We start from the raw sequence: 144,179 nt of genomic DNA, 5'->3' as shown, positions 1-144,179 counted from the left end.
TGCCTCCAGTTACCCCATCAGTATAAAATCTCCTCGTCCTTCCATGTGTCTCTGTTAAAACCGGTCACCTATAATCCTCTTCATCCTCCAGTCTCTACCCGCAGTGCGCCCCCACCGTTGGACATTGGAGGGGAGCCTGCCTACGCCATTCAGGCTATCCTTGATTCCAAACGCCTGTGAGGTTGCATCCACTACCTAGTGGACTAGGAAGGTTATGGGCCTGAAGACCGGTCCTGGGCCCCCGACCAGGACATCCTCGATCCAGAGATGATTCAGTCATTTCACCATACCAGTCCGGATCGCGCCGCTCCCCTCGGGGTCGACCCACAAACAGACCCCCTGGACATCAGCCTCAACGCAGAACGTCAAGTCAGTTCACGACCTCGTCGAACCAGCCTGCCGTACCTCGTCCTCGAGGTATGCGTCCGCCTCTGCTCCCCCGCCCACCCGCTCCACCCTCCGGTGCCATTGGGTCATCAGGAGCCTTCCTTGGGGGGAGGAGGGGGGTACTGTAAGGTTCTTCTTTTCTTTTCTTTGTCAACCTTCTTTTTCTTTGTGTTCTTGAATGTAGCCCTGTCTTTAATTTTTGTTCATTGATTTCACCTGTGTTCGATTCTTCCCTGTTCCCATCAGCTCCCTATTTAGTTCAGTTCTTTCTGTTTGTATGGTTGTGAGATAATGTTTGTTTTTAACTGCCTATGTAACGACGTTCTTCGTTTGTCGAAAGAGAGTCGGACCGAAATGCAGCGTGTTGGTTACTCATGTTTTTAATGGAACAAATGACGATACACTAAATAATTTATAAATACAAAAAAACTACAAACGGAACGTGAAAAAACATATACAGCCTGTCTGGTGAACACTAACACAAAGACAGGAACAATCACCCACGAAATACAAAGTGAAACCCAGGCTACCTAAATACGGTTCCCAATCAGAGACAACAAGAATCACCTGACTCTGATTGAGAACCGCCTCAGGCAGCCAAACCTATGCAACACACACCCCTAATCAGCCACAATCCCAATAACTAAAAAACCCCACTAAGAAATACAACAAACATAAACCCATGTCACACCCTGGCCTGACCAACTAATTAACTAAAACACAAAATACTAAGACCAAGGCGTGACAGAACCCCCCCCTAAGGTGCGGACTCCCGGACGCACCTCAAAACCATAGGGAGGGTCCGGGTGGGCGTCTGTCCATGGTGGCGGTTCCGGCTCGGGACGTGGACCCCACTCCATAAATGTCATAGTTCCTCCCCTTCGCGTCCTGGGATGATCTACCCTCGCCGCCGACCATGGCCGAATAGTCCTCACCCAGAACCCCACTGAACTGAGGAGCAGCTCGTGACTGAGGGGCAGCTTGGGACTGAGGGGCAGCTCGGGACTGAGGGGCAGCTCGGGACTGAGGGGCAGCTTGGGACTGAGGGGCAGCTCGGGACTGAGGGGCAGCTCGGGACTGAGGGGCAGCTTGGGACTGAGGGGCAGCCCAGTACTGAGAGGAAGCCCAGTACTGAGAGGAAGCCCTGTACTGAGATGAAGCCCAGCCAGGCAGTAGAATCCGGCAGATCCTGGCTGACTGGCGGATCTGGAAGTGTCTGGTTGACTAACAGATCTGGAAGAGTCTGGCTGAATAGCAGATCTGGAAGAGTCTGGCTGACTAGCAGATCTGGAAGAGTCTGGCTGACTGGCAGATCTGGAAGAGTCTGGCTGACTGGCAGATCTGGAAGAGTCTGGCTGACTGGCAGATCTGGAAGAGTCTGGCTGACTGGCAGATCTGGAAAAGTCTGGCTGACTGGCAGATCTGGAAGAGTGGCTGACTGGCAGATCTGGAAGAGTCTGGCTGACTGGCAGATCTGGAAGAGTCTGGCTGAATAGCAGATCTGGAAGAGTCTGGCTGACTAGCAGATCTGGAAGAGTCTGGCTGACTGGCAGATCTGGAAGAGTCTGGCTGACTGGCAGATCTGGAAGAGTCTGGCTGACTGGCAGATCTGGCTGTCTGGCAGATCTGGAAGAGTCTGGCTGACTGGCAGATCTGGAAGAGTCTGGCTGACTGGCAGATCTGGAAGAGTCTGGCTGACTGGCAGATCTGGAAGAGTCTGGCTGACTGGCAGATCTGGAAGAGTCTGGCTGACTGGCAGATCTGGAAGAGTCTGGCTGAATAGCAGATCTGGAAGAGTCTGGCTGACTAGCAGATCTGGAAGAGTCTGGCTGACTGGCAGATCAGGAAGAGTCTGGCTGACTGGCAGATCTGGAAGAGTCTGGCTGACTGGCAGATCTGGAAGAGTCTGGCTGACTGGCAGATCTGGAAAAGTCTGGCTGTCTGGCAGATCTGGAAGAGTCTGGCTGACTGGCAGATCTGGAAGAGTCTGGCTGACTGGCAGATCTGGAAGAGTGGCTGACTGGCAGATCTGGAAGAGTCTGGCTGACTGGCAGATCTGGAAGAGTCTGGCTGAATAGCAGATCTGGAAGAGTCTGGCTGACTAGCAGATCTGGAAGAGTCTGGCTGACTGGCAGATCTGGAAGAGTCTGGCTGACTGGCAGATCTGGAAGAGTCTGGCTGACTGGCAGATCTGGAAGAGTCTGGCTGACTGGCAGATCTGGAAAAGTCTGGCTGTCTGGCAGATCTGGAAGAGTCTGGCTGACTGGCAGATCTGGAAGAGTCTGGCTGACTGGCAGATCTGGAAGAGTCTGGCTGACTGGCAGATCTGGAAGAGTCTGGCTGACTGGCAGATCTGGAAGAGTCTGGCTGAATGGCAGATCTGGAAGAGTCTGGCTGACTGGCAGATCTGGAAGAGTCTGGCTGACTGGCAGATCTGGAAGAGTCTGGCTGACTGGCAGATCTGGAAGAGTCTGGCTGACTGGCAGATCTGGAAGAGTCTGGCTGACTGGCAGATCTGGAAAAGTCTGGCTGTCTGGCAGATCTGGAAGAGTCTGGCTGACTGGCAGATCTGGAAGAGTCTGGCTGACTGGCAGATCTGGAAGAGTCTGGCTGACTGGCAGATCTGGAAGAGTCTGGCTGACTGGCAGATCTGGAAGAGTCTGGCTGACTGGCAGATCTGGAAGAGTCTGGCAGACTGACTGGCTCTGGCTGCTTCATGCTGACTGGCGGCTCTGGCTGCTCCATGCAGATAGACAGATCTGGCGGCTTCTTGCAGACTGACAGCTCTGACTGTTCCATGCAGACTAACAGCTTTGGCAGCTCCTTGCCGACTAGCAGCTCCTTGCAGACTGGCAGCTCCTTGCAGACTGGCAGCTCCTTGCAGACTGGCAACTCCATGCAGACTGGCAACTCCATGCAGACTGGCAACTCCATGCAGACTGGCAACTCCATGCAGACTGGCAACTCTGGCTGCTCCAAGCAGACTGACAGCTCTGGCTGCCCCATGCAGACTGGCAGCTCTAGCTGCTCCACGCAGACTGGCAGCACTGGCTGCTCCATGCAGACTGGCAGCTCTAGCTGCTCCATGCAGACTGGCAGCTCTAGCTGCTCCATGCAGACTGGCAGCTCTAGCTGCTTCATGCAGACTGGCAGCTCAGGCTGCTCCGAACAGGCAGGAGGCTCCGGCAGCGCTGTAGAGGAGGAAGGCTCTAGAAACGCTGAACAGGCGGGAGACTCCGACAGCGGGAGACTCCGAGAGGGAGAAAGCGCTGGCTGCGCTGAACAGGCGAGGCGCACTGAAGGCCTGGTGCGTGGTACTGGAACTGGTGGTACTGGATCGAGGACACGCACAGGAAGCCTGGTGCGGGGAGCTACCATCGGAGGACTGGTGTGTGAAGGTGGCACAGGATGGACTGGACCGTGAAGGTGTACTGGAGAGCCTGAGAGCAGGACTGGCACAGGACGTGCAAGGCTAGATAGGTACACAGGAGGCCTAGTGCGTGAGGCTGGCACATTTTTCACCAGCCGACTAACACGCACCTCAGGACTAGCATGGAGCGCTGACCCAGGTACCATTAAATCCCCGACACGCTCCGTCGGACGAATCTTATACCTAAAGCACCAAACTAGCAACTCCCTCATTACTCTCTCCTCCAATTTCCCCATTAACTCCTTCACAGTCTCTGCTTCGCTCACCTCCAACACCGGTTCTGGTCTCCTCCTTGGCTCCTCACGATAAACAGGGAGAGTTGGCTCAGGTCTGTCTCCTGACTCAGCCACTCTCCCTCTGAGCCCCCCCAAGAAATTTTTGGGGCTGATTTTCTGGTTTCGCTCTGCGCCGCCGTGTCACTCTTTTCGACTCCATTCTCCTATAGCCCTCTTCGCACTGCTCCAGCGAATCCCAGGCGGGCTCCGGCACTCTCTCTGGGTCGGCCGCCCACCTGTCTATTTCTTCCCACGTCGTATACTCCAATCCTCTGCTGTCCATAACGTCCTCCCTTCGCTGATCCAGCTGCCTGTTAACACGCTGCTCGGTCCGTGTGTGGTGGGTGATTCTGTAACGACGTTCTTCGTTTGTCGAAAGAGAGTCAGACCGAAATGCAGCGTGTTGGTTACTCATGTTTTTAATGGAACAAATGACTATACACGAAATAACTTATAAATACAAAAAAACAACAAACGGAACGTGAAAAAACATATACAGCCTGTCTGGTGAACACTAACACAAAGACAGGAACAATCACCCACGAAATACAAAGTGAAACCCAGGCTACCTAAATACGGTTCCCAATCAGAGACAACAAGAATCACCTGACTCTGATTGAGAACCGCCTCAGGCAGCCAAACCTATGCAACACACACCCCTAATCAGCCACAATCCCAATAACTAAAAAACCCCACTAAGAAATACAACAAACATAAACCCATGTCACACCCTGGCCTGACCAACTAATTAACTAAAACACAAAATACTAAGACCAAGGCGTGACAGCCTACCTGTGTTTGACCTTTACCTGCCTGTGACCTCGATTCCTGCTTTCTGTGAAGTCGTAATAAACATCTGCCACACTCTGCGCGTGAATCTACACCTTTTCCTCCCTAAGTATTCATTACATTTCCTGTTTTGTCTTCTGCGGTCACAAAAGGCCGATGTAGTCTGTAGGATTGTGACAATTTATCACCAACAACAAGTAGTAAAAACTCAGATTATTAGTGAAAAGCCTGTGTAGTAAAGCTTAAGTATTTTCACTACTTATTTACTACCAACGTTAAGTAGTACAAATCTTTACCTGACTACTATTGACAAATCAAATCTAATCAAAGTGTATTTGTCACGTGCGCCAAATGCAACAGGTGTAGACCTTACAGTGAAATGGTTACTTACAGGCTCTAACCAATATTGCTGGAAAAAGTATGTGTGTGTGTGTGTGTGTGTGTAGGTAAGTAAAGAAATTTAACACATTAAAAATAAAAGACATTTGAAAATAAGAGTAGCAAGGCTATATACAGACAACGGTTAGTCAGGCTTATTGAGGTAGTATGTACATGCAGGTATGGTAAAAGTGACTATGCATATGATGAACAGAGAGTAGCAGTAGCGTAAAAAAAGAGGAGTTGGCGGGTGGTGGGACACAATGCAGATAGCCCGGTTAGCCATTGTGCGGGAGCACTGGTTGGTCGGGACAATTGAGGTGGTATGTACATGAATGTATAGTTAAAGTGACTATGCATATAAGATAAACAGAGAGTAGCAGCAGCGTAAAAGAGGGGTTGGGGGAGGAACACAATGCAAATAGTCCGGGTAACCATTTGGTTACCTGTTCAGGAGTTTTATGGCTTGGGGGTAAAAACTGTTGAGAAGCCTTTTTGTCCTAGACTTGGCACTCCTGTACCGCTTGCCATGCGGTAGTAGAGAGAACAGTCTATGACTCGGGTGGCTGGAGTCTTTGACAATTTTAGGGCCTCCTTCTGACACTCCATTTTGTAGTGGTCCTGGATGGCAGGCAGCTTTGCCCCAGTGATGTACTGGGCCGTACGCACTACCCTCTGAAGTGCCTTGCGGTCGGAGGCCGTGCAATTGCCGTACCAGGCAGTGACGCAACCGGTCAGGATGCTCTCGATGTTGCAGCTGTAGAACCTTTTGAGGATCTCAGGACCCATGCCAAATCTTTTTAGTTTCCTGAGGGGGAATAGGCTTTGTCGTGCACCTTCACGACTGTCATGGTGTGTTTGGACCATTCTAGTTTGTTGTTGATGTGGACACCAAGGAATTTGAAGCTCTCAACCTGCTCCACTACAGCCCCGTCGATGAGAATGGCGACGTGCTCGGTGCTCCTTTTCCTGTAGTCCACAATCATCTCTTTAGTCTTGGTTATGTTGAGGGATAGGTTGTTATTCTGGCACCACCCAGCAAGGTCTCTGACCTCCTCCCTACAGGCTGTCTCATCGTTGTCGGTGATCAGGCCTACCACTGTTGTGTCGTCTGCAGACTTAATGATGGTGTTGGAGTCGTGCCTGGCCGTGCAGTTGTGGGTGAACAAGGAGTACAGGAGGGGACTGAGCACGCACCCCTGGGGAGCTCCAGTGTTGAGGATCAGCACGGCAGATGTGTTGCTACCTACCCTCACCACCTGGGGGCGGCCCGTCTGGAAGTCCAGGATCCAGTTGCAGAGGGAGGTGTTTCGTCCCAGGTTCGTCCCAGGTTCCTTAGATTGTACCTGTAGTGTTTTGACTACTCATTTACTACAAACATGAAGTAGTAAAAATCTATACCTAATTACTACTGGAAACACTGCTGTTTTCCTACTGAATAGTACAAAACTCTACTTGTGTATCTTGTGTAGTGCATAAACTACACATTCACTACACAATACCTACAAATCTCTACATAGTCACTACTAAACAAATAGGTTTTGTGTAGTAATTCAGTAGCAGTTTTTCATTAGGGGGCACAGCCACAAAGTCATAAAATCTGATTTGAACCCTAACCTTAACCCTAACCTTAACCACACTGATAACCCTAATGCCTAACCATAACCTTAAATTATTCACTTTTGTTTTCATAAATGTTTACGATATAGCCAATTCTGACTTTGTAGCTGGCCCATCTAGCGGAAATCACTCAGTTCTGCCTCCAAGGAAAGATTCATGACAATAAACGTCAACCTGCGAGAAATCTGGTCCTGAGGTGCTACTCCATAATCAGGCCTGGCTTTTGTTAACCAGCCAGTCTGCCAGACAGCGTAGTGCTAGAGTATACGTGAGACGTGCTGCTGTTAACCGTGGCAGCTTCACAGGTCTGCCCCCCACCCGGACTCCACGGCTTCACGGCTGGGGCCTGGTCACCTCGCGCTTTGTCAGGCGTTAGTGGGGTGGTAGCCGTACAGTAAAGCTAAGGACTGACAGTTATACAGCCAACACCAGCCCAACGCTGCCAAAACTAACATCTCTGAACAACATTTGCACAGATGCTGTGTATGTTGTCATTTAAAATGAATGCCAGGGCAAGAGACGCAGAGGGCAAGAGGTGGGTCTGTTGAGGTAATCTGGATGCTTTCACATGACTGTTCGGTCATAATGGTGTGTTAATGTTAAAACACTTACAGTGGCTTGTGAAAGTATTCACCCCCCATTGGCATTTTTCCTATTTTGTTGCCGTACAACCTGGAATTAGAATATATTTTTCGGGGGTTTGTATCATAAGATTTACACAACATGCCTACCACCTTCAAGATGCAAAATATTTATTTATTTATTGTGAAATAAAGATGAAATAAGACAAAAAAACAAAACTTGAGCGTGCATAACTATTCAACCCCCCCCCCCCCAGAGTCAATACTTTGTAGAATCACCATTTCAAGCAATTACAGCTGCAAGTATCTTGGGTTATGTCTCTATAAGCTTGGCACATCTAGCCACTGTGATTGTTGCCCATTCTTCAAGGCAAAACTGCTCCAGCTCCTTCAGGTTGGATGGGTTCCGCTGGTGTACAGCAATCTTTAAGTCATACCACAGATTTTCAATTGGATGGTCTGGGCTTTGACTAGGCCATTCCAAGACATTTAAATGTTTCCCCTTAAACCACCCGAGTTGCTTTAGCAGTATGCTTAGAGTTATTGTCCTGCTGGAAGATGAACCTCCGTCCCAGTCTCAAATCTCTGGAAGATTGAAACAGGTTTCCCTCAAGAATTTACCTGTATTTAGCACCATCCATAATTCCTTACATTTTGATCATTGTCCCAGTTCCTGCCGATGAAAAACATCCCCACAGCATGATGCTGCCACCACTGTGCTTCACTGTGGGGATGGTATTCTCTGGGTGATGAGGGGTTTTGGGTTTGCGCTAGACATAGCATTTTCCTTGATGACCAAAAAGCTCCATTTTAGTCTCATCTGACCAGAGTACCTTCTTCCATATGTTTGGGGAGTCTCCCATATGCCTTTTGGCGAACACCAAATGTGTGTGCTTATTTTTTTCTTTAAGTAATGTCTTTTTTCTGACCACTCTTCCCTAACCCAGCTCTGTGGAGTGTATGGCTTAATGTGGTCCTATGGACAGATACTCCAATCTCCACTGTGGAGCTTTGCAGCTCCTTCAGAGTTATCTTTGGTCCCTTTGTTGCCTCTGATTAATGCCCTCCTTGCCTGGTCTGTGATTTTTGGTGGGTGGCCCTCTCTTGGCAGGTTTGTTGTGGTGCCATATTCTTTCCATATTTTAATAATGAATTTTGCTCTGTGAGATGTTCAAGGTTTCAGATATTTTTTTATAACCCAACCCTGATCTGTACTTCTCCACAACTTTGTCCCTGATCTGTTTGGAGAGCTCCTTGGTCTTCATGGTGCTGCTTGCTTGGTGGTGCCCCTTGCTTAGTGGTGTTGCAGGCTCTGGGGCCTTTCAGAACAGGTGTATATATACTGAGACTAAGTTACAGATCATGTGACACTTAGATTGCACACAGGTGCACTTTATTTAAGTAATTATGTGACTTCTGAAGTAATGAATTGGTTGCACCAGATCTTATTTAGGGGCTTCACGGCAAAGGGGGGGAATACATATGCATGCACCCCTTTTCCGTATTTTAGTATTTTTTAAATAAGTTATTTTAAAAATTTCACTTCACCAATTTGGACTATTTTGTGTATGTCCATTACATGAAATACAAATAATAATCTATTTAAATTAAAGGTTGTAATGCAACAAAATAGCAAAAACGCTAAAGGGGGTGAATACTTTTGCAAAGCACTGTAGGTGCAGATTATTGAAACCCAATGCACAACAATTGAATAGCCTGATTGTATTTTCCAGGCCTTTTGTGTGCATCTTGTATGGTCATGCACCTTACAACACTTTTTGGCAAGGGCATTTGAAATGACTTTAGAAGAGTAATAATTCAGCTAAAAATAATTTGCATCTTGCATCTGTCATTCGTCATGGCTTTTAAGGAAAACAGTAACTTGACAGAAGTGTGGCAGGCAGTGAGCTGAATACAGCCTGGCTACAGCCAAGGCTCTGTGTGTTGAGTTGGCACTCTCTCTAGTGGAGGAATGAGAACAACCACATGGCTTGTACCTCAGCCTTCGCTCCACTGTGTTTGTCCGAACGATCGTTGCCAGGTCTCCCTTGCAAAAGAGGATTCTTGCCTCAAGTGTCTTATCCTGATTAAAACTAAATTGCATCTTAAAAGCATGGGCTTACAGATACCCTATCAATACCCTAAATTATGTCTATTTGTATACTGTATCAATTAAATAATTATAAAGACATTGTAGTAGTATTATACAAGACAACAAAGCATTATTGTAGGGGCTATTTTGGCCTACTTACGTGGTTGTTGTGTTGTGTTTTCTTGTCTATAGATAAATCTGTCTTTGTATATTCCACTTATTTTGTACACAAGACTGAGAGGAGTCATGTTAGGTCATGGGTCACTGACCAGGGGCAAACAGGTGACCCGGAAGTGGGATGCACAGGTATGGAGAGCACACAATTTTTCCTCACTACAATTATTATTGAAACTCGTATTACTGAGAAAACAAGTATTTATCTCTCGAGGGGATTGGATTTATTGACATTGGATGGAATCGTTTTCCTGCAATAGATTAAAACTTTCAAATACTATTTACCAACAAACAAGTTTAAGGGAAAAACAAATCTCCTGCACAGAAACGCATGAATGGTGGCGGTGGTGGATTGGTATGTGAGCTTCGTATTGCCTGGAAAGTTTGAAAATGCATGTTAACCATAGCATGTTGAAGGGACAATTTTGAAAGAACTACTTCATTTGAAAACCTTTTTTTTATCAACTCCAGCCTAGAACAGGCCCGCGAGTGATTATATTTGGCCCCCAAGTTTTTTTTAGCATATATTTTTCTTTTTCTGTTTTAGGACAGAAAATACTGCAAAATCGTCAGGAAATTAGTTCAAATAGATTTTAATTTAGGAAGTCTGTTCCTAAGTATTCCCAAGCATACATAAATAGGGATATGTGATCGTATCCCAATGTAAACAAGGTTTGAAATGATTATGTTTTTCTCAAAAACTAGTTATATTTGTTTGGGATTCTGGCAGTCAATTTGCAGTGCACAAAATATGTATAATTATGTTCTGGCCCCCCAACCATCCGCTCAAGGAGAAATCAGCCCACGGCTGAATGTAATTGGGGGCCTCAATTTGAAAATTGTGGGAGGCAACACAGTTGTCTAGAGAAACAAAGTGGTTATCAGGAACTTTTGACTAGGTTAGACACTGCATTTATTATTGAAACTGATTTGTTTTATACTCTGTAGGCCTTCAGCAGATGGATATGCATGACATGAACATTATTTTTTACATTTTAATAATTTAGCAGACGCTCTAATCCAGAGCAATTTACAGCAAGTGGATACATTTTTGTACCTTTTCATACTGGTCCCCCATGGGAATTGAACGCACAACCCTGGCATTGCAAGTGCCTTGCTCTACCACCTGAGCCACACAGGACATTCTGCATGAAAAAATAGGCCTACTGAAACCCACAATGTTTCATAAATTTAAGCCCAGTTCGAATACATTCCAAAGGCATTCTTCATTCCTCTCTTCCTTTAAGTAATTACAATCTTACATAATTGGATAGGTGAAAACGAGGGCTCTTTCACTATGCTTTCACCTATCTAGTTATTTCTAATCAGCGATTACTTCAAGAACTTTAGGGCCATAGCCTGTGTTCTGTAAAGTGACAAACTTGCAATAAGAAGTGTGCAAGTGCCCTCTAGTGGCTTAAATTCAGGGCCCTACTGGCTGGAAAACAGTGTCCTCTTACCAAAGACTGGGTAATGGCCTGATAGTAGAGCCTTGATCGTGTTAATTGGATCCATTTTCAACATGGAGTCCCCCAGCAGCTCCTGATGACTCTATGACAGGACCAGTTGGAGGCCAACTGTCTGATAAGTGTCTGCTAAGACCAAACCAGAGCTCTGTGTGCTAAAGCAGTAGACTGCTGCACAGCATGTCTTTGGGTATACAGCAAAGTTGTTACTATAACCATGCAAACAAATACAAACACATTAAACTTAATGCACATATGTCATGATGAAAAATATCCTTTAAAAGACCGGAACTCAGTCATAAATGGAAGTCATAAATGGAGAGTGCATTATGTCAGTGGTTCATACCAACATAAATACACCATTATCTTTAAAATAGTGCATATGTTGTGAGTCAGAAGGCTCTACCCTCATATTTTTAGGCATCTCTTCTGCTTACAGAATCATTGTTTTCCCATTGTCTGTTGTCTATTCAAACCACATGGAGATGCTGGACGGAAGGGAGAATGCTGGACGCTCAGCTGCATGGAACTGCCAACCCCACATATCCATCCCTGCCTGCATCCTCAGGCACTCCCTGGCACCTCAGCCCTTGGCTGCTCCTGAAAGAAAACAATTACCAATGGGGCGGAACAACAATGTCCAGAAAACATCTGTCTGCACCGGATGGATAGGGTGGTGAGGTGTCCATGTCTGCATATCTGCTGGTTTAAACCAAGCCCAGCCGGATGGGCATGCGTACAGTTACTCTACAGCAGACTGCCACAGATCTCTGATTCCACACAAAGCCTGTCTCCTTGGCGATGGTTGCCATTAACACAGACGAAGACCCAAATGTCGGAGCAGTTGTTCGTTTGGGTGGTTTCCATTCTTTTTGGATGATGCACCAGTATGAATGGCCCCTGAGTAGAGCCAAAGGATGTGTCCCAAAGGCTCCCAAATATTATTCAAAAGTAATGCACTATATTGAGTACAGGGTGCCATGTCTATGGGCTCTCATCAAAAGTAGTGCACTATATAGGGGAAAAGGGTGCCATTTGGGATGCAACCCTGGTCTCTGGAAAAAAATACTGTTGATTTACTTTTAGCAATACTTGACATAAGCTATAACAAAATACATTAATTTAAAAGTTTAACAAACTTTGTGCACAAGGACTCATTTTAACAATGTACACTGGAAGAACTGTGCAGATACAAAGTTTGGTAACATAATTTTGGTAAAATCTCCCTTAGCTATTGACCACATTTTCAAAAAACACTGTTAAAACTTCTTCAGGATTATGTACCTGTACAGGAACCAAATCAGCGGAAATTCCAGAGCGCCAACTAATTGTACTCGTTAAAACTCTAACTTTCATTAAAATTCACATGCAGGGTACTCAATTCAAGCCACACTCGTTGTGAATATAGCCAACATGTCAGATTTGTAAAATGCTTTTCGGCGAAAGCATGAGAAGCTATTATCTGATAGCATGCAGCCCCCATAAATTAGCGTAGCCGGCACTACCCAAAACGCAGAAATAAAATATAAAACATTCATTACCTTTGACGAGATTCTTTGTTGGCACTCCTATATGTCCCATAAACATCACAATTGGGTCTTTTTTTCTGATTAAATCGGTCCATATATACCCAAAATGTCCATTTATGAACACCGAGAAATCCATGGAAAAAGTCACGTTTCCGAACGCGACGTCATTTTATAAAATTCAGAAAGTTGCCTATAAACTTTGACAAAACACTTCAACCTACTTCTGTAATCCAATTTTAGGTATTAGTAAACGTTAATAAACGATCAAATTGATCACGGAGAGATCTGTATTCAATAGCTAGAAGTTTACAAAACGAAGTCCAGTTCCTCACAGACATTTTTTTCAGTTGCGCACATGAAGACCGGATGTGCTATTGACTAATCTAACCAAGGATAAAGGGCCCTGGTAATCACAACACTAGCGACATCATGTGGAAGCTGTTGGAATTGCAAGCACAGTTCCATCATTTATGACAAGCCTTAGACAATACAAACACTGGCGGATGGATTTTTTCTTTGTAGATTTTGTGATCAGGTTTTCTTGCGATTTTGACAATGGAACTCGTTCTGTTATAGTCACAGACACCATTGAACCAGTTCTAGGAACTGCAGAGTGTTTTCTATGCACACATACTAATCATATGCATATACTATATTCCTGGCATGAGTAGCAGGACGTTGAAATATTGCGCGGTTTTTAACAGAATGTTGAAAAAAGTAGCTCGATCTCCAACAGGTTTTAATTAAATATCTTCTGCGAATTAAGATTCAATGATGTCTGCAGAAGAATGGGGTGACATGAGACCTTGATTTTAAAAAAAATCTATTTTGGTTGTTGAACTACAATAAGTGAAGTGGATTTACATCCGGTAACTGAATTACGGAATTACTTCATGGGTCCCAAATCTGTACTATACAGAAATGTATAATTATGGATATGAATATCATTCTCTTTCTGAATAGGTAGACAAATGCAATAACCTTTTGCATATTTGTTACCGACCGGCTCAAATCGATCTTATGTAGCAAAATTTGATGTGTTATTTTTTACATTGGATAAAAGTAGCTACAAAATGGTGTATCATACACTACAGTTGAGGAACAATGGGAAAGTAATTTTGCTTTGACAGTTGATAAACTTGTAAACTCACTGTGAGAAAATAGCCTTTGATTGTTTTGGGAGTACTATTGGAGAGCCCTTTGTCGACACCCATTCAGCATCGTTCACACCCTTTCATGCTTTAGCCCCACCCATCTCTTTAAGGGTTGATCCGAATGTACTAACAGCAGTGAAGCACCCAAGCTAACTTGCTAGCTACTTCCAGACATCTAAGTGAGAGAGAACAGCTCATTGAACATTATTCGCCCTATCAGAGCTGGTCAGGCTGTTATGTTATCCCGAGTGTTGGTGACTGCAACTGTGCTGTCACATTGCCCATTCATAAATTCAGAGCTTTTCACATTCAGAGCTCACAGATGCCAGATGCTCTGGCTCGGGTTGATCCGAACCTCACAACGGCAGTCAAGCACCCAAGCTAACTGGCTAACTTGCTAGCTACTTCCAGACACATAATGAGAGAACACCCCACTCTGACCGTTTTACTCGCCATAGCAGAGCTGGTTAGGCTGTTTTCATGTTATCCAGAGCATTGGTGACTGTAACTGTGCTGCTGGCAACAATTTAAATATGCTTTTTTTGCCGACGTTTACTGACACCGGCCATCCCCCACATACAACACCCATTCAACACCCAATGTGCCATTCACATTCTGTTAAAGGTCACCAGAGCACACACATCTCTGGGTCGCTCGTCTTTTCAGTTTGCTGAAGCTAGCGACTCGAACGAGCTACAACCAACACTCAAACTGGACAGCTTTATCTCAATCTCTTCATTCAAATACTCAATCATGGACACTCTTACTGACACTTGTGGCTGTTTTGCGTGTATTGTTGTCTCTACCTTCTTGCCCTTTGTGCTGTTGTCTGTGCCTAATAATGTTGGTACCATGGTTTGGGCTGCTACCATGTTGTGCTGCTGCCATGTTGTGTTGCTACCATGTTGTTGTCAAGCTGTGTTGCTACCATGCTGTGTTGTCATGTGTTGCTGCTATGCTATGTGGTTGTCTTAGGCCTCTTAGTCCTCTTTATGCAGTGTTGTGTTCTCTCTTGTCGTTATGTGTGTTTGTCCTATTTTTAATCCTAGCCCACATCCTTTTGCCTTTTGGTAGGCCGTCATTGTAAATAAGAATTTGTTCTTAACTGACTTGTCTAGTTGAATAAAGGTTAAAAAAATATAGAAATAAAATATTCAACGGGTGTTGAGCGTTCGTAAATTCATCAGTTATTCTGCGCTCTCTGGCATACTCAGACGAGAGTGCTCTGAAATCAGAGTAGATGGCCAGACTGAATTTATGAACGCGCCTGAAATGGCTACTTGCATATTTGAGTATTTTGTTTAGACATGTAGCTAGGTAAATAGTCAAGCATAATCTCAACTCATGACGTTACTACCCCGCATGAATCTGCAGGTAGCTAACCAACCAGGTTCTATGTTAGCTAGCTAACATTAGGCTATAGCTAGCTAAGCAAATGGCTCTGAGATACGAATAATAAGCTAACATTAGGCTATAGGTGGCCAAGCGAATGTCTTTTTCTGTCAAAATTAGAAACGTGTAACATTTGAAAATGTAGCCAGCTAGACTATACATCATTCATGGTTGGACGCGTCTCCTGTTGGATGCCATGGTTGCCCTTCGTTTGAAGATGTAACCTGGAGACAGGTGTTATCTCCATCTCCTTAGCTATCATACTCGAATTCCACTGATTTCTAAACTCAGTCCTCCAGAAAGTGGAGAGCAACACTTATGCAGTTTTAATACAAGATACATTAAAAAAAGCTGTGTTAGACAGGATTACCTATATATACTGACCAGCTCAAATAGACAGAAGCGTGCTATATGGAATGCCCAGCCCACTCATTATCTCAGCCAATCATGGCTAGCAAGAAGGTTGTTGACTTTTTCTTTGGCTCAACCAACTAGGCTGGTAATTTATCCTTTTTATTTGTAATTACAGATGGCATACAAGTTTGTTATTAAGGCACATGAAAGTTCACATGTTCGAGAAGGCATTTCTGCCCCCAAAAATGATTTAAAAAAAAGATTACATTCAAACGGCTCTCCTGTGAAGTAGTGACCCACAACATCTACACATGACACATTATTCTAATGAGCTCCGCCCCCAAACAAGACACCATTTGGCTGGTCCGGACCAGACCAAATCTGAACCGATCATAGATGTTTTTGTTTCACAAGTTTGGACATCACAGTCTAGCGCTATACAGTATAGTAGATTTCAGTACAGAAGAGTACAGTAAAGTAGATATGTGTCATATGTGTCGATGTTACACAAGTTTGGACAGCACAGTACAGTAGGGCACAGTAGAGAACAGTACAGCAAAGTGCAGAACAGTAAAGAAAAGTACAGTTGAGTTCAGTACAGTACAGTACATTATACTGTACTCTACACTACACTGTACTGTGCTGTCCAAACTTGTGTAACATTGACACATATGATTGGTTTAGATCAGTGGGTGAGGATGCTTGTTACAGTAAATGGAAAGAGGGTAGGTGTCATTGAGAGCCGGGAGAGGTGACATTAACTGGAGAGAGACATAGAGAGCGAGAGAGAGTGTTTTCACAGTCTTGCTTTGAGCACCAGACAACAGAAAGAGAAAGACAACAGTTATGAGCTGAACATAACAGTATGTCAGTGGAAGGGAAGACAGTTGCAGTTGACCCAACTGTGGTTGGTGACTACTATGATTTCCCATCGTAGCCAATTCTACTGCAGTAATTCCGTTACCGATTTGGAATTTTAATCATTTAAATAATGTGATATCAGTAAAAACATAACAAACGCGGTTTGTCACCCACACCACACACGATCAGGACACGCAGGTTGAAATATCCGACTTGATGCATGAAGATGACTGCTGGTCTAGCTTGCTAGCTAATACTTTGAAAGTGTCATGTTGACATGATCAGTCTAATTAAAGTGTCAGACATATGTGTATAGGTGGCAGGGAAGTCAGGCGCAGGAGAGTCAAACGGAGTGTAAAATGGAGTCTTTTAATAATGTCCAAGTAATATGCTCCATAACACTAAATAGAAAAATGAATATAAATAAATATGGGTACGAAGACCCGTCGCGCACCTATACAAAAATCACTACACTGACGATAAACAATCTCTGACAAAGACATGAGGGGAAACAGAGGGTTAAATAAACAACAGGTAATGAATGCGATTGAAAACAGGTGTGTGGGAAGACAAGACAAAACCAATGGAAATTGAAAAATGGATCAATGATGGCTAGAAGACCGGTGACGTCGAACGCCGAGCACTGCCCGAACAGGGAGAGGCAATGACTTCGGCAGAAGTCGTGACAGTAACCCCCCCCTGACGCGCGGCTCCAGCTGCGCGGCTCCAGCTGCGCGTCGACACCGGCCTCGGGGACAACCCGGAGGGCGAGGTGCAGGGCGATCCGGATGGAGACGGTGGAATTCTGATAACATGGAAGGATCTAACACGTCCTCCACCGGAACCCAGCATCTCTCCTCCGGCCCGTAACCCTCCCAGTCCACGAGGTACTGAAGGCCCCTCGCCCGACGTCTCGAATCCAAAATGGATCGAACAGAGTACGCCGGGACCCCCTCGATGTCTAGAGGAACATCACGCAGTGGAGGAGTGACGTAGCGAGTTCTGAGCCATCTCTGCCCAGGGCACGAACTTCGCCCACTCCCCCGGCCGATCCTGGCAATAAGACCACAGAAACCTACCCACATCCTGGTTAACTCTCTCCACCTGCCCATTACTCTCGGGGTGAAAACCTGAGGTAAGACTAACCGAGATCCCCAGGCGCTCCATGAACGCCTTCCAGACCCTTGATGTGAACTGGGGACCCCGATCAGACACTATATCCTCAGGCACCCCATAGTGCCAGAAAACGTGTGTAAACAGGGCCTCTGCAGTTTGTAAGGCCGTAGGGAGACCGGGCAAAGGGAGGAGACGACAGGACTTTGAAAACCGATCCACAACGACCAGGATCGTGGTGTAACCCTGTGAAGGTAGAAGATCAGTCAAAAAATCCACCGACAGGTGCGACCACGGCCGTTGAGGAACGGGTAGAGGTTGTAGCTTACCTCTGGGCAGGTGTCTAGGAGCCTTGCACTGGGCGCACACCGAGCAGGAAGAAACATAAATCCTCACGTCCTTAGCTAAAGTGGGCCACCAGTACCTCCCATCAAGACAGAGCATCGTCTGACCTATCCCAGGATGACCAGAGGAGGGTGACGTGTGAGCCCAATAGATCAATCGGTCGTGGACAGCAGACGGAACGTACAGACGACCAGCTGGACACTCAGGGGGAGAGGGCTCTGCACGTGACGCCCGCTCAATGTCCGCGTCCAGCTCCCACACTACAGGCGCCACCAGACACGAAGCTGGGAGTATGGGAGTGGGATCCATGGATCGCTCCTCTGTGTCATACAGCCGAGACAATGCGTCTGCCTTAACGTTCTGGGAGCCTGGTCTGTAAGAAAGAGTAAACACAAAACGAGTGAAAAACATGGCCCACCTTGCCTGGCGAGGATTCAATCTCTTCGCCTGCCGGATGTACTCCAGATTGCGGTGGTCAGTCCAGATGAGAAAAGGGTGTTTAGCCCCCTCAAGCCAATGCCTCCACACCTTCAAGGCTTCTACGACAGCTAACAGCTCTCGGTTCCCCACATCATAGTTTCGCTCCGCCATGCTGAGCTTCTTCGAATAGAAAGCACAGGGGCGAAGCTTCAGTGGCGTACCCGAACGCTGAGAGAGCACTGCTCCTATCCCAGCTTCGGATGCGTCCACCTATGAATGCAAAGAGGGATCCGGATGAGCCAACACAGGCACCGAGGTAAACAGAGTCTTCAGGTGCCCAAAAGCCCTGTTCGCCTCAGCCGACCACTGCAAGCGCACTGGGCCCCCCTTTAGCAGTGAGGTAATGGGAGCAGCCACCTGACCAAAACCCCGGATAAACCTCCGGTAGTTATTTGCAAACCCCAAAAAGCGCTGCAACTCCTTTATCGTGGTTGGAGTCGGCCAATTACGCACGGCTGTAATGCGGTCGCTCTCCATCTCCACTCCTGAAGTGGAAATCCTATGCACTAGGAAGGAGATGGATTGTTGGAAGAACAAGCATTTCTCAGCCTTGACATATAGATCATGCTCCAACAGGCGACCAAGCACCCTGCACACCAGGGACACATGCTCGGCGCGTGTAGCAGAGTATATCAGAATATCATCAATATTCACCACTACACCCTGCCCGTGCAGGTCCCTGAAGATCTCATCTACAAATGATTGGAAAACTGATGGAGCATTCATCAACTCATATGGCATGACAAGGTACTCATAATGACCTGAGGTGGTGCTAAATGCCGTCTTCCACTCATCACCCTTCCGAATACGCACCAGATTGTATGCACTCCTGAGATCCAATTTTGTGAAAAAACGTGCCCCGTGCATTAACTCAATAACCGTATTGATCAGAGGTAGCGGGTAACTATATTTCACTGTGATTTTATTAATACCTCGATAATCAATGCACGGGCATAAACCGCCATCCTTTTTTTTCACAAAAAAGAAACTCGAAGAGACGGGTGAAATGGATGGCTGAATGAACCCCCGATGCAGGGATTCAGAGACATATGTCTCCATAGCCTCCGTCTCCGCTTGCGACAGGGGATACACGTGACTCATGGGATATGCAGCGTCTACCAGGAGATCTATCGCACAATCCCCCCGTCAATGGGGTGGTAATTGAGTCGCCTTCTTTTTACAGAAGGCGAGAGCCAAATCGGCATATTCGGGGGGAATGCGCACGGTGGAGACCTGGTCTGGACTTTCCACCGTAGTAGCACCAACGGAAACCTCTAAACACCTACCTGAGCATTCTCACAACCACCCCGTGAGAACCCTCTGTGGCCAAGAAACAGTGGGGTTATGGCAAGCTAACCAGGGTAGGCCTAGCACCACAGAATACGCAGGAGAATCAATAAGGAAAAGACTAATCTTCTCCTTGTGACCCTCCTGCGTTATCATACACAAAGGTGCGGTTACCTCCCTGATAAACCCTGACCCTAATGGTTGACTATCTAAGGCATGAATAGGGAAAGGCATATCCACAGGAACAATAGGGATCCCTAAACTATGAGCTAAACTTTTATTAATGAAATTCCCAGCCGCACCTGAATCTACTAGCGCCTTATACTGGGAATGCAGGGAAAAATCAGGAAAAGAGACCGAGACAAACATTAGTGCAACAGAGGGCTCTGGATGAGAATGGTGCCTACTCACCTGGGGTGATGCCAGAATGCCCTGTCTGCCTTCTCTATTCCCAGAGGAAACACCCCGGCACCGACCAGCAGTGTGCCCTCTGTGACCATGAATGGTGCTCGAGCGGGAACCCACTCCGGTCTCCCTGCGCACCATCCCTCCCAATTCCATAGGTTCGGGAGAGAGGGTGCAGGAGGATGGAACAACCAGACCCCGATCTAGACGTCCATGAGTAGCCAGCATGTTGTCCAGCTTGATGGACATGTCCACCAGCTGGTAGAAGGTGAGGGTGGTGTCTCTACAGGCCAGCTCCCGACAGACGTCCTCGCGTAGACTACAATGGTAATAGTCGATCAGGGCCCTGTCGCTCCATCCAGCGCCGGCAGCCAAGGTCCTAAACTCCAAAGCAAACTCCTGTGCACTCCTCGTCTCCTGCCTCAGATGATAGAGGAGCTCACCCGCTGCTTTGACTTCAGGTGGATGATCGAATACTATCCGGAATTGGCGGGTGAACTCCTAAAAATGGTCCAACGCCGCATCCTCCCTTCTACACACAGCGCTGGCCCATTCCAGGGCTTTCCCGGTGAGGCATGAGACGAGGGCGTAACTCTTCTCACGGTCAGATGGTACTGGGGAGGCCATGGCTAGATACAAGTTCAGCCGAAGGAGGAAACCCTGGCAGCCGGCAGTATCTCCGTTGTATCCCGTGGGTAGGGATAAATGGATCTTCGGTTCTGGAGAGGAAAAAACGTTCAAGGGAGATTCCGGTTGTGGTGGTGGTGGCGCTGGCACTGGAGAAACTCCCTGTCTCTCCCAGCGATCCATATTCTGGACAATGCGATCCATGACGGAGCTTATACAGTCAATCTCCTCCGCTTGTTCCCGAATGCGTTCCTCCAGCTCCATGAGCATAGTGTCCTCTCCTGCTGACTTCATATAAGGGTCAGAGATTCTGTCAGACATATATGTATAGGTGGCAAGGAAGTCAGGTGCAGGAGAGTCAAACGGAGTGCAAAATAGAGTCTTTTAATAATGTCCAAGTAACATGCTCCATAACACTAAATAGAAAAATGAATATAAATAAATATGGGTACGAAGACCCGTCGCGCACCTATACAAAAATCACTACATTGACGATAAACAATCTCTGACAAAGACATGAGGGGAAACAGAGGGTTAAATACACAACAGGTAATGAATGGGATTGAAAACAGGTGTGTGGGAAGACAAGACAAAACCAATGGAAAATGAAAAATGGATCAATGATGGTGTAACGACGTTCTTCTGTTGAAGGAGGAGCGGACCAAAATGCAGCGTGGTGGTTACTCATGTTTATTAATGAAAATACGACTAGACATGAAATAACTGAATGTACAAAACAACAGACGGAACGTGAAAAACTATACAGCCTATCTGGTGAACATAAACACAGAGACAGGAACACTCACCCACGAAACACTCAAAGAATATGGCTGCCTAAATATGGTTCCCAATCAGAGACAATGAAAATCACCTGACTCTGATTGAGAACCGCCTCAGGCAGCCATAGACTATGCTAGACACCCCACAAAACCCCAAGACAAAAACACACCACAATAACCCATGTCACACCCTGGCCTGACCAAATAAACGAAGATAAACATAATATATTTAGACCAGGGCGTGACAGAACCCCCCCCCTAAGGTGCGGACTCCCGAACGCACATCAAAACAATAGGGAGGGTCCGGGTGGGCGTCTGTCCATGGTGGCGGCTCCGGTGCTGGACGTGGCCCCCACTTCACCGTAGTCCTCCCCCACCTTGTCCGCTTCCGTGACCTCCTAGCCACGGCAACCCTGCTATATAAAACGGGACAGAGGGGCAGCTCGAGACAGAGGGGCAGCTCGGAACAGAGGGGCAGCTCGGGACAGAGGGGCTCCTCAGACTCCGGCAGCAGCGCCGGACAGACGGGAGACTCCGGCAGCAGCGCCGGACAGGCGGGAGACTCCGGCAGCAGCGCCTGACCGGCAGGAGACTCCGGCAGCAGCGCCGGACAGGCGGGAGACTCCGGCAGCAGCGCCGGACAGGCGGGAGACTCCGGCAGCAGCGCCGGACAGGCGGGAGACTCCGGCAGCAGCGCCGGACAGGCTAGAGACTCCGGCAGAAGCGGAGAGGAGGAAGGCTCTGGCAGATCCTGGCTGACTGGCGGATCTGAAAGAGTCTGGCTGACTGGCGGCTCTGGAAGTGTCTGGTTGACTGGCAGATCTGGAAGAGTCTGGTTGACTAGCAGATCTGGAAGAGTCTGGTTGGTTGGCAGATCTGGAAGAGTCTGGTTGACTGGCAGATCTGGAAGAGTCTGGCTGACTGGCGGATCTGGAAGAGTCTGGCTGACTGGCAGATCTGGAACGGTCTGGTTGACTGGCAGATCTGGAAGAGTCTGGTTGACTAGCAGATCTGGAAGAGTCTGGTTGGTTGGCAGATCTGGAAGAGTCTGGTTGACTAGCAGATCTGGAAGAGTCTGGCTGACTGGCGGATCTGGAAGAGTCTGGCTGACTGGCAGATCTGGAACGGTCTGGTTGACTGGCAGATCTGGAAGAGTCTGTCTGACTGGCAGATCTGGAAGAGTCTGGCTGACTGGCAGATCTGGAAGAGTCTGGCTGACTGGCAGATCTGAAAGAGTCTGGCTGACTGGCAAATCTAGAAGAGTCTGGTTGACTGGCAGATCTGGAAGAGTCTGGCTGACTCGCGGATCTGGAAGAGTCTGGTTGACTGGCAGATCTAGAAGAGTCTGGTTGACTGGCAGATCTGGAAGAGTCTGGCTGACCGGCGGATCTGGAAGAGTCTGGCTGACTGGCAGATCTGGAAGAGTCTGGTTGACTGGCAGATCTGGAAGACTCTGGCTAACTGGCAGATCTGGAAGAGTCTGGCTGACTGGCAGATCTGGAAGAGTCTGGTTGACTGGCAGATCTGGAAGAGTCTGGCTGACTGACGGATCTGGAAGAATCTGGTTGACTGGCAGATCTAGAAGAGTCTGGTTGACTGGCAATTCTGGAAGAGTCTGGCTGACTGGCGGATCTGGAAGAGTCTGGCTGACTGGCAGATCTGGAAGAGTCTGGTTGACTTGCAGATCTGGAAGAGTCTGGTTGACTGGCAGCTCCTTGCAGACTGGCAGCTCCTTGCAGACTGGCAGCTCCTTGCAGACTGGCAGCTCTTTGCAGACTGGCAGCTCCTTGCAGACTGGCAGCTCCTTGTAGACTGGCAGCTCCTTGCAGACTGGCAGCTCCATGCAGACTGGCAGCTCTATGCAGACTGGCAGCTCCGGTTGCTCCATGCAGACTGACAGCTCTGGCTGCTCCATGCAGACTGACAGCTCTGGCTGCTCCATGCAGACTGACATCTCTGGCTGCTCCATGCAGACTGGCAGCTCTGGCTGCTCCATGCAGACTGACAGCTCTGGCTGCTCCATGCAGACTGACAGCTCTGGCTGCTCCATGCAGACTGACAGCTCTGGCTGCTCCATGCAGACTGACAGCTCTGGCAGCTCCATGCAGACTGGCAGCTCTGGCTGCTCCATGCAGGCTGGCAGCTCTGGCTGCTCCATGCAGGCTGGCAGCTCTGGCTGCGCAAACAGGCAGGAGACTCCGGCAACGCTGTAGTGGCGGAAGGCTCTGGCAGCGCTAAACAGGCGGGAGACTCCAGCAGCGCAGGAGAGGAGAAAGGATCTGGCTGCGCTGAACAGGCGGTATACTCTGTCAGCGCTGTAGAGGAGGAAGGCTCTGGCTGCTCTGAACAGGCGGGAGACTCCGGCAGCGCAGGGAGGAGAAAGGCTCGGGCAGCGCTGAACAGGCGGGAGACTCGGGCAGCGCAGGAGTGGAGGAAGGCTCCGGCAGTGCCGGAGAGGCAAGGCGCACTGTAGGCCTGATGCGTGGTGCTGGCTCTGGTGGTACTGGGCCGAGGACACGCACAGGAAGCCTGGTGCGGGGAGCTGCCATCAGAGGACTGGTGCGTGAAGGTGGCACAGGATGGGCTAGACCGTGAAGGTGTAATGGAGATCTTGAGAGCAGTGCTGGCACACGACGTGTAAGGCTAGGAAGGTGCACAGGAGGCCTGGTGCGTGAGGCTGGCACCATCTTAACCAGCCGACTAACACGCACCTCAGGACGAGTATGGAGCGCTGACCCAGGTGCCATCAAATCCCCGACACGCTCCGTCGGGCGAATATCATGCTTAATGCACCAACACAGCAACTCCCTCATTACTCTCTCCTCCAATTTCCTCATTAACTCCTTCACAGTCTCTGCTTCACTCACCTCCAACACCGGCTCTGGTTCTGGTCTCCTCCTTGGCTCCTCACGATAAACAGGGAGAATTGGCTCAGGTCTGACTCCTGACTCTGCCACACTCTCCCTGAGCCCCCCCCAAGACATTTTTGGGGCTGACTCTCGGGCTTCCATCCGCATCGCCGCGCTGCTTCCTCATACCAGCGCCTCTCAGCCCTCGCCGCCTCCAGTTCTTCTTTGGGGCGGCGATATTCTCCAAGCTGATCCCAGGATCCTTCTCCGAACAATTCGTCCTCCCATGTCAATTCCTTCTCCTGCAGCACCTTTGGGCGGCTACACTCCCCTGGTTTAGCCCAGGGTCCTCTCCCGTCGAGGATTTCCTCCCAAGTCCAGAAAGTCTTGTTACGCTGCTCCTGCTGCGGCTGTTGCCTGTTACCACGCCGCTTGGTCCTGTTGTGGTGGGTGATTCTGTAACGATGTTCTTCTGTTGAAGGAGGAGCAGACCAAAATGCAGCGTGGCGTTTACTTATGTTTATTAATGAAAACATGACTAGACATGAAATAACTGAATGTACAAAACAACAGACAGAACGTGAAAAACTATACAGCCTATCTCGTGAACATAAACACAGAGACAGGAACAATCACCCACGAAACACTCAAAGAATATGGCTGCCTAAATATGGTTCCCAATCAGAGACATTGAAAATCACCTGACTGATTGAGAACCACCTCATGCAGCCATAGACTATGCTAGACACCCCACAAAACCCCAAGACAAAAATACACCACAATAACCCATGTCACACCCTGGCCTGACCAAATAAATGAAGATAAACATAATATATTTCGACCAGGGCGTGACAGATGACTAGAAGTCCGGTGGCGTCGAACGCCGAGCACTGCCCGAACAAGGAGAGGCAACGACTTCGGTAGAAGTCGTGACATAAAGCTACGATAGATATAACGTGATTTGAAGTAATTTTATCTGTGGCCAATGACCATGAGCCTTCATGGATGGGCACTTCTAATGAAAGTCTATGGCAGCACCCAAGGGGCTTGAATTTTCGAGCTCTACCTGTAGATTTGCGGTGACGTAGTGTCCCCTTGAGTGACAGAACACTGAGCCAATCACGACGCAACTAGAGAACATTACCAACCCCTACGCTCCGTATTTCCGCTGGCTGCCCCACCACCACAGAAAGCACTGAGCTAGGCTGAAACACCTGCACTTTGGAGCTGCTTTACTCAAGAAAGCAAAAAAAGAGACAATTTTTGTATGCTGCTTTATTAACTCAATTATTAATTTATTTTACATTGTTTGCAAACTGATATGTGACATGTATTAATGCCAAAATAACATGCAAAACAGAATAAATGTTATTATTATTATATATTTTTGGCTAAACATGCCCTGAATGACCGTCACCACTGCCAATTTGACATGCTCCTATGAACTTCACGTTGGTGCTCATGGATCCTTTTGCATGGAAATGTCTACTCCCCTCCTTGGAGATCTTTTTCCTCTCGATGTCATCTCCCTGCAAAGCAAGTACTTTCAAGCTAATTAAATTGATTTGATACCAATAATAAAAGTATGTTGTTGCAACAGCATGTGTGGATATTGCAAAATTATTAAAAGTTATGCCAGCTCTCAAAAGACTAGCTCTGGGCAATTAGCAATGCTTACTGTAAGCAGAAAACAAATTACAATTTGTCAAATTACTTTATGGAAGTTTGTAGTTGCTTTACTTAATGTCATTTATAAAAGTGTGTGTTGCCACCTTGTGGTTATAGCTTGCACCTTCCACAAATATAAAACATTTTGGAAGCAGTTATTACAACACAGAATAAAGTAATTACATGATAGAATGGTCACAGGTACTCTCATGCATTTCAACTATCACACATTCTGATCAAGGTGATTGCATGTAATTATACTGATGAAAAGCAAAACAAATATTTCTGAAGTCAATCATCTAAATACATTTAAACTCATTGAAGACCCATTGCTGTCTACAACGTGGTATAGGTGAGCCTACAAGACTGTTGCTGACTTGTGAATTCTTGACTGTGACTTTTTTTGTGACCACTTGTATGAAGGTGATGAGGTTACTATGGTCAAGGGAAGAAGGATGGAAGAATTCTGATTCAGGGCTTGTGGTGGTACCAAAAACGAACCACCACATGCAAAATATTATTTTACCCACCAAAAAAGTACCACCACATGCCCTGAATCACGTTCTTCCATCTTCTTCCTTGTTGGTGGCCTCTCATCACCTTCATAAGTGGGTTGGTCCCGCACACTAACTCCGGCTCCATGGGAACCGGGACTTTTTGACGAAGAGCTCGGTTGAACCGCAAAGAGGAGGAAGATTTGTGACAGCGCACAAGGAAGGACACGGCTGCTCGTCACACGACAGTTCGTGTGGGTAGACCGTGCGTGTCGGCAGTGTGGCGAACCGAACCGCAGCCTCTTCTACAGTTTTTTTTTTGACGGATAATTTATCATACTCACCTCTACTCAATGAACCTACCTTGAGCTTATTATTTTGTTGTGGTTTTCGGCGTCAAAGCGACAGAGATGGAAAGCAAGTTAGCCAGCACTACTCCATCTTCCTCTTCATTTGATATACAGCTACTGACATAACCAGGGGCGCTGAAGTGACAGAGGTATTTCGGTGTTCTGGCGACGTGTTTCTGTTAGCTACGTTGAATACATTGGCTGTTGAAAATGCTATCCTCACTAGCTTACTAGGTACAGGTAGACTATGTCCAATAGGATATGTTCACCGAAATGTACATATGACATGATGTCATAGAGACCTCTGATGATATATTGTTAAGGGTTTATACACATTTTCCATGACTGCTCCATGACTTTTAACCAAATTGTCATGACTATTATTATAGCCTACATGAAAAAGTAAGCATTATTGACACTGGAAGGCAGCTGTGTCTGATCCCATGTAGACCTAACATATATTGCCTTTGTGACATTGATCAAGGCACGTAACCCCCCACAAGGTAAAAACTGTACTGTTAGTTACATGTGGTCAGCCCTCCACCTGGAGAACTCCTGGGTTGCATGCTTAGAAAAAGCCAAGTCTGCTTATCAAGGTGCTGTTGAGCAGCTGATGATTAGTCTATAATGTGGTTAGACTAGGGCTTGACCAAAAGCCTGCAAACCCATGCAGTAGCTTTCACGGAGGATCCTTGATATCAAATATTGCACCATAACAAGCAAATACTTTTGTCTTTATACATTTTTTTCATTCAGTGAATTAGTGTTCAAATGGATAAGCTAGGCTACCTCAAAGCAAAATATCTATCAAGACATGTTTATCTATAAGGTTCAAATATAATACACATTTTTCATGAGAGATATATGGACAGCAAGTTATTTGTCATTTAGGCTATTCTTAGATTTTTTTTTTTCTTTGGCACAGTTACATGGCTACTGTTTAGTAGAGGGGAATCCCAGCTTTACAACTGTGCAGTTATTTAGGCTTTACAGTGCTGGTGGAAAGGCGACAACGACATAAATGCTTAGTTAGCTACAGTTACCTAGCAAGTTAACCGCTATACGTTATGTTTTGAATTGGCCGTCTGGTCGGTTGCCTGTCATTATTTTATACCTGCTGTTAAATGTCCTGCTCTCTCTCTTTGGGCAACGGCCCGCTCCCAATGGCAGACACCCAGCACACACAGACATGCACTGAAGGGTCATTCCTATCATTGCTGATATGTAGATTTTAAGTGATTCGTATTTAAAAGTGCGCCCTTAATGAATTACATTTTTAAAAGGTATGACCTTTACAAACCCTCATTTGACAACTTGGAACAGCGCCTCATGCGCATTCAAACAGGCGCATTTTCAATCTGCCCATTCTCGAACAGCCTACTGTCACACCCATATTCACAGACGAGCAGCAAATACATTTGAACAATGCAGAATCAAGAAATACATGCCCACTCCCCATTGCTATTCATTGCAGATCCCGCCTTCATTCCTATTTTTGAATCAAACTTTTTTTTGCCGTGATGTGTGAATCTGGGCCTGCAATAGGCTACTTTGTCACAGTTTCTAAACCCGGGAGGCGCAACATTGCCAGGCTTCCGGAAAGGCTGGCAAAACAGACCAAGCAGAGCAGGCCGGGGCTTGGGGTTTGAGAAGTCAATAAGAGAAGTGAAAAATTATTGTTTAGTTGTTCATTTTCTCAAAATCTAAAGGCACAACCTAGATTGGACCGAATGTCTTAAGTAGTTGAACATGTTATTTCTCCAACCTCGTAAAAGTGAAAAACTGTCACGTTTTCATTTTTGTCAAAAACAACTTTATATCAAAGGAGTGGTTTTGATTTGATAGCTAATGCGCAGTTCGCCGCGAGACGACTGTTACACGGAACCCAAACTGGCTGCGCGAGCGCTATCGTGCACACATTAATTTTGTGCCCCCACACCAAAAGCAATCTCGACACGCAGGTTAAAATATCAAAACAAACTTTGAACCAATGACATTAATTTGGGGACAGGTCGAAAAGCATTAAACATGCATGGCAATTTAGCTAGTTAGCTTGCACTTGCTAGCTAATTTGTCCTGGGATATAAACATGGAGTTGTTATTTTAACTGAAATGTACAAGGTCCTCTACTCCGACAATTAATCCACACATAAAACAGTCAACTGAATCGTTTCTAGTCATCTCTCCTCCTTCCAGACTTTTTCATTTTTGAACTTATATGGTGATCAGCATCTAAACTTTCATAGTATTACCACGACAACCAGCAAAACAGTTTGTCTTTCAATCATCCACATGGGTATAACCAATGAGGAGATTTTTTTTCTTTTTTTCTTTTACCTTTATTTAACCAGGCAAGTCAGTTAAGAACAAATTCTTATTTTCAATGACGGCCTAGGAACAGTGGGTTAACTGCCTGTTCAGGGGCAGAACGACAGATTTGTACCTTGTCAGCTCGGGGATTTGAACTTGCAAACTTTCGCACGTGGGTTCCTGCTTCTATAAACCAATGAGGAGATGGGAGACTTGCAGCGTGATCTGCATCAGAAATATTTTAGCCTTTGGCAACGCAGTCGCTCATTGGCGCACGTGAGCAGTGTGGGTGCAATAATTGAATAACATGGATTTCTACATTTATTTTGCAATGCTCGCGCAAGCGATGTGTCTGGTCTGGTCGGTATGTTAGACCGATGACGTGTTTCTATGCATGAGCATAGCCAGCCAGCGTCGCCATGACATTGCATATAAGTGTAATAGAGGATTTCTATTGGAGAAGTAGTTTCTGCCTATCTTCAAACTGTACTTTCTTTGACTTTGTTTTTATAGATAGTATGCAATTCCCCCAAAATGATAAGTGTCGTTATGGCGCTCTGGACAGCTCCGGCCCAAGTCAAGCACTGACATACACAGCCTACAATTAAGATTGTTTTATTTCATTATGTCAATTGGCCATTATAACAAGCCTAGGTTTTTAATGGACAAATAACCCTACATTTGTCCATTTGCCTTGTTTTCTCAGTCACACATCATGAGCAGTCATTTCAACTTAACGTGGGAAAATGCTAGGGTCGGGGCGGTGGGGTAGCCTAGTGGTTAGAGCGTTGGACTAGTAACTGGAAGGTTGCAAGATCAAATCCCTGAGCTGACAAGGTACAAATCTGTTGTTCTGCCCCTGAACAGGCAGTTAACCCACTGTTCCTAGGCTGTCATTGAAAATATGAATTTGTTCTTAACTGACTTGCCTAGTTAAATAAAGGTAAAATAAAAATTGTGGTTGTAGCCTAGTTTAAAAATATATTGCACGTGGGTACCTGCTTGAACAGAAAGTTCAAGTTATATTCCTTCAGAACTTCTATCTTACCAGGTTCCGCAAGACTGACTTGGATGGAATTAGTGATTTATCACATTAATATGTATAGCCTAGATACCTGTAAAGCTCACAATGTGGGACAAGAAAGGCAGTTGATAGGCCTGACATCTAGGCTTTACAAACCAACTTTCCCTACACATTTTTAAAGGGGTTGTTTGTCAAAGAAATGTCCTCCAACTTGAGACAGCAGGGTCTTTCCACATGATTTCAGTTAATTTCTTACTGCACTCATTTTGATTTGATGATGTAAGTGGTCAGAAAGTGCCTTTGGTCCTGAATGCCAAAGCATTCAGGAGATAGAGGTGCTCAAAGTTGACCGATTTTGTAAACCACTACCATGAGACGTCCATGTCTTAATTAATCACTGAAAAAGATAAATGGTTGAGTTTGATATTCTTTGAAAGCTTACAAACAGGATTGTGAAATTATTCATTGATTTCATGGAGAGAAAAAAATGAATTAAACAATTACCTTTTTTAAGCTTTATAACGTCAATTATCTAAAAATGCATAAACAGAATGTTTGTTTATTTTCACAGATGTTGTAGTTTAGACTGGAGGTCGACCGATTAATCGTAATGGCAGATTAATTAGGGCCGATTTCAAGTTTTCATAACAATCGGTAATTGGCATTTTTGGACACCGATCATGGCCAATTATGTTGCACTCCACGAGTAGACTAAGTGGCAGGCAGGCTGACTAGCTGTTATGCAAGTGCAGCAAGGAGTGCAGCAAGGTAAGGTGCTAGCTAGCATTAAACGTATTTTATAAAAAACAATCAATCTTAACATAATCACTAGTTAACTACACATGGTTGATGATATTACTAGTTTATCTAGCTTGTCCTTGTCACGCCCTGACCATAGTTTGCTTTGTATGTTTATATGTTTTGTTTGGTCAGGGTGTGATCTGAGTGGGCATTCTATGTTGTATGTCTAGTTTGTCTGTTTATATGTTTGGCCTGATATGGTTCTCAATCAGAGGCAGGTGTTAGTCATTGTCTCTGATTGGGAACCATATTTAGGTAGCCTGTTTTGTCATTGTGGGTTGTGGGTGATTGTCTATGTTATGTTTCTTGTTAGCACAGTGGTTCATTAGCGTCATGGTTGTCACTTTTGTAGTGTTCAGTTTTTCCATTAAAATGACAAACACTTACCACGCAGCATCTTGGTCCGATCCTTACTCCTCTTCAGACGAAGTGGAGGAAATCTGCCGTGACAGTCCTGCGTTGCGGTGCCTGTTAATTTATCATTGAATCATAGCCTACTTCGCCAAACGGTTATTTAACAAGCGCATTCATGAAAAAAACACTCTTGTTGCACCAAAGTTTACCTAACCATAAACATCAATGCTTTTCTTAAAATCAATACACAAGTATACATTTTTAAACCTGCATATTTAGTTAATATTGCCTGCTAACATGAATTTCTTTTAACTAGAGAAATTGTGTCACTTCTCTTGCGCTCTGTGCAACAGTCAAGCTATATGCAGCAGTTTGGGCCGCCTGACTCATTGCCAACTGTGAAGACCAACTTTGCCAAACGGGGATGACTTAACAAAAGCGCATTTGCGAAAAATGGACAATCGTTGCATGAATGTACCTAACCATAAACATCAATGCCTTTCTTAAAATCAATACTCAGAGGTATATGTTTTTAAACCTGCATATTTAGTTAACAGAAATTCAGGTTAGCAGGCAATATTAAACTAGGGAAATTGTGTCACTTCTTTTGCGTTAATTGCACGCAGAGTCAGGGTATGTGCAACAGTTTGGGCCGCTTGGCTCCTTGCAAAATAATTTGCCAGAATTGTACGTAATTATGACATAACATTGAAGGTTGTGCAATGTAACAGGAATATTTAGATTAATGGATATTTAGATTTATAAAATACGGAACGGTTCCGTATTCCACTGAAAGAATAAACATTTTGTTTTCAAAATTATAGTTTTCGTATTTGACCATATTAATGACCTAAGGTTCGTATTTCTGTGTGTTATTATGTTATAATTAAGTCTATGATTTGATATTTGATAGAGCAGTCTGACTGAGCGGTGGTAGGCAGCAGGCTCATAAGCATTTATTCAAACAGCACTTTAGTGCGTTTGCCAGCAGCTCTTCCCTGTGCTTCAAGCATTGAGCTGTTTATGACTTCAAGCCTATCAACTCCCGAGATTAGGCTGGTGTAACTGATGTGAAATGGCTTGCTAGTTAGCGGGGTGCACGCTAATAGCGTTTCAATCGTTGACGTAACTCGCTCTGAGACCTTGAAGTAGTTGTTCCCCCTGCTCTGCAAGGGCCGCAGCTTTTGTGAAGCGATGGATAACGATGGTTCGAGGGTGGCTGTTGTCTGTGTGCAGAGGGTACCTGGTTCGAGCCCAGGTAGTGGCGAGGAGAGGGACAGAAGCTATACTGTTACACTGGCAATACTAAAGTGCCTATAAGAACATCCAATAGTCAAAGGTATATGAAATACAAATGGTATAGAGAGAAATAGTCCTATAATTCCTATAATAACTACAACCAAAAACTTCTTACCTGGGAATATTGAAGACTCATGTTAAAAGAAACCACCAGCTTTCATATGTTATCATGTTCTGAGCAAGGAACTTAACGTTAGCATTTTTACATGGCACATATTGCACTTTTACTTTCTTCTCCAACACTTGGTTTTTGCATAATTTAAACCAAATTGAACATGTTTCATTAGTTATTTGAGGCTAAATTGATTTTTTTAATGTATTATATTAAGTTATAATAAAAGTGTGCATTCAGTATTGTTGTAAATTGTCATTATTACAAATAAATAAATCACTTTTTTTTGGGTCCTCCAATAATCGGTAACGGTATTGGCTTTGAAAAATCATAATCGGTCGACCTCTAGTTTAGACCCTATTTGACATAATCTGAAAGGTTTATGTTGTGCCCGTCATCGGTTAAGACACAGCATATTCTTCAATACAGGGTGGGTGTCATTCCAATCATAGAACTAGAATTTATAGAACGGAATTATCCCTTCAGACCCCTGCTGATACGCTATTGATATTTACATTTAATTGAAACTTTAACTTGCAATTACTACCAGAAAGCTGTCCGCAGGTCCACCCACCGTCGATTGTTAATTTAATTATGTCTATTCTATGATCTATATATTCTATGATTTTGATAGGTTTCCTTTTTAAAACAATTCATAACATTGGATATTCCCACGCTAGTCAACATTCTCTGATGTGTGGACCTTCAACCGTCTTTGTCGTACTATTTGAAATGTTAACTTTATTCACATTTTAGTACATTTATCAGCCAAAACATGACATCCACCCTGTATTCAAGAGTATGCTCTGTCTTATTTGATGGCAGGCACAACACAAACACCTCAGGTAAAGTACAATAGGGTCTAAGTTACAACATATATGAACATGAAGAAAATAGGAATTGACACGTTTTTAGATAATTGATGTTAAAAGCTTATTTAAAAAAAATAGTTCATAAAACAATTTGACAGTCCTGTTTGTAAGCTTTCAAATGATATCAAAATCAACCATGTATCTTTTTCAGTGTTGAAGACATCGATGTCTAATGGTAGGGTGGGGTATGCAAAAATTGATAAACTTTGAGCACATCGAGCGTTTCCTGCAGTCGAATGACCAAAGCACCCTCTAGAAGTCTCATGGGTGGACTGTTATTGATATTTGTAATAATTTAATAATTAATAAACATTATTTTTCTTAAACCTCTGAAAATCTGGTATTTTTATGTCAAACTGTTTTGTTATATTTCAGTCTTCTGTGATGTACAGTTGAGGTCGGAAGTTAACATACATTTAGGTTGGAGTCATTAAAACTAGTTTTTCAACCACTCCACAAATATCTTGTTAACAATCTATAGTTTTGGCAAGTCCGTTAGGATTGTTTACAGAAAAATTATTTCACTAATAATTCACTGTATCACAATTCCAGTGGGTCAAAAAGTTTACATACACGAAGATGACGGTGCCTTTAAACAGCTTGGAAAATTCCAGAAAATGATGTTATGACTTTAGAAGCTTTTGATAGTCTAATTGACATCATTTGAGTCAATTGGAGGTGTACCTGTGGATGTATTTCAGGGCCTACCTTCAAACTCAGTGCCTCTTTGCTTGACATCATGGGAAAATCAAAAGAAATCTGCCAAGACCTCAGATTTTTATTTTGTTCATCCTTGGGAGCAATTTCCAAATGCCTGAAGGTACCACGTTCATCTATTCAAATAATAGTACGCAAGTATAAACACCATAGGACCACGCAGCTGTCATACCGCTCAGGAAGGAGACGCGTTCTGTCTCCTAGAGATTAATGTACTTTGGTGCGAATGTGCAAATCAATAACAACAACAGCAAAGGACCTTGTGAAGATGCTGGTGGAAGCAGGTACAAAAGTATCTATCCACAGTAAAATTAGTCCTATATCGACATAACCTGAAAGGCCGCTCAGCAAGGAAGAAGCCACTGCTCCAAAACCGCCATAAAAAAGCCAGACTACGGTTTACAACTGCACATGGGGACAAAGGTCATACTTTTTGGAGAAATGTCCACTAGTCTGATGAAACAAAAATAGAACTGTTTGGCCATAATGACCATCATTATGTTTGAAGGAAAAAGGGGGAGGCTTGCAAGCCGAAGAACACCATCCCAACCATGATGCTGGGGTGGCAGCATCATGTTGTGGTGCACTTCACAAAATTGACTTGTTAAACCCCAAGCATACTTCCAAAGTTTTGGCAAAATGGCTTAAGGACAACAAAGTCAAGGTATTGGAGTGCCCGAACACCCTGACCTCAATCCTATAGAACATTTGTGGCCAGAACTGAAAAAGCGTGTGAAAGCAAGGAGGCCTACAAACCTGACTCACTTACACCAGCTTTGTCAGGAGGAGTGAGCCAAAATTCACCCAACTTATTGTGGGAAGCTTGTGGAAGGCTACCTGAAACATTTGACCCAAGTTAAACAATTTAAAGGCAATGCTACCAAATACTTATTGAGTGTATGTACACTTCTGACCCACTTGGAATGTGATGAAAGAAAGAATAGCTGAATAATAATAATTCTCTCTATTATTCTGACATTTCACATTCTTAAAATTAAGTGGTGATCCTATCTGTCCTAAAACAGGGAATTTGTATTTGGATTAGATGTCAGGAATTGTGAAAAACTGAGTTTAAATGTAGTTGGCTAAGGTGTATGTAAACTTCCGACTTCAACTGTATATGAAATGTAACATTGTGATGCAAACACAGAATTGAATACATGTCAACTCTATGTCTGACATGGTACAGGTGTCTTCTTCTTTTTTCTACCACATGTATACTTTTGTTTCACAGTAGATGTGTTTAAGACGACCAACCCACTCTGTGTGACCCTGATTTAGCCTATTGCAATAAAATGATTTATTCATGTTTTGGCATTCAGGTCCAAGAAGTCACTTTCAGAAAGTTATTGACATCAGATGGAACAACAATTACATTCACCAGCATTTGGGTATTTTTATAGGCTACATTGTAATACATACCTAGAGCTAAATAAATCATTTTTTTTGTTGTGGAGTTAGATTAATCTACAAAATGATTTACTAATAGGAGGACAGTTAAGTCCAATATGCCCAGTATATTGCCCAACATGATATTGAGAGTTGCTTTTTTGTTGTTGTATATATACCCTCTTTGGCCTTTTGGAAACAAATGATTCTATTTCTGTGCACTGAGATAATGCTATGATGGAGCTGTGATACTTTTTGTAGAGGCCAAATATTCAGGCAGCTTTCAACAATTTGGTCACTCATCAAAACTGAGCTGATTTCTACGGTTCACATTAAGTAATCCAAAACCCGTCTGAGGTAGGCCATTTGGAAGGCAATATATTTTTGTGTGTATTCATTCCTACTCATTCGTGATTTTCTTTATTTTTACATTACAGAGTAGTAGTGAAAGACATAACAATGAAATAACACATATGGAATCATGTAGTAACCAGAAAAGTGTTAAACAAATCAAAATATATTTTATATTTGAGATGCTTCAAATAGCGAAACTTTGCCTTGATGGCAGCTTTGCACACTCTTGGCATTCTCTCAACGAGCGTCATGAGGTAGTCACCTTGAATGCATTTTAATTAATAGGTTCAATTAACTTGTAAAAAGTTAAATTGGGCATTTCTTTCCTTAATGCGTTTGAGCCAATCTGTTGTGTTGTGACAAGGTAGGGGTGGTATACAGAAGATAGCCCTATTTGGTGAAAAACCAAGTCCATATTATGGCAAGAACAGCTCAAATAAGCAAAGAGAAACAACAGTCCATCGTTACTTTAAGACATACAGGTCAGTCTGGAAAATTTCAAGAACTTTGAAAGTTTCTTCAAGTGCAGTTGCAAAAACCATCAAGCTCTATGATGAAGCTGGCTCTCATGAGGACCACCACAGGAAATGAAGACCCAGAGGTACCTCTAATGAACTTATTCTCTGCAGCAGAGTTACTAGCCTCAGAAATTGCAGCCCAAATAAATGCTTCACAGAGTTCAAGTAACAGACACATCTCAACATCAACTGTTCAGAGGAGACTGCGGGAATCAGGCCTTCATGGTCGAATTTCTGCTACTAATGGACACTAATAATAAGAAGAGACTTGCTTCGCCCAAGAAACACAAGCAATGGACATTAGACCAGTGGAAATCTGTCCTTTGGTCCAAATTTGAGATTTTTGGTTCCAAACGCCGTGTCTTTGTGAGACACAGTGTCGGCGAACAGATGATCTCCGCATGTGTGGTTCCCACTGTGAAGCATGGAGGAGGAGGAGGTGTGATGGTGTGGTGGTGCTTTGCTGGTGACACTGTCAGTGATTTATTTAGAATTCAAGGAACACTTATCCAGCATGGCTACCACAGCATTCTGCAGCGATACGCCATCCCATCTGGTTTGCACTTAGATGGGGCTATCTTTTGTGTTCAACAGGACAATGACCCAACACACCTCCAGGCTGTGTAAGGGCTATTTGACCAAGAAGGAGAGTGATGGAGTGACTCGGCATTCTCTTGACCTCAACCCATGAAGGAGTTGGACCGAAGAGTGAAGGAAAGCAGCCAACAAGTGCTCAGCATATGTAGGAACTCCTTCAAGACCTTTCGAAAAGCATTCCAGGTGAAGCTGGTTGAGAGAATGCCAAGAGTGTGCAATGCTGTCATCAAGGCAAAGGGTGGCTTCTTTGAAGATTCTAAAATCTATTTTCATTTGTTTAACATTTTGTTTTGTTTACGACATGATTCCAAATGTGTTATTTCTAAGTTTGGTGCCTTCACTATTATTGTACAATGTAGAAAATAGTAAAAATAAAGAAAAACCCTTGAATGAGTAGTTGTGTCCAACCTTTTGACTGGTACTGTATATTATGTGCACATGAGCTTGCAGGTGTGTGGCTATGTGTCTACCAGTTTGTCAGCTGTGTGAATTTGTGTATCCTATTTATTTTCCCTCACTCTATGGTTCTTTCTCTCCCCTCTCCCTTCTCACTCTCTAACCCCTTTGGATGGCAGTGCAGCGGAAGATGGACATCCGGAGTGGCATACAAAAGGCAGTGGAGCCCCTCCCTACCTCTCTCCCCTCCTCCCCTCAACAGTCGGGTGCCCATCAGCAGAGCGAGCCGGAGGACAGCCAGGCAGAGCGGAGCGCCAGGCCCACCGCTGACAACCACAGCAAGGACACCCAGCCAGCCGCCGGCCACCGAGACGACAAAAAAGTAGGTCTCTCCTTTCCTTTCTCCTTCCACATCACCTGTGTGTGTGAGTGTACGTCTGTGTGTTAACGTGTGGGGGGGGGGCTGCCTCCAATGCACTGTTTCTGTTTGCAGAAAAGGCTCCCTCTAATGCTAAAAAGAGACAGACTTGATCGCTTGGCTGTTTAGTACTGCTCACCTGTGCGTTTATGTGTCCATTGGTGAATATGAATGTGTGTGTGTGTGTGTGTGTGTGTGTGTGTGTGTGTGTGTGTGTGTGTGTGTGTGTGTGTGTGTGTGTGTGTGTGTGTGTGTGTGTGTGTGTGTGTGTGTGTGTGTGTGTGTGTGTGGTATTGTTACGGTTCTAGCTATCTGGGGAAATCCATTGATTATTCAAGGTTACATTTAATGTGGTAATGTGTGCCCAGTTTGTATTGACTAGTTTCTTTGGGTGTGTTGAGTAATTAATTGGCCTCAGCTTCAGTAGTTAGTTATCTTACAGCTGCTAGCATGCATCATTTTACGATAAGCTGTGGGCATGGTTGTCTAAACATTTTTGCAATAATGGTGCTGCCAGTAATTTCGACTGGCTGGCATAATTGCGGAACAGCAAAATGCCATCCAATGCCACGCAAAGATAAAATGAAACTGGGACTAAATTGGTGGTTTCAAAGTTATGCAATGTGCATGTTAAAAGCAATGAGTCATGGCACTTTTATGACTACTGTGGGATAGAGCAGGTCAATAATATAGCTGTAGCTGTACTTGTACCTTGAATTATCTTTTTAAAATTCCACAATAATCGGTTTATTCTTAATATGGAATATATGCCAAAGCAACTTCGTTATGCTTGAATATGGGCATTTCTCTTGAAAAAGGCCCTTGAGCACCGACATGTGAAGTTCATAAGAGCATATCAAATTGGGTGTCAAATGAAAGCTGAGAGTCTATGTTTTTGGGAAATTAACTTCTTCGATATAGGGGGCGCTCTTTTAATTTTTGGATAAAAAAACGTTCCAGTTTTAAACAGGATATCTTGTCATGAAAAGATGCTCGACTATGCATATAATTGACAGCTTTGGGAGGAAAATACTCTGACGTTTCCAAAACTGCAAAGATATTGTCTGTGAGTGCCCCAGAACTAATGCTACAGGCGAAACCAAGATGAAATTTCATACAGGAAATGCCCCAGATTTTGAATGCGCTGTGTTCCAATGTCTCCTTATATGGCTGTGAATGCGCCAGGAATGAGCCTACACTTTCTGTCGTTTCCCCAAGGTGTCTGCAGCATTGTGACGTATTTGTAGGCATATCATTGGAAGATTGACCATAAGAGACTACATTTAACAGGTGTCCGCTTGGAGTCCTCCGTCAAAATTATTGCGCCATCTCCAGCTGCGTCCACTTTTCCATTAGGTTCAGAGGAGAAAGGCAACTGCCACGAATGATTTATCATCGAATAGATATGTGAAAGACACCTTGAGGATTGATTCTAAACAACGTTTGCCATGTTTCTGTCGATATTATGGAGTTAATTTGGAAAAACGTTTGGCGTTGTAATTACTGAATGTTCGGGTTTTTTTCTTAGCCAAACGTGATGAACAAAACGGAGCGATTTCTCCTACACAAATAATCTTTTTGGAAAAACTGAACATTTGCTATCTAACTGAGAGTCTCCTCATCGAAAACATCCATAGTTCTTCAAAGGTAAATGATTTTATTTGAATGCTTTTCTTGTTTTTGTGACAATGTTGCCTGCTGAATGCTAGCCTTAATGCTATGCTAGCTATCAATACTCTTACACAAATTCTTGTGTAGCTATGGTTGAAAAGCATATTTTGAAAATCTGAGACGACAGTGTTGTTAACAAAAGGCTAAGCTTGTGAGCCAATATATTTATTTAATTTCATTTGCGATTTTTATGAATAGTTTAACGTTGCGTTATGCTAATGAGCTTGAGGCTATGATTACGCTCCGGATACGGGATTGCTCGACGCTAGAGGTTAAGGTCAACCATTTTCCATCTTAAAAATGAGGAACAGATGGAAAAGGGGTTTTAGGATACATCTACCAGAAACATTATTAAAAGTTACCAGAAATACACAAACATCAAAACACAATAATGTTGACGTAAAGACCTCTGCCAACTAATGTTAGCGTTTATATTATGTTGGAGAAATGATTTACCTTCTGTAACTTTAAGAAGTATTGCCTTAGCAAAACCCCACATATCTTAAAGATGTTTTCTAATTTCTCTCCCTCATGAGGAGGGAGGACAATAAAAGTTCACAGAAGTAACAAGTAAAGGTAGACCCACCAATGAATTTGCTATTTTACTGATATCAATTTAGTTTATTAATTGATTCAAACTCGTAATTCCGTTACCAGATTTCAAACGGAATTACCCATAAATCTGTAACGGAATTACCGCACCTGAATTGGCTACAATGGGAAATCATAATAGTCACAAATCACAGTTGGGTCACCTGTTCTGTCCTCCCTTCCACTGGCATAATTTTCTTTCTCTTTCTGTTGTGTGATGGTCAAATCAAGTGTTGAAACATTCTGAGTCTGGACAACCCCTCCCTAATCTATCTACCTTTCTCTCTCACTCTCCAGTTAATGACACCTCTCCCAGCTCTTACGGACAACTAGCCATGAGCCCCCTGGGTACACAAGAAAGTGGATATCGGCACCCACCATCTCAAATCAAACTTCACATGCGCCGAATACAACAAATGTAGACCTTACCGTGAAATGATTACTTACAAGCCCTTAACCAACAGTGCAGTTCAAGAAGAGTGAAGAACATATTTACTAAATAAACTAAAGTAAAAAATTATAAAAAGTAACACAATAACATAACAATATATATATATATATATATATACAGTGTGCTGGGGTACAGGTTAGTTGAGGTAATTTGTACATGTAGGTAGGGGTGAGTGACTATGCATATAGATAATCAACAGTGAGGAGCAGCAGCGTACAAAACAAATGGGGGGGGGTCAATGTAAATTGTCCGGTGGCTAGTTGATTAATTGTTCAGCAGTGATGTACTGGGCCGTACACTCTACCCTCTGTAGCGCCTTACGGTCAGAGGCTGAACAGTTGCCATACCAGGCGGTGATGCAACCGGTCAGGATGCTCTCGATGGTGCAGCTATAGAACTTTTTGAGGATCTAGGGACCCATGCCAAATCTTTTCAGTCTCCTGAGGGGGAAAAGGTTTTGTCGTTGCGCTCTTCACTGTCTTGGTGTGTTTGGACCATGGTAGTTTGTTGGTGATGTGGACGCCAAGGAACTTGAAACTCTCGACCCGTTCCACTACAGCCCCGTCTCAGATTGTTCTGAAATCATTTCTGTTGTTGGAAACAGATAGGATTAGCATTCCTGCAACATCCCAATTTGTAAGTCGCTCTGGATAAGAGCGTCTGCCAAATGACTTAAATGTAAATGTAAATGTAAATTTTGTTGAAATATAATTTGACACATCAAACATCCTGATAGTACCAGTTTTTGATCACTAGTTGGTGCTGTTCACATTATTAGCTAAAAAAGTTTGTTAAAGGGATAGTTCACACAAATTACAAAATTACATATTGGTTTCCTTACCTTTTAAAAACCCTAGAGTCAATTGATGCACTGGTGCTAGAGCAGTGTTTGTCAGACCATGAGACATCCTGAAAATTGGTCTTCTTATGAAAACGTCTGTAGAAGTGATGCGCGGGTTGACTCATAACCCGCAGTCCCCGTGGTTATATCACGCGAGGATGGGTTTAGGGTCATTAAATATTGTGTGGCTGAAGGCCAGGTGGGCATGTGGTGGGAGGGTTGAATAAAGATTTAAAAAATACCTACACAGCCAATCGCCAAATAATGCTTTTGGAATGGCTGACCCGCGCACCACTAGTCTGTAGTGTCCGAACGTTTTGACCTAAAAAGCTATTATGACCACTCTATGGGAAAGGGGAGACTCTCACGAACACAATAGTGTTCTCCGTGTTGTACTCTACCAGTGCTGGTTTTAAAAAATATGGAAGTATGAATGTAGTGGTTAAATATGTGAGGTTAAATATGTGTAAAAAAACTACAAATACTTCCTGAGCTTTCTTATATCTCGTAACGATAGGACAAACAGTTCAAAACCTTGTGCCTTATCATTTATTTTTTGCCATTTATGAATGTGTTATTTGATGCACTTCTCTGGGCTATAGTAGTACACTTTTTTATATATTTTTTTGATACCTAAAGGGGTCCTAAAATTCCAAATTAAATAGCTAAATGATCCATAGTATGACCATCTTAAAACAATTCCACGTGACAGCTCAGAAGCCCCCCCTCCTCCCAAACAGCTTAAATTTTTAAGAATTAATCAGTACACAAAAAAATCTACTAATAGCAGAAGCAGCACCATCTAGTGGTCAGAACCTAGTAGTATCAGGATGTATGATGGGACATAAACCTAACACTTTCAATAATAAATTTCTCTGAACAGGTGTGGAAAAAAACATCACCACTGAGAGTACATTACATAGGATGAAGATACAATACTCTGAGCCTCAGCTACAATCTATTTACACTTGAAATTTTTGATATTTAGCAGACTCTCTTATCCAGAGCAACTTACAATTCGTGGATTCGTCTTAAGATAGCTAGGTGAGACAATAACACATGCAGCAGCTACTCTTCCCGGAGTCCACATAAAGCGTACAAACACATGACAAAGTACAGAACAGTAAGGGGAAGCGGTGGGGGTGTCTGGGGCGCTGTGAGAGTTATTTAAGATACTCTTCAAAGAGGTAGGGTTTCAGACGTTTTCGGACAAAGAGAACTGATACTATATACTCATTGTTGGGGTGGGATTGATGTGGGACGGGGGAGGTCCAAGGCTGGCTTTTTACCATTTCTTTGGATTCCTTGTCTTACTCATTGTTAAATCAAAGTTTGGTCCAAATCGGATATTATATATTATATGAATCCGATACATTTAAATGGCCAATTTGGGTGCAATCAAGTCCTCTTAGATCAAATTATATTTCAACAAAATAATGTTGCCGGAATGCTTATCTTTTCTGTTGTCTAACGATTTCAGAACAATCTGAGTGGTTGTCATGGTTTGCTGAAATGACATGGAACTACCCCTCTCTCTTTCCCTTTACTTTAACCAGCTTCTTCACCCACTGAGCACCGATCGAAACCGGACGTCCGTGGACGTTGAATAGTTGTAGAAATTTCCTCCCGGGCCTTGATGTTAACATCCACAGACGGACCAGCCTGGACCAAATCTGAACCTATCATGGAAGTATGTTTCACGAGTTTGTATAGTGCAGTACAGAGAGTAGAGCACAGGAGAGTACAGTCCGATACGATACAGTGGTGCAGTACAATACAGTAGAGTACAGTACAATACAGTACAGTAAAGTAGAGTATAGTACAGTAGAGTAGAGTAGAGTACAGAATTCATAGGTTGCACCTCCGTCACTCGGTCGCGTCATGCCAGTGTTATGAGCTTTGGCGCCGCCCTCTTCGGCGGCGCCATAGTGGTGCCCTAAAGTCATGATTAGGCCAGTCATTCTGGATGGAGGCTAACTACTGTTTCGTCTAAACTACACTATAGTGCCTGAAAATGTGATGACATTGCTAAAGCAGTCAAAATATTTAGTAGGAAACAACTTTGCCAGCATTATCATGTCGTCAAATTAACTTTTGACAGATAGCAATGTTGTCATTAGCTAGCAAAGTTTGTCAAAAATACCTAGCAATGCTAACGTTAGCTAGCTAAAATCCGGTGGCCTCCCCTCATCCTTAGTTATCTACTAATTATTTGCCTCCTTTTGAATGTCATTGTATTTCCAAGCCACTGTAATGCAATTTTGATGAAATCTTCATCAGCTCTCATTGGCAATGCATTGAGTAGAATGCTCAGGCCAAAAATAACGTTTGAAACAATAGTGACGAAACATGCAACCCATGAATTTTGTACTATATTCTACTGTACTGCTATAATCTACTGTACCGTACTGAACTTTACTCTACCCAACCCTACTCTACTCTACTCTACTCTGCTGTGCTTTTCTGTACTGTATTGTACTGCACGGTACTTTACTGTGCTCTGCTATGCTGCGCTGTTATGTCCAAACTTCTGAAACCTGAGGAGAATGACATTCATATCCATATTTATGCATTTCTGTGTAGTACAGATCAGGGACCCATGATGTCACTCTGTTACCATAATTCCGTTACCGCGTGTACATCCACTTCACTTACTGTATGTAGTTCAGTAACCAAAAGAGATGTTTTCAAAGTCATTAGCTGACACCCCATTGTTTCTGCAGACATCTTTGAATCTTCATTTGGAGGAGATATTTAAACATTTTTGGAAAACATGGAGGCATAAAAACCTGATGGAGATTTCCTTTACCAAAGTTTGCATCTGCACAATCCAAATTAGTTTTTGTACATATTTCAGTGGAAATTCTTAAAAGTTGTCATTGTGCAATGTGTATGGTTTGTTCAACTTTAAAATCAATGTTTTTTTTGGCATACATTTTGAAATGAGAAATAATTGAGTTAATGCGTAATTCCATTACAGTGGAATTGCCCATACATACCAACTGAGCTACAGAGCTACTGAGCTTGTGTGTCTAGGGCCTGTGTTTCCCAATCATGGTTCTGGGGACCCAAAGCGGTGCACATTTTAGTTTTTGCCCTACCATTAACACGTCTGATTCAACCAAAAGCTTGATGAGTTGATTAGTTCAGCCAAGTGTGTTAGTTATATGGCAAAAACAAAGAATGTGTCCAGGATTGGGAAACACTGTGTGAGTAAATGCGCTCAACATATTCACTCCCCACTCTCTATGGCCTTCATCAACATGCAGAATGACAGCAGCCTCCACTCCCCCTCCCTCCATCTATGCGATGTCAATCACCGGGCCTGGCAGGAACCTCACCCCTCCCCCATCAATCATCACAGAGAGACAGTAGGCCTTGGATGATAGGAGGGCAGGCCTATGGAGACCACCAGAGTAAACACAACACAGCATAGAGAAAAACACACTTGTTTTTAGCCTGCTGTTGCTAATTGGGATGTAAGTCTTGCCATGGCAAGTCATTGATTTGAAGCTCAAGGTCATGTGAAGTCTGGCGTCATGGTGAAGAAAGGAAACGGTCCAGATGAAGATAAAGTTCTCTGATTACTTCTCCTTGGCTTTGGCCATATAGATTCAGTATTGTATTTACGGTGTGCAATATTGTAGACTCCTCTCTCTCTCTCTCTCTCTCAATTGTTGTTTGTGTTGCTTCTGCTGGGGTAATGAGGCGTCCAGTGTGCTTTGAGAGAGCCAAGATACTACATCTATAACAATAGCAGCATCAACATTTGTCGCTTGCCTCTTGGTGGGTGGCCCTAAGGATACAACACTTCAATGTGGTGCATTGGCCAATGGCCCTAGGTGTCTGTGTCCTAACCCTGCCTCTCTTACATTTGTGTGTGTGTGTGTGTAAGTGTGTATGTGAGGGAGGGAGAGAAAATAAGAAAGTGTGTGTGTGTTTCTGTCGAATTCAGTGCAGACACCACTGCCTGAAATGTTGTTCGGGTTGCCCCGGGGTCTGTGCCTTTCACACCAGCTGCAGCGCTATCATCGATTCGTTTGGAGAGTTTATTCATCAAGATGTCATCGGTGGAAGTGGACCAATGTTATGTTCCCTGTTAAACTGGGCTCGCCTCTAGACTGCCCTCATGTTTATTAGTGATTCATCATAAACTGTGGGCACTGGGAACAGCCTCCAGGGCTTTTGGTACTGATTCTGAACAGCCTATTTGCTGTATGGCATAGCTCTGCTCTCAGTCTATGTTTACGGCTGTGTTTATGACTGTCGTAGCTGAGCTGGACTGTAGTGGTTCCTACAGGACACGGATGTGGAACGTTGGTCCTAGATCTTAGCTTTAGATGTACAGCTGTGACAGGGAAATACAAGGTGTAGAAATCAAACCATCCTTAGTGCCGAGTGATTCTTGCCTTTTGAGGTCGGTTCAGTTTTGGTTGTGTGTATTACATACGTTTTAGGTCTATTTGATAACTTTATTATTTCATTCCAAGTCATCATCTCATCTCTATAGAGCTGCTGCCTATGCTATCTAACAAAATCGCTATTTTAGTAGTTCTTCAAAGTAAATAAGACACACTTTTATGACTGCCGAATACCAACTATCAATCTTAGATCATGTATTTTTAGGTAGAGAAGCAACTGCTCTCTATCCCTCTTGATCATGCGTTCTTCTGTCTCTTCTCTCCATCTCAGACCGGACAAGTAGGCGTGCATTGGATTATGGTCACTGTAGTTAATTACCACGTTTTCTGCACTAAGTTATGTAGAATATTGGCCTGTTGGAAACTACAGCTCCATGTTACATCAGTTCGGGCTTGATCCGAAATGGAATTCAAATAACTGAACTGATGTCAGTCAGTTAGTTGTTTAAAAACCAGTTAAGCACTCAGCATTATACTTCCTTCACTGTGTTCTTCTGGACTTGATGTTTTGTCTCATTGCAGCAGACAGTCTCTGTTGAACTCACACAGAATACTAAGCTAGCTGGGCACCATGCTCTGCTGAGCTATGTTGCTGATTTGTCATTTTTATATAGACAGTCTAATTACCTTTAACTCATTAACGGCACTTGAAGGCAGAATGTCCATCAATAAGCACAAATCTGGAGTTGGGCTGCTTTTCTAACTATGCTGTATTTTTGTGAATGTATATATCCGTTCTCACAGAAACCAATGTTACAGATGTCATAAACATATAATGGAGGGTGAGAATTCAGAAGATTGGTCATTTCCGGTCTGTTTTCATTAAGGACGACTCATTTGGGAGAAAGCTTTTAAACACGGAGTGGAATTGTTGTACTGGCAATTATGTCTGGAGTATTAGATTACAAAGATGACAAACATGCTAATTTATAAAGTGAGGTTACAAATTATATTCCAATTGCTCACCACGCAAACTGTGTGTGTGTGTGTTTGAAAATAAAACAAAAGCCATAGCGTGAGCAAAATGAATGTTTAGCAGATGAGATTGACTTTATTTCAATTTCAATTTTTAGCCAGATAGAATAGGTTTTCTGGTGAAATTTGACTCTGCTTTAATCTCAATGCTTTATTACAAAACTATTACAGGGAGAAATGGGGGGGGGGTGTTTTATTTTTTTATGGTTTGTTGGCCAGGTGCTTTCGATCTACCCGTTAACGCCTCGGGTCTATGGATTCCGTGATTCCCAGTCAGCCTTACTGAAGCTCCAGAACAGATGGTCTCTTGCTGTATGGTTCAGCTAGATAAATCCCTAGCTGAACCAGTGATAGTGTTTAACACCGGTGGCTGTCGTTAAAGCTACTGGCTAATTATTCTATGAAAATAGAATAGCTGTGAAGTATAGCGGTATTTTCAACCTCTTCCTGGAACGGAGAGAAGCTGCGAAGCGTTGTGTGCTCCTTGTGACGGATACTCCGTATCAAGCCCAGGTGTTTGTTATGTACCTTTTGCCGGCTTCATTGACTGCATTTGACACTTTTACTGCATTGCTCATTTGACATTGACTTGTTGTGACTGTCGGCCCTTCTGAGATACTTGTGTAATAGCTCAAAGGTGCAAGTTGTTCATCCATTGGAGATTTGACAGTCAAGTTATGTGTGTGTATCTCAAGTCAATATTCTGCATCCTCCCCTCATCGCACGCACACACACACACACACACACACACACACACACACACACACACACACACACACACACACACACACACACACACACACACACACACACACACACACACACACACACACACACACACACACACACACACACACCTTCGACAAACCTTATTAGCTGCTGCCACAACTAATTTGTCCCTCATCTTTCGGTCTAAGCATTTGGAGCAAGGGGTTGCTCTCCGCCGCAAAGTGGGCTCCTTTTAGGTTTTTTATTCGCTCTAAAGGAGAGCGATGGCAAAGGGCCGGCCATCCCATACTCTTGTCCAGATCAGTGATTTTTCCCCCTAAAATAGCCCTGCTGTCAGCTTGCCTTAGGAACTCTGGCCTCTGAGAGTCAGTTAATGGGATCAGTGCTTGCTGGAGTGTGCGGCTCAGTGGGAAGACATGGTGCTGGTGACCCAATCCTCTTTTGATGGGATCACGCCTCGTTCCTAATCCCCCTCTGACCCGTCTAACCTAAGGGACTAGATCCAGGGGTGCCACCCGTTCCCCACTTCTCCTCGCTACCTTTTACATACAGTTGTTTCACAAATGGAACAGTGGTGGTGTTAATGCATTAGCCTCGCAGTATAATTCTTGCACTGCCTATCGCATGGAGAGAGTCATTCTTCTTGTTAATATTGAGTTGCACCCCCTTTTCCCCCCCAGAACAGCCTCAATGTCACGACTTCCGCCGAAGTTGGTGCCTCTTATTGTTCGGGCGGCGTTCGGCGGTCGATGTCACCGGTTTTCTAGCCGCCACCGATCTACGTTTCATTGTCCATTTGTTTTGTCTTTATTGTACACACCTTGATTCCAATCCATTATTATTTATTCCCTATTTAACCCTCTGGTTCCCACATGGTTTTGTGCGTGTTTGTTCGTTGTTAAGTTTCGCTATTTCTGTGAGCTGGAGTCTTTTCCCTGCGTGGAATTATTTTTGTTGTTTATTCGAGTAAAGTAATTTTTTTTACTCAGTTCTGTGTCCTGCGCCTGACTCCGTCCTACCGACTGCACATTGACACTTGACAGAAACACGCACCTAAATATGGAGTCAACAGGTGCACCCAGTCCTCCGTTACCGGTGGAGGAGCGCGTCCAGCACACCATGGAGCGATGGGAGAGAGGGGGTTTTCCCACAACACCATCAACTTCACCCCAACCCACACTGCTGTCCACCCCTCCGTCACCTGGACCCAGTGGGATTTGGCTCTCGCTCCTGAGGGCATATGGACGGGTGCCAGGGATTCCTGCTCCAGTTGGAGCTCAACCTGGCGACCGTCCACCCGGCTGCCTCGGGACACGAGAGTGTGTCCTCCCTCATCTCCTGTTTGTCGGGGAGAGCACTTGAGTGGGCCAATGCCGTATGGGGGAGAGAAGGCACAGCGTTGGTCCACTATGAGGATTTTACCCGCCGCTTCTGGACGGTCTTCGATCATCTACCTGAGGGGAGAGCGTTTGTTCCATCTTAGACAGGATGAGGAGCGCACAGGACTTTGCACTGGCCTTCAGGACCCAGGCAGACAGCGCGGGATGGAATGAAAGGGCCCTGATCGACCATTACCGGTGCAGTCTATGTGAGGACTTTCGTCAGGAGCTGGCATGCAGGGACAACACCCTTACCCTCGACCAGTCGGTGGTTTATCCATCTGGCTGGATAACCTATGGAGCTCGGAGGTGCTGCTCTGAGGGTGACCGGAGAGGGGGCCATTTCCTGCACCACATGTGGCCGCAGAGGACACACTGCTGGTCGGTGCTGGAGAGGTTCCCCAGGAAGTCGAGGCAGCAGGCAGGGCAGAGGTGGATCATCCCAGGTGAGTAGGCACCCGACTCACCCAGAGCTCCCTGTTGTGCACATGTGTGTGTATAGAATTTCCTGAGTTTTCCCCACATTCCCACCATAAGGCGCGAGTAGATTCAGGCGCAGCTGGGAACCTTATTGACCGTTCATTTGCACTTAGTTTAGGGAACCCTATTGTTCCTGTTGATGTGCCCTTCCCTGTACACGCCTTAGATAGTCGTCCATTAGGGTCGGGGCTGATTAGGGAGGCCACTGCTCCACTATGTATGATAACGCAGGAGGGTCATGAGGAGAGAATTAGTCTCTTCCTGATTGATTCTCGGTGCAACTACAGTGGAGAGTCCAAACCAGGTCTCCACCTGGTTTGGCGACTCATCTACCACCCCATCGACGGGGGGATTGTGTGATAAATCTCCTGGTAGACGCTGCACTTCCCAGGAGTCACGTGTATCCTCTGTCACAGGAGGAGACGGCGGCTATCATCACACGTCACCGAATCTCTGGGACAGGGATACATTCGGCCCTCCACTTCACCTGCCTCCTCGAGTTACTTTTTTGTGAAGAAGAAGGATGTCGGTCTGTGCCGGTGTATTGACTATCGAGGCATCAATCAGATTACTGTGAGGTACAGTGACCCGCAGCCTCTCATAGCCAGTGCGATCGAGTCAATACACGGGGCGCACTTCTTCACTAAATTGGATCTCAGGAGCGCGTACAATCTGGTGCGTATCTGGGAGGGGGATGAGTGAAAGACGGCATTTAGTACCACCTCTGGGCACTATGAGTACCTCGTCATGCCGTACGGGTTGATGAATGCTCCATCAATCTTCCAATCCTTTGTAGACAAGATTTTCTGGGACCAGCACAGGCAGGGTGTAGTGGTGTATATCGACGACATTCTGATACACTCCGCTACACGTGCCGTGCATGTGTCCCTGGTGCGCAAGGTGCTTGGTCAACTGTTGGAGCATGACCTGTACGTGGCCTGTTCATCGTGACCAAAATTGGAGGTTGCATGTTTAACTAACGCCACGTTTGGCTCGTTGGCTGCTTATTACACTTCATAAAGGGGCCTTGTAGGTGATCGCCTCTTCTCTGAACCTGAACGTCCTATATTTTACAATTGTAGACAAGATATACAGCACATAGAATTGTTTGAGATACTTTTACTACCCTCAGTGTAAAGTCATGACCAAAAACATTAAATAATTATTAAGACTTTTCCAACCCTTCTTACCTAATGAGGAATTAGTTTCTCCATTTTAAACATAGCTTCAGCACCTGCCCTTTGAAGGTCTTGTCGATCTGGGGAAGAAACAGCTGTCAGATGATCACTCCTGACAATATTAACAATGGATGTATAGAACAAACTAGAGCCCTTGTTGTGGTACTTATTCAGACAAGTGTCAGATCTGCTCATACACACATGTGCGGTAAAGTAACCTTACTGTAGCATCACTACCCCACTTAGTTTCCCCCAGTTGTTGGCTTAAAGAATTTCATGCTGATACCTTGAAGACTATTCAGAATAGTATTCTGGTAGTAGCCATCTTGATCCGTATCTGGCGCCATATCTTTCTGCCCGCCCTGTCCATCTGCAGAGCCTCGTGCAGCCAGCCTGTAATGTTGGCCTGTGGAAGGGTGAGAAAGAGAGAGTGTAAGCCTCTCTATCTGCACACCTCGTCCTGGTTTGTCATAATAACAACTCTGGGGCACCCATCATCTCCACACTGGAACATGTATTTACAGTGGGATATATGGTTGAGAGAACCATGTATATGCTGTACTGTAATGTGGACATTCACACATACAGCAATGCACGCACGGCACGCACGCACAGCACACACACACACACACACACACACACACACACACACACACACACACACACACACACACACACACACACACACACACACACACACACACACAAAACAACATTTTACACACAGATAGCCATAAACTCACTCATGAGTGCAGACATATGGTTCAACTGGTGATCCCCCCACCCCTCCCTGGAACCGAGAAGTATACGTTTCCCTTGGCCGCAGCTTTTGTTGAGCGATAGGTAACAGTTGTCGATGTGTTCAGAGGGTGCCTGGTTCGATGGAAGCAACACTGTTACGTACAGAGACACACAGCAATCACAGGAAATCGGAGAGAATATATATGAGTGGTTCCCAACGTTAATGCAGGCTAGCTAAACAAACAAAATATATTTCTGAGCTGGCACTTACGACAGCAGCAGCGACCATGTATTTAGGTTACAACCTCAGACGATAGAAAAGGAACAGAGACTCAGTAACGGAGATAATGTATTTCCATTCCTGCATATTCCGCGGAGCTGTGATTGGACTGGTGCCCAGGTATCATGATGCTGCATGAGTCACAGAAAGGGTTGTGTGGACAGGGCACTACAGACTTACTTTTGTAAGTATTAGTACTAGTAAGTACTTTAAGTAAGTATTAGTTGAGGATCCCAAGTGACGGGGGGACACAATCTCGTTGGCCGCCAGGCCCTCTGAATCATGCTCCTGCACCCTCACGGACACCGTGTTGAGGCTTGACCAACCTGTCAAGATGTGGTAGTGGGGCAGCTCTGCACCGGCGTCACCAGCCACATCCTATCCGGCTGTAAGTACACTGCCTAACTGGGACTAGCAGCCTAGGGACAGACAACTGGAAATGGTTTCGATAGGACTTTACATACATCAAAGTGCAGTACAGATAAAAGCGGAAAAAAAGCGTAAATAAAAAAAGGTTCTACCTTCGGTCGTGCTTCTACTAAAACACCACATCTTACTGGGTGATAAATAACTCATGGGATTTATGTCAGTTGTGAGGCCTTAGCAGGTGAATTATTCCTTTCCTAATAATTACGCTAGCTATGGCTCCATACAGAAGAATTGACCTGCTGCCTAGCTCTGGTTAAAATTGCTTGCAAAATAACTTTACCTGAAAGATTTATGTAGCTAGCATCAGACTACAAAGTTACAGTTACACTTAGAGCAAAATCCTGATAATAATAACTTGGACAATAGTTTCCAAAAAAGCATAAAAAATACAATAAAAAGCTTACTACCTAGTCAGAACAGAAAGAAATGTAAACTTTTAGTGGACATGCACATGCGGTGTCAGTTAATCTTCCAAAATCAACATTGAAAGGGTCGCCTATCACACATTACGACGTGTGGCAACTGCTCGACCTCCGACCGCAAGGCACTACGGAGGGTAGTGCGTACGGCTCAGTACATCACTGGGGCCAAACGTCTTGCCATCCAGGACCTCTATACCAGGCGGTGTTAGAGGAAGGCCTTACAAATTGCCAGACTCCAGCCACCATAGTCATAGACTCTTCTCTCTGCTACTGCACGGCAAGCGGTACCGGAGCGCCAAGTCTAGGTCCAAGAGGCTTCTAAACAGCCTCTTCTACCACCAAGCCATAAGACTCCTGAACACCTAATCAAATGGCTACCCAGAATATTTGCATTGCCCCCCCCCCCCCATTTTACGCTGCTGCTACTCTCTGTTTATTATCTATGCGTAGTCACTTTAACTCTACCTACATGTACATATTACCTCAATTACCTCGACTAACCGGTGCCCCCGCACATTGACACTGTACCGGTACCCCCTGTACATGTATATAGCCTTGCTATTGTTATTTTTTTAAAGGTATTTTTCTTAACTTGCATTGTTGTTTAAAAGCTTGTAAGTAAGCATTGTGACAAATACAGTTTGATTTGATTCTGACTCACCATTCAAAGGTATCACGTACCACATATGTGGCGGTAGGGCACCACATATCACCATATGAGTGGTGTGATTGGTGAGATGATTTCCACCTTTTAATGGGGCGATTGTAGTCTAAATCGGGTGCCACAGCACCGAAGGAGACGAGACCAAAAATACATTCATAAAAATGAAATTATCTTGCGATACAGGCATTTGGAACATTGTGCTAAAACATACATTTGAATTAATCCAATTAATTCGATATATCGCCGACCCCTATTCCTGTTAAGTAGGCAGCCCACATATGGCAGCTAGGGTCATCATCAAAACTTGCACCGTTACATTCCTTTTCTAATTCAGCTTTCCTCGCTCTCTTGGAGTTTAATGTGTGCACGTCCTGGCCAGCCTGCTTGTATTAAACCCCATTAGTTACACATTGCCCCAGCCGCAGGCTCTCAACACAACATCACACTGAGGCTGAACAGCAATAATAGTCTCCCCTTTTTTTACTCTTATCCCATACTAAATTGTGTAGGTTTTGTGTGTGTGCGTGTGTGTGTGTGTGTTTTTTTGTCTTTGTCTGTTGTGTTTGTGTGTGTGTGTGTGTGTGTGTGTGTGTGTGTGTGTGTGTGTGTGTGTGTGTGTGTGTGTGTGTGTGTGTGTGTGTGTGTGTGTGTGTGTGTGTGTAGCCGTGTACACATGATTGCTCTTTATACCCAACGTTGTATGATAATCGCACAACACTTAAGCGGCGTAAAAAAATCTACTTTTATGCGTAGACTGGTCATTCAAGTTGTAAGAAGAGCAAACCGCTCATATGGGACGATGACCTTAGTTCATATTGCAGCAACAGATGCTTCAGCTTGTGTTTAATAGTGACATCTCCCCTCAAATATTTCACTCTGGAAGGTCTGTTTCCATTCGGAAGGGCCACACAATGAATTATAATCAAGCACTATTTGAATCAATATTTTCTGTTGTTTAGTTGATATTCGGCCCTCTATCTCAATAACATCTTGAGGAAGCGAAAAAGAGACAGGTTGATTAAACATTTGCCCTGGTGCAAACTCTGCACCACTGATTTCCAAACAAATAGAAAACAGAAAGATGAAACCCAAATCTATTCAATCAAATCCGACAGCAATAAATTAAACACACAAATCTTCTTTTACTGGAAACATGTATGTCTCTAGATTCATGTTTAATGCATGTTTTTGCACTTGGGATTTCCCAAAACCGTCTTTCCTACGGGCCACATATTAAATACCTTCTAAGGATCATTAAGCAGCACCATTGTACCATTGGCACAGTAGGGAGCCCATGTTTCTAAACCCACTTAAGCCCTGCATGTGTGCAATGTACAGCCAACCCAGGGTCTGTCCAAAATGGTACCCTATAGTGCCCTACTTTTGACCAGTGCCCATAGGGCAAAAAATAAGTGTGGTATATAGGGAATAGGGTGCCATTTGGACACAACCAACCCAGGACACAGCCAACCCAGGACACAGCCAACCCAGGACACTGCTAACCCAGGACACTGCTAACCCAGGACACAGCTAACCCAGGACACAGCCAACCCAGGACACAGCCAACCCAGGACACAGCTAACCCAGGACACAGCTAACCCAGGACACAGCTAACCCAGGACACAGCTAACCCAGGACACTGCTAACCCAGGACACAGCCAACGCAGGACACAGCTAACCCAGGACACAGTTAACCCAGGACACAGCCAACCCAGGACACAGCCAACCCAGGACACAGCCAACCCAGGACACAGCTAACCCAGGACACAGCTAACCCAGGACACAGCTAACCCAGTCCATCTGCATTAGATATTTAGCAAAACAAGAGGATGAACAATACTTCGCCTCACCTGGGCATCAGTAGGGTAACCCACAGGCTCTGTCATAGTAAGTGCAAACACCCCCCTCCCATTCCCCAGGAGTCTGTAATATATAATGACACCCTATTAGGCTGTGTGACCAGCTCCGAGGTGCAGCAGTTTCTGCCTATGCTCACTCATTACCACAAGAGAGAGATGGGGAGAGGGAGACACGTACACACACACACACACACACACACACACACACACACACACACACACACACACACACACACACACACACACACACACACACACACACACACACACACACACACACACACACACACACACACAATATAGGCCTACTGTACCACCTTCCAAAGGCTAGTGAGGAAGAAAGAACCCATTTGCCATCAAAGGTCTCCAGCATTAGATGCTGTGTTAGATGCTGTGTTCGATGCTGTGTTTGATGCTGTGTTAGATGCTGTGTTAGATGCTGTGTTTGATGCTGTGTTAGATGCTGTGTTTGTGCGTTCAAAAAGAGGATGATGATGTGCATTTCATTTTCAAAGCCATGAACGAAGGACCACTTGCCTTGCCTAGTCTCTGTAGATTGTGTCCTGCAAAAGGTTATTCAAAATGAAACAATATTTGAATATGTCGTCATCACACAATTTCAAAATGACTGTTCTGGTGTTCCTCCACATTTTTAGTGATGGTCTTAATTAGGCAAACTGCCATTCCACTACACTGTGTTTTACAGAGCTCTGCTGTAATCCACCAATTCGACTACTAAAGAGAGAGAGTGGTCATTAAGTTATTACTTCTGAAGCAATAATAGTTGTGCTTATTAAAGGAGTTAATTGTATGTGAAGGCATACTAGATGTTCCATCTCATATCTGACAGTGAAGTCCAATGCCTCAGCCTGCCTGTGCACTGTCAACATGGCAGATGTTATATGATGCTATAGCACAGGGAAAGCTATTAAACATAGATCTATTGAACCTTATCCTAAAGTGTCAGGGATTCCTCTGATTGTTCTACACAAGGGAGTTCACATCTTGATATCTACTTGTATCTCACAATAGAATTGTTCAATCCATAAAACCTTGCTTAATAATAGTATGTGGAGTCATACACACAATTTAGCAGACACTCTTCTCCAAAGCAACTTATCAGTGGCCCCGGGGAATCAAACCCACTATCCTGGCATTGCAAGCACCATGCTCTACCAACTGAGCTACAGAGGACCACTGTAATCACAGGTCAGTCTCTCGGACTTTCCCATTGGACCTTTAACGTTGGTCAGCAGTCTCCAGCAGAAGAGAGAGAGAGAGAGAGAGAAGATCCCTGACTAATCCAGATTGCTCTCTATTCCAGGCACTGCCTGCTCTCTTGATCCTCTCATTCACTTCATTGTTTTGGCACAATTTGACACGGGGGGGGGGGGGGTATTCTTGTTAGTACTTTTTGAGGTCGGGTAGTTTTCGGTTCGATTTTCTTTTTTTCTCCACATTAAATGTGCTATGCATTTTATGGTTGAATGCTGTAAGAACACTGCGTTAATCCATTTATAAAAGTCCCATGATGGTAGTGACGGCCCATTACTGCTTATCACTTATTAACCTTCCTTTATTCACATTACTTTACTTTAATAAAATATTTGTTTTATTTGATGACTTCATTATTTCATTCCAAGTCATCATCTCATCTCTATAGAGCTGCTGCTTACACTGTCTGTCAAAAACACGATTTTAGTAGTTCTTCAAGGTAAATAAGGCCTACTTTTATGACTGCTCAATACCAACTATCAATCACTTAGATCATGTATTTTCAGGGTCGCAAAGCAGCTGCTTTCTATTCCTAACGATCAGGCCTTCTCTTCTCTCAGTCTGCTTGTCTGCTGGCCACAGACCTGACAAGTTTAAGCGGGCCCACAATGGATTATGGTCATTGTAGTTAATTACTACTTTTTCTGCTCAAAACTAGGTAGATTATTGACCTGTTGGAAACTACAACTCCCTATTACATCGCACAGTTCAGGCTTGATCTGATTTATATCTACAGGAACTCTACATCTTCTTCACAGAAAAAACGGAACAAAATGGAATTCAAGTAATTAAACCGACATCGGTCAATTAGTTGTTTAAAATACGAAACTTAACTTACATTTCGGTTAATCGCTCAGCACTAATTCTTGTATTCTTGGGAATCCTGACCTCCTCCAACATAACAGGCATATTCAACACCTACACTCACCAGACAAGTTAGAAATTGTGCTCCGCCGCAAACACGTACCGTAAAATGTTTGGTTAGCTTTTGAAAACGCCATCTAGCGCATGCAACCGTCCTTGACGCCACACTTATACATTGCAATTTTCAATTTACCTGATATCGTCGGATGGCTAGTATTTGATGTCTGCGGATGCGTTGTCTTCTAGCCAAGATATGAAATGCGATCATAATTGACTGTAGCGCACATAAACACACACAACAGCTACCGGTGGTTCCATGATGACTGAAAACACAACTGTGGGATGAACGAGTGATGAATTTCTGGGCAAGTGCGGTCTATTTAAAATGTATTCATTCTTCCCTCATCCTGCAAGTGTCAACTCATCATATGTCATGATACATAATCAGAAGTGTCCACTTAATCTGAGGGGAGAGGGTGTGTTTTTTTACGTGCTTGCAATGCAGCCACAGCGTCTTTCCCAAAGTTCACGTCCCTCATCAAGATTAGCCTAGAGACGCCCATTTCTGTCACCGGCACCCTCCACCCCCTTACAGTCCTGGCCCCTCAGGTGTGCGTTGAGTAACACCCTTAATGATGGTGTAATCACTGTATTTAGAGGGCTGTAAACAACATTTGAAGGGAGAGGGAGCAGCGAGAGAGATTTGGTTTGTGGCACATTGGAAAAGGACAGGTAAATCCCATCAACTGTGGGCAAGGAAGGATTTATACTCTGCATGGGAAGTGGGAACCACTCCTCATGTCTTCAGATATTGGCGGATAGTCTACTTTTCTTACTCTTTTTTTTGGATGATTAATTCAATGGCTCTTATATCCCTTTTAGACATATGGAAGGTGGCGCCTTAAAGTGCCTCGGCTACGGCATGTTTATTTGCCTGAAAAGGATCCACTACAGCTTTTTAAATGCCGCCACGAAACCTTCTCTGGAGATAGTTTCGAAGCGGGCATTTGACTTGTCTGTAAAGGAATGCCGCTTCTGAAGCGGTACTAACATCCATCACTCGGCAACCAGAACTGTCAATCAAATGATCTTGAGCTGCCTGAGCGCAGCCTGCCTGCTGCCTGCACACAGACCACTTGCTCCCAAGAAAAGTCAGGACTCAGGAGCAGAATTTTCACTGGGGATGGGCCCACGTTCTGAAATTGCATTTTTTGTCCCCCCCAGTCTTATCATTGGAGTGTGATACAAAATTAGGCAACGGTGTACTTTAGAACCATGCAGACCCCTCCGAGGGGTCGGGTAGACTGTTTGGAATGTTTATCCGCCAAAAAAATAAATATTCAGTACCAGTCAAAAGTTTTGACACCTACTCATTCCAGGGTTTTTCTTTCTTTCTTTTTTTTTTTTTACAATTTTCTACATTGTAGAATAATAGTAAAGACATCAAAACTATGAAATAACACATATGGAATCATGTATTATCATGTTTTTGGGCTCCCGAGTGGCGCAGTGGTTTAAGGCACTGTGTCTTAGTGTCTCTTCGGACACCCTGGTTTGAATCCAGGCTGTATCACAACCAGCTGGGAGACCCATAGGGCAGCGCACAATTGGCTCAGCATCTTAAACTTCTTCCATTTTCTAATAATTGAGCCAACAGTTGATGCCTTCTCCCCAAGCTGCTTGCCTATTGTCCTGTAGCCCATCCCAGCCTTGTGCAGGTCTACAATTTATTCCTGATGTCCTTACACAGCTCTCTGGTCTTGGCCATTGTGGAGAGGTTAGAGTCTGTTTAGAATCGGCAGTGTATCAAATACCTGTTCTCCCCACTGCATTTATATATAGTTATATCCCCCCACTTCAAAAACCAAACTTGCGCCCCTGCAATGACTTAGTGGAAAGAAAACACTAACTACCATACCATAAAAACAGCAGAAAACCAACCCCACCAACCTTTTTTGCTGTCAGGGAAACAATACCGAACGTTCCATACCGGAGCAGAATTCTACTGTCTGAAAAGGTACAGACGCTTCTGATGTGGCGCTTTTTAAAATTGTCTGCGCTATTGATCCGTTACTGTAGCGGCACCCTACAGTATGTATGAGAATGGTATTATACTAACAAGCTCTGTGCTTAGGATCTCTCATGGGATCTGGTGGATTACCTTCTAATGTGTGAGATCATTATTATGCCATTATTCAGTAATGCACGAGTTATCTTCAGATAGGACACAAATGGTTTATTGAGTGGTAATGAGCAAGTGGCAGTTACAGTACGTGAAAGTGTATTCATTTTCAGAAATAGGGTGTAGAGCTCTGTAAATGCTACAAGAACAGAAATAGAGTTTTGTTGAGTATGCAGGGCCCGAAATGGATGTGATGCCCGGGGTTAGTAAATCACATTTACAATTGGCCTGGAAATATCCCTCCCTCTCTGTCACGCCTTGGTCATTGTATTTTGTGTTTTCGTTATATATTTGGTCAGGCCAGGGTGTGACATGGGTTTATATATTGTATTTTCGTATTGGGGTTTGTAGTATTTGGGTTTGCGGCTGAGTAGGGGTGTTGTATAGGCTTGGCTGCCTGAGGCGGTTTTCAATCAGAGTCAGGTGATTCTCGTTGTCTCTGATTGGGAACCGTATTTAGGTAGCTGGGGTTTCACTGTGTATTTCGTGGGTGATTGTTCCTGTCTCTGTGTAGTGTTCACCAGATAGGCTGTAATAGGTTTCACGTTCCGTTTTGTTGTTTTGTATTTGTCTCAGTATTTTCTCGTAATCGTTATTTGTTTCATTAAAAAACATGAGTAACCAACACGCTGCATTTCGGTCCGACTCTCTTTCTACAAACGAAGAACGTCGTTACACTCTCTCTCTACTCCTCCCGCCCTCTCTCTATTTCTCTCTCTGCCTCTCCTCGTGTTCTCCTCTGTTAGCAGCCAAAATAAGCCTTCTCGTTCAACAGAGCTGCTGGCCCGAGGACAAGTCATTCAAAGAAACCCACGTGGAAAATACTGCCCAGTACCAGTACCCCCATAGAGCTCAGTACATCTCAGTCTAACCCTGCATCGCTAATCCCACCGTTATGTCACCGCAAGGTGATCCTTCCTCACTAAGGTCTTGAGTTACTGGATCCCTCTCGTGCAAGAAAGTTCACTCTGTTTTGCTCAGACTTGATTGTGAGTTTTAGGGATATTATTATAATTATGGTATTAGGCAAGAAAGTTTGATTTGCTTTGGACTTGATAATTGTGAGTTTGATGGGGAAATCAAATCAAATGACATTTTATTGGTTGCATACACATATTTAGCGCATATTTAGAAATTACAATTACATGTGTTTATGTGTTTCCAAATTGGCCATTTTCCAAAATCTCTGGCCATTTTGACCTGCTGAAAACATTAGGTATATGTTTGTTACAAAAGACTGAAGAGTAACCTTTAAGTAAGGAGATGTCAGGAAGGCCATCTAGAGAGAAATCCCTATGGGAAGCGGGTCTTTAAGGATTCAGAGAAGCCCGTTTTGAACTCCAATGGGATTCACAATGACCCACTTAGAATTAAACAATATCTGAGAGTGGCATGAGGGAAGGTGACCCTCTGCAGCACTGATACAATGTCAGTGTAACTGAACTCACAGTGCAATAGAGACCGAGATAAACAGTGAGGAGTTTCAGGCCCCCGGTCCTGGTAGAGGACAGCTCAACTATGTGCAAAGTTTAGTATGCGTTGCTACAGGTGGGAATTGTGGTAAAGAATAAAATTCATACGATGTGTTTTGAAGGGAGACTTGCTCAGAGGCAATAAATTGTAATGGACCGCAAACTTAACCCTAATAAAATTCTGGAATTAGACTAAAGATAGACATGCACTGTCTAGAATGCACAACCAGGCTTCCATCTGCAATCAATATCCCTTTATCCAATGTTTTCACCGTTGGATCATAATGCCAAGGGGTTGAATTCCAATATGAAACAGTGGCACTGGCCACCCTGTCCTCTGCGTGTCTGCCCTACCTAGCCCGGCTCAGCCCCGTCCCTGCTTCACTGTAATGTTGCAGTAGGTGAGCGAGTCCCAAATGGCACCCTATTCCCAATATAGTCCACTACTTTTGACCAAAGGCAAAAGAAAACTTTGACGTCCAGGCTGCAGGTCGTGGGCAAAGTCTTCCCCCTTGTAGGAGGTTGGGCTCTGGTCAAAAGTAGTGGACTGTCTAGAGATTGGGAATAGGGTACCATTTGGGACGCAGACAGTGAGTCTGTGATGTAAGGGACACTCCTGTCACAGGCCAGAACAGCAGATATTAATCCTGCGTCTGTCAGCCAGACAGTCAGTCAGTGAGAGAGGGTAACTGCAGGAAAGACTCAGCTCAGCAGGTAGGCCAAAGACAGTGGTCGCGTCCTAAATGGCCCATAGGGTTCTGGTTAAAAATAGTGCACTATATAGGTAATAGGTTGCCATTTTAACACACAGAGTGAAACACCCCCTGTCAGTCAGCCGTGGGCGAGGTTGAGTGGCGTGCAGCAGGATGCTGAACTTAAAGTCTGAGGGACGGAGCACAGACATGTTTGTAGCGTCTTACTCTGATGTAAGAGATCAAACGATTGGAAGGAAAGGAAATAAGAGAGAAGGAAACAGGACTTAATTAAAGAGCACATGATTTATGTAGTACATGCTGTATGTGGTATCATGTGTAAGGGCGTTTGTATGTAGTGTCGCCCTACGTATGTATCGAAAGAGTATGGGGAAGGGTGTATTAAAACACCATGGTGCATACACAGCACATATCTGCTGACTGACATGTTTTGTGTTCCAGAAGTCAAATGTTACCCCAGAGTCTAGCTGACCTGCTTCAGTCAGTTGATCCAGAGCACAGCTGAGCTGACCTTCACCGAGCAGGAGAGTTGAGCTAGGGCCTATCCCTTAGTTACTATCGTCGGCCGGGTCGTATTTACAGTACACCCTGCTAGCCACTATGGGTGCGTCACAAAAAGCACCCTGTCACCCATATAGTGCATTACTTTTGATCAGAGCCCTATGTTTCCAGCCTGGGTGACCAGCTGCATTGAGGAAGGGTTTTCATGCACAACCTCAGCGCCCCCTGGGCAGACCCAACAGCAGCGATTCTCTGACCTCTCACTCTCCTCTTAACAGCCACCTGTAAAACCGTGGTAAATAATGGTGTGTGTGTGTCTTGGGATGTTTTAGGTTGTAGTGTGTGTGTGTGTGTGTCTGTGTGCAGTGCATTACAAATAAATCCCTGTGAATTCACACACAATACACCATAATGACAAAGTGAAAACGTGTTGTTAGAGTTGTTTACAAATGTAAAAAATTTCAAAACAGAAATGCCTAATTTACAGAAGTATTCAGAACCTTGCTATGAGACTCGAAATTGAACTCAGTTGCATCCTGTTTCGACTGATCATTCTTGAGATGTTTCTACAACTTGATTGGAGTCCACCTATAGTGAATTCAATTGAATGGAAATTATTTGAAAAGGCACACACCTGTCTATATACAGTCGTGGCCAAAAGTTTTGAGAATGACACAAATATTAATGTGTCTTCTGCCTCAGTTTGTATGATGGCAATTTGCATATACTCCAGAATGTTATGAAGAGTGATCAGATGAATTGCATGCAAATTAACTGAATCCCCCCAAAACATTTCCACTGCATTTCAGCCCTGCCAAAAAAGGACCAGCTGACATCATGTCAGTAATTCTCTCGTTAACACAGGTGTGAGTGTTGACGAGGGCAAGGCTGGAGATCACTCTGTCATGCTGATTGAGTTTGAATAACAGACTGGAAGCTTCAAAAGGAGGGTGGTGCTTGGAATCATTGTTCTTCCTCTGTCAACCATGGTTACCTAAAAGGAAACACGTGCCGTCATCATTGCTTTGCACAAAAAGGGCTTCACAGGCAAGGATATTGCTGCCAGTAAGATTGCACCTAAATCAACCATTTATCGGATCATCAAGAACTTCAAGAACAGAGGTTCAATTGTTGTGAAGAAGGCTTCAGGGCGTCCAAGAAAGTCCAGCAAGCGCCAGGACGTCTCCTAAAGTTGATTTAATTGCGGGATCGGGGCACCACCAGTACAGAGCTTGCTCAGGAGGCAGGTGTGAGTGCATCTGCACGCACAGTGAGGTGAAGACTTTTGGAGGATGGCCTGGTGTCAAGAAGGGCAGCAAAGAAGCCACTTCTCTCCAGGAAAAACATCAGGGACAGACTGATATTCTGCAAAAGGTACTGGGATTGGACTGCAGGGGACTGGGGTAAAGTCATTTTCTCTGATGAATCCCCTTTCCGATTGTTTGGGGCATTCGGAAATAAGCTTGTCCGGAGAAGACAAGGTGAGCGCTACCATCAGTCCTGTGTCATGCCAACAGTAAAGCATCCTGAGACCATTCATGTGTGGGGTTGCTTCTCAACCAAGGGAGTGGGCTCACTCACAATTTTGCCTAAGAACACAGCCATGAATAAAGAATGGTACCAACACATCCTCCTGAGAGCAACTTCTCCCAACCATCCAGGAACAGTTTGGTGATGAACAATGCCTTTTCCAGCATGATGGAGCACCTTACCATAAGGCAAAAGTGATAACTAAGTGGCTTGGGGAACAAAACATCGATCTTTTGGGTCAATGGCCAGGAAACTCCCCAGACCTTAATCCCATTGAGAACTTGTGGTCAATCCTCAAGAGGCAGGTGGACAAACAAAAACCCATACATTCTGACAAATTTCAAGCATTGATTATGCAAGAATGGGCTGCCATCAGTCAGGATGTGGCCCAGAAGTTAATTGACAGCATGTCAGGGCAGATTGCAGAGGTTTTTAAAAAGAAGGGTCAATTCTGCAAATATTGACTCTTTACATCAACTTCATGTAATTGTCAATAAAAGCCTTTGACACTTATGAAATTGTAATTCTTGTAATTATACTTCAGTATTCCATATTAACATCTGACACAAATATCGAAACACACTGAAGCAGCAAATTTTGTGGAAATTAATATTTGTGTTATTGTCACGACTTTCGTTGTGGGAAGGAGGAGCGGACCAAAATGCAGCGTAGTTGTGATTCATTTTAATTTAATAAGGAAACTATACACGATTAAACTAACAAAATAACAAACGTACGAAAACCGAAAACAGCCCTATCTGGTGCAAAACACAGAGACAGAACAATCACCCACAAACACACAGTGAAACCCAGGCTATCTAAATATGGTTCCCAATCAGAGACAATGACTAACACCTGCCTCTGATTGAGAACCATATCAGGCCAGACATAGAAATAGACAAACAAGACATCCAACGTAGAATGCCCACTCTGATCACACCCTGACCAACCAAAACTATGGTCAGGGCGTGACAGTACCCCCCCCCAAGGTGTGGACTCCGGCCGCAAAACCTGAACCTATCGGGGAGGGTCCGGGTGGGCATCTGTCCGCGGTGGCGGCTCCGGTGCTGGACGTGGCCCCCACTTCACCGTAGTCCTCCCCCACCTTGTCCGCTTCTGTGACCTCCTAGCCACGGCAACCCTACTAAATAACACGGGACAGAGGGGCAGCTCGGGACAGAGGGGCAGCTCGGGACAGAGGGGCAGCTCGGGACGGGACAGAGGGGCAGCTCAGGACAGAGGGGCAGCTCGGGACAGAGGGGCTCCTCAGACTCCGGCAGCAGCGCCGTACAGGTGGGAGACTCCGGCAGCAGCAGAGAGGAGGAAGGCTCTGGCAGATCCTGGCTGACTGGCGGATCTGGAAGAGTCTGGCTGACTGGCGGATCTGGAAGAGTCTGGTTGACTGGCAGATCTGGAAGAGTCTGGCTGACTGGCAGATCTGGAAGAGTCTGGTTAACTGGCAGATCTGGAAGAGTCTGGTTGACTGGCGGATCTAGAAGATTCTGGCTGACTGGCGGATCTAGAAGAGTCTGGCTGACTGGCGGATCTAGAAGAGTCTGGCTGACTGGCGGATCTGGAAGAGTCTGGCTGACTGGCGGATCTGGAAGAGTCTGGCTGACTGGCGGATCCTGGCAGACTGACGGCTCTGGCTGCTCCATGCTGACTGGCAGCTCTGGCTGCTTCATGCTGACTGGCAGCTCTGGCTGCTCCATGCTGACTGGCGGCTCTGGCTGCTCCATGCAGACTGACAGCTCCTTGCAGACTGGCAGCTCCTTGCAGACTGGCAGCTCCTTGCAGACTGGCAGCTCCATGCAGACTGGCAGCTCCATGCAGACTGGCAGCTCCATGCAGACTGGCAGCTCCGGCTGCACCAAACGGGCAGGAGACTCCGGTAACGCTGTAGAGGCGGTAGGCTCTGGCAGCGCTAAACAGGCGGGAGACTCCAACAGGGCAGGAGAGGAGGAAGGCTCTAGCTGCGCTGAACAGGCAGGAGACTCCAGCAGCGCAGAAGAGGAGGAAAGCTCTGGCTGTGCTGAACAGGCGGGAGACTCTGGCAGCGCAGGAGAGGAGGAAAGCTCTGGCTGCGCTGAACAGGCGGGAGACTCCGGCAGCGCAGGAGAGGAGGAAGGTTCCGGCAGCGCTGGAGAGGCGAGGCGCACTGTAGGCCTGATGCGTGGTGTTGGCACTGGTGGTACTGGGCCGAGGACACGCACAGGAAGCCTGGTGCGGGGAGCTGCCACCGGAAGGCTGGGGTGTAGAGGTGGTACTGGGTAGACCGGACCGTGCAGGCGCACTGGAGCTCTTTAGCACTGAGCCTGCCCAACCTTACCTGGTTGAATACTCCCGGTCGCTCTGCCAGTGCAGCAAGGTGGAATAGCCCGCACTGGGCTATGCAGGCGAACCGGGGACACCGAGCGTAAGGCTGGTGCCATGTAAGCCGGCCCAAGGAGACGCACTGGGGACCAGATGCGTAGAGCTGGCTTCATGGCATTTGGCTCGACGCTCAATCTAGCCCGGCCGATACGTGGAGCTGGAATAGAACGCACCGGGCTATGCAGCCGCACTGGAGACACCGTGCACACCACAGCATAACACGGTGCCTGCCCGGTCTCTCTAGCCCCCCGGTAACCACAGGAAGTTGGCGCAGGTCTCCTACCTAGCGTCGCCATACTCCCTGTGAGCCCCCCCCAAGAAATTTTTGGGGCTGAATCTCAGGCTTCCATCCGCGTCGCCGCGCTGCCTCGTCAAACCAGCGCCTCTCAGCTCTCTCCGCCTCTAGTTCTTCTTTGGGGCGGCGATATTCTCCAGGCTGATCCCAGGGTCCTTCTCCGAATAATTCCATCTCCCATGTCCATTCCTCCTTTAGTTGCTCATTGGGGCGGCTACACTCCCCTGGTTTAGCCCAGGGTCCTCTCCCGTCGAGGATTTCCTCCCAAGTCCAAAAGTCCGTTTTTTGCAGCTCCTGCTGCTGCCTTTGCAGTTTCCCGTTACCACGCCGCTTGGTCCTGTTGTGGTGGGTGATTCTGTCATGACTTTCGTTGTGGGAAGAAGGAGCGGACCAAAATGCAGCATAGTTGTGATTCATTTTATTAAATAAGGAAACTATACACGATTAAACTAACAAAATAACAAACGTACAAAAAAACGAAAACAGCCCTATCTGGTGCAAAACACAGACAGGAACAATCACCCACAAACACACAGTGAAACCCAGGCTACCTAAATATGGTTCCCAATCAGAGACAATGACTAACACCTGCCTCTGATTGAGAACCATATCAGGCCAGACAAAGAAATAGACAAACAAGACATCCAACATAGAATGCCCACTCAGATCACACCCTGACCAAACAAAACATATAAACATACAAAGCAAACTATGGTCAGGGCGTGACAAGGACAAGCTAGATAAACTAGTAATATCATCAACCATGTGTAGTTAACTAGTGATTATGTTAAGATTGATTGTTTTTTATAAGATACGTTTAATGCTAGCTAGCACCTTACCTTGCTGCACTCCTTGCTGCACTTGCATAACAGCTAGTCAGCCTGCCTGCCACTTAGTCTCCTCGTGGAGTGCAACATAATTGCCAATTACCGATTGTTATGAAAACTTGAAATCGGCCCTAATTAATCTGCCATTACGATTAATCGGTCGACCTCCAGTCTAAACTACAACATCTGTGAAAATAAACAAACATTCTGTTTACGCATTTTTAGATAATTGATGCTTAAAAAGGTAATTGTTTAATTCATTTTTTTCTCTCCATGAAATCAATTAATAATTTCACAATCCTGTTTGTAAGCTTTCAAAGAATATCAAACTCAACCATTTATCTTTTTCAGTGATTAATTAAGACATGGACATCTCATGGTAGTGGTTTACAAAATCGGTCAACTTTGAGCACCTCTATCTCCTGAATGCTTTGGCATTCAGGACCAAAGGCACTTTCTGACCACTTCCATCATCAAATCAAAATGAGTGCAGTAAGAAATTAACTGAAATCAGGTGGAAAGACCCTGCTGTCTCAAGTTGGAGGACATTTTCTTTGACAAACAACCTCTTTAAAAATGTATAGGGAAAGTTGGTTTGTAAAGCCTAGATGTCAGGCCTATCAACTGCCTTTCTTGTCCCACATTGTGAACTTTACAGGTATCTAGGCTATACATATTAATGTGATAAATCACTAATTCCATCCAAGTCAGTCTTGTGGAAACTGGTAAGCTAGAAGTTCTGAAGGAATATAACTTGAACTTTCTGTTCAAGCAGGTACCCACGTGCAATATATTTTTAAACTAGGCTACAACCACAATTTTTATTTTACCTTTATTTAACTAGGCAAGTCAGTTAAGAACAAATTCATATTTTCAATGACAGCCTAGGAACAGTGGGTTAACTGCCTGTTCAGGGGCAGAACGACAGATTTGTACCTTGTCAGCTCAGGGATTTGATCTTGCAACCTTCCAGTTGCTAATCCAATGCTCTAACCACTAGGCTACCCCGCCGCCCTGACCCTAGCATTTTCCCACGTTAAGTTGAAATGACTGCTCACGATGTGTGACTGAGAAAACAAGGCAAATGGACAAATGTAGGGTTATTTGTCCATTAAAAACCTAGGCTTGTTATAATGGCCAATTGACATAATGAAATAAAACAATCTTAATTGTAGGCTGTGTATGTCAGTGCTTGACTTGGGCCGGAGCTGTCCAGAGCGCCATACCGACACTTATCATTTTGGGGGAATTGCATACTATCTATAAAAACAAAGTCAAAGAAAGTACAGTATGAAGATAGGCAGAAACTACTTCTCCAATAGAAATCCTCTATTACACTTATATGCAATGTCATGGCGACGCTGGCTGGCTATGCTCATGCATAGAAACACGTCATCGGTCTAACATACCGACCAGACCAGACACATCGCTTGCGCGAGCATTGCAAAATAAATGTAGAAATCCATGTTATTAAATTATTGCACCCACACTGCTCACATGCGCCAATGAGCGACTGCGTTGCCAAGGGCTAAAATATTTCTGATGCAGATCGCGCTGCAAGTCTCCCATCTCCTCATTGGTTTATAGAAGCAGGAACCCACGTGCGAAAGTTTGCAAGTTCAAATCCCCGAGCTGACAAGGTACAAATCTGTCGTTCTGCACCTGAACAGGGAGTTAACCCACTGTTCCTAGGCTGTCATTGAAAATAAGAATTTGTTCTTAACTGACTTGCCTGGTTAAATAAAGTTAAAAGAAAAAAAGAAAAAAAATCTCCTCATTGGTTATACCCATGTGGATGATTGAAAGACAAACTGTTTTGCTGGTTGTCGTGGTAATACTATGAAAGTTTAGATGCTGATCACCATATAAGTTCAAAGATGAAAAAGTCTGGAAGGAGGAGAGATGACTAGAAACGATTCAGTTGACCGTTTTATGTGTGGATTAATTGTCGGAGTAGAGGACCTTGTACATTTCAGGTAAAATAACAACTCCATGTTTATATCCCAGGTCAAATTAGCTAGCAAGTGCAAGCTAACTAGCTAAATTGCCATACATGTTTAATGCTTTTCGACCTGTCCCCAAATTAATGTCATTGGTTCAAAGTTTGTTTTGATATTTTAACCTGTGTGTCGAGATTGGTGTGGGGGCACAAAATTAATGTGTGCACGATGGCGCTCGCGCAGCCAGTTTGGGTTCCGTGTTAACGGTCGTCTCGCGGCGAACTGCGCATTAGCTATCAAATCAAAACCACTCCTTTGATATAAAGTTGTTTTTGACAAAAATGAAAACGTGACAGTTTTTCACTTTTACGAGGTTGGAGAAATAACATGTTCAACTACTTAAGACATTCGGTCCAATCTAGGTTGTGCCTTTAGATTTTGAGAAAATGAACAACTAAACAATAATTTTTCACTTCTCTTATTGACTTCTCAAACCCCAAGCCCCGGCCTGCTCTGCTTGGTCTGTTTTGCCAGCCTTTCCGGAAGCCTGGCAATGTTGCGCCTCCGGGTTTAGAAACTGTGACAAAGTAGCCTATTGCCGGCCCAGATTCACACATTACGGCAAAAAAAGGTTGATTCAAAAATAGGAATGAAGGCGGGATCTACAATGAATAGCAATGGGGAGTGGGCATGTATTTCTTGATTCCGCATTGTTCAAATGTATTTGCTGCTCGTCTGTGAATATGGGTGTGACAGTAGGCTGTTCGAGAATGGGCAGATTGAAAATGCGCCTGTTTGAATGCGCATGAGGCGCTGTTCCAAGTTGTCAAATGAGGGTTTGTAAAGGTCATACTTTTTAAAAATGTAATTCATTAAGAGCACACTTTTAAATTTGAATCACTTAAAAATCTACATATCAGCAATGATAGGAATGACCCTTCAGTGCATGTCTGTGTGTGCTGGGTGTCTGCCATTGGGAGCGGGCCGTTGCCCAAAGAGAGAGAGCAGGACATTTAACAGCAGGTATAAAATAATGACAGGCAACCGACCAGACGGCCAATTCAAAACATAACGTATAGCGGTTAACTTGCTAGGTAACTGTAGCTAACTAAGCATTTATGTCGTTGTCGCCTTTCCACCAGCACTGTAAAGCCTAAATAACTGCACAGTTGTAAAGCTGGGATTCCCCTCTACTAAACAGTAGCCATGTAACTGTGCCAATGAAAAAAAAAAATCTAAGAATAGCCTAAATGACAAATAACTTGTTGTGCATATATCTCTCATGAAAAATGTGTATTATATTTGAGCCTTATAGATAAACATGTCTTGATAGATATTTTGCTTTGAGGTAGCCTAGCTTTTGAACCCTGATTCATTGAATGAAAAAAATGTATAAAGACAAAAGTATTTGCTTGTAATGGTGCAATATTTGATATCAAGGATCCTCCGTGATAGCTACTGCATGGGTGTGACAGTTATTCTCAATATTTTTGGACATGGCTGTATAGTTGAAGTCGGAAGTTTACATGCACCATAGCCAAGTACATTTGAACTCAGTTTTTCACAATTCTTGACATTTAATCCTAGTAAAAATTCCCTGTCTTAGTTCAGTTAGGATCATCACTTTAATTTAAGAATGTGAAATGTCAGAATAATAGTAGAGAGAATGATTTATTTCAGCTTTTATTTCTTTCATCACATTCCCAGTGGGTCAGAAGTTGACATACACTCAATTAGTATTTGCTAGCATTGCCTTTCAATTGTTGAACTTTTTTCAAACGTTTCGGGTTTCCATCCACAAGCTGCCCCCAATAAGTTGCGTGAATTTTGGCCCATTCCTCCTGACAGAGCTGGTGTAACTGAGTCAGGTTTGTAGGCCTCCTACGTGCTCGCACACATTTTTTCAGTTCTGCCCACATATTTTCTAGGATTGGATTGAGGTCAGGGCTTTGTGATGGCCACTCTAATACCTTGACTTTGTTATCCTTAAGCCATTTTTCCACAACTGTTTCTTCAATATATCCACATAATTTTCCCCCCTCGTGATGCCATCTATTTTGTGAAGTTCACCAGTCCCTCCTGCAGCAATACACCCCCACAACATGATTGTGCCACCCCCATGCTTCATGGTTGGGATGGTGTTCTTTGGCTTGTAAGCCTCCCCCTTTTTCTTCCAAACATAACAATGGTCATTATGGCCAAACAGTTCTATTTTTGTTCCATCAGACTGGAGGAGATTTCTCCAAAAAGTATAATCTTTGTCCCCATGTGCAGTTGCAAACCTTAGTCTGGCTTTTTTATGTCGGTTTTGGAGCAGTGGATTCTTCCTTGCTGAGAGGTCTTTCAGGTTATGTCGATATAGAACTCATTTTACTGTGGATATAGATACTTTTGTACCTGTTTCTTCAAGCATATGTTGTTCTGGGATTGATTTGCACTTTTCGCACCAAAGTACGTTCATCTGTAGGAGACAGAACACGTCTCCTTCCTGAGCAGTATGACAGCTGCGTGGTCCCATGGTGTTTATTCATGTGTAGTATTGTTTGTACAGATTAATGTGGTACCTTCAGGTGTTTGGAAATTGCTCCCAAGGATGAACCAGACTAGTGGAGGTCTACAGTTTTTTGTCTGAGGTCTTGGCTGATTTCTTTTGATTTTTCCATGATGTCAAGCGAGTTTGAAGCTAGGCCTTGAAATACATCCACAGGTATACATCCCATTGACTGAAATTATGTCAATTAGCCTTTCAGAAGCTTCTAAAGCCATGACATAATTTTCTGGAATTTTCCAAGCTGTTTAAAGGCACAGTCAACTTAGTGTATGTGACTTCTGACCCACTAGGATTGTGATACAGTGAATTATAAGTGAAATAATCTGTCTATATTCAATTGTTGGAACAATTACTTGTGTTATGCACAAGTAGATGTCCTAACTGACTTGCCAAAACTATAGTTTGTTAACAAGAAATTTGTGGAGTGGTTGAAAAAGAGTTTTAATGACTCCAACTTAAGTGTTTGTAAACTTCTGACTTCAACTGTAAGGTCCCACAGCTGACAGTGCATGTCAGTGCAACAACCAAGCCATGAGGTAAAAGGAATTGACCGTAGAGCTCCGAGACAGGATTGTGTCGCGACACACTGGGGAAGGGGGTACCAAAACATGTCTGCAGCATTGATGGTCCCCAAGAACACAATGGCCTCCATCATTCTAAAATGGAGGAAGTTTGGAACCACCAAGACTCTTCCTAGAGCTGGCTGCAATGCCTAACTGAGCAATCAGGGGAGAAGGGCCTTGGTCAGGGAGGTGACCAAGAACCCACTGGTCACTCTGACAAAGCTCCAGAGTTCCTCTGTGGAGATTGGAGAACCCTCCAGAAGGACAACCATCTCTGCAGCACTCCACTAATCAGGCCTTTATGGTAGAGTGGCCAGACAGATCCACTCCTCAGGAAAAGGCATTACAGCCTGCTTGTAGTTTGCCAAAAGGCACTTAAAGGTCTCTCAGACCATGAGAAACAAGATTCTCTGGTCTGACTGGGAGACTAGTCAGGATCAAGGGAAAGATGAACGATGCAATGTACAAAGAGATCCTTGATAAAAACCTGCTCCAGAGCGCCCAGGACCTCAGACTGGGGCAAAGGTTAACCTTCCAACAGAACAACGACCCTAATCACACAGCCAAGACAATGCAGGAGTGGCTTCGGGACAAGTCTCTGAATGTCCTGAATTGGCCCAGCCAGAGCCAGGACATGAACCCGATCAAACATCTCTGGAGAGAACTGAAAATAGCTGTACAACTACGCTACCCGTCCAACAGAGCTTGAGAGGATCTGCAGAGATGAGTGGGAGAAACTCCCCAAATACAGGTGTGCCAAGCTTGTAGCATCATATCATAAGAATTGAGGCTGTAATCACTTCCAAAGGTGCTTCAACACACACCAAAAACATACTGAGTAAATGTAATATTCCATTTTTGTTTTTATAAATTAGAAGAAAAATCTAAAAACCTGTTTTTGCTTTTTCATCATGGTAGTATTGTGTGAAGATTGAGGGAAAAACAACTATTTGATCCATTTTAGAATAAAACAAAACGTCAACAGTTACGGGGTCTGAATACTTTCCCGAATGCACTGTATGTGTGTGACGGTCGCGAAGGCTGAGGTTCAGATCAGTGGCTGCTGGTCAGTTAACACCACCTGCATCTGAGGTTATGTTCTTAGCTACCCCAGCATTAGAAGCCTTATATGATTGAGGCAGTCTTCTTATTGGTATTTACGTCTCTACCACAGGCTGCAAGGGGGTTCTTTGGCTGGAGCAGACCCATGATTGGATTTTGATGGTCTGATTTTGACTAGCCTAATTATTTCAATGTGCATTATAATATACAGTGGCAAGAAAAAGTATGCGAACCCTTTTGAATTCCCTGGATTTCTGCATAAATTGGTCATCCAATTTGAACTGATCTTCATCGAAGTCACAACCATAGACAAATATAGTGTGCTTAAACAATTAACACAAATTATTGTATTTTTCTTGTCTAAATTGAATACATCATTTAAACATTCACAGTGTAGGTTTGAAAAAGTATGTGAACCCCTAGGCTAATGACTTCTCCAAAAGCTCATTGTAGTCAGAAGTCAGCTAACCTGGAGTCCAATCAACGAGATTGAGCTGCCTTGCCCTATAAGAAACACTCACAAAATTTGAGTTTGCTATTCACAAGAAGCATTGCCTGATGTGAACCATGCCTTGAACAAAAGAGATCTCAGAAGACCTAAGATTAAGAATTGTTGACTTGCATAAAGCTGGAAAGGATGACAAAAAGTATCTCTCAAAGCCTTGATGTTCATCAGTCCACGGCAAGACAAATTGTCTATAAATGAAGAAAGTTTAGCACTGTTGCTACTCTCCCTAGGAGTGACTGTCCTGCGAATATGACTGCAAGAGCACAGCGCAGAATGCTCAATAAGGTTAAGAAGAATCCTAGAGTGTCAGCTAAAGACTTACAGAAATTTCTGGAACATGCTAACATCTCTGTTGACGAGTCTACGATAATCAAGAATGGTGTTCATGGGAGGACACCAGGGAAGAAGCCACTGCTGTCTAAAAAAACATTCCTGCACGTCTGAAGTTCGCAAAAGTGCACCTGGATGTTCCACAGCGCTACTGTCAAAATATTCTGTGGACAGATGAAACTACAGTTTAGTTGTTTCTCAACACTATGTGTGGAGAAAAAAAGGCACAGCACACCAACATCAAAACCTCATCCCAACTGTAAAGTATGGTGGAGGGAGCATCATGGTTTGGGGCTGCTTTGCTGCCTCAGGGCCTGGACAGCTTGCTATCATCGACAGAAAAATCAATTCCCAAATTTATCAAGACATTTTGCAGGAGAATGTTAGGCTATCTGTCCGCCAATTGAAGCTCAACAGAAGTTGTGTGACGCAACAGAACAACGACCCAAAACACAGAAGTAAATCGACAACAGAATGGCTTCAACAGAAGATAATGCACCTTCTGGAGTGGCCCAGTCAGAGTCCTGACCTCAGCCCGATTGAGATGCTGTGGCATGACCTCAAGAGAGCGGTTCACACCAGACATCCCAAGAATATTGCTGAACTGAAACAGTTTTGTAAAGAGGAAAGGTCCAAAATTCCTGATGAACATTGTACAGGTCTGATCCGCAACTACAGAAAACGTTTGGTTTTGCTGCCAATGGAGGGTCAACCAGTTATTAAATCCAAGGGTTCAAATACTTTGTTCACCCTGCACTGTGAATGTTTACACAGTGTGTTCAATAAAGACATGAAAATGTATAATTGTTTGTGTGTTATTAGTTTAAATCAGACTGTGTTTGTCTATTGTTGTGACCTAGATGAAGATCAGATCAAATGTTATGACCAATTTATGCAGGAATCCAGTTATTTCCGAAGGGTTCACATACTTTTTCTTGCCCCTATAAGTCTGACTGTGTGTCACTTTTGCTACATTTTAATTACTTCTTTAGTATTGCTCCATATGTTCCAAATGCCAACCATGCCAATCAAATGCCACCTATAACAAACAGGAAATACATAAAAAAAAAATAAAAAAAAATAATGAAAAAATATTTTTTTTATGGATAACTCGTTTGAAAGTTCTCCACTTCTGAACTGATGGGCATCATAATTAATTAGACGTCATTATTCCTTAGAGGGATGCCATCAATTGGGTTTGCACATAGTGAGTGTTCACTGGCACTCCAGACAGCAGCATCCGGTCGAGGAGGACATATACATTTCAAAATGAGTGGCCGCAAGTCCCAACGATGAATCACATTGCCGATTACCCAGCAAAAAGGGAGAGTGTGTGAGTTTACTTACGTGTGTGTGTGTGAGTCAACACTAGCGCTGTTAGAGCCCCTGTTGAACCACTTAAAGGATTCTATTTAACGGGTCAGCCGAGCAATTAATCAAGGGTTTAATTGGAATCCCGAGTGGAGTGACATGATTTATGCAAATTAGGTCCTTAATATGCAGCCCTGTGTCCGACGCACAAATTAAAAAGGCTCATTCCGCCCGCGCTGGCTCATGGTTTCATTACGGTAAATTAGAGAGCGATAATAACTCCAAATACACATTTATTTTCTATTGGCCAACCAAAGCTCACTGCCTCAAGGAAGAAACTAAAGAGGTGGATGCTTTCACTGGTAGTCAGTCAGTCAGGGTTTACATCCCAAATGGCACCCTATTCCCTATATAGTGCACTACTTTTGACCAGGGCCCATAGGACTTTGGTCAAAAGTCGTGCTCTATGTAGGGAATACGGTGCTATTTGGGACATCAGGGATATATGCAGGGCTGTGGCACCGTCTAACTAACGATCTTAATTTGAGCACGTTAGAAACCAGCAGATATCTGCAGGGCCTCAATTTTAATTGGGTCACTGAGATATTTAAACTGCATTTGACTCTTAATTGCTTTTTGTGGCTCTTTTAAGAAAAGTATAGCAGTAGCTAGCCTATGCAGTATGGCAGCCTGACCAGTTACACACTTTAAGGCTGCTTCCCAAATGGCATCCTATTCCCTTTATTGTTCAATACTTTTGACAAGAGCTCATAGAAATGAGTACAAAAGTAATATCACTACTTAAGACCAGGGCCCATACTACATAGGAAATAGGGAGATGTATCTAATTTGAGAAGTATCCCAAACCAAACTGCACAGTCAGGCCCTTGGTGATGCCCAGACATGTCCTAAGCTGTTGCTTTGTTGCCCCTGGTAATGGTCCCCATGGGGATGGAACATGTGCCCAGTCTGATTCTTGTCTCCAAGTGTCCGGTCCACTCAGTCTCACTATGTGCTGATGCTTTAAGAAAAGAAAGACGTTTGCAGACAGAACAGAAATCCAAGAAGCCTCAATTCACCGGCTACTTTTTGGCCTCTGTGCTCCTGTAGCAGTGCACAGTGAGTTGGAGCAAAGTGAGTAAATCCTTCATACTGAGAAGTTGACTTCATGAAGATTGGAGGAAGCTCTGACATGTAACACAATTACTGCATGGTCTGAGAACCATGATGTTTCAACCACATTTTGGACCATGTTTGCAAGTGCATTTGTGTCCATGTGTGCCAGTGCTTGAGAGAAATAGTAAAGTCAAAATGTGAGAGGTTTAGATGATGAATTAGGAAGAGTTTGGTCAACAGAAGTATGCTTTCCCTGAATGCTGACCATGTGTGTGCAGATGTGTGAATGTGCTGGTTTACCTGTCACTGATGTGTTGGTTGGTCAGCAAAAAAGTGTCTACCTCCATCGTAGTGGTGGCTCAAGGGTGCAGGATGAGTGGACACACACACCTCTGTAGGCTTGCTGACTGGATGGAATTTTCTGTAATTGCAGCAAACGGGCCCCTGCGAGGCACCGGTTTCTCCTTTACGTAGCAGATGGTCCGGCACTCTGCTGTTGCATCAGGTAACCATGACAACCACCTCCCTCCCCAGCAGCTAGCTTCAGGGCCACGTCTCCTTATAGAGATCAATAGTCTCCATAGTGTCTGTAGCAAGCAAGAGCCTCCTCTACATTGTCGAAGGAGGGAGAGAATGGTGTTTTGTCAGGGCACCATAGCTGCTGTTATGTAATACTTTCAGGCAGTGGATAGGGAAAGACAAGGCACCGCTGATGATATACAGCAACAACGCCAATGATTTCATTGTGCTCAACTGGTTTATCTTTAACACCAGTTTTTGTAACATTAGATTTCCTCCCTTAACTCACAGGACTTACAAGCCAGTAAATGAATGTTCTGTGAAGGAGCTGTGTCTCCTATTGATTTAAGCTGATAAATAGTCAAGAGGTTTCCTTTTCTCACAATTACGTCAATGGCACATAGATCAGCGTGCACAATTTATTCCACTGTTCTCAGAAATGTGTGATTGTGTCTCCCACCTCGCTCTTGTAATAATACCATCCGTCCTCTCATCCATTTATCTCTTACTTGTGTTCTTGATGCACTATTGCAGCTCATGTAAATGTGATGTTTTGAGATCAGTAGAAGAAGAACACTTTATTGTCCATTAACTTGCAGAGAACGGAAATGTGTCTTAATGCTCACTTCCCAACCCCCCGAGTCCCACTAATCGTATCATAGGTATCATATGAATTGGTACACTCAGTGTCATGACTGTCCACGAGAATCTAAATAGGTCGAATCAGGTTTGGAAGGAATAACTTCAATCAGACCCCCTCTTACCCGTAGGGGGGAGGAAAGAACTAGTGTGGATTAACAACTCACATCCTGTTGTAAATCAAGGGAGAAAATGCAGGCTCTCCCTCTCCAAATGCACTAAAGGAATGTGCTTTGTCTCAACAGACCTTTTTCCCATTGAAACTCTAACACGTTCAAAAGCATCTATTGGAACAATATAGAACGTGGGGAATGGTCAGAGGCGATCTATTAAACACTAATATCATTTTGTTTGTTATTTTGTGATGTCAATAAAAATGTTATAAATGAAATACTGTAACTTGGAAAGCATACCCACTACATATATGACGTTTCCATACTATGTGTTGTGCATGTAATATGAAAATTATGAAAGTGTTTTGTTAAGAGACTTCTTGGCGCACCCATCCCGTTAGCGGGATCATTTTTGTCAACATCCGCTGAATTGCAGAGCGCCAACTTCAAATTCAATTACAAAAAATATTTAATTTTCTTGGAATCACAAGTGCAATATAGCAAAACACAGCTTAGCTTGTTGTTAATCCACCTGGCGTGTCGGATTTCAAAAAAGATCTACAGCAAAAGCAAACCAAGCGTTTGTGAGGACATCTCTCTCAGCAGACAAAACATTACAAACAGCTAGCAGCAAAGTAGATTGGTCACGAAAGTCAGAAAAGCAATAAAATGAATCGCTTTGATGATCTTCGCATTTTTGCACGAGACTCCCAGTTACACAATAAATGTTCCTTTTGTTCGATAAAGATTATTTTTATATCCAAAAACCTACATTTGGTTGGCACGTTTTGTTCAGTAATCTATAGGCTCGAGCGGTCACGACAGGGCAGACGAAAATGTTCGTAGAACCATGTCAAACGTTTTTTATTATCAATCCTGAGGTTGTTTTTACAATAAATAATAAATAATATTTCAACCGGACCGTAGCTTTTTCAATAGGCGAGAGAGAGAAAATGTCTGCTCCATCCACTGATGCGATGTGATCATTCTCACTCATTTTTCAGAATAAAAGGCTGAAACTATGTCTAAAGACTGTTCACACCATGTGGAAGCCATAGGGAAAGGAATCTGGTTGATATCCCTTTAAATGGAGGGAAGGCATGCAATGGAACAGGGAGTTTTCAAAATAAGAGGCACTTCCTTGTTGGATTTTCCTCAGGTTTTTGCCTGCAATATCAGTTCTGTTATACGCACAGACAATATGTTGACAGTTTTGGAAACTTTAGAGTGTTTTCTATCATAATCCGACAATTATATGCATATTCTAGCTTCTGGGCCTGAGAAATAGGCAGTTTCATTTGGGTATGTTTTTTATCCAAACATCAAAGTACTGCCCCCGACAAATAAAATTTGATTTGATTTGATTTGAACAGGTTAAGAGAGGGGTGTGATTTGATAAGCTATAAGAGATAATTGTTTTATATACAGTGAGTAGTCACCGCCCCAGAGTGAGGGGCAAAAGGTATAAATGAAAAAACACATTAGACCAGAAAAAGCGTGAATCAGCAGCTGCACTTTTAAAATGGTTTGAACTCTGAATCTCAACACGAGGTGGACAATCACTGGTACGGCTGATTTCCTGTCCTAAGTAAAGTATCTTAGAAAGTGAATTTAAGTAGGACCATCTTGTTACTCTGCTCAAACCATCTTATTACGCTACTCTCATCACCGAACTGGGGAAACGTCGATATGGCTGGCTAGCCTATCTTCAAAGAAGCATCTTCAAGAGCAAATGGAAGGAAAATCAACGCTGTTGTTCTCTTCAAGACTACACGACAAGTCACCAAATACCAGACAACTACAAAGAAGTACAACAGTAGAAGAGTTGTTGGAACCATTCCGGACAATCAGAGACAAGCGTGTCGCAAAAAGGCCCAACCCCCTTTCAAAGGCTGCCATGTTCACCAAGAGATCGCCGGCGAACTCAGGCATTTCACGTAAATACATTCATGATTTCTTACTCAAAGTGTGTGGCGGTTTGTGTGCAAAATGCATGGTTACTATAGGTGAAAGTAGTTTCTGAATATACCAATGTTAAGTGTCTCTCTCCCTCTCCATCTCTTCTTTAACTTCATTGGGATAAGGGGCAGCATTTTCACTTTTGGATGAAATGTGTGCCCAGAGTAAACTGCCTGCTACTCAGTCCCATATGCTAATATATGTATATTATTCATAGTATTGGATAGAAACCACTCTGAAGTTTCTAAAACTGTTTGAATGATGTCTGTGAGTGTAACAAAACTCATATGGCAGGCAAAAACCAGAGAGAAAAATCCAACCAGGAAGTGGTAAATCTGAGGTTGGTCGTTTTTCAACTCAGCCCCTATTGAAGCTACAGTGGGATATTGGTCATCTTGCACTTCCTAAGGCTTCCACTAGATGTCAATAGTCTTTAGAACGTTGTTTCAGGCTTCTACTGTGAAGGGGGCTGAATGAAAGGGGAATGAGTCAGAGGTCTGCCAGCAGCCACGAGCTCACGACGCGCGTTCATGTTAAAGTTACCTCGCGTTCCTTTGCTTTTCTACAGACAAAGGAATTCTCCGGTTGGGACATTATTGAAGATTTATGTTAAAAACATCCTAAAGATTGATTCTATACTTCATTTGATATGTTTCTACAACCAGTAATATAACTGTTTGGACTTTTCGTCTGACCTTTCTGCTGGACTTGCACGCGCATTTGGATTTGATTACCAAACGCCCTAACATAAGGAGGTATATGGACATAAATGATTAACTTTATCGAACAAATCAAACATTTATTGTGGAACTGGGATTCCTGGGAGTGCATTCTGATGAAGATTATCAAAGGTAAGTGAATATTAATAATGCTATTTCTGACTAATGTTGACGACACAACATTGCTGATATTTCATTGGCTGTTTTGGGCTCTGAGCGCCGTACTCAGATTATTGCATGGAATACTTTTTCCGTAAAGTTTTTAAAAAATCTGACACAACGGTTGCATTAAGGAGAAGTTTATTTGAAGTTCCATGTATAATAGTTGTATCTATCATCAATGTTTATGATGAATATTTCTGTGAATTGATGTGGCTCTCTGCAAAATCACCGCATGTTGTGGAACTACTGAACATAACACGCTAATGTAAAATGAGAATTTTTAAATATGCACTTTATCGAACAAAACATACACGTATTGTGTAACAAGAAGTCCTATGAGTGTCATCTGATGGAGATCATCAAAGGTTAGTGATTCATTTTATCTATATTTCTGCTTGACTCCTGTCTTTGGCTGGAAAAATGGCTGTATTTTTCTGTGACTTGGTGGTGACCTGACATAATTGTTTGTGGAGCTTTCGCTGTAAAGCCTTTTTGAAATCAGGATTAACGAGAATTGTATCTTTAAAATGGTGCCTAATACTTGCATGTTTGAGAAAATTGATTTATGAGATTTCTGTTTGAATTTTGCACCCTGCAATTTCACTGGTTGTTGGAGAGGGGTTCCGCCCGTTCCCAGACAGGTTAACAAGCGGCCATGTTGTTGTCATTCCGCTAGGGACCTGTTTTCAGCGTATTAAGTCTCCAGTCAATAACCGGTGCAGAGTGTGTATGTTTATCCTGTGTTCCCATTTAATTAGCTAGTAAATAAATAATTAAACCAGTTTGTGTAGTACTGAATCATAAGTAAGGCTTGGGTTTTTGCAGATGCAAGGTTATGACTGTTCAGAATGATGGTATGATACGAGGTTATAATTAATATGTTGACTGTTTATAGATGTAATAGGCAGTGGTGTAAAGTACTTAAGAAAAAATACTTAAGTATTACTTAAGTAGTTTTTGGGGGGTATCTGTACTTTACTTTACTATTTATATTTATATACTACTTTTACTTTACTTCACTACATTCCTTAAGAAACTATTGTACTTTTTACTCCGTACATTTTCATTGACACCCAAAAGTACTCATTACATTTTAAATGCTTAGCAGGACAAGAAAATAGTCAAATTCACACACTTATCAACCAAACATCCCTGGTCATCCCGACTGTCTCTAATCTGGCGGACTCACTAAACACACATGCTTTTTTTTGTAAATGATGTCTGAGTGTTGGAGTGTGCCCCTGGCTTTCCATAAAGAAAATGGTGCCATCTGGTTTGCTTAATATAAGGAATTTGAATATACAGTGGGGCAAAAAAGTATTTAGTCAGCCACCAATTGTGCAAGTTCTTCCACTTAAAAAGATGAGAGAGGCCTGTAATTTTCATCATAGGTACACTTCAACTATGACAGACAAAATGAGAAGAAAACAAATCCAGAAAATCACGTTGTATGATTTTTAATGAATTTATTTGCAAATTATGGTGGAAAATAATTATTTGGTCACCTACAAACAAGCAAGATTTCTGGCTCTCACAGACCTGTAACTTCTTCTTTAAGAGGCTCCTCTGTCTTCCACTCGTTACCTGTATTAATGGCACCTGTTTGAACTTCTTATCAGTATAAAAGACACCTGTCCACAACCTCAAACAGTCACTCTCCAAACTCCACTATGGCCAAGACCAAAGAGCTGTCAAAGGACAACAGATACAAAATTGTAGACCTGCACCAGGCTGGGAAGACTGAATCTGCAATAGGTAAGCAGCTTGGTTTGAAGAAATCAATTATTAGGAAATGGAAGACATACAAGACCACTGATAATCTCCCTCGATCTGGGGCTCCACGCAAGATCTCACCCCGTGGGGTCAAAATTATCACAAGAACGGTGAGCAAAAATCCCAGAACCACACAGGGGACCTAGTGAATGACCTGCAGAGAGCTGGGACCAAAGTAACAAAGCCTTCCATCAGTAACACACTACGCCTTCAGGGACTCAAAACCTGCAGTGCCAGACGTGTCCCCCTGCTTAAGCCAGTACATGTCCAGGCCCGTCTGAAGTTTTCTAGAGAGCATTTGGATGATCCAGAAGAAGATTGGGAGAATGTCATATGGTCAGATGAAACCAAAATATAACTTTTTGATAAAAACTCGACTCGTCGTGTTTGGAGGACAAAGCATGCTGAGTTGCATCCAAAGAACACCATACCTACTGTGAAGCATGGGGGTGGAAACATCATGCTTTGGGGCTGTTTTTCTGCAAAGGGACCAGGACGACTGATCCGTGTAAAGGAAAGAATGAATGGGGCCATGTATCGTGAGATTTTGAGTGAAAACCTCCTTCCATCAGCAAGGGCATTGAAGATGAAACGTGGCTGGGTCTTTCAGCATGACAATGATCCCAAACACACCGCACGGGCAACGAAGGAGTGGCTTCGTTAAGAAGCATTTCAAGGTCCTGGAGTGGCCTAGCCAGTCTCCAGATCTCAACACCATAGAAAATCTTTGGGGGGAGTTGAAAGTCTGTGTTGCCCAGCAACAGCCCCAAAACATCACTGCTCTAGAGGAGATCTGCATGGAGGAATGGGCCAAAATACCAGCAACAGCATGTGAAAACCTTGTGAAGACTTACAGAAAATGTTTGACCTCTGTCATTGCCAACAAAGGGTATATAACAACGTATTGAGATAAACTTTTTTTGTTGACCAAATACTTATTTTCCACCATAATTTGCAAATAAATTCATTAAAAATTCTACAATGTAATTTTCTGGATTTTGTTTTCTCATTTTGTCTGTCATATTTGAAGTGTACCTATGATGAAAATTACAGGCCTCTCTCATCTTTTTAAGTGGGAGAACTCGCACAATTGGTGTCTGACTAAATACTTTTTTCCCCACTGTATATATTTTTTTGATACTTAAGTATATTTTAAACCAAATACTTTTAGACTTTTACTCAAGTAGGATTTTACTGGGTGACTTTTACTTTAGTCATTTTCTATTAAGGTATATTTACTTTTACTCAAGTATGACAGTTGGGTACTTTTCCACCACTGGAGATTGGTAAAGACCTTTTAGAGTTTATTTTAGGAGATGATAACCGCTCTCGTGGTGCCCCGTATCCTGACAAATTAATTGTCACATGATTAATTTAACCGGGTAAAAATGAAACATAATTAGTTAAATAGATAAATAACAGTCTTCAGATGAATGTTAAAGTCAAGTCACGACATCAGTAAAGGTCACTGTAATATAATATAGGTATAATCAACTCAAAGGTGTGTACTTCCTTAAAGTGCCAGAGGGAGGCAGTGCCACACCTTACAATGGCCTGAAGTGTCAAATAGTATCTCTAATGTTGATTTGAATATTCAATCATCAATCACTTATTCTCCCATTCATTAGCTCAGGTTATTAGATTGCTGCTATGCATTAGTTTTTAAATCATGGGTCTTTGTCTGGTTAGTGCAGAGTGTCAAGCACATTGCCTCACGAGGTTTTGGAGGATTTGTCGATGACAGACAGAGCTCATAACCATTTCATAGTATATTCTCCCTATGTTTTACTTTCTCACTATTTCTCCCTCCATCTCTTTAAGGTAAGCAAAGTTGATTATTGAATTCAAATATATGAAGCCAAAGTCATATGATAAACTAAAGGCTAGATAAATAAAGTTGAACCTTTATTAGAATTTGAGCATGTTTGTAAGCTGGCTAGCTAATTTAGCTAGCTAAACAGAAAAGGTTAGGCTACTTTAGTTTGCCACTTTACAAGCTAGCAAGCTAACTCCTTAAAATATTTTTTTAGTTATAGGATATGCCAAATAGAGCTACAGACCCAGCCTGACATTGGAAATGAGGTAATTGCATCTTGTTTTTCAGTATTTCAATGTGGAGTCGATTGATGGGACTATGTTTCATGAAGCCATTAGAAGACTGTTGCTGACTGAGAGGAGGTATGTATACATTATTTCTTATGAATGATGTATAGTAAGTCTTGGTGATTCAATAGCCTAGTTAACCATTACATTACTTTTAACACACTATTTCTATGTTTTGCTCAGTCTGGCACTAACCCAGAACTATCAGAAGCATCTTTCTTTCGGCTGCTGCTGAGAACAACTGCATGGAAGTTGTTCTTCCACATTATAGTACGTATTTGTCTGCATAGCATTTTGTCTTCATTTTATCAGATTAACTCAGGTTTTTGCAAATGTCTTATTATTTTCTGGAACTAGTCAGGCAACAACCCATACTGTACTGGCGGTAGATAGCCCAGCGGCTAAAGAGGTGGACCTGTGGCAGGAGTTGGACCTGTGGACAGTTTGAATCCTGGGCCGAGTTCTGGAAAAAACAAACGGAATTAATCTGACAAGTGGAGGGCTGCAGGGTTCATATCCTCAAAACATTCACCTACCGTTGGGCCGTTGAGCAAGGTCTTTAACCCCAAAACAGCTCCATTCAGGGTCACTGCACTGCAGCTTCAAACTGTTCTCATCTCAACTGTATGTGTCAGGTCTGCTGTTTGGGGGTTTAGAAACAGAGCAGAAGGCATGTTGTTTTGGTTTGCTGTAACTAATGGACAAAGTTGTATTGTATTTTATTGTAAAGAAGTCAGCCAGAGTTGACATGGGCCATCATTCAAACAAAGAGATGTCAGCCAGAGTTGACGTTGGCACATTTCCAAATTATGTTTGCATAAAATGACAATAAATTCTATATACTATGCAGGTATTCTTTTGTCCATGATTGAATTGTTTATTAAATTATATTCTTAGCAAAAAATATGACTATTTAATAGTAGTAGACATCATTCATAAATGGCACCATGCAAGGTTCTTTATGGAACCATTTTGTTTCAGTGAAGTAAAACCTGATCAAAGAACCCTATAAAAGGGTTCTATAACTTTTAGGGGTTCCATATATGAAGAAAGCGATGGAACACTTTTTAGTTCTATAAGGAACCTTTTTTTCTAAGAGTGCACATGTCTGCTGCATAGAGAAAAGAGAGCAGGAAATAATGTAAATAAGGTATTTGGAAATAAGGCATGGAAATAAAAGTGGTGAAAACATGTTGGCTCACTATTTAAAAGAGAAGATGGAAAACAAGTTATAGAACAAGCTATAAAACAAGTTATAGAACAAGCTATAGAACCAGTTACAGAACAAGCTATAAAACAAGCTATAAAACAAGCTATAGAACAAGCTATAAAACAAGCTATAGAACAAGCTATAGAACAAGCTATAGAACAAGCTATGAAACAAGCTATAGAACAAGCTATAAAACAAGCTATAGAACAAGCTATAGAACAAGCTATAAAACAAGCTATAAAACAAGCTATAGAACAAGCTATAGAACAAGTTATAGAACAAGCTATAGAACAAGCTATAGAACAAGCTAAAGAACAAGTTATAGAACAAGCTATAGAACAAGCTATAGAACAAGCTATATGAAAAATACCAGAAGCCAACTAGCGCTACCTGCACCAAATATATATATATATCTTGACTTGGAGTCAAAGTATCGATATACTATATACATTTATACAGCACACAAATTCAACCTATCTCCGTGTACACCATTTTCACAGCGATGAGCGTGAACACCTTTTCTCCCTTCACTCACACATTCACACTACGGGACAAGTTTGTCAAATAAACCTCAGCCCCCAAGCAGCTTCACAGAAAGAGGCCTTTTGATAAAGCTATCTCCAGTTTGGTGCTGGTAGATGGATGAGCTCTCCGTCTCTAATGGCCAGATTAAGATGCTCGGAGTTGGATGATGAATCCTGCTGATTGCACCTTCTGCAGTCAATCCTCTTCTCTACTTTCCTCTCAGCGGCAGGCAGCCACTGCATGCTGGGAGGAAAATTACTGCAGTGGACTCCAATCTCCTGATCTGTCTGGTGTGAGCAGCTAACACTGACCCTAGCCGTCCAGGGCAGAGCTGCTTTACAGTTCTTACTGTACCCACCGATCAATAGTGGATTTAGGGAATTACTGGGGCTATCGTATCATTTCTTGCACCCTACGCATTCATAAATGTTCCTCTGAATGCAAGATCCGTTTCTGCTGGGGGAAATCAATAGCCGTCCGGTAGGCCAGCTGTTGGATTTTTATTACTTCTGAAATCAGATCACAAGTCTCTGCTGCTGCGAGATACTGGGGAGAGAAGCAAAAGGCAACATTTAGACTAGTTAGTTCATAAAAGTAACATGTTTCCCACCCTTCACTTAAAAGGAAAATGCATTGAATTTCATGCAAATGAAAATGGATTGAGCTGGACAAAGTAGAACCTATGACTGATGCTAGCCACCAAGTTCAATTTAGAAACTAGGTCATTAGGATTTTGACCTTTGTAGCAGCAATGCTTTGTTTTTTTTCACTGGATGAGGAATTGGAAAAGGGCTGACGGTGGGACATTTGGCCATGAGGAGTCCTACTCGTCCCGCCTCTCAGATGGATGATCGTCCCCTGTGAGCTGCACACTAATCTGCCAGTCATCCATGTCCAGACCCTCATCTCGCAAATGTCGGGATGAAAGAAGCACCCACCGGTTCTGTGCGTGTCAGGAGTACAGGGAGACGGCCTTAGTGCGAAATGTCAGCGTTTTGCCTCTGAAGCTGGACTCATCAAAGGGGGATTAGTGTCCAACTCGTGGCCTCGGCAGGACGAGGAGGCCGGACTGACGGGGTAATCTCTCTGCATCAGGACTGCCCAAATGGCACGCTATTCCCTATTGTCTGGTCAAAAGTAGTGCACTATGTAGGGAATAGGGTGCCATTTGGGACGCAGGCCCAGGAGTGATGGCCGTGTTGAGGGGACTCTGGTGGCCCTAGCTGCCCCACACACCTCAACCGCCATCTTTCCCCAGGACTTGAGGCTTATTCAATGACAGGTTTTACTTCTCGGGTCTCACTGGGGTCAATATCATTAGATATTAGGACATAATTATCTCCCTTCCCCTGGCCTACTTAATGCTGTTTGGTAAAAAACATAATTATTTATTTATATATAAAAAACATGCTGAGTTTTGTAATGTTGACTTCAGATATATCCTCAACATTAAGTATGTACTGTGCCTTTGGAAGGTATTCAGACCCCTTGACTTCATCCACATTTTTTCATGTTACAGCCTCCATTGGATAATTTAACAAAAAGAATCATCAATCTACACACAATACCCCATAATGACAAAGCGAAAACAGGTTTTTAGCCATTTTGCAAAAAACAATAACACAGAAATACCTTATTTACATAAGTATTCAGACCCTTTGCTATGAGACTTGAAATTGAGCTCAGGTGCATCCTGTCTCCATTTATCATTCTTGAGATGTTTCTGCTTTGTCATTATGGGGTATTGTGTGTAGATTGATGAGGAAAAAACCAATTGAATCAATTCTAGAATAAGGCTGTAACGTAACAAAATGTGGAAAAATTCAAGGGGTCTGAATTCTTTCTGAAGGAACTGCATGTATTCTCACCAGGCTCCTCTTAGCTAATCCTATATTGATGTGATTACAATTTTCTATGGACCACTTACAATTCCAAAGTTTGTTTGTTGTTTCAAAGCATCTTAATGTGAATTAATCATTCCCATACTGTAATTACATAAAGATATTGTTGATCGGCTATTCCCAAACTGAGGCGCCGTCGGGGGCTACGCTAAATGAAAATGTGACTCACATTTTCAAACAGTCCATTTCGATTTTCCAACAGGGCTATACATTTGGGTGAGGTTTTGTCACGTTCTGACCATCGTTCGTGTGTGTTTTCCTTGTTTTAGTGTTGGTCAGGACGTGAGCTGGGTGGGCATTCTATGTTGTGTGTCTGGTTTGTCCATTTCTATGTTAGGCCTGATATGGTTCTCAATCAGAGGCAGGTGTTAGTCATTGTCTCTGATTGGGAATCATATTTAGGTAGCCTGTTTTGTGTTGGGTTTTGTGGGTAATTGTTCCTGTCTTTGTGTTTGTGGCACCAGATAGGACTGTATTGGTTTTTTCACGTTTCTTGTTTTGTAAATTGTAGTACTTTCATCTTTATTAAAGATGCACAAAACTAACCACGCTGCATTTTGGTCAGCCTCTCTTTCCCCACAAGAAAACCATTACAGAATTACCCACCAACCAAGGACCAAGCGGCGTGGTAAACAGAGGCAGCAGCAACAGCAGCAGCAGCAGAGGCAGCAGCAGAAGCAGCAGCAGCAGGAGCAACAGCAGCAGCAGCAGCAGCAGTGGGAGAGGCTGCACTATTTGGAGAAGTGGACTTGGGAGGAGATCCTTGACGGGAAAGGACCCTGGGCAGAGCCAGGGGAATATTGCCGCCCCAAAGCCGAGCTGGAGGCAGCGAAAGCAGAGAGGCGGCATTATGAGGAGCTAGCACGGCAGAGCGGCTGGAAGCCCGAGAGGCACCCCCAAAAATTTCTTGGGGGGTGGCACAGGGAGAGTGTGGCAAAGGCAGGAGCCAGACCTGAGCCAACTTCCCCTGTTAACCATAAGGAGCCATGGATGTTATCGGAGCTATCGGCGAAGCTGAGGGCTGAGTCTGAGAGGGTCGTGGAGTTATTGGACAGAATGGAGGAGAGTGAACGGATGGGAGATGAGGAGACACTCGAGGAGGTGTTAATAGAATTGGGGGAGTGTGAAGAGAGAGAGGAGTTGATTTGGCGTAGTATGCAAGGCATTCGCCCTCAGGTGTGTTTCCCCAGCCCGGTACCACCAGTGCCGGCACCCCGCACCAGGCTGTCTCCGTTCCTTCAACACAGGTGCTCCCGCCTGTCCGGCGCTACCAGAGTTTCCGCCCCTCAGTCCAGAGGCGCTAGAGCCCCTCAGTCCAGAGGCGCCAGAGCCCCTCAGTCCAGAGGCGCCAGAGCCTCTCAGTCCAGAGGCGCCAGAGCTTCTCTGTCCAGCGCCGCCTGAGCTACCCGTCTGCCCAGCGCCGCCAGCGCCGCCAGTCTGCCCAGTGCCGTCAGTCTACCCAGTGCCACCAGTCTGCCCAGCGCCGCCTGAGCCACCTGTCTGCCCAGCGCCGCCAGTCTGCCCAGCGCCGCCATTCTGCCCAGCGCCACCAGTCTGCCCAGCGCCGCCAGTCTGCCCAGCACCGTCAGTGCCGCCAGTCTGCTCAGTGCCACCAGTCTGCCCTGCGCCGCCAGCGCCGCCAGTCTGCCCAGCGCCGTCAGTGCCGCCAGTCTGCCCAGCGCCGCCAGTCTGCCCAGCGCCACCAGTCTGCCCAGCGCCGTCAGTGCCGCCAGTCTGCCCAGCGCCGCCAGTCTGCTCAGTGCCACCAGTCTGCCCAGCGCCGCCAGTCTGCCCAGCACCGTCAGTGCCGCCAGTCTGCCCAGCGCCGCCAGTCTGCTCAGTGCCACCAGTCTGCCCAGCGCCGCCAGTCTGCCCAGCACCGTCAGTGCCGCCAGTCTGCTCAGTGCCACCAGTCTGCCCAGCGCCGCCAGCGCCGCCAGTCTGCCCAGCGCCGTCAGTGCCGCCATTCTGCTCAGTGCCACCAGTCTGCCCAGCGCCGCCAGTCTGCCCAGCACCGTCAGTGCCGCCAGTCTGCCCAGCGCTGCCAGTCTGCCCAGCGCCACCAGTCTGCCCAGCGCCGTCAGTCTGCCCAGCGCCGTCAGTGCCGCCAGTCTGCCCAGTGCCGCCAGTCTGCCCAGCGCCGCCTGAGCCACCTGTCTGCCCAGCACCACCTGAGCCACCCGTCTACCCAGCGCCGCCAATCTGCCCAGCGCCGCCTGAGCCACCTGTCTGCCCAGCGCCACCTGAGCCCCCCGTCTGCCCAGCGCCGCCAGCGCTGCCAGTCTGCCCAGCGCCGCCTGAGCCACCTGTCTGCCCAGCGCCGCCTGAGACACCCGTCTGCCCAGCGCCGCCTGAGCCACCAGTCTGCCCAGCGCCGCCAGTCTGCCCAGCACCGTCAGTGCCGCCAGTCTGCCCAGCGCCGCCAGTCTGCCCAGCGCCACCAGTCTGCCCAGCGCCATCAGTGCCGCCAGTCTGCCCAGCGCCGCTAGTCTACCCAGTGCCACCAGTCAGCCAGGATCCGCCATTCAGACAGGATCTGCCAGAACTGCCAGTCAGCCAGGATCCGCCAGTCAGCCAGGATCCGCCAGTCAGCCAGGATCCGCCATTCAGCCAGGATCTGCCATTCATCCAGGATCCGCCATTCAGCCAGGATCTGCCAGAACTGCCAGTCTGCCCAGCACCGCCAGTGCCGCCAGTCTGCCCTGCGCCGCCAGTCTGCCCAGCGCCGTCAGTGCCGCCAGTCTGCCCAGCGCCGCCAGTCTACCCAGTTCCACCAGTCTGCCCAGCGCCGCCAGTCTGCCCAGCGCCGCCAGTCTGCCCATTGCCACCAGTCTGCCTAGCGCCGCCAGTCTGTCCAGCGCCGTCAGTGCCGCCAGTCTGCCCAGTGCCGCCAGTCTGCCCAGCGCCGCCAGTGCCGCCAGTCTGCCCAGCGCCGCCAGATCTGCCATTCAGCCAGGATCTGCCATTCAGCCAGGATCTGCCATTCAGCCAGGATCTGCCAGTCAGCCAGGATCCGCCATTCAGACAGGATCTGCCAGATCTGCCAGTCAGCCAGGATCCGCCAGTCAGTCTCCGTTCCTTCAACACAGGTGCTCCCGCCTGTCCGGCGCTACCAGAGTTTCCGCCCCTCAGTCCAGAGGCGCTAGAGCCCCTCAGTCCAGAGGCGCCAGAGCCCCTCAGTCCAGAGGCGCCAGAGCCTCTCAGTCCAGAGGCGCCAGAGCTTCTCTGTCCAGCGCCGCCTGAGCTACCCGTCTGCCCAGCGCCGCCAGCGCCGCCAGTCTGCCCAGTGCCGTCAGTCTACCCAGTGCCACCAGTCTGCCCAGCGCCGCCTGAGCCACCTGTCTGCCCAGCGCCGCCAGCACCGCCAGTCTGCCCAGCGCCGCCATTCTGCCCAGCGCCACCAGTCTGCCCAGCGCCGCCAGTCTGCCCAGCACCGTCAGTGCCGCCAGTCTGCTCAGTGCCACCAGTCTGCCCTGCGCCGCCAGCGCCGCCAGTCTGCCCAGCGCCGTCAGTGCCGCCAGTCTGCCCAGCGCCGCCAGTCTGCCCAGCGCCACCAGTCTGCCCAGCGCTGTCAGTGCCGCCAGTCTGCCCAGCGCCGTCAGTGCCACCAGTCTGCCCAGCGCCGCCAGTCTGCCCAGCGCCGTCAGTACCGCCAGTCTGCCCAGTGCCGCCAGTCTGCCCAGCGCCACCAGTCTGCCCAGTGCCGTCAGTGCCGCCAGTCTGCCCAGTGCCGCCAGTCTGCCCAGTGCCACCAGTCTGCCCAGCGCCGCCAGTCTGCCCAGCGCCGCCAGTCTGCCCATAGCCACCAGTCTGGCCATTGCCACCAGTCTGCCCATTGCCACCAGTCTGCCTAGCGCCGCCAGTCTGCCCAGCGCCGCCAGTCTGCCCAGCGCCGCCAGTCTGCCCAGCGCCGCCAGATCCGCCATTTAGCCAGGATCTGCAATTCAGCCAGGATCTGCCATTCAACCAGGATCTGCCATTCAGCCAGGATCTGCCAGTCAGCCAGGATCCGCCATTCAGACAGGATCTACCAGAACTGCCAGTCAGCCAGGATCCGCCAGCCAGCCAGGATCTGCTCGATTTATCAACCTGCCTGAGCTTCCTCTCAGTCCTGAGCTTCCTCTCAGTCCTGAGCTTCTTCTCAGTCCTGACCTTCCTCTCAGTCCTGAGCTTCTTCTCAGTCCTGAGCTTCCTCTCAGTCCTGAGCTTCCTCGGTCCCGAGTTGCCCCTCAGTCCGGAGCTGCCCCTCAGTCTAGTGTGTCCCGTTGTTAGGGTTCCTAGTCCAAGGTTAGCGGCGAGGGTCGCCACTCAAGGGACGCTAAGGATGGGGAGCCAGGATCCGCCAGTCAGCCAGGATCCGCCAGTCAGCCAGGATCCGCCATTCAGCCAGGATCTGCCATTCAACCAGGATCCGCCATTCAGCCAGGATCTGCAAGAACTGCCAGTCTGCCCAGCACCGCCAGTGCCGCCAGTCTGCCCTGCACCGCCAGTCTGCCCAGCGCCGCCAGTCTACCCAGTTCCACCAGTCTGCCCAGCGCCGCCAGTCTGCCCAGCGCCGCCAGTCTGCCCATTGCCACCAGTCTGCCTAGCGCCGCCAGTCTGTCCAGCGCCGTCAGTGCCGCCAGTCTGCCCAGCGCCGCCAGTGCCGCCAGTCTGCCCAGCGCCGCCAGTGCCGCCAGTCTGCCCAGCGCCGCCAGATCTGTCATTCAGCCAGGATCTGCCATTCAGCCAGGATCTGCCATTCAGCCAGGATCTGCCAGTCAGCCAGGATCCGCCAGTCAGCCAGGATCCGCCAGTCAGCCAGGATCCGCCATTCAGCCAGGATCTGCCAGAACTGCCAGTCTGCCCAGCGCCGCCAGTGCCGCCAGTCTGCCCAGCGCCGCCAGTCTGCCCAGCGCCGTCAGTGCCGCCAGTCTGCCCAGCGCCGCCAGTCTGCCCAGCGCCACCAGTCTGCCCAGTGCCGTCAGTGCCGCCAGTCTGCCCAGTGCCGCCAGTCTGCCCAATGCCACCAGTCTGCCCAGCGCCGCCAGTCTGCCCAGCGCCGCCAGTCTGCCCATAGCCACCAGTCTGCCCATTGCCACCAGTCTGCCTAGCGCCGCCAGTCTGCCCAGCGCCGCCAGTGCCGCCAGTCTGCCCAGCGCCGCCAGATCCGCCATTCAGCCAGGATCTGCCATTCAGCCAGGATCTGCCATTCAACCAGGATCTGCCATTCAGCCAGGATCTGCCAGTCAGCCAGGATCCGCCATTCAGACAGGATCTGCCAGAACTGCCAGTCAGCCAGGATCCGCCAGTCAGCCAGGATCCACCAGTCAGCCAGGATCTTCCAGATCCGCCAGTCAGCCAGGATCCGCCATTCAGCAAGGATCTGCCGGAACCGCCAGCCAGCCAGGATCTGCCGGAACCGCCAGCCAGCCAGGATCTGCCGGAACCACCAGCCAGCCAGGATCTGCCGGAACCACCAGCCAGCCAAGATCTGCTCGATTTATCAACCTGCCTGAGCTTCCTATCAGTCCTGAGCGTCCTCTCAGTCCAGAGCGTCCTCTCAGTCCTGAGCTTCTTCTCAGTCCTGAGCTTCCTCAGTCCCGAGCTGCCCCTCAGTCCAGAGCTGCCCCTCAGTCCAGTGTGGCCCATTGTTAGGGTTCCTAGGCCAAGGTTTGCGGCGAGGGTCGCCACTCAAGGGACGCTAAGGAGGGGGACTAAGACAATTATGGAGTGGGGTCCACGTCCAGCGCCAGAGCCGCCACCGCGGACAGATGCCCACCCAGACCCTCCCCTATAGGTTTAGGTTGTGCGTTCGGAGTCCGCACCTTGGGGGGGGGGGGGGTACTGTCACGTTCTGACCATCGTTCGTGTGTGTTTTCCTTGTTTTCGTGTTGGTCAGGACGTGAGCTGGGTGGGCATTCTATGTTGTGTGTCTGGTTTGTCCATTTCTATGTTAGGCCTGATGTGTTTCTCAATCAAAGGCAGGTGTTAGTCATTGTCTCTGATTGGGAACCATATTTAGGTAGCCTGTTTTGTGTTGGGTTTTGTGGGTAATTGTTCCTGTCTTTGTGTTTGTGGCACCAGATAGGACTGTTTTGGTTTTTTCACGTTTCTTGTTTTGCAAATTGTAGTACTTTCATCTTTATTAAAGATGCACAAAACTAACTACACTGCATTTTGGTCCGCCTCTCTTTCCCCACAAGAAAACCATTACAGGTTTTCTCACCTGAGTAGGCTCGTTTCACTGCCAAAAATCAAATTAAACCATCTTGTGTTCAGCGAAATAACAACAATGTCAAATACGGGTAGCCTAGTCAAATAATTTACATCCAATCACATTAAACGTTGCTTTCTCATGGGAATTCCACTAATGGTCCGTATGTAGCCAAATGTAGCTGCTGCTCATTCAGTTTGCTCGAAAATTGATAAATGGTTAAAAAAGTACCTCTTACGTCCATAGACGCATCAAATCAAATGTTAGTCACATGCGCCGAATATAACAGGTCGGTGTATGCTTACTTAGAGTGAAATGCTTACTTACAAGCCCCTAACAAAGACGCAGTTTCAAACATACAGCAGTAAAATAACAATAGCTAGACTATATACAGGGGGGTACCGGTACAGAGTCAATGTGCGGGGGCACCGGTTAGTCGAGGTAATTGAGGTAATATGTACATGTAAGTAGAGTTAAAGTGACTATGCATAGATTATAAACAGAGTAGCCGCAACGTATAAGACGACTCTTGAGTATCCCTATATGAGAACTACATTTGGGCTTTCACTTATATTGGGACGAGTGCCTTTCCTCAGTCACTGTGTGTTGTATCTCACAACTCGATGAAGCATGCCAATTTGAAAAATAAACCACAGGAGTTTTCAGCAAGAATTAAGATGACTTTCAAGTAGTAAGACGTATAAAAGCAACAGATACCATTAATAAGAAGGGGCTAGAAGTGTCTTATATGGTGAGCTACCGAGTGGCTAGGACAGGCAAGACCCATACCATTGTGGAGGACTTAATTCTTCATGCTGCCGCAGATATGTCTGGGACAATGCTGGGGGAAGGGCCCAAAAACTATACATGTTAGTTGTGGCAGAGCAGGTGAACCCAAGTGCAGACTCAGATGAGGAGACAGGGAGGAGGTAACTAAGGTATTTATTGAAAAGCCGGGGGGGGTGGGGTGCAGGCCAGGGGAAGCTTCGGCGGGTAGCAGGGAACCAGGAACTGAGGCTGGGGCAAGGGGAGTAGGGGCAGGGTAAGCAGGTCCAGAGTGGAATCCTAGGAAGCAGTATAGCGGGGGTCCAGGGCAGGGAAGCATGACTGACGAGACGAAGGACTGGAGGCGGACCAGAGTCAGAGTGGACAGAACTGTAGCAGAGAGAAAAGCAGCGCCAGGCTAGGGAAGAACAGGCACAACAGGATAACAAGATCTATGCAGGAACAAACAGCTTGAAACACAGACTCACTGAGCAGAGGCTACGATCTGACAGTGTGGAAGTGGCAGGGCTGGGTATTGTAGAGGTATTGATTATGGAACAGGTTGCAGCTTGTTTGGGATCTGCTCTGCCTCCAGCACACTTGTCTCCTTGCGCACAATCACATTCACCCACACGGCGAGAGGGAAAGAGCACTGGGGGAGTGGCGGCTGGTTAGGGAGACAGGATGAGAAGTAGAGGGCGTGGCAGGAGAAGATGTAACAATACATACAATGCCTTCATCAACAACACTGTTTCACGACGCATCAGTGACAAGGCAGGAGATGTTTTGAAACAATTACTGCTTCGTTTACAAGCCAGTGAATTCTATGCTTTACAGCTGGATGAGTCAACAGACACCACTGTGGTGGTATATGTCCGTTACGTTTATGGGGGTCAATTAAGGAAGACATCCTCTTCTGCAAACCACTGGAAAATTATATTATATTTTTAAAGTACTGGATGGCTTTGTGGCATCAAGATGTTGGTATCTGTACGGATGGTGCAAAATCCCGACGCCACTTGGGTACACTGCAGCATTAACCGAGAGGCTCTTGCTGCCAAGGGAATGCCTGGCAGCTTAAAATACGTTTTGGACACTACAGTAAAAATGGTTACCTTTGTTTAAGCAATGTCCCTGAACTCTCAAGTATTTTCAGCATTATGCAATGATATGGGCTGTGACCATGTAATGCTTTGACAACATACAGTAGTGCGCTGGTTATCAAGGGGCAAAGTATTGACACGTTGTTTTAAATTGAGAGACGAGCTTAATGTTTTCTTTACTGACCATAATTTTCACTTGTCTGACCGCTTGCATGATGACAAGTTTCTCACAACTGGCCTATCTGGGTGATGTTTTTTCTCGCCTGAATGATCTGAATCTTGGACTACAGGGATTCTCCACAACTATATTCAGTGTGCGGAACAAAATTGAGGCTATGATTAAGAAGTTGGAGGTCTTCTCTGTCTGCGTTAACAAGGACAACACACAGGTCTTTCCATCATTGTATGATATTTTGTGTGCAAATGAACTCAAGCTTACGGACAATGTCAAATGTGATATAGCAAAGCACTTGAGTGAGCTGGGTGCGCATTTACGCAGGTATTTTCCCGAACGGATGACACATGCCACTGGATTTATTATCCCTTTCATGCTCTGCCTCCAGTCCACTAACCAATATCTGAACAAGAGAGCCTCATTGAAATTGCATCAAGCGGTTCCGCGAAAATGTTATTTAATCAGATGCCACTGCCAGATTTCTATTTAGGGCTGCGCTCAGAGTATCCTGCCTTGGCAAATCCCACGGTTAAGACACTGATGCCCTTTGCAACCACGTACCAATATGAGAGTGGATTCTCGGCCCTCACTAGCATGAAAACTAAATACAGGCACAGACTGTGTGTGGAAAATGATTTAAGACTGAGACTCTCTCCAATACAACCCAACATTGCAGAGTTGTGTGCATCCTTTCAAGCACACCCTTCTCATTAACCTGTGGTGAGTTATTCACAATTTTTGATGAACAAATAAGGTTTTATATGTAAGATGGTTAAATAAAGTGCAAAATTATTGATTATTATTATATTATTATTCTCTTTGTCACTTCCCACGAGCCGGGTTGTGATAAAAACTCACACTCATTCTTATGTTTAATAAATGTATCGTATAGTGTGTGTGTGGCAGGCTTACAATGATGGCAACAAAAAAAAAACATTCTGACCCTGATGCTAAAGGGGGTACGCAGCTGGACGTTGAATGTTTGAAGGGGTACGGGACTATAAAACGTTTGGGAACCACTGCTGTAGATGATTCATATGTTTTTGAGTGTTTAACCTCTCACTGTTGGGTGGTTCACTGGTCTATATCCTATGGGCCTCTCTAACTCTGGATCTTGGATGGCCTGGCTACCCATCCACATCGCTCCGGCCAAACGCCACGCCCATTGTCATTTACTTTTCAGTGCCACGATGAGTCTCGATTTTGCTTCCTCCCCGACTACTTCTCGAATGCAAACACATTTGAACTGTTATGATTGGTCCCAGAAACCGATGGGTTGGACCAGAGTCAGCCTATACGAATCGTGAATCACTTCATCTTGACGTCAGCACAAACGACTTCTAGGATAACCGGTTCAAACTGATGCATGTGGTCTGTGATTGACTGAGCAGCGGAATTAAATTCGGAATGAGTCGTCAGGCAAGGTCTTGGCATATTACCTCTCAGTTTGAACATGTTGCACTTTAGTGTTTCTGGTTATAACCTCCTTTTCACGTTCAGTCATTTTATGTGGCTTTAACTGTTGTTGTTTTATGGCCTTGGAGTTATGGGGGTGTGGTGTAGGTTAGGCCAATGTGTACTAAACTAACTCAACCATTGTACAGCAAATAAACACAAAGGAAAATGAAGAACATCATTCTTAATTTGGAGAGCTGACAAGGCAAGAAATGAGAGCAGTGCTAAGACCTGCCTTGGCAGGGTTCTTCATTAGGTTTGCTGTCCTCCACTCACACAACAAAACAGATTGTGATTGTTGGACTGACACGGCGTGTAGGATTAGAAGTGATGTATTTATGGATTTTAATAGGATCCGGGGCCGTATTCATAAAGCTTCTTAGAGAGTGCTGTTCTAAGGTTCAGTGTAGCCTTTTAGATCATAATGAATACAATTATATTGACATGGTGGACTTGATCCTAGACTGGCACTCTTACGCTGAGATGCTTGACGCATACGACCCCAGGTCTGTGAAATACCAGCCTTTTGACCTGTTATTGAACCTGAGATTGAAGATTTTTTTTTATGTTGTTTCTGGTTTTGTGCATTGTGATTGTTAGGCCTGCAGATTTATCTCTGAATGTTTACCAACGTTTGGTTTTGCTGTCGTCGGGGAAGATGAATGATTCTTCTGTTTCAGTTACTTGCCAATGTGGTTTGTTGCTGTAGTCTTGGCTTGGTATGGGAAACCAACCTCAACATAATGTCAAATTTAACATCTAGATTAGGTTTTTGGTCGACCAATACACAGACTAATAAAGTTGATATATGTTACAGTATATTATTTTCTACTATACAATTTCTTTCCTACCTTTACCCGCCTTTCCAGATTCAAAGCATGTCCATCATAAGGACGACCAGGGAATTGGGTCGGTCTAATGTCTTCTCAACCATGAGATGAAGAAACATAATTGTCAAGAGCCTATAGTGCCAGGAAATCACCTGGTTACCTATCAGTCTCTATCAGAGTGAGAAAGAGATTGCATCCCCTCCAATATTGTACTTCCACCCTCTAGTTATATTTCCATTATATTTCCACCTTATCTAGCTCCCGGATGTGTGGGACTTCATTTCTAGATCTCAAAGAGCATTTCAGGTTATCTACAACTATCCTCTCAACCTTCCCTGAGAAGCAGTTTTGGAGTGGGCTTTAGGAATTGTATATGTTCTTTGATCATAACATTTTATTGAAGTTTTGTGTTTTTGCACACATATTTGGGAATAAGAAATCTTTCTCTCTTAGACGAGCAGTGGGTATTGCAGAATGAGTGGACATGCTCGGAATCAGAAATGCTTACAGGGATCAGTGAGAGAATGTGGCAATTCTCTAGCGGTACTAATGGCAAATTCTTGACAGCAGATATGTCTTTTGTCCTATCTGCATCAAGGTCGCCGTGGCAATTACCGCGGCGCGGAAAACTTCCTTAAATATACAACAAATCACCTACGCTGTTTGGGGCAGGGACATTCTAAAATGGGGGGAATAAAGCGTGGCTCCGATGCAGAACAATTAAGTAGGTAGGGAGAGTGAATGGGATCAGGTCTGTAAGAGCCTACGGCGAGATGAGACTATAGACCTAACTTTACTGCTTTCATTTATTTTTTTTGCTCACACCAATAGCAGTCCAGCTGACAATCCAGCAAAAGCAATTAACAGGAATCCTCACAGCTCTACCAACCTCATTAATATGGAGAAGCCAGCGTGGCTCATGGGCTGTTTGTCACCGAACAATGCTCCTTCTCACCTGAATGGATGCTGCATCGCTGTCCTGATCCCCCTGCCACCAGCACCTTTCCTGTCTCCTTCAGTTTGTTCCTGAGCCATGGATGCAGGGACCAGATTGGCATGCACAGCATGTCTCCAGGACTGACCCACCTGCCTGCTTTGCTCTCCTATTAAAATTCCGGTGCCAGATCCCCAGTGAAGAGATTGTAGCAGGGTCAGCCTGGCTCCCTGGCCCCCACTCCTCCGTCCTTCCTAATGAAGATGATGCCTGGTGGGTTCATTATTAAGCTGAGCTAATAACGCCGGCAGGAGTGTGGCCACGGGGACAAAAACTGCCAGGATATTGAGAATGATGCGGCACTTAAGGAAAGACAAAGGACCTTGCTCGGGGTCTTTTGTTTTTTGGTCCTTCCCCCACTTACATATGAACCCGAGGGACAACATGTGAATACATGTCGGCTGGGCTGTGTATGTAGGCTGGATCCCAAATGGCACCTTATTACCCTTTTGTAATGCACTACCCATAGGGCTCTGGTCAAAAGTAGTGCACTAAATATGCAATAGGGTGCCATTTGGGATGCAACCGTGGTACTTTAAGGCAGCTCAGGGAAAGATGAGGCTATGGGAGTTTTTCTAATAGGAAGGTCTCTAAGATGGCTGTAAGAGGGCATGTTTACCTCAATGTCCATTAAATATTCCAATAGTTTGCGACAAAATCCATGTGTTCAATGGCCGCACATGCATTAATCAGGCGCTCACCAGAGGAACCATTAATTACACTGGGATTATCATGTATCTACCCACAGCACACACATTACGGGGAAATTACCATATAGATACTTGCTTTTTGGGAGCAATAATAGAATTCCTTATAACCGCCAGAAGCACATCCACATCCAAATGAGCCGCCCTCCTTCTCCCCCTTCCCTTCCTACAGCAGATGCTCTCAGTAACGTTGCAGGTATTATACAGGGTATTACCAAACCCCTCTGCGGCCTCACCTCGGTCCCGGGGACGACGTGTGTGTCTCTGGTTTGGATATTCATACCTTCATTCCCCACCATATGTCTCTCAGGTGTCCTTCCTCTCGGACGCAATCCTGCAGAGGATTAATGCAAATCACAAGCCATAAACAGTCACTCAGGCGTAAGCAATAAACTATAAATATGGATCCTGATCCAACGTTACGTTACTTCCACTTTGGAAGAGGTGCGCGCCCCATTATCATGACTGGAGAGCTTCAGAAAAACAAAAGATGGAATGCAGTCACTTTTGGGGTGGGGGCAGACAGCAGATATGTTTATATGGTTTTCATTCTGCGTGACTGGGTCGTGAAGCCATTGCTGGTGTTCAGGGGCTGTCCACAGGGGGGAGGAGAAACTTGCACAATTAATTGAGGCTGGATTTAGAGTCCTGTTGCACGTCAGGGAAGCTCCCAAAACGCAAACCATGTAAAATATGTTGGGCGAAATTCATGGAAGCCACGTCGTCTCCATTTCCTTTTCAAAGTGTTAGTATGTTTTATTCAGCTGGAGCGTCTGTTTCACAGCGGTTGTGTCCCAAATGGCACCCTATTCCCTTTAGAGTGCACAACTTTATAGGGCTCTGGTCAAAAGTAGTGCACTATATAGGGAAAAGGTTCCATTTGGGAGGCAACCAGAGACTGGGAAAAGGAGACTGTCCTAGTTTAGCATAATAGCTCTTCCTGTCAGATCAAATCAGCCTCTGGTGTTTACAGTCAATCATCTATGGAATGACAACAATCCAGCCCAAGACCACTGCGGTCATATAAGGCGTTCAAAGACCTACTAATTAAATTAAATATTTGGTTTAAAACCCACTGATTCCTAGAAGGGGTGTTCATGATCAATTATTTGAACTGCCGAATGATGAACTATTTTCCCAATTCTGTGAACAGACAGAATGGCACGATTACATGATTTCGACCACATCAAGTTCATCATGATCAAGGGGTAAAGTGTAGAGATGGTCCGTGTTTCCCTGTGCATCAGCTCTAATCTCAGTAACGATTGGATTGCTCGTCTCTGTGCAGAGAGAGTGAATCCGGCAAACAATTGTCGAATGCCTTATCCCCCTGTTTACAGCGAGTCTTCAATCGATATCCATGGAGCGCTTGAATAAACAAAACATAAAAGCAGAGCTTCTGCTAGCCTCAGAGATCCCAGCTGTAACAATGATTAATTTTAACAACCTGAGCTAATTGTCTCCCAAACTTTAGTTAACAGCCAATATGATCTGGCCCTGGGTGCTTTTCTCCACTGTAATGAAGAATAATGAGCGATGGAATTACTGCTGGCACTTTTTTCAGGTGGATTTGTTCCAAAGCAGAGGGCAGAGGGGGCCGAGTCTGTGAATGAAGAGAGAGCCTGGAACGTGTTTGTCGGGAGAGTTCAACTGTGGGGCTTTGGGTTCAAATCGAATGACATCGGGAAATCAGAGCCTTGTGTTACATGGAGGAATTAGATCTCTGTGTTTTGTGTTATTCTTGTCGAGGCTTTGCTCAATGCTCGTGGGGCATTGCATGCCGCCAGACACCTTGTGAGGCACTTACAGTGCCTTCAGAAAGTATTCATACCCCTTGACTTATTTCATATTGTGTTACAGCCTGAATTCAAAATGGATTACATTTTTTTCCCTCACCCATCTTCACACAATACCCTGTAATAACAAAGTGAAAACATGTTTTTAGACATTTTTGCAAAGGTATTGAAAATGAAATACATGAATTAGTGTGCACACCCCTGAGTCAATGCATGTTTAGAATCACCTTTGGCAGCGTTTACAGCTGTGAGTCTTTCTGGGTAAGTCTCTTAAGAGATTTCCACACCTTGATTGTGCAAAATTTGCCCCATTATTCTTTTCAAAATTCTTCCAGCTCTGTCAAATCATCGCTGGACAACAGTTGCAGTCAGTGGCATTTGAGATGGCGGAGGATGATTCATTGTGTTATGAGGATGGCCGTATTTCTATTAAAGCATATTGGATGACTGTCGTTCAGATTCTATTCACCCAGCTCAATGTAACGTTGCTCAATGTAACGTTGATAGGTTTAGGCTACTACATGATACTCACATTTTCCCTATTACCGTCAGGAGGAATGGAAGTTCACAACGCAGGTGCACAGGTCGAGGGAATAATGAGAGGAATCGAGGTGACAGACCACGTCACGGATCCCTCCAGAACTGTGTCATTATGCACACCTGGTCCCTATTCGCATTGATTAGTAATTGTGTAAGTGTTCCCATTGTTCATCATTGTCCTGTCGATTATTGTTCCAATAACCGTTGTGTTTTGGCTTTTGTGCCATGGGGATTGCATAGATGATTTCGGGCCTCGTCCCGTGTGATATCATTGTGCACTTGTATGTTACGGGTCTCGCCCCGCTCTATTTATTCCAGGTACTCCTCACTCTTTTGTTTGGGTTTCAACCCTGTGTTTTGTATACGTGTTTGTTTTTGGTCTCCGTCCCCGTGCTTTTACGCTGGATCAATAAAAAACCCTATTACGCATTTCTGAGCCTGTCTCCTGATCCCTTTATACCAACGTGACAGACAATGACAAATTCAATTCCACTCTTGCCTGCATCTAGCTGATCTAGGGTGTAATCATTAGTCCAATAGTTGTGAACAAGAGGTATGTTTTATCCCGGTTCCATTTGCTTCCGTTTAAGAACTGTTTTCAACAGAATCGGCGGAATGAATACACCCCTGATCACACTCAAACACTTTCATTTTCATAGCAGCCACATACAAACAGCATGATCATTTTGCTCATTGTATAATTGCTTCTTGCATCTACACGCTTTCCTCCTCTCACCTTTTCCCTTTGTTTGTGGATTTCAGTGCACAATTAGCTGTCTGTGACCAGGCAAAAAAAACTCCAAAGCCAAACCTAAATATCATAACTGCTAATCTCTACACACAACCTACATCGTTGTCACAATATTAGCTAACATCATATTCAACATAGCTACTAGAACTAACGCGTTAGTAAACCCGCTACGTTCATACAGTAAAGTGTACAGTCAGCAAGCAGTTTAGCAGTTACACCGCCGGGCCCCGGTGGCAATACATTTGTAAAACCAAAAGCTTACCTTGACATGGAAGAGTTCCAGTGTTGGATAGCCATAACCACGCAGCTAACATAGCATCCCTATCTGTTTGAGCCAGGCGTTTGAGTAAACTAAACTAGCTAGATGCATTCACTACCGAAGTGAAAGTGAAAAAATACAACGAAATATAGCTAGCTACAGTATGTTTGGGGTAAATCCAATATAACACATTACTGAGTACCACTCTTCATATTTTCAAGCATAGTGGTGACTGCATCATTTTATGGATATATACTTGTTATCATTAATGACTGGGGAGTTTTTCAGGATGAAAAAATTATAAAATGGATCTAAGCACAGGCAAAATCCTAGTGTAAAACCTGGTTCAGTCTGCTTTCCACCATATACTCGGAGATTAATTCAATTTCCAGCAGGACAATAACCTAAAACACACATCTACACTGGAATTGCTTAACAAGAAGACAGTGAATGTTCCTGAGTGGCTGAGTTGAAAATATATGCCAAGACTTGAAAATGGTTGTTTAGCAGTGAAGGCTCCTCAGAGGAGGAAGGGGAGATAATTCTCCTCAGTGATTTTCATAAAAATAAAGAGTGAAACATTAAAAAAGTTTAAACTACACTAAATATATTCACGTCAACAAATAATTGATTAAAAAACTACTCCTCCGGGTACATTGACTTCAATACCAAACCTAGGAGGCTCATGGTTCTCACCCCCTTCCATAGCCTTACACTGTAATTATAACAACATCTGGAGGACGTCCTCCAATCTATCAGAGCTCTTGCAGCATGAACTGACATGTTGTCCACCCAATCAAAAGATCAGAGAATTAATCTAGTACTGAAAGCGTGAGTAGTTGACTCAAAGAGAGATAGACGGTAGTTGAACAGTTAACTAATTAATTTGTTTAAAAATGAAGGAGAAGCAAGAGAGAGAGAGAGCTACACTATGTATACAAAAGTATATGGACACCCCTTCAAGTCCGTGGATTTGACTATTTCAGCCACACCTGTTGTTGACAGGTGTACAAAATCGAGCACACCGCCATGCTATCTCCATAGACAAACATTGGCAGCAGAATGCTGGAGGTCCATGGGGCGATGCACAGTTGTTCGGGTTAGGGAGGGTTTGGCCGGTAGGGATATCCTTATCTCATCGTCCACTAGCGACACCTGTGGCAGGCCGGGTGCAGTGCACGCACCTTACAGATAATTGTATGTGTGGGGTACAGAGATGAAGTAGTCATTCAAAAATCATGTTTAACACCATTATTGCGACTGTGACATGCTAAGCACATTTTTACTCCTGAACTTATTTAGGCGTGCAAAAGGGTTGAATACCTACTGACTCAAGACATTTCAGCTTTTAATTTTCAATACATTTGTAAAATGTTCAATGAACATAAATCCACTTTGACCTTATGAGGCATTGTGTGTAGGCCAGTGACAAAAAATACAATTGTAATCCATTTTAAATTCAGGCTGTAACACAACAAAATGTGGAAAAATCAAGGGGTGTGACTAGTTTCTGACGGCACTGTATACAGTAAACAGCCTGAGTGTTGGTGTCCTTGTACTGTTAGCTAAAGCTGTGGGCCACCCCTCCTCCTCTTCGTGTCTGTGAGGAGGACTATTGCAGCATCTGTATACGTGTGGCCTAGAGCAGTGGCTGTGATGTCTACCCACCAGAGCTGTGCAATGGAACAACACCTGCGGCTGCAGATGAGACCCCTCTTCAAGTGGCGGCAGCTTAAACACCTCTTTTTATCCACACTATCTCCCTCTGCTGAAGTGAGGGAGGGCTGAGTGTTTTTTTAACCTTTATTTAACTAGGCAAGTCAGATAAGAACACATTCTTATTTTCAATGACAACCTAGGAACAGTGGGTTAACTGACTTGGTCAGGGGCAGAACTGTAGCTCGGGGATTCAATCTTGCTTGCTTTTGGTTACTAGTCCAACGCTCTAACCACTAGGCTACCTGTTTTGCTTGCTATGTTGTGTGAGGAGGAAGGCCTTGCTACAGGATCCTGCGTTATCCTGCTTCTGTATGTCGTGCTTTGTAGTCTTATCTCTTACTTTCCTCTTTGTAATGCTTCTAACATGCCTACAGCTTGTAAGAGTTGGCAGCTATAAATAATGTAAAGGACAACATTCACAAGGATATTCTTTTTCCTCCTCCTCCTCTTTTGCCTCCTCGTTGTAATTTATCTCCCTTTCCAACATGATTGCATTGTGTTACTCACATACAGTTCAAGTCGTTTTTCAACCACTCCACAAATTTCACAAACTATAGTTTTAGCAAGTCGGTTAGGACATCTACTTTGTGCATGACACAAGTAATTTTTTCCAACAATAGTTTACAGACAGATTATTTCACTTATAATTCACTGTATCACACTTCCAGTGGGTCAGAAGTTTACATACACTAAGTTGACTGTGCTTTTAAACAGCTTGGAGAATTCCAGAAAATTATGTCATGGCTTCAGAAGATTCTGATAGGCTAATTGATCATTTGAGTCAATTGGAGGTGTACCTGTGGATGTATTTCAAGGCCTACCTTCAAACTCAGTGCCTCTTTGCTTGACATCATGGGAAAATGATGTCAAACACCATGGGACCATGCAGCAGTCATACCGCTGAGGAAGGAGACCCGTTCTGTGTCCTAAAGATGAATGTACTTTGGTTCGAAAAGTGCAAATCAATCCCAGAACAACAGCGAAGGACCTTGCGAAGATGCTGGAGAAAACCGGTACAAAAGTATCTATATCCACAGCAAAACGAGTCCTATATCGACATAGCCAGAAAGTCCGCTCAGCAAGGAAGAAGCAACTGCTCCAAAACTGCCATAAAAAAAGCCAGACTACGGTTTGCAGCTGCACATGGGGTCAAAGATCATACTTTTTGGAGAAATGTCCTCTGGTCTGATGAAACAAAAATAGAACTGTTTGGCCATAATGACCATCGTTATGTTTGAAGGAAAAAGGGGGACGCTTGCAAGCCAAAGAACACCATCCCAACCGTAAAGCACAGGGGTGGCAGCATCATGTTGTGTGGGTGCTTTGCTACATGAGGGGCTGGTGCACTTCACAAAATAGATGGCATCATGAGGGATGAAACTTATGTGGATATATTGAAGCAACATCTCAAGACATCAGTCAGGAAGGAAGTTAAATCTGGTCACAAATGGGTCTTCCAAATGGACAATGACCCCAAGCATACTTCCAAAGTTGTGGACAAATGGCTTAAGGATAACAAAGTCAAGGTATTGGAGTGGCAATCACAAAGCCCTGACCTCAACCCTATAGAAAATTTGTGGGCAGAACTGAAAAAGTGTGTGCGAGTACGTAGGAGGCCTACAAACCTGACTCAGTTACACCAGCTCTGTCAGGAGGAATGGGCCAAAATTCACCAAACTTATTGGGGGAAGCTTGTGGAAGGCAACCCGAAGGCAACCCAAGTTAAACAATTTAAAGGCAATGCTACCAAATACTAATTGAGTGTATGTAAACTTCTGACCCACTGGGAATTCGATGAAAGAAAGAAAATATGAAAGAAATAATTCTCTCTACTATTATTTCAACATTTCACATTCTTAAAATAAAGTGATGATCCGAACTGACCTAAGACAGGGAATTTTTACTTGGATTAAAGTTCAGGAATTGTGAAAAACTGAGTTTAAATGTATTTGGCTAAGGTATATGTAAACTTCCGACTTCATCTGTAAATGGTATGGAGTTTGTTATCACATCTCACCTCGGTCGTACACCAAGGGGCAACAAGCCTCTAACCTTTAACACAATCATACTAACCTCCAATATCAGGCACATTACAGGCAGTTCCTTATCCCTTTCTCCAGCAGCAGGCGTCTAGTACTGCTTCTCACATGGCACCCTATTCCCTATTGAATTTGTCCCAGAGAATAGAGTGCCATTTGGGACTTCCTGTGTCTCTGCGCAGGGAGAGTCAATAGACATAATAGAAGTTATTAAAGCCGCCGGATTGAATATGTACGTTACACTTGAGATGCCGTACCCGTCGAGTCTCTGCTCCCTCGCCGAGAGAGAACACAACGTTAAATCCAATCACATCACGACCAGCAGCAGGCAACTCCATTACTGGAAAGGTTGTTGTTTCCTTGGCAATTTCTGGGGAAAGGAAATTGGCAGCCTTCACTCCCATTCCAGTGTGCTCACGGGGACCTTTTCAGATGCCCCTTAGAACAGTGAACTTTAATTGAACCGTGATCATGATGGCCAGGGTAGGCTTGGCAGGAAAGTGACCACGTGTTCTTGGGTGAAAGGCCTAAGCTATGTGGTTTTTGAGTTTGGACAGATTTCCTGCAGTGGGACAAGGACCTCTGGATTCCTGTAAATGGAGAGACTTCCGCTCCCCTGACCCTGCTTGTGTGGTTACCTTCGTCCTCTCTAACGCAACTCCTGTTGCAATGGTTTTGCAGTTTCTTTCTTTTTTTCCCAGCTTAACTTCATGTTTTTTTGGGTAGAACGTTTTGCCTGTATGGAACACGGCATCAAATGCAACAGATGATGTTTGTCTGTGGTGGATTTTTTGCTCTTAATTGCTGGCCCTGAATTGTTTTTACTGTATGGTATATTTAACTTTAAAGACTGGAAAAAGTTGTACTCTCCTACAATGTTGCCAGCTGTATTTATTTGCCTGTGTTCAACGTGTGGGTGTTGGCTTGATTGAGATTTCTATGCCGCAGGTTCAGGTTCAGGTTCACATCAGAGAAGCCTCTATTGTTGAGGATGTAACATTTTTCCGCAACTGTCTTATTCGAGATATGCGAGTCATAGACTAATTCCCAAATGGCACCCTATTCTCTATGCAGTGCCCTACTTTGACCAGAGGCCAGGGCTCTGGTCCATAGTAGCGCACCACATTGAGAATAGGGTGCAATCTGGGACACTGTCAAACTAAGCAGCGAGTGCTCTAATACTCAGTCAGCCCTGCTGAGAAGCACATGAGGGGGGGCATTGATCAGCAGAGCAAAGCAAGACTGTTTGGAGTGTGTGTGTTGGGGGTTTTCAAGTCTACATCCTCCAGTTCTGTAGAACAAGCTGTGAACTCTGGTGCTGTGTCAGTGCAGTGTCAGGGTCAACGCGACTTTATAAACAAATACGTTTCTAACGATTGACCCTCTTGAGACATTGAGGTCAGTATAAAAATTGACATGATTAAAGATACATGTGCAACCCGTTTATGACATCTACCTTTGATGCCATAGCAAATTGTGCCTGTTTTCATTAGGTTGGTTGTCATAAACAGATCCATAGATCTCTATCTATGCTTTATAAAGGCCTTTATCAGATATGAATCAAAGATATTGTACGCTAAGCTCATTATTAAATGTTCATCACTTACTATCCACGGTATCATCGGCTTGTTGAGACAAGGAAGCCATTTTAGAATCCGTCTTGACCATCTATCCTCGGGAGAATTAGCCCTTAAATGTTTTCGGTTTTATTGAACGCATTAGATCACACACTATAAAGGGGATGCGTTGTGAATTGTGAATGATTTAATCCAGAGATAAACCTGTTTTGGGGCCGTGATAATGCCCTTCAAGTGGAAAGTCATTCTGTTCATTTAAGCACGTTGGCGCATGCATGCTTTTAACATACCACCCTGCATCCCACTGCTGGCTTACCTCTGAAGCAGGGTTGGTCCCTGGATGGTAGACCAGATGCTGCTGGAGGTGGTGTTGGGGGGGGGGGGCAATAGGAGGCACTCTTTCCTCTGCTCTGAAAAATATCCCAATACCCCAGGGCAGTGATTGGGAACATTGCTTGGTGTAAGGTGCTTTCTTTTGGATGGGACGTTAAACGTTTGTCCTGACTCTCTGTGGTCACTAAAGATCCCATGCCACTTATCGTGTGTGCAGGGGTGTTAATCCCGGTGTCCTGGCTAAATTCTCAATCTGACCCTCATTCCATCACAACCACCTAATCATCCCCAGCTACCAATTGGCTCATTCTCCCCTGTAACTGTTCCCCAGGTCATTGCTGTAAATGGAAATGTTTTCTCAGTCAACCTACCTGGTAAAACAAGGGTTAAATAAAAAAGTACAATTCACTCTGTTTGGTCTGACATTAGCTAACAGTCATTGGAGGGGACAGCCAGCTTCAAAACAAAAGCAGACAAAGTTCTTAGGTTGTCACATCACTCCAATTTGGCTAATTTGAGGGCCATCTCAAAACAGAGCCGTTTCATAAAAAGGCAGCATCTGCCGTGCCGGATTTAATTAATTTCCGTCACCTCGGGGGGGTAGAGTGAGTCCACTTCTTGTTCGCTTCCTAGCTGAGATGTCCATTTTTAGACCCTCTCTCCTAGCTATAAAATATTCCATTCTCCATTGTGTGAAAGCAGTGTGTTTATAGACAGAGATCACTTAGACTTATTCTGAACAACTCCGTTGTGTCAAACGCACAGTTGGCTTTGTACTCGTAGACCGATTTGTTTCCACCCCCTGAAAGGAAAGAGCAGTAAGGGGAGAAGTTATGAGGCCAGCTAGACTGTTAAGTGCCAGAGGAGTCAAGTACTCCTATTGTGTTCAGTACTTTTGTATGGTAAAATTGGAGCCGTGATGCGTGCCTGCCAGTACTCTGCTCTGGTTGTCTTGGCCTGGTGCTGGCCTGTCTTGGTGAGGAATGTCACGTCCTGACCTTAGTTCCTTTTTTAGGCCTCTATTTTGGTTTGGTCAGGGCGTGAGTTGGGGTGGGCATTCTATGTTGTTCATTCTATGTTTTATTCTGTGTGGTGTATTTCTATGTGTTTGTCCTGGTATGGTTCCCAATCAGAGGCAGCTGACAATCGTTGTCTATGATTGAGAACCATACTGAGGTAGCCTGTTCCCACCTGTGTTTGTGGGTAGTCTGCACCAGACAGAACTGTTTCGTGGTGGTCTAGTTTTGTTATTTTGTCTTAGTGGTCTGAGTTAAAATAAATATTAACATGGACACTTACCACGCTGCGTTTTGGTCCGATCTTAACTACCCTTCATCAGAGGAATCAAATCAAATCAAATTTTATTTGTCACATACACATGGTTAGCAGATGTTAATGCGAGTGTAGCGAAATGCTTGTGCTTCTAGTTCCGACAATGCAGTAATAACCAACAAGTAATCTAACTAACAATTCCTAAACTACTGTCTTATACACAGTGTAAGGGGATAAAGAATATGTACATAAGGATATATGAATGAGTGATGGTACAGAGCAGCATAGGCAAGATACAGTAGATGGTATCGAGTACAGTATATACATATGAGATGAGTATGTAAACAAAGTGGGATAGTTAAAGTGGCTAGTGATACATGTATTACCTAAGGATGCAGTCGATGATATAGAGTGCAGTATATGCGTATGCATATGAGATGAATAATGTAGGGTAAGTAACATTATATAAGGTAGCATTGTTTAAAGTGGCTAGTGATATATTTACATAATTTCCCATCAATTCCCATTATTAAAGTGGCTGGAGTTGAGTCAGTGTCAGTGTGTTGGCAGCAGCCACTCAATGTTAGTGGTGGCTGTTTAACAGTCTGATGGCCTTGAGATAGAAGCTGTTTTTCAGTCGCTCGGTCCCAGCTTTGATGCACCTGTACTGACCTCGCCTTCTGGATGATAGCGGGGTGAACAGGCAGTGGCTCGGGTGGTTGATGTCCTTGATGATCTTTATGGCCTTCCTGTAACATTGGGTGGTGTAGGTGTCCTGGAGGGCAGGTAGTTTGCCCCCGGTGATGCGTTGTGCAGACCTCACTACCCTCTGGAGAGCCTTACGGTTGAGGGCGGAGCAGTTGCCGTACCAGGCTGTGATACAGCCCGCCAGGATGCTCTCGATTGTGCATCTGTAGAAGTTTGTGAGTGCTTTTGGTGACAAGCCGAATTCCTTCAGCCTCCTGAGGTTGAAGAGGCGCTGCTGCGCCTTCTTCACGAAGCTGTCTGTGTGAGTGGACCAATTCAGTTTGTCTGTGATGTGTATGCCGAGGAACTTAAAACTTGCTACTCTCTCCACTACTGTTCCATCGATGTGGATAGGGGGGTGTTCCCTCTGCTGTTTCCTGAAGTCCACAATCATCTCCTTAGTTTTGTTGACGTTGAGTGTGAGGTTATTTTCCTGACACCACACTCCGAGGGCCCTCACCTCCTCCCTGTAGGCTGTCTCATCGTTGTTGGTAATCAAGCCTACCACTGTTGTGTCATCCGCTAACTTGATGATTGAGTTGGAGGCGTGCGTGGCCACGCAGTCGTGGGTGAACAGGGAGTACAGGAGAGGGCTCAGAACGCACCCTTGTGGGGCCCCAGTGTTGAGGATCAGCGGGGAGGAGATGTTGTTACCTACCCTCACCACCTGGGGGCGGCCCGTCAGGAAGTCCAGTACCCAGTTGCACAGGGCGGGGTCGAGACCCAGGGTCTCGAGCTTGATGACGAGCTTGGAGGGTACTATGGTGTTGAATGCCGAGCTGTAGTCGATGAACAGCATTCTCACATAGGTATTCCTCTTGTCCAGATGGGTTAGGGCAGTGTGCAGTGTGGTTGAGATTGCATCGTCTGTGGACCTATTTGGGCGGTAAGCAAATTGGAGTGGGTCTAGGGTGTCAGGTAGGGTGGAGGTGATATGGTCCTTGACTAGTCTATCAAAGCACTTCATGATGACGGAAGTGAGTGCTACGGGGCGGTAGTCGTTTAGCTCAGTTACCTTAGCTTTCTTGGGAACAGGAACAATGGTGGCCCTCTTGAAGCATGTGGGAACAGCAGACTGGTATAGGGATTGATTGAATATGTCCGTAAACACACCAGCCAGCTGGTCTGCGCATGCTCTGAGGGCGCGGCTGGGGATGCCGTCTGGGCCTGCAGCCTTGCGAGGGTTAACACGTTTAAATGTTTTACTCACCTCGGCTGCAGTGAAGGAGAGACCACGTGTTTCCGTTGCAGGCCGTGTCAGTGGCACTGTATTGTCCTCAAAGCGGGCAAAAAAGTTATTTAGTCTGCCTGGGAGCAAGACATCCTGGTCCGTGACTGGGCTGGATCTCTTCCTGTAGTCTGTGATTGACTGTAGTCTGTGATTGACCCTGCCACATGCCTCTTGTGTCTGAGCCGTTGAATTGAGATTCTACTTTGTCTCTGTACTGACGCTTAGCTTGTTTGATAGCCTTGCGGAGGGAATAGCTGCACTGTTTGTACTCGGTCATGTTACCAGACACCTTGCCCTGATTAAAAGCAGTGGTTCGCGCTTTTGTAACGAAGAGGATCGTTACAAGGAATTTCAATCGTAACAACGTAACATTGAATGGTATGGCCTAGCTTGAACCAGCTCGCTGTAGGTCCTCTACAGATGAAGGACAAATTACAGTGTCTACGTTTTTTTGTTTGTTCTTGTCCTTTGTAGCTATTTCGTGCTCACTGTCATTGACATGGAATGTTGACAGAATGAATGTGGAAGTTGTGTAAAAAAATGAATGGTAGTCATATGCCTCAATCAGTTTCTAAAAGCTTGAGACAAAGCCCCGTGGTTGGTTCCTTGAATTCAGCAGATTCCTCTGTGGCCTATGGGAAAAATAGGGAGGCTATTAGGAGCATTCTTGAATCCAATCAGGCGCTTCACAGGCATCCAAAACAGATAGGCTGGTGCACTAAGCAACGCTACTCAAGGGCTTAATTAGAAGGATGCTTTGCTATTGTTGGTTTTCAGGCATTAGTACACTCTGTCTGTCCTGATAATGAACTTGGCTGCGAAATGAAATCATTTGGCCTGCCTTCACACTGCTCGGCCCGATAGCGCTTGTCAAAACTATTGTTTTCCAACTTTCAAAGCCTATATCGATGTCAGGGATAGGAGGACAGCTCCACTGCAGCACCACTCAGGTCTGACTGTCTTTCGGGTATAACAAGGCCTGCCACGCCAATGGAGACCTGAGAGCCCCACATTGGGACATCTCTCAAATTAGGAAGCCCCATGTAGGTTCATCACCTACATCCTAATGTTTAAAATCACCTCTGCATGCATGCAATTTCATCATGCACAACTCCAGTGTTCTTTCATGCTGTTCGGACATTGTTTCGCCACACTTTTTTCTCTCTAACTTCTTCTCACTTGGAATGTTTGACCTGCATCTTGGCAGGCAGCCATGCGGTGATCGCAGCAGTGCACATCTGCTGTCTGTGGGAGCCGACGATGAGGCGATGAAAATGAATGATTCTAGAGCAGGCTTCAATGGCACTCCAGGGCTCAGCAGAAAGCAGCCCTCCAAGCCGCACCTGGGACTCGACTGGTAATTGTGCAGCATTCTGCTGCTAAAAATACCAGCATTTCTCTCAAATACCCATTCACAAACTTTGTTGCTCCCATACCGACCTGAAACGGAAGATTTTTGTTTTTCTTTCCTGGCATTAAGAATCCCAGGTGCATGGGGCAAATCTGGCAAGATGGAGGTAATGGGAGGAAAGGGAGTGGGAGAAAGAAGAAAAAGAGAAAAAAGAAAGCAGTGAGAAGCTGGGTGTACCACACTGTTGCCAGGATAAAGTAACGGGGGACAAAAGTTCCCCATTGGCTTTGGCATGGCAACTCCTCCAGGTTGCTGAGTAGAAAGTACGGAGGAATGTCTCCTAAACTTTTAGTTTGTTTACCATGTGGTAATTTCATGGATTTTTTTATAGGTAATGTTCGAGAAACGCTTCAGCTAGTGTTTAATGGGTATGTTGAATCTTAATGTTTTTGTCATATCTTGTTCCCATGGGTTGGCATCTTTTGACTTTAGATATTCAAACAATTGCTCTGGTAACCCGTCGGGTTAGTTAAGAACCCAACCGAACGAAACCCAATGCTTAATATGGGAGCAACTGGAGCTTAGGAATTATTCCATTGGGCGAGGCAGGAATTCAATCAGTTGGGCTCGGGGTAGTAGAAGGTTGGGCATCCGACACAGTTATGCTGTAGCTCTTTTCTATTTGGGTTTGGCCAATGAAAGTCACATTAGCCTCAGCCATTCAATAGTGGTTTTCATAGCTGCGCTGGGGGGGGGGGGGGTTAATGTTCTTAGCCATATCCTGCAGGGATGTTCCCCTCTTCCATATAAGGCAGCTGGAGGTTGCTCTCTCAGCTCCCTCTCAGTGCATGTGGGTATTGGAAAGGAGAACGTCTCCTGTTATTTTGAAAATTCATGCTCAGCTACTGTATATCTGTTGTGGATAAAACTCCCTTTGGTCAAGTGGAGGCATTCAGTTTGGGAGGCTTGGAATTGTGATGTGGGGCGGTGTAAATACAGTCAATTCTGTGGAATGGTGCATTCAGCACATTGACTACTGTTCATTCATTTTGTTTGAATAACACATTGTCCTCATTTCTGTTTGATTATTTTGCAACATGGTGAGGGTTGATGGTTGAATTTTCTGCAAGACATCACCTCCTCACCCCCGACCCTTTGAACGCAATCGTTCTTAATGATTCATAATGTTTTGGCTGTTCCCTTCCCCTCAGAGGGATATGTTATAAGGAGGTCACAGCAGTCTCTCCAAGCCTGGGTCATACCAAACGAGATGGATGTTAGATTTCCTCACACTGTGACCCGTGATAGTGTCTCAACACCACTCTAGGCTGCGCCCCAAATGGCACCCTATTTTCCATTCAGTGCACTAGTTTTGACCAGGGACTCTGGTCAGAAGTCGTGCACCAAATGGGTAATAGTGTTTCATTTGGGACGCACCCTACTCCCAGCCAGGCCTGTGGTCTCTCAGACCTTTGATCTCTAGCTGGTGTGAAAAGACCAAGAGGAGTCCAATACTGCATGATCTCCAGCAAGGAACGCTTATGTTGCCTAATTTTTACATCTTGGGATTGACGAATGGTCTCACAGTAAAAGTATGTGTCATGTCTTTAGGGTCATTCTCCACTGTCCCTCAGTTATCCTCATCAAGGGCATATGATGACACATACAGTACTTTGACTTCAGAAGTGTGTGTGTCCTCTTCATTTCAGACATGTGACAGATTCACATAGCCCATATGACTCTTATGTTGAATATCTTTTTGTCCACTTTAGTTTCAAGTATGTTGTCTGTTTCAAATGGTATATCCCTGCAACTTTGCCTGGCTATCCAGACTCCCTGCTTAGTTTCTTCACTGCAATGAGTCTGAATCTGAGTACATCCCCGACCCTTCACCAAATGCGAAAACATTCCGGGCCACTTGATTGGTCCAGAAACCAATGGGTTGGGCCAGAGCCAGAACACACGTTGGTAAAGCGGCAGTTTGATACTCTGATTGATTAGAGACGGTCCAATCGCTTAATACTTTGTTGTGGCAGTCTCAGTCTTATTACTTTGTGGTGGCAGTCTCAGTCTTATTACTTTGTGGTGGCAGTCTCAGTCTTATTACTTTGTGGTGGCAGTCTCCGTCTTATTACTTTGTGGTGCCCCGCATCACCACAAACTACTTAAATGATGGCAGTCTCAGACTAAAGTATGTAGCGAACAACAGATCACCGAGAATAATTTAGTGTGATTCATCAGGCGAACTACAATTTAGGGCTGGGCTATATGGCCAAAAAAAATCAAACCTACATTTTTTCAAACTTATGTGCAATTCAAGATATACAGTATATCTACAGTTATAACAATGTTTTCTCTCCATGAGCTTTAATGTACAATTAACGGTCATATACACTGCAGTTCAAACAGTCAGCAATAATCCAATGAAGTTATACCTAGGCGAAATATAAGCCTTCCACAACCATAAAGTCCACTAATAATTGTCTTATTTTAACAAAACAGTTTGCAATAATCACTGAACTGGCTGAATAAGTTACTGAACAAGACTGTCTATGAAAATGCCCTTTTTTTGTTACAAATTTAACCATAACCATGCATAATGCATATTCACTAATAATGACTAACTTCTTGTAGCCGGCATTATGCTATAGACAATTAACACATGTCTCGTGAACAATCTCTCAAGCACAAGCCCATGTACTAGTGAGTAGGCAGCTAATCTTTGTATTTCATGTTTAGCCAACTTGGATCTATTTGCTGGCTAACAAGGTAGAACAGTTGATTTGTTATGAACACACTATTCTGTCCATCTCCAACGGTTTGAACAGCATGTAAGCCTTTCCACTTTGTTCAGATGTTGAAATCAAATGGCCTACCTTTATTTCTCAGAATGAGAATGAGTTTCCAGTTCTTTATATCTTATGCTTATTGCACATTTATAAAAGACAGACAAGACAGCTAGTATAACAGTCTTTGGCTAAAATGGTACTTACTGCCGAAATGCCGCGTGCAACAAAAGTGAGCATTCATTTTCCACAATCAATGTTCATTGATACTCTTGTTTTAGTAGTGTATGCTCTGCGTGCTATTTGAGTAGTTGAGACATAAAAAGGGCATCATTAGAAAGGTGAACTTCTCTATTACTGTAAAATAATTTCTCAATGTGTTTTGGTGTCTGTTGGACAAAAACGTCAAATAGCAAGTTAATTAAAACCGCTTGTCAGAGCCCAGTCAACACTGTGAGTTCGGGCCTATTCCGTTTGAGACTCGGCGGACTCGACATCGACTTGGACTTGGGTGGGTTTCATACGGCCCGAGTCCGGCAGAATCATATTACTCTGGGTTCCGGCTAATGGTTCTCTGGCCGAGTCCACTTAAGCATATCCAGCCTGATTCACTGTTTCAGAAGTAGGGCCATATGAGGTTTTTATTCAGCAGGTGATTGAAGAATTAAAAGAATTATGAATGTAATAATTTCACCTCATTTGCTAGGTCATTTGCAAGCTAACATTCGGCCCATTAGGCTATCAGATAGAGAAACACCCTAGAGAACAAATGTCTCTTGACCTTTACCTCTCCTGAGTCTGTAGGGGTTGTAGCAATAGGACACGACTTGGATATCATTGAAAAGGGCTAAATGTAACAAAATTAATAAATAACCTACATCACTGTTGTTGTAGCCTAGGAGTTAGAACAACATAATGGTATTTTCTAAAAATGTAGGCCTAATGATATCAATAGTGGAGCCTGCCTGGCAACCACAGAGCACAGCCTGGAGGAACGAATAGGCCTATATCTTCCATTTGATAATCTGCTGCCTAGGCTGGAGGATTGATGCAGCCATGCATGGTGAATTATTGCAATAGCTGTTACAAATGTAGTCTATTAAAATAGATAAATGAATAACGACCATGACAGTCAATGGAAAAAATCCTGGTGCTCAAAATGTCATTATTGTGGGTTCGATTCCCGGGGCCACGAACAGAAAATAAATGTATGCATATATACTGTCACTTTGGATAAAAGCTTCTGCTTAATGTCCCACAATTATTTCACACCTCATATTTCTGAGACATCAAACATTTTCCTGCATGGAATTTTTGACAGTAGCTATGGGTTGCCAGAAGAAAAGCCAGAAGAAAATAAAACCGCTTATCTTAACCAGGTAAGTTATGAATTGTGTCACCGACTGTGTAACTTTGCCATAGTGTTTCTATAGACAAAGTTTAAGTCAACAATGGGGTGGCAGGTAGCCTAGTGGTTAGAGTATTGGGCCAGTAACCGAAAGGTTGCTAGCTCAAATCCCTGAGCTGACAAGGTAAAAATCTGATGTTTTGCCACTGAACAAGGCACTGTTCCTAGTCTGTCATTGTAAATAAGAATCTGTTCTGAACTGACTTGCCTAGTTAAATTTAAAAAACTATTTCCTGTCTGTTTTACAAATCTGTGATTCAAATGTTCAACATAGCAAAACGCAGCATACATGTATCATCAATGCTTGCTTAAGTATCCTTAATAAGGAGCTAGCATTACCTCTAAAGGAACCAAAAAACACACGATCCAGCAGCGGTGGCCTCTGCTGTTTGAGCAGAGGTGCTAGAGCTAGAGCCGGCCTCGGTGCCTGACTTTCTAGCGGTCGTTGTTAGAGTCAGTCAATTTGTTAACAGTAGAGACCAGCAGTAGAAGACACGAAAAAGTAAAGAAAATAGGTAATTGTAGGTTTTGTGTTTGTATTCATTTATTTTGTCGCTAAGTCATTTGTGACATTGAGGCTAGCTTCATTTTAGACTGGTCATGATTGTCTAAGTTTCTCATTAGCGTCAGCTAACGTTAATGTTAGCTCGCTATCTTAGCTAACTGTTAGAGTAGAGGTAGCTAGCTTAGTCAATACATTTAGGGTCTAGCCTATGTGATATTAGGTAGCTAAATAAGCTAGCTAGTGTTTTTAAAAACATAGGTAGTCTAGCTAAGACGAGGCAAGAAAGCACCCGGTTAACATAGATAACGTAGCTAACAGTTAGCAAGCTAGCTATGTCCAGTGAGTCACAAAGGACTCGCGCAACCCCAACTGGTCTCGAGCGGAGATGGCAATGAGCGCTCCAAGATTCATAATGATGATAATGGTTTATTTAGCTTCATGTGTACTATGGCAGCTAAACGCTGAATTACAGTAACACACATATACATAATACACTGTTCAAAAAAATAAAGGGAACACTTAAACAACACAATGTAACTCTAAGTCAATCACACTTCTGTGAAATCAAACTGTCCACTTAGGAAGCAACACTGATTGCCAATAAATTTCACATGCTTTGTGCAAATGGAATAGACAACAGGTGGAAATTATAGGCAATTAGCAAGACACCCCCAATAAAGGAGTGGTTCTGCAGGTGGTGACCACAGACCACTTCTCAGTTCCTATGCTTCCTGGCTGTTTTGGTCACTTTTGAATGCTGGTGGTGCTTTCACTCTAGTGGTGAGACTACTCTAGCATGAGACGGAGTCTACAACCCACACAAGTGGCTCAGGTAGTGCAGCTCATCCAGGATGGCACATCAATGCGAGATGTGGCAAGAAGGTTTGCTGTGTCTGTCAGCGTAGTGTCCAGAGCATGGAGGCGCTACCAGGAGACAGGCAAGTCCATCAGGTGACGTGGAGGAGGCCGTAGGAGGGCAACAACCCAGCAGCAGGACCGCTACCTCCGCCTTTGTGCAAGGAGGAGCACTGCCAGAGCCCTTCAAAACGACCTCCAGCAGGCCACAAATGTGCATGTGTCTGCTCAAACGGTCAGAAACAGACTCCATGAGGGTGGTATGAGGGCCCGACATCCACAGGTGGGGGTTGTGCTTACAGCCCAACACCGTGCAGGACGTTGGGCATTTGCCGGAGAACACCAAGATTGGCGCCCTGTGCTCTTCAAAGTTGAAAGCAGGTTCACACTGAGCACATGTGACAGACATGACAGAGTCTGGAGACGCCGTGGAGAACGTTCTGCTGCCTGCAACATCCTCCAGCATGACCGGTGTGGCGGTGGGTCATTCATGGTGTGGGGTGGCATTTCTTTGGGGGGGATGCACAGCCCTCCATGTGCTCGCCAGAGGTAGCCTGACTGCCATTAGGTACCGAGATGAGATCCTCAGACCCCTTGTGAGACCATATGCTGGTGCGGTTGGCCCTGGGTTCCTCCTAATGCAAGACAATGCTAGACCTCATGTGGCTGGAGTGTGTCAGCAGTTCCTGCAAGAGGAAGGCATTGATGCTATGGACAGGCCCGCCCGTTCTCCAGACCTGAATCCAATTGAGCACATCTGGGACATCATGTCTCGCTCCATCCACCAACGCTGTCCAGGAGTTGGTGGATGCTTTAGTCCAGGTCTGGGAGGAGATCCCTCAGGAGACCATCCGCCACCTCATCAGGAGCATGCCCAGGCGTTGTAGGGAGGTCACACAGGCACGTGGAGGCCACACACACTACTGAGCCTCATTTTGACTTGTTTTAAGGACATTACATCAAAGTTGGATCAGCCTGTAGTGTGGTTTTCCACTTTAATTTTGAGTATGACTCCAAATCCAGACCTCCATGGGTTGATAAATTTGATTTTGTGTGATTTTGTTGTCAGCACATTAAACACATTCAATGTAAAGAAAAAAGTATTTAATAAGAATATTTCATTCATTCAGATCTAGGATATGTTATTTTAGTGTTCCCTTGATTTTTTTCAGCAGTGTATATACAGTGGGGCAAAAAAGTATTTAGTCAGCCACTAATTGTACAAGTTCTCCCACTTAAAAAGATGAGAGAGGCCTGTAATTTTCATCATATGTACACTTCAACTATGACAGACAAAATGAGAGAAAAAAATCCAGAAAATCACATTGTAGGATTTTTAATGAGTTTATTTGCAAATTATGGTGGAAAATAAGTATTTGGTCACCTACAAACAAGCAAGATTTCTGGCTCTCACAGACCTGTAACTTCTTCTTTAAGAGGCTCCTCTGTCCTCCACTCGTTACCTGTATTAATGGCACATGAACTTGTTATCAGTATAAAACACACCTGTCCACAACCTCAAACAGTCACACTCCAAACTCCACTATGGCCAAGACCAAAGAGCTGTCAAAGGACACCAGAAACAAAATTGTAGACCTGCACCAGGCTGGGAAGACTGAATCTGCAATAGGTAAGCAGATTGGTTTGAAGAAATCAACTGTGGAAGCAATTATTAGGAAATGGAAGACATACAAGACCACTGATAATCTCCTTCGATCTGGGGCTCCACGCAAGGTCTCACCCCGTGGGGTCAAAATGATCACAAGAACGTTGAGCAAAAATCCCAGAACCACACGGGGGGACCTAGTGAATGACCTGCAGAGAGCTGGGACCAAAGTAACAAAGCCTACCATCAGTAACACACTACGCCGCCAGGGACTCAAATCCTGCATTGCCAGACGTGTCCCCCTGCTTAAGCCAGTACATGTCCAGGCCCGTCTGAAGTTTGCTAGAGAGCATTTAGATGATCCAGAAGAAGATTGGGAGAATGTCATGTGGTCAGATGAAATCAAAATATAACTTTTTGGTAAAAACTCAACTTGCATACAAAGAACACCATACCTACTATGAAGCATGGGGGTGGAAACATCATGCTTTGGGGCTGTTTTTCTGCAAAGGGACCAGGACGACTGATCCATGTAAAGGAAAGAATGAATGGGGCCATGTATCGTGAGATTTTGAGTGAAAACCTCCTTCCATCAGCAATAGCAATGAAGATGAAAGGTGGCTGGGTCTTTCAGCATGACATTGATCACAAACACACCGCCCGGGCAACGAAGGAGTGGCTTCGTAAGAAGTATTTCAAGGTCCTGGAGTGGCCTAGCCAGTCTCCAGATCTCAACCCCATAGAAAATCTTTGGAGGGTTGAAAGTCTGTTGCCCAGCAACAGCCCCAAAACATCACTGCTCTAGAGGAGATCTGCATGGAGGAATGGGCCAAAATACACAACAGTGTGTGAAAACCTTGTGAAGACTTACAGAAAACGTTTGACCTCTGTCATTGCCAACAAAGGATATATAACAAAGTATTGAGATAAATTTTCGTTATTGACCAAATACTTATTTTCCACCTTAATTTGCAAATACATTCATTAATAATCCTACAATGTGATTTTCTGGAGAAAAAAAATCTCATTTTGTCTGTCATAGTTGCAGTGTACCTGTGATGAGAATTACAGGCCTCTCTCATCTTTTTAAGTGGGAGAACTTGCACAATTGGTGGCTGACTAAATACTTTTTTGCCCCACTGTATATTTATTATATAGTCCCAGTGGTTATTTAACGTTAGCTACTTGAATAATTTGGATCTAGCTAACGTTAGCTAGATCCAAAACAATAAATCGTTTTGTGAAACTAGTCATGGTTGACCCTATACAGTCAATAGGTCAATCAGCTGCTGTCTTCTTTCATTGAGAAGCCAATCTATAAAAAAAACAAGTATAATCTTAAACATTCTATTGGTTGAATTATTAGTGTTCCCAGCTGATCCCATTCCTCAATTGAACCCGATGCAAGGGATGTGCTCGACAATAGTCTTCTTGTTTGTCTTCCTGCCAGCAGACTCTTGTCTCTCCACCCTCAGCCTCTCTGACGGACTGTCTCCTCGTTCCAGCTCCATGCATCAAATACTCTCGTCTCACAGCGAGAGACGAATGTGTGACAAAACAGTTATCACTCACAATAACATATTATTTGTTGAACAATTACAGTACATCCGTTTTGGTTTACAATACATTTGAACTTTCCACTAATAATAGAAGTATAATGTAAAACAACATTCTGTAGGTTGAATGATGAGTATTTCCAGCGGACCCCATTCTTCACTTGAACCCCATGTAAAGTGATGTGCTCTACAACACATGACTTCTTGTTTGTCTCCCGACCAGCAGACTCTGTTTCTCCACCCTCAGCCCCTCTGATGGTCTGTCTCCACCACCGTGCAACAAATACTCAAAATGTGAATCTGAAGGATGGCACCTTGAGCCTGAGATGGTGTGGCTGGACAGTAAAAAGAGTCTATCTCAAATGTGAAAACTGTTCAAGGGTGTGTCGACTTTCACTAGTCACTGTATACCTATTGCTTCTCGAAGAAAATATGTTAATGCTTGTTGAGCTTAGGTCAACTGTTCTTCCCCATCAGAACCAAACATAGGATTAACTGAAAACAAACACTGTATAGCCTCAAAACTATAGTTTTTATATAACGGATGGCTAGTCCTTGCATCCATAGCTCCTATATGGTCAGTGCTATTTGGAATCCTAAACCATAACCCTAATCTTAAACCTTACCCTAACATTACACATAACCAAATCCCTTACCTAACCTTAACCATTTTATATGTCAACTTCAATGGGGTAGCGACATCCAAAGGATGCTGAATAGCACGGACCATATGTTTATCATCTGAGAGCTGTATCCATGAATACTGGGCAGGGGACACAAGATAAGAGAGACTGTTGTGAGGGACAGACGGTGGCCTGACCATAGAATTAGGGATGAAAATACTATGACATAGCCTGGCAATAGATCACATAAAATAGTTATTTTCCTTGGGAAATTGATCCGAGGCCTTTGTGGACCGCCAGTTGCCCATCCCTAACCTAGAGTCCTAATTTTCTGTGCATATGTCCCTCTTTTCACAAGGAACACATTTGCCTCAAGGACCCACAAGGTCTGCCATGATGGATTTTCCACCATTTAGAAAAAAAAATAAAGACTTAAATGTCATTTCCCCCGGAACCACAGGGCCGATCTGGATGAAATTTAATATATTGCATCTACAGTATGTACCAAGGTCCTTCAAGGCAATTCTTTACAGAATAGTATATAAATGCATCAAATCAGACACGGATATTTGTATTGTAACCAAACTTGGTAAGCATGTTCCAAACCCTGTCAAGACTCAACATTCGCAAGCACATTCAGATTGACCACACGGCGGAGCTACAACAGGTACATATTCATATCTCTTGATCTGTTTGACTCACTGTTGAAATGGAAAACTTCTGCAGTTGATGTGCTTCCCACTTGAGGCCTGGATTGTGATTACTAAGATTTTTGTGTGGTGTCAAAATCCAACAAATTGTTCTAACTACACATAGTTTTTTTTGCCCCTTTTTTTCTGTTATTCAAAGGGGCTGTCAGGAGAAACACTTTCACATCCAAGGCTACAGATGGAGAGACGGAGAAGTTCGTCATAAGGTGGCTGCAGCTTGCACCAGACAGACGGACGCAGGAAGGAGAGGACCGAACATAGCAAGGAAAGGGCAGATAGACCCCGAGAGAGAAATAGATACATTGACATACACGCATACATACATGGGATAAAGGGATGAACACTGACTCTTTGTACATTATCTGGAAATAATGGACGACTTGGTACTGCCCGAGTTTATTAGTTCCAAGTAATGTACAGAGCGGAGGCGTTTATCCCGCTTGTTCCACGGTTGCCAAAGAAAACAAGACCACATTTACTGATAAAAATGTACATGTTTTCTTTGAGATTAGTTTGAATTTTGATAAGATTGAATTTTGTTAAGTAAATTCATGCTATTTCATCCTTCCAGTTGTGCTATCGGTTCGGTTGATAGAGAAGCGGACTTGTTGATCATTCTATTAAGTAGCCTGCTATGGCTAACACAATCGGGGCGGCAGGGTAGCCTAGTGGTTAGAGCATTGGACTAGCAACCGGAAGGTTGCAAGCTCAAACCCCCGAACTGACAAGGTACAAATCTGTCGTTCTGCCCCTGAACAGGCAGTTAACCCACTGTTCCTAGGCCGTCATTGAAAATAAGAATTTGTTCTTTACTGACTTGCCTAGTTAAATAAAGGTAAAATAAAATAAAATTCGCTTCAACTATGCACAGAATAACATCAAAGTAGCTGCATTTGTGTTTGTTTAAGCTGTTTTCTAGTGACATTTATTTGGATATGTCCATGCTACTTGTTGAGGGATGACATGCACACAAAAGTAAATTTCATATATTTAAATAAAAAAGGTAAAATGAGAAAATGTCATGTCTTTTTTTATGCTTATGTTGTTCATAGTTCGGTTGATAGCTGCAATATTACTTCCTCAATTTAACATTGTTATTATTATTTTAGTGTGTGTGTGTGGCGGGGGTGGGGGGTTGAATCGAGTGGATCTGGGCCAATTCTGGCCCTAAAATGGCAGCTTTGGCTGAGTTCAGGCTGCCAGATCTGGGCCGAATTACTCTGGCCTAGTCTGCCGTCATTCATTTCGGACTCGGGCGAAATCCAGCTGCCAGACCCAAGCCAGCAGTTTTAGATCTGGCATGTCAGAATTAGGCCAGATGTGGGCCAGACATTTGTGCTACCTGGGAGATGAAGAAGTGATCTCTTATCTTTGTTGTTGTTAGTGAGAGGGGCTTGGTATGTGTGTAAACCAGAGGAAGAGAAGAAGTTTCACTCTCACTAAATTCCGTCCATAATAAGCCCAATGCGTTGCTATGAGCTTGTTTTGGACCTAACTTGTCGCCTGCATTCCCTCCTTTGGGACAACGACTCCCATTGTTCGGGCGGAGTTGTGCATTTCCTCATTTTATACAGATCTCTGGTGTAAATGGAAAGGTGCACACAGCACAGGAGCGAAGGAGACGAGAAAACATGAGAACAAGTGGACAAACGTTCATAAACTCAAAAATGACTTAAAAACGTGATTCTTGCAATACAGGCATTTGGAATATCGTGCAAAAACATCAAATTGGAACTCATCGAATTAAATCGATATATTGCCCAGCCCTACTACAACTAGCTTTTTGCCTCTATTTTCATGCTCAGGCTGTCAAAAAAATCCCACAAATCTTCCTGGGCTGAAAGACAGCATGTAGAAAAAGGTTCTGCGTGTACAGTGTATTCTGACACAAACAATGAGAGAGATGGAAAAAGACCAAGGAAACTCAGAAGGGTTCAGACTTCAGAGTCAAAATTGACACACACCAGGGTTTCCATTAGCCGGTAAATGCTGGCTTTTGGCCGATTTAAAAAAACAAAAAACGAAAAGCAGATAAGCAAAATTATTGCCGCTCAAACTGTAGAGAAAAATAAAAAAACATTGCAAAATAATGCGTTTTATTCATTGATGGATATACCAGTCGATGTGCTCCAACTTCAAATGCAAATATACTTCATAGACTAATAAATAAAATAAGCTTTCTCTCAATGATTTGCCAAATGTGTTTTATTTACATATCGAATTTGATTGTTCAACATCAGTTTTGGAATTTCTTCATTTTGTGGCCACCTCGAGTGTCCTCTTGCCACTGCTGTGGTGCTGAATCGCAATGGGAATGAGGAGTAGGGTGGGACAGGACAGCCCAGTCATGGCTAGAAGGGATCTAGCTTTTGTCAAATTAATGTCAAATGTAGATTTTTTTATTTTAGCTAACACTAATTATTTTCCTAACCTAAACCTAATTTTCAACACCCTCTTTTATACTGCCTCTCAGGCTGGGAGAGGGGGGAGCTGGGTAATATCAGAGTAAAATTGATTACTCACAGAGCACACACCTGCCAGAGCCACAGGTTGTGTGTGTGTGTATCATTTACATTAAATGTTTGTCACTTACAGGAGCAAACAGGGTTAAGTGCCTTGCTCAAGGGTTACTGGCCCAACGCTCTTAACCGATAGGCTACCTGCCGCCCGCTGTGTGTGTGTGTGTGAGTGTGTGAGAAAGAGAGACATAAAGAGTGTGCGTGTGTGTGTGTGTCAGGGTTTCCACCAGGAAAATTTGCCACCGGATTAACCTGCTAAGTTAATTCTCTAAACCTGCTGTGTAAATTCTCCTAACCTGCTACGAAAAGTCAAATCTGATCTTTACAAAAACTGGATCCCTTCTAGCCATGACCGGCTGGCCCTGGTGTTTGTAGACAGCCATGTTTTGTTATTTATTAATTAGAATGTTCATTCCTAGGCTAAATTAAATTAGAGGCCTAGATTGTATTTGAAATCAGCTGTTTTGTTATTTATTCATTAAAATGTGCATACAAATAGCCTTTAGGACAGGTCGTTCGCAAATTATTTTATACAAAATCTATATTTTGAAGTAGGCGACTTGTTCTTATAGGCTAATTATTGTTATTATTATGTTTTATGTCTTATTATAATAATTTGTGATTTATATCAAGAATGAAGACGCAACAGGCAATGCTTTGCTTATCAAATAAAACCTGTCATGTTGGTATAAGAACATCATTCTACTTTATTTATTTACAACTTTACAAGCTAATTTCTATTCTGTTAAAATGAATGACAATAATCTAAATGTGATTTTGAGCACCGTGGGTAGACATCCTAATGGGTTACAAAGCCAATCCAATGCAAAGCCAATGTCCAGTATATTTCTCAAACGTCCAGTAAATTAAAATCTGTCCGGTCACATTGTCCGGTACCAAATTTTCCTGTCGGAAACCCTGACACACACACACACACTCTCTTTATTTATCTTTCTCTCTCATACACACACAGCAGGTGGCAGGTAGCCTATCGGTTAAGAGCGTTGGGCCAGTAACCCTTGAGCAAGGCACTTAACCCTAATTGCTCCAGTAAGTGACAAAAATGTAATGTAAGTTATACACACACACACACACACACACACACACACACACACACACACACACACACACACACACACACACACACACACAACCTGTGGCGCTGTCAGGTGTGTGCTCTGTGAGTAATCAATTTGACTCTGGCATCGCCCTGCTCCCTCCTCTCCCAGCCTGAGAGGCAGTATAAAAGAGGGTGTGGAATGTGTGGAAACTGTGAAACTCAGCCAGTCAGGCCGCAGTCGGCTGCTACCGCTGAGCAGCCAAGAGAGACATGCAGCGTTGAGGGACGACGATCCATTGAATTCATGGGAATATCTGTGCTGTGCAATGAAAATTACTGCACCATAGAACCTATATATACTGTACCAAACATAAAATAGCCAGCACACATGATGGTTTCATTGGACCCCATTACCTTGATGAACACATAGTCTGAGCATTTTTGATTAGAGATTTATTTTTAAATCTTTGGGCAGTGAACTATATAGTAAATTGTTCAATTTCTTGCCCTGCGTTTGAACTACGTAGTCTTGGGCGTTGGCCTCATCTCTGATTTATAAGCAGTTTGGGCATTTTCAGAACGTTCCGGAACGCTTCGTTGTGCACCAAATCATCAGCCCCATGAGAAATGATGTTAGGAGGAGTGCAGGCGAAGCTCACACTCTGACACCGTGGTCGATTTGTTGTGCACCATTTGATTTCAGAGGCAGATTACAGAGCACAAGCACCACTGTGCCCAAAATACAGTGCATAGGCTAGATGCCTTCAAATGATGAGCAATTGTTATGACCCATAGCCATCATCCTCAGTGCACACAAACCACTGGATTGCTGATAGCAAATCAGGAAGGTCTTGAGAACCATGAATGCTCAGTGGATACATCACTTCATACACTGCATGACAGGTTCTAAACAAAGTGCAACATACAGTACTTTAGATACCCATGTAATGGTTTGGCTTGTATCTATCTCTCCGTCTAGTTTCTCCTCTGATTGTGACCTAAATTGCATTTGTCTGTTTATTTTCGCCGCATAACGATAACTCTCCTTTGTTTTCAGCATCTTTTCTAGCTCCTGACTGCTTGCCTCTACCATACTTTTTGAGGGGCATGTGCTCAACCCCCCCCCTCCCCCGTGAGAAAATATTACTTTACTATATGATTGATAATGTTGTTTGCAAGCAGACTCATTAGAATACTATATGCTACAGTTAACAAAATGGCTAGCCAGCAAGATGACTAGATTTTTTAAATGCAGATTGTGATTAAGCATCAATGCTCTTAAATAATAACTTCATAATCTAATAACCATAATCTTCTAACTTCATTGTACGATTTTATTATGTCATGTCAAAGTAATTTCATATTTCATAATACCTATATTGTCATGTAGCACAGCTCTATTACAGTCATTGCTGTTTGCCTAACCCAGTCCTCCTCGTGTGATGCTAGAAGACCTCCTCCTTTGCTATCTGTTGTGAAAGCCAGGATAGAAGGGCAGTTTCATACGCACTTAGCTGTATGCCTTTGCCTTGACTTTGGATGCATATTCAGTGATATCATCATGAACCAGCAAATATTCACCACAATATTAAAGTTATTTTGGCTAAGGCAAAAATTATGGTGAATAATACATCATATGGATGGTTTGATTACAAATTATGAATGGGCAAATGGATTACAAATGTCGGTAGCTAGCTACATTCATTATCTTATGTTAATTTAATGACGGCAGCAAGTGGGTTCAGAACAACGACAAAAAAGGTATACAAAAACATTTTTGGGGGGAGGAATTATATCACCACCCAAAAGGGCATTTTGGAGACCGGAAGGGCATGTGCCTGGTTTTCGGAGTTTAGTATTGGAAAATACCATGTATTTTGTTTTGGAGGAATTCAGAACAAGCTTCAAATAGTACAGATTCTGTTGAATAATGTTAAAAGCTATTTGAGCTTTTTCAAAGGTCAAAATCAATCTGCTGCCACTTGAATAGAGAACCGTGTCAAATAACAAAAAAATACATCAGCTTTCTCAATCTGGCTCCCAATGTTGTTGATCTACATAATAAACAACAGTGGACCTAAAATGGACCCTTGAGCCACACCTGAGTGCAGCTTTATGATGTCAGACATCCATCGGCCTTAATTGCCTTAACACACGAAGTTCAATTTGACAGGTAGTTCACAAACCACTCTAGGGCATTCCCAGTAATCTCAACACAGTTTCACATCCCTTTGACAAATCTATGAACACAACTTTTTAACCAGAGCATAGTGAATATCATTCAAAACCTTCAATGTTGCTGTAACAGTGCTGTGGCTTCACCTGAAATCTGATTGCATTCCACTGAAAATATTGTACATTGTTGTGAGGTCTCTTGACATTTGCTTCTCATTTATCCATTTCCTGTGACTTCTACTTCTCCGATCCACTCAGTGTGCTTTCATCTGAAGCATGCGAGTTTGTCCTCGTTTATCTGTAGTTTGCCGTGCATGTGGCAAGAGGGGACATAAATCGAAGCTCTTAGATGACAAATGCTGAAGAATGTGTCAACACATTAGATGTGGTAAATATCAATTTTACGCTCGAACTTCATTGGGCTTTTAAGTGTTTCCTCAGAATTAGCCAGATCAGATCAATTGATTGTCCCTCTCCGTCAAAGCAAACAAACCCAGCCATAGCTTTTGACATGAAATATAAATTCCTCACATATCCCCGTTGCTCTTACAGGTCACATACAATGTACCGTTCATGAAATACAGCAGAGACTCTGTGGTATGAAAAAGGTAAGGACACAATTCCCACAGCTGTTGGACAGAAAAACAAATGTAAAGAAATGAAGGATGTCTGGAGTGCATAACACTCTGATATGCTCCCACTGTGATCTATGAAGACACACCAAAATGCAACGTTTCGTTCCCCATTGAGATCATTGTCAGGTCAAGTCAACACCCTCAGGTGGTGCTTTGATGATGATGGCGATACCACTGCGGTCTCTCTCCAGTGACTGCTTCCCAAATGGCACTCAATTCCCTACATAATGCATTACCATGGCCCAAAGGCACTATGTAGAGAATAGGGTGCCATTTGGGAATCAGACAGTATTTTCAGATTTTACAGTATTGTCAATGTGTTCATGACTGTGCATGTATGGCTTGTTCTGCTCCACTAGGGTGAAGAGTGGCTGTCGAAAATATACTGGCCAAAACAAGATCACTCTGTTCCCATCCCTTGGCAACCCCCACTCCCTGTCTCTCACGGAACGGGGGAACGAGAGAGGGTGAGATGGAGAGAAAATGGGGGAGTAAGAGAGAGAGAGAGGTGGATAGAACAGTGTGTTCTGTGAATTGAGCCTGACACCCTGTATACTGTGAATGTGCTGCTCCCTGCCATACCAGAATTAGATAAGCGGAGAATTGAATGTAGAGATTTTCAATCACAATGGACAAGCAGTCCAGTGACTGAATGTAATGGGTGTCACGTTCTGACAGTTCTTTTGTTATGTCTTTGTTTTAGTATGGTCAGGGCGTGAGTTGGGTGGGTTGTCTATGTTCCTTTTTCTATGATTTGGGATTTCTGTGTTTGGCCTGGTATGGTTCTCAATCAGAGGCAGCTGTCATTCGTTGTCCCTGATTTTTATTTTATTTTTTATTTTTTTATTTCACCTTTATTTAACCAGGTAGGCTAGTTGAGAACATGTTCTCATTTGCAACTGCGACCTGGCCAACATAAAGCATAGCAGTGTGAACAGACAACACAGAGTTACACATGGAGTAAACAATAAACAAGTCAATAACACAGTAGAAAAAAAGAGTCTATATACATTGTGTGCAAAGGGCATGAGGAGGTAGGCAAATAATTACAATTTTGCAGATTAACACTGGAGTGATAAATGATCAGATGGTCATGTACAGGTAGAGATATTGGTGTGCAAAAGAGCAGAAAAGTAAATAAATAAAAACAGTATGGGGATGAGGTAGGTAAAATTGGGTGGGCTATTTACCGATAAGACTATGTACAGCTGCAGCGATTGGTTAGCTGCTCAGATAGCAGATGTTTGAAGTTGGTGAGGGAGATAAAAGTCTCCAACTTCAGCAATTTTTGCAATTCGTTCCAGTCACAGGCAGCAGAGAACTGGAACGAAAGGCGGCCAAATGAGGTGTTGGGATGATCAGTGAGATACACCTGCTGGGGCGCGTGCTACGGGTGGGTGTTGCCATCGTGACCAGTGAACTGAGGCGGAGCTTTACCTAGCATGGACTTGTAGATGACCTGGAACCAGTGGGTCTGGCGACAAATATTTTCGCGAGGGCCAGCCGACTAGAGCATACAAGTCGCAGTGGTGGGTGGTATAAGGTGCTTTAGTGACAAAACGGATGGCACTGTGATAAACTGCATCCAGTTTGCTGAGTAGAGTGTTGGAAGCTATTTTGTAGATGACGTCGCCGAAGTAGGACTATCGGTAGGATAGTCAGTTTTACTAGGGTAAGTTTGGCGGCGTGAGTGAAGGAGGCTTTGTTGCGGAATAGAAAGCCGACTCTAGCTTTGATTTTCGATTGGAGATGTTTGATATGAGTCTGGAAGGAGAGATTACAGTCTAGCCAGACACCTAGGTACTTATAGATGTCCACATATTCAAGGTCGGAACCATCCAGGGTGGTGATACTAGTCAGGCGTGCGGGTGCAGGCAGCGAACGGTTGAAAAGCATGCATTTGGTTTTACTAGCGTTTAAGAGCAGTTGGAGGCCACGGAAGGAGTGTTGTATGGCATTGAAGCTTGTTTGGAGGTTAGATAGCACAGTGTCCAAGGACGGGCCAGAAGTATATAGAATGGTGTCGTCTGCGTAGAGATGGATCAGGGAATCGCCTGCAGCAAGAGCAATATCATTAATATTTTCAGAGAAAAGAGTCTGCCCGAGAATTGAACCCTGTGGCACCCCCATAGAGACTGCCAGAGGACCGGACAGCATGCCCTCCGATTTGACACACTGCACTCTGTCTGCAAAGTAGTTGGTGAACCAGGCAAGGCAGTCATCAGAAAAACCAAGGCTACTGATTCTGCCGATAAGAATATGGTGATTGACAGAGTCGAAAGCCTTGGCAAGGTCGATGAAGACAGCTGCACAGTACTGTCTTTTATCAATGTCCATTATGATATCGTTTAGTACCTTGCGCGTGGCTGAGGTGCACCCGTAACCGGCTCGGAAACCAGATTGCACAGCGGAGAAGGTACGGTGTGATTCGAGATGGTCAGTGACCTGTTTGTTGACTTGGCTTTCGAAGACCTTAGATAGGCAGGGCAGGATGGATATAGGTCTGTAACAGTTTGAGTCCAGGGTGTCTCCCCCTTTGAAGAGGGGGATGACTGCGGCAGCTTTTCAATCCTTGGGGATCTCAGACGATATGAAAGAGAGGTTGAACAGGCTGGTAATAGGGGTTGCGACAATGGCGGCGGATAGTTTCAGAAATAGAGGGTCCAGATTGTCAAGCCCAGCTGATTTGTACGGGTCCAGGTTTTGCAGCTCTTTCAGAACATCTGCTAACTGGATTTGGGTAAAGGAGAACCTGGAGAGGCTTGGGCGAGTAGCTGCGGGGGGGGGGCGGAGCTGTTGGCCGAGGTTGGAGTAGCCAGGCGGAAGGCATGGTCAGCCGTTGAGAAATGCTTGTTGAAGTTTTCGATAATCATGGATTTATCGGTGGTGACCGTGTTACCTAGCCTCAGTACAGTGGGCAGCTGGGAGGAGGTGCTCTTGTTCTCCATGGACTTCACAGTGTCCCAGAACTTTTTGGAGTTGGAGCTACAGGATGAAAATTTATGCCTGAAGAAGCTGGTCTTAGCTTTCCTGACTGACTGCGTGTATTGGTTCCTGACTTCCCTGAACAGTTGCATATCGCGGGGACTATTCGATGCTATTGCAGTCCGCCACAGGATGTTTTTGTGCTGGTCGAGGGCAGTCAGGTCTGGAGTGAACCAAGGGCTATATCTGTTCTTAGTTCTGCATTTTTTGAACGGAGCATGCTTATCTAAAATGGTGAGGAAGTTACTTTTAAAGATTGACCAGGCATCCTCAACTGACGGGATGAGGTCAATGTCCTTCCAGGATACCCGGGCCAGGTCGATTAGAAAGGCCTGCTCACAGAAGTGTTTTAGGGAGCGTTTGACAGTGATGAGGGGTGGTCGTTTGACTGCGGCTCCGTAGCGGATACAGGCAATGAGGCAGTGATCGCTGAGATCCTGGTTGAAGACTTCGGAGGTGTATTTGGAGGGCCAGTTGGTCAGGATGACGTCTATGAGGGTGCCCTTGTTTACAGATTTAGGGTTGTATCTGGTGGGTTCCTTGATGATTTGTGTGAGATTGAGGGCATCTAGCTTAGATTGTAGGATTGCCGGGGTGTTAAGCATGTCCCAGTTCAGGTCACCTAACAGAACAAACTCTGAAGCTAGATGGGGGGCGATCAATTCACAAATGGTGTCCAGGGCACAGCTGGGAGCTGATGGGGGTCAGTAGCAGGCGGCAACAGTGAGAGACTTATTTCTGGAGAGAGTAATTTTTAAGATTAGTAGTTCGAACTGTTTGGGTATGGACCTGGAAAGTATGACATTACTTTGCAGGCTATCTCTGCAGTAGACAACTCTTCCTCCTTTGGCAAGGACATCAGGGTTAGCAGAGTGTGCGAAAGCAGTGAGTAAAACAAACTTAGGGAGGAGGCTTCTGATGTTGACATGCATGAAACCAAGGCTTTTACGATCACAGAAGTCAACAAATGAGGGTGCCTGGGGACATGCAGGGCCTGGGTTTACCTCCACATCACCCGCGGAACAGAGGAGTAGTATGAGGGTGCGGCTAAAGGCTATCAAAACTGGTCGCCTAGAGCGTTGGGGACAAAGAATAAAAATAAAAGGAGCAGATTTCTGGGCATGGTAGAATATATTCAGGGCATAATGCGCAGACAGGGGTATGGTGGGGTGCGGGTACAGTGGAGGTAAGCCCAGGCACTGGGTGATGATAAGAGAGGTTGTATCTCTGGACATGCTGGTTGTAATGAGTGAGGTCACCGCATGTGGGAGGTGGGACAAAGGGGGTATCAAGGGTATGAAGAGTGGAACTAGGGGCTCCATTGTAAACTAAAACAATGATAACTAACCTGAACAACAGTAAACAAGGCATATTGACATTTGAGAGAGACATACAGCGAGGCATACAGTAATCACAGGTGTTGAATTGGGAGAGCTAGCTAAAACAGTAGGTGAGACAACAACAGCTAATCAGCTAGCACAACAACATTTACATTTACATTTAAGTCATTTAGCAGACGCTCTTATCCAGAGCGACTTACAAATTGGTGAATTCACCTTCTGACATCCAGTGGAACAGCCACTTTACAATAGTGCATCTAAATCATTAAGGGGGGTGGTGAGAAGGATTACTTATCCTATCCTAGGTATTCCTTGAAGAGGTGGGGTTTCAGGTGTCTCCGGAAGGTGGTGATTGACTCCGCTGTCCTGGCGTCGTGAGGGAGTTTGTTCCACCATTGGGGGGCCAGAGCAGCGAACAGTTTTGACTGGGCTGAGCGGGAACTGTACTTCCTCAATGGTAGGGAGGCGAGCAGGCCAGAGGTGGATGAACGCAGTGCCCTTGCTTGGGTGTAGGGCCTGATCAGAGCCTGGAGGTACTGCGGTGCCGTTCCCCTCACAGCTCCGTAGGCAAGCACCATGGTCTTGTAGCGGATGCGAGCTTCAACTGGAAGCCAGTGGAGAGAGCGGAGGAGCGGGGTGACGTGAGAGAACTTGGGAAGGTTGAACACCAGACGGGCTGCGGCGTTCTGGATGAGTTGTAGGGGTTTAATGGCACAGGCAGGGAGCCCAGCCAACAGCGAGTTGCAGTAATCCAGACGGGAGATGACAAGTGCCTGGATTAGGACCTGCGCCGCTTCCTGTGTGAGGCAGGGTCGTACTCTGCGGATGTTGTAGAGCATGAACCTACAGGAACGGGCCACCGCCATGATGTTGGTTGAGAACGACAGGGTGTTGTCCAGGATCACGCCAAGGTTCTTAGCGCTCTGGGAGGAGGACACAATGGAGTTGTCAACCGTGATGGCGAGATCATGGAACGGGCAGTCCTTCCCCGGGAGGAAGAGCAGCTCCGTCTTGCCGAGGTTCAGCTTGAGGTGGTGATCCGTCATCCACACTGATATGTCTGCCAGACATGCAGAGATGCGATTCGCCACCTGGTCATCAGAAGGGGGAAAGGAGAAGATTAATTGTGTGTCGTCTGCATAGCAATGATAGGAGAGACCATGTGAGGTTATGACAGAGCCAAGTGACTTGGTGTATAGCGAGAATAGGAGAGGGCCTAGAACAGAGCCCTGGGGGACACCAGTGGTGAGAGCGCGTGGCGAGGAGACAGATTCTCGCCACGCCACCTGGTAGGAGCGACCTGTCAGGTAGGACGCAATCCAAGCGTGGGCCGCGCCGGAGATGCCCAACTCGGAGAGGGTGGAGAGGAGGATCTGATGGTTCACAGTATCGAAGGCAGCCGATAGGTCTAGAAGGATGAGAGCAGAGGAGAGAGAGTTAGCTTTAGCAGTGCGGAGCGCCTCCGTGATACAGAGAAGAGCAGTCTCAGTTGAATGACTAGTCTTGAAACCTGACTGATTTGGATCAAGAAGGTCATTCTGAGAGAGATAGCGGGAGAGCTGGCCAAGGACGGCACGTTCAAGAGTTTTGGAGAGAAAAGAAAGAAGGGATACTGGTCTGTAGTTGTTGACATCGGAGGGATCGAGTGTAGGTTTTTTCAGAAGGGGTGCAACTCTCGCTCTCTTGAAGACGGAAGGGACGTAGCCAGCGGTCAGGGATGAGTTGATGAGCGAGGTGAGGTAAGGGAGAAGGTCCCCGGAAATGGTCTGGAGAAGAGAGGAGGGGATAGGGTCAAGCGGGCAGGTTGTTGGGCGGCCGGCCGTCATAAGAAGCGAGATTTCATCTGGAGAGAGAGGGGAGAAAGAGGTCAGAGCACAGGGTAGGGCAGTGTGAGCAGAACCAGCGGTGTCGTTTGACTTAGCAAACGAGGATCGGATGTCGTCGACCTTCTTTTCAAAATGGTTGACGAAGTCATCTGCAGAGAGGGAGGAGGGGGGGAGGGGGAGGAGGATTCAGGAGGGAGGAGAAGGTGGCAAAGAGCTTCCTAGGGTTAGAGGCAGATGCTTGGAATTTAGAGTGGTAGAAAGTGGCTTTAGCAGCAGAGACGGAGGAGGAAAATGTAGAGAGGAGGGAGTGAAAGGATGCCAGGTCCGCAGGGAGGCGAGTTTTCCTCCATTTCCGCTCGGCTGCCCGGAGCTCTGTTCTGTGAGCTCGCAATGAGTCATCGAGCCACGGAGCGGGAGGGGAGGACCGAGCCGGCCTGGAGGATAGGGGACATAGAGAGTCAAAGGATGCAGAAAGGGAAGAGAGGAGGGTTGAGGAGGCAGAATCAGGAGAAAGGTTGGAGAAGGTATGAGCAGAGGGAAGAGATGATAGGATGGAAGAGGAGAGAGTAGCGGGGGAGAGAGAGCGAAGGTTGGGACGGCGCAATACCATCCGAGTAGGGGCAGTGTGGGAAGTGTTGGATGAGAGCGAGAGGGAAAAGGATACAAGGTAGTGGTCGGAGACTTGGAGGGGAGTTGCAATGAGGTTAGTGGAAGAACAGCATCTAGTAAAGATGAGGTCGAGCGTATTGCCTGCCTTGTGAGTAGGGGGAAGGTGAGAGGGTGAGGTCAAAAGAGGAGAGGAGTGGAAAGAAGGAGGCAGAGAGGAATGAGTCAAAGGTAGACGTGGGGAGGTTAAAGTCGCCCAGGACTGTGAGAGGTGAGCCGTCCTCAGGAAAGGAGCTTATCAAGGCATCAAGCTCATTGATGAACTCTCCGAGGGGACCTGGAGGGCGATAAATGATAAGGATGTTAAGCTTGAAAGGGCTGGTAACTGTGACAGCATGGAATTCAAAGGAGGCGATAGATAGATGGGTAAGGGGAGAGAGAGAGAATGACCACTTGGGAGAGATGAGGATCCCGGTGCCACCACCCCGCTGACCAGAAGCTCTCGGGGTGTGCGAGAACACGTGGGCGGACGAAGAGAGAGCAGTAGGAGTAGCAGTGTTATCTGTGGTGATCCATGTTTCCGTCAGTGCCAGGAAGTCGAGGGACTGGAGGGAGGCATAGGCTGAGATGAACTCTGCCTTGTTGGCCGCAGATCGGCAGTTCCAGAGGCTACCGGAGACCAGGAACTCCACGTGGGTCGTGCGCGCTGGGACCACCAGATTAGGGTGGCCGCGGCCACGCGGTGTGGAGCGTTTGTATGGTCTGTGCAGAGAGGAGAGAACAGGGATAGATAGACACATAGTTGACAGGGTACAGAAGAGGCTACGCTAATGCAAAGGAGATTGGAATGACAAGTGGACTACACGTCTCGAATGTTCAGAAAGTTAAGCTTACGTAGCAAGAATCTTATTGACTAAAATGATTGAAATGATACAGTACTGCTGGAGTAGGCTAGCTGGTAGTGGCTGCGATGTTGACACTACACTAATCAAGTCGTTCCGTCGAGTGTAATAGTTTCTACAGTGCTGCTATTCGGGGGCTAGCTGGCTAGCTAGCAGGTTGATTGCGTTACGTTACCTTAAAAGAGCGACAATAGCTGGCTAGCTAACCTAGAAAATCGGTCTAGGCTACACAATTGTCTTAGATACAAAGACGGCTATGTAGCTAGCTAGCTACGATCAAACAAAACAAACCGTTGTACTGTAATAGTTACTACAGTGCTGCTATTCGGGGGCTAGCTGGCTAGCTACGTTAAAAGAACGACAATAGCTGGCCAGCTAACCTAGAAAATCGCTCTAGGCTACACAATTGTCTTAGATACAAAGACGGCTATGTAGCTAGCTAGCTACAATCAAACAAAACAAACCGTTGTACAACAGCAGGTAAAATGGCGTTGACTAGGCAGGGAGGGTCGGATTAACTACACACAGAGCCTGAGTGCGGCTGGGGCCGACAGATAAAACATAAACAAGCAGAATGGAGAACTGTGATTAATGGACAGTCCAGCATGCATCAGTGTCCAGGGGGCAGCGGTGGATGGGGCAGGGAAGCTGGACTGGTGAGTATTATCCAGGTAAATAAAAACTGGCTGGCTGTGCAGAAGGTAAAGCTGCTAGCAGTGGCTAACCATGGCTAAATAGCTTGTAGCTAGTTAGCTGGTTAGCTTCTGGAGGTTCTTGAATGTGTTCTAAAAATTTAAAATAACAGCAGATTCCGTATCACATTGGGTGAGGCAGGTTACCGGGAGGTATAATCGAATTAAAAATCGAAAAGAGATTGAAAGTAAATATGGGTCCAGTGAGTGGTTGTGCTGGCTGGGGACGCGGCGATTCAGACAGTTAGCAGGCCTGTGCTAACAAGCTAACAGTTAGTAGGCCGGGGCTAAACAAGCTAGCAGTTAGCAGACAGGGGCTGAGCAAGCTAGCAGTTAGCAGGCCGAATTAGCAAGCAAGCAGATAGCAAGGGGTTGAGTCTGTTTATGCCTCTTCATGCGGTGACATCGATAGACCGGTCGTGGGTCCTGATATTGTAGCCCAGGAGTTTGCTTCGGTGGTAGCACAGGAGCTCTGGCCGGGCTAGCTTCAAGCTAAGTGGATGGAAACGCTAGCCAGGAGTAATCATCCGGGGTTGCGGTTAGCTAGTTAGCTGGTTGTGAAGATCCAGATGAGATGAGAACCATACTTAGGTAGCCTGGTTTCACTTTTGAGTGGTGAGTGATTGTTTCCTGTGTCTGTGTTTGTACCATACGGGACTGTTTCGATTTTCGTTTGTTCATTCACGTTGTTATTTTGTATTTTTGTAGTGTTCAGTTTTATATATTAAAATGGACACTTATCACGCTGCACATTGGTCCGACATCTCTTACTCCTCGTCAGAAGAAGAGGACAATCGTTACAATGGGGGCAATCAAGAGCATGTTTAAGTGGCTTGCCACGCTATAGTGATACATTTTTACATAATAGGTGCATTTGTTAAAGGTTAAATCCTGTGTAACATTTCTAAGCTATCAAGATCCATGGTAAATCTAGTGCAGGACCAAATGAGCTGTCCCTGACATAGTGAGTTGATTGTGCTTCTTGAACATTCCATAGAGTGAGCCCTACAGTACAAACAAAGATTTAAAAAAAAAGATGTTTCATGGTCAGCTGTATCTTTCAACAAGCTACAAAAGCTTTTGAAGGTACTCAAATCAAATCGTATTTGTCACGTGCCGAACACAACTGGTGTAGACTTTACTGTGAAATGCTTCCTTACGAGCCCTTCCAAACAATACAGAGTTTAAAGATTAATATAAAATAGTAACACAAGAGAAAATGTAATGATGGTAATGATGGTTCCCAGGACCGGTGGTTAGTAGACCGGTGACTTCGAATGCTGGAGGGGAGGAGCAGGGGTAGACATGACAACTCTCCATACTTTCAAGCATAGTGGTGGCTGCATCATGTTATGGGCATGCTTGTGATCGTTAATGACTGGGGAGTTTTTCAGGATAGGCAAAATCCTAGAGGAAAACCTGTTTGAGTCTGCTTTCCACCAGACACTGGGAGATTAATTTACCTTTCAGCAGGACAATAACCTAAAACACCAAATGCCAAATGTGACTCACCACCTGGATTTGGTCTTATGTAGCAAAATGTTTAATTGTGTTTTTTACGTGATTTAAAAGTAGAGACTCAGCTACAAAATGGTATATCACACACTGCATGAGGAACAATGGGAAAGTTGATCAACTTTAAACTCACTTTTGAGAAGATCGGCTTTGAATGTTTTGCTATTTAGTGAAGAGCTCTTTGTCTACACCCATTCAGCATAGTTCACACCCTCACCCTAAGCTTTTTCCCCACCTATCTCGTTTCACTCTCAAAGTGCACTCTTGACACTCTGGCCAATGATTTGTTTACTTTTGGATAACATGAAAACAGCCTAACCAGCTCTGCTGGTGTAACACTCCGGGTGTCGTGGATGTGGAGTCAGATGTAGAAAACAGAGAGTGCAATGCTGTGCTCTTTAATGCACTAACACAACACAGTGTGCTCCATTTAAGAATGATGGAAGCTACTGTGTTCTTGGAGATCTTCAATGCTGCTGAATGCTGATTTGTTTTGGTACCCATCCCCAGAATCCTGTCTCGGAGCTCTACGGACAATTCCTTCGACCTCATGGCTTGGTTTTTGCTCTGACATGCACTGTCAGCTGTGGGACCTTATATAGACAGGTGTGTGCATTTCCAAATCATGTACAATAGGCTGACTCATCGCCGTCAGTTATCAGGCCAACCACTGTCGTTTTGTCGGAAAACTTGATGATGGTGTTGGAATTTTGCGTGGTCACGCAGTCATGGGTTGAACAGGGACTACAGGAGGGGACTAAGCACACACCCTTGAAGGGCCCGCGTGTTGGTGTTGAGGGTCAGCGAGATGGTGTTGTTTCCTACCCTCACCACCTGGGGCCGGCCCATCAGGAAGTCAAGGATCCAACTGCAGAGGGAGGGGTTCAGTTCCAGGGTCCCGAGCTTGGTTTAAGAGTTTGGAGTGGACTATGTTGTTGAACTCTGAGCTGTAGTCTATGAACAGCATTCTCACATAGTTATTTCTCTTCTTGTCTAGTTGGGAGAGGGATGTGAGAAGTGCAATTGAGATTGTGTCATTTGTGGATCTGTTGGGGCAGTATGTGAAACGGAGTGGGTCTAGGGTGTCTGGGATGATGGTGTTGATATGTGTCTTGACATACAACCTTTCAAACCACTTCATTATTATAGATGTGAGTGCTACAGGTCGAGAGTCATTTAGGTAGATTACATTGGAGCTCTTGGGAATAAGGACAATGGTGGTCACCTTGAAACATGTTGGGATAACAGACTGGGACAAGGATAGATTCCAAATGTCTGTGAAGACAATTGCCAGCTGGTCTGCACATGCAGGGGATTGGAGTCATGATCAGATTTGCCGAAGGGAGGACTTGTATGCGTTTCTGTGGGTAGAATAAAAGTGGTCTATAGTTGTAGCACCCTTAGTGGCGCAGGAGTGTTGGTAGAAGTGTTTAAGTCTCCCCGTGTTAAATTCACCGCCCACCAGAAACACTGCCTCTGGGTGAGCGGTTTCTTGTTTGTTTATGGCCCCATACAGTTTTTTGAGTGCCAGAGTGGTGTTTGCTTGGGGTGGGATGTAGACAACTGTGATAAATACGGATGATAATTCTCTTGGTAGATTAAAGGGTCTGCAGCTTACTATGTCAGGTGAACAAAAGCTCAAGATTCCTTTCTGACTTGAAGCAGCACACCAGTTGTTATTTATTAAAAAACACACTCCACATCCTTTCGACTTCTCGAAACCACTGTATGATCCTGGCACTACATGGAGAATCCACCGAGTACTACGTGCATAGCATCATCATCCAGCCACGTTTCAGTAAGAGATATACTAGTGCAGCTATTCAAGTCTCTCTGAAAGGAGACTCTTGAACAAAGCTCATCCATCTTATACTCGATTGACTGGACATTTGCCAATAGAACGGAGGGAAGTGCTGTTCGGTTTTCTCTTCGCCTCAATTTCACCAGGACTCCACCTCATCTACCTCTACGGCATTTTGGTAGCATATGGAACAAAGGAATAGGGTTCGGTATGAACAGTGGAACAGCTAAGTCAGCATTGATGTCGAAATCGAGGTTAGTTACTGTCGATCTGATGTCCAGAAGTGCTTGGTGGTCATATGCGATAATAGTATGAACTTTCTGTACAAAAAAGTAAAGATAAACACAATAAAAGTCACTATATAGTAACGTTTTGTTGGAACTAGTAAAATGTCACCCTTCTCCGTCGGTGCCATCTTTGTCATCCTCGTGGAGAAAAGGACAACCGTTTAGATCCCGACCGATATATCGGTTGACTGATATTATCAGCCGATATTAACCTTTGACCAATGTATTTGTATTGGCAATGAATCAATTGAAACGGACCAATTTAAGATGTAGAGAAAATGGCTATAAGCCTATCTTGCATTGTGGCTCTACACTAAGACACTGGACACTACCACTGGGCCAACGCAACTACACCAGTTGGAGAGGAGAGTGAACTACTGTGAAGGAGTTTAGTTTACTACTTCTATGGTGAGTGCTGAGTAGATGGAAGCTTGCCAGCTCAATGAATTGCCAAAAAATGTGCACTGGCCATATACTGTTACGTGAAGTGTCATGGTAGGGTGTCAGGACAAACAATTAATGTTTTGTCCAAATGTAAAGTAAGTGCCTTGCTAAAAACGTTCAACTCTGTGGTAACATTAACGTTACACCCCTTTGAAGTGAAGCCAATGAAATCTGGTGTGTTATTGTTCTTTGCGATGCGTATTCCTGAAACTCTTTCATTCAAATGTTTTCAGCTTGGAACGAGAAGCAGCACTGTGCCAGCAGCAAATTATTGTTTTTCTTTCAAGTGACAACTGCCAGAACTCAGTGGCTACAGCCCTACAGTCGATGAAAACTTACCTAAATAGTAATACATTGAAAATGTGTCCTATGTCTAACATGAGGGAGCTCATTCTTCAGAATCTAGGCCAATTTTTGGCTGGAAGCACAGTAGTTTAACCTCCTTTTACTTAACTAGAGTAACAATGTCACGGATCCCTCTGGAACTTTCCTTGCGTACACCTGGCCCCTATTCCCACTGATTGTATTTGTATATATGTGCCCGTTGTTCACTATGGTGCTGTCAATTATTGTTACAATGTCCGCTGGTGCATGTGAGTACCTGTGCTGTGTGTTTTGGCTTTCGTGCCATTGTGGATTGCGCAGATGATTACGGGTCTCGTCCCGTGGGTTAATCATTGGGGGCTTATATTATTTATTCGAGGTATTCCTCGCTCTTTTGTTTTGGGTTTCTACCCTGTGTTTTGTATAGTGTTTGTTTGTTCATCGTCCCCGTGCCTTTACATGGCACGCCGTAATTTGGGTAAGAAAAAAAAAACTATTGCGTATTCCTGCGCCTGTCTCCCAAATCATTCATACCGATGTGACAAACAAAACAAAAAAATCTAGTCTTTCTGGTTCTCCTGAATACTATGTGGCAGTTACATTAATGTTCTTTCCTCAAATGGAAGAAATCAACTTTCTGTCTTTGTAGGGCTGTTTTATGAACAATCCATAACGAGAAATAAATGCTAAATGAATTCCAGCTATAATAATAAAAATATTGGCTGATATATCGGTTAATCAAATCAAATGTTTTTGGTCACATACACATATTTAGCAGATGTTATTGCGGGTGTAACGAAATGCTTGTGTTCCTACATCCAACAGTGCAGTAGTATCTAGCAATTCACAACAATATACACATCTAAAAGTAAAAGAATGGAATTAAGAAATATCTAAATATTAGGATGAGCAATGTCTGAGTGGCATAGATTAAAATACAGTAGAATGGAATACAGTATATACATATGAGATGAGTAAAGCAGAATGTAAAC

At 44.7% G+C, this 144,179-nt stretch overlaps 1 long non-coding RNA gene across 2 annotated transcripts; it reads left to right on the top strand.

The window, feature by feature from the left end:
* The first annotated feature begins 26,731 nt into the window (after nt 1-26,731).
* On the top strand, nt 26,732-85,341 carry LOC135552401 (uncharacterized). 2 transcript variants are annotated; one of them, XR_010457429.1, is made up of 4 exons: nt 26,732-27,028; nt 37,802-38,004; nt 84,553-84,626; nt 84,735-85,341. It is a non-coding gene; the product is annotated as an uncharacterized LOC135552401 (long non-coding RNA). The 2 variants fall into 2 exon arrangements; XR_010457428.1 differs by having other exon boundaries at nt 84,553-85,341.
* Nucleotides 85,342-144,179: the final 58,838 nt, after the last annotated feature.

Source organism: Oncorhynchus masou, chromosome 13, assembly GCF_036934945.1.
Source record: "Oncorhynchus masou masou isolate Uvic2021 chromosome 13, UVic_Omas_1.1, whole genome shotgun sequence".
NCBI lineage: Eukaryota > Metazoa > Chordata > Actinopteri > Salmoniformes > Salmonidae > Oncorhynchus > Oncorhynchus masou.
Note: the sequence above shows the minus strand (reverse complement) of the source record. Positions and strands in the feature narration are given on the sequence as shown.